Here is a 136,582-nt window from a genome sequence, read left to right as displayed (position 1 = left end):
TCACACCGCTGACAGGTGGCAGAGCCGGGCGATTCGAACCCATGACCTGTGACTTCGAAGCCCGGGCTCTTTCCACGGAGCCACGCTGCTTCTAAAAGTTGTCTCCCCCTCGGGCGCGATGAGGCGAGGACCTGAAGCGAGGACTCGAGACGGGGCCCGGCCGCCCCCCAAACCACCACATAACTTTGTTTCTGACTTCGCTAAGCCCCCCCCCGCAACACACTTTTTTTTCCTTCTTTTTGTTCCGTGTTCTGCCCCGCCGCCTCTCCCGCCCTGAATAATAATGATAATGATGGGACTTGTTAAGCGCTTCCTATGTGAGAAGGAGCGCGGCTCAGTGGAAATGTCAAAGGAAGAAAAAAACCCGCTGGAAACGGGCTGCACCAAACTAATTTTGGGGCCCCTGGGCTTGTGTCTATCCAAAAAAAAGGTGGTATTTCTTCAGAGCTTAACATGCTCCAGACACTGCGCTTAACGCTGGGGTAGATGCAAGCAAATCGGGTTAGACACACTCCTTTTCAATTAATCCTATTTATGCAATCCAGTTTATTTAGTCCCTGTCCCACATGGGGCTCACAGTCTTCATCCCCATTTTGTAGATGAGGGAACCGAGGCCCAGAGAAGTGACTTTCCCGAGGTCACTCAGCAGACAGGTAGTTGAGCCGGAATTAGAACCCATGACCTAACCCTAAGAGAAGTAGCGTGGCTCAGTGGAAAGAGCCCGGGCTTGGGAGTCAGAGGTCATGGGTTCAAATCCCGCTTTAGCCACTTGTCAGCTATGTGACTTTGGGCAAGTCACTTCACTTCTCTGGGCCTCGGTTCCCTCATCTACAAAATGGGGATGAAGACTGTGAGCCCCACATGGAACAACCTGATCACCTTGTATCCTCCCCGGCGCTTAGAATAGTGCTTTGCACATAGTAAGCGCTTAACAAATGTCATTATTATTATGTGCCAAGCGTTGTTCTAAGGGCTGGGATACATACAAGGTCGACCCCTGGGTCACGTCCTCCCGCGGTCCTGGAACGCCCTCCCTCCTCACCTCCGCCAAACTGATTCTCTTTCCCTCTTCAAAACCCTACTTAAAAATCACCTCCTCCAAGAGGCGTTCCCAGACTGAGCTCCTCTTCCCCCTCTACTCCCTCTGCCATCCCCCCTTTACCTCTCCGCAGCTAAAGCCTCATTTTCCCCTTTTCCCTCTGCTCCTCCACCTCTCCCTTCCCATCCCCACAGCACTGTACTCGTCCGCTCAACTGTATATATTTTCGTTACCCTATTTATTTTGTTAATGAATTGTACATCGCCTCGATTCTATTTAGTTGCCATTGTTTTTACGAGATGTTCTTCCCCTTGACGCTGTTTATTGCCATTGTTCTCGTCTGTCCGTCTCCCTCGATTAGACTGTAAGCCCGTCAAACGGCAGGGACTGTCTCTATCTGTTGCCGACTTAATAATAATAATGTTGGTATTTGTTAAGCGCTTACTATGTGCAGAGCACTGTTCTAAGCGCTGGGGTAAACACAGGGGAATCAGGTTGTCCCACGTGGGGCTCACAGTCTTAATCCCCATTTTACAGATGAGGGAACTGACGCACAGAGAAGTTAAGTGACTTGCCCACAGTCACACAGCTGACAAGTGGCCGAGGTGGGATTCGAACTCATGAGCCCTGACTCCAAAGCCCGTGCTCTTTCCACTGCGCCACGCTGCTTCTCCTGTTCATCCCAAGCGCTTAGTACAGTGCTCTGCACATAGTAAGCGCTCAATAAATACTATTGAATGAGTGATTAGGTTGTCCCACGCGGGGCTCACAGACTTCATCCCCATTTTACAAGATGAGGTCACTGAGGCCCAGAGAAGTGAAGTGAATTGCCCAAAGTCACCCAGCTGACCAGTGGATTAGAACCCACGACCTCTGACTCCCAAACCCGGGTTCTTTCCACTAAGCCACACTGCTTCTTAGAGGGGAGAACCCAGGAGCCCTGAGAGGGGAGGTGGAGGCCCGGCTTCTCCTGTCCCATTGGAAGTTTACCATGAGGAGAAATGGATGCCGGGTTTTCCCGTCGGCTCAGCCTCGGGTCAGTCAGCCTTGATTTCCTGAGGAGGCGGGAGAAGGAAGGTGGGGTGATGTGACCCGCGGTGGGACTGCAAGCGATATGGTCCCGCCCGGCCCAGCTGGTCACCCGCCTCAGATGGCCCCCCATTTCCTCCCACAACCTATCATCGGGGCCAGATCCCCAACCCAACCGACCTCCAGTCCACTGCTACAACCTTCTCCGTCCTTACAAAATGGATATTTGGCTGCTTGGAAAATTACCTCACTCGAGAATCTGCATATTGTCATCTCTTCACAGGTCCACCCGCTCCCATCCCCAAATTTGAATTTAAAATGCAGTCTCTTTCGTAACTGCAAGCGCCTTCAACCAAAACTCTGGTTCAGGAGCGTCTCCTCTCCAAGATATCTCAGATGTTTATACAGTTTGTACTTTCTGAAGAGCACATCGTGCTTCATGTGCATTTGTTAACCCAATACCTCTCTCAAACAAGAGGAAGTACTTATCCTCTTTTGATAGATGGGAAAACTGAGACACAAGAAAGTTACTTTGACTTTTCTCAACGTTATATGGAGCTGGCCTAGAGGCTTGGGCTGCCCCTGTTCTCTCACTCAACATCATAGGAGTCATGACTCCCCCAGCACTCAGTAAAGCCCTTTACAAATGTTTAATAATTATAATTATGGTATTTAACAGTTACTCTGTATCAAGCACTATTCTAAGTGCTGGGGTAAATGCAAAGTAATCAGGTTGTCCCACATGGGGCTCACAGTCTTAATCCCCATTTTACAGATGAGGGAACTGAGGCACAGAGAAGTTAAGCGGCTTGCCCAAGATCACACAGCAGACAAGTGGCAGATCCAGGATTAGAACCCACGTCTTCTGGCTCCCAAGCCCGGGCTCTTGCCACTAAGCCATGCTTCTTCTCATGTAAGCCATGATGCTTCTCATAAACGTGACCGATAGATAAAGTTAGCAGTGCATTGCTAATTATGCTGGACTTCCTAATAATGTACTGTCAAAACAAAGAAATGCTGAATCCTATAGTTTTTACTCCTAAATACGGGTCATTTAAATAAATGAAACTTTACAAAGTATATTTGCTAAAAGTAGCTCTGAGAGCGGCTGGACTGACATAGCCAATTGATGACCCTGGGGAGTTGGCAAGGTTCTACACCTCACAAAATACGGATTGAAAGGCCTGTAAACCTCACCCAAAGATGTAGTCTGGCAGCTAATTCAGTATTGATATTGACAAATACCACAAGTCATCATGACTAGTGTATGCAACTTTACACTAACTCAAACAATAACACCACCAAGAAAACCCACAGATATTTACTATGCCTGGATTACAGATCTAGCCCAAGAGCTAAGGCCCAGAAGTGACTGGGTTAATTTGAGTTATCTATCACAACACACCAGAGGTCTCACTGGACCTTGGGAAGCAAAATGACTTAGCTTATTAGTAGTAAATAATGGATTTCTTCATATTAGATTTTATTGAAACCTTAACATTACCCACAGGGACTCATAATTTGTTTCAAGCAGTGCAGGATATGGCCTGCCCCTCAAAAGAAGCACAGTTTACTTCAGAGAAGGGCATGTTAGGAAGATGAACTGGTTCCAAGCATATTCCATCTCTGATGTGAAAGCATCTTTGGGTTGCTATTACTATTAATTATAATTACGGTACTTATCAATAGCTTATTATTTACCAAGCACTCACTGTATTAAGAGCTGGGGTAGATACAAGATAACTCGGTTGGACACACTCCCTTGAACCACATGGGAGCTTACAGTATAAGTAGAAGAGGGTAGGATTTAAAGTCTATTTTACAGTTGAGGAAACTGAGGCCCAGAAGTTGTGACTTGTCCAAGGTCCCACAGTAGACAAGGGGTGGAAGCTGGAATTAGAACCCATGTCCCGTGACTTCCAGGTTCATGCTCTTTCTACTAGGACATGTTGCTTAAACAACTTTAGGAAAGACAAAATTTGAGAGTCAATTCCACATAAAGGGGACACAACCTAAATGGAACAAGAGCATCAGCTATTGCTCCAGCTCCCTAGAGCATTTAACTGCAGAACTAACTTCTTCAATTATCTTCCACAAGCCCCAGCATCCTCATGCTTTTATTTGTACTCGGACATCGGTTACAGTGGCGATAACCCTAGCCCCTATATTCCAGCCTTTCTAAATTTAGAACCATGATAGCAATAACAATAATTGTGGTTTTTGTTAACGGGGGAGGGATTTGCCAAGACCACAGGCTAGCCCTTAAGAGGGCGCTTTTAATATATGTGTAAAGATTTGAGTCAAGCGAAAACATCATAAATGGTTTCTGTCCCAGAGGATGGGTATAATTAGAGGGTTTGAAAGACTACATAGAAGGCCAGCTCAGCCAGGCATTGAAAGGGAGGGAGGGAGGGCTGAGGAGGATCTGTCTCATCTCCGAAATACAGTAGTGGTTACTTATGAGTAAACAGAGTACCCATCATGAAAATACAATGCAGTCTCAGTTTTCATTTACATATGTTAAATCACATCACATAAAATATCCTCAAATATTGACCTTCATACTCATGTCGCAAAAAAATAAAAGTTTTCCTGAGCCTTTTCTGCTTCTATCTAAAGCTTATGAAAATAGTTATGGTTAATGTTTTCTCTTGAAAGTCATGAAAACACAGTCTAAAACAGTAAGAGAACCCAAAAAAGATTTACGATTAACCGGGTTCAGTTCAGTCTCCAAGGACACTCCACTGTTCCTCAAGATTTTCCAGATTTCAGAAGCGGAAATATGCCAAAGTTGGTATATTATGTGCCTTTATTTGTCACAGTTTTTAAATTGTGTCTGGGGCTTATTTTTGTTTGCATTTATCTTCCCATTTAGACTATAAACTTCTACCCAGGAAATAATAATGCTGGTGTTAGTCCAAGTAGAAATAAATCCACTTTAACAATCTGGGTTTACATCCTTTGTTAAAGTTATCCCCTATTTCTCACAGATGCAAATGAATTTGTGGGTAGCTCTTTTTTTCCTCTATGGACAGCAGAATCAAAGGGAACCCAAAGTGAATAGTAGTATCCTTAGTATCCTGCCACTTCTAAACTCATTAACCAGTGAAGATGCTTAAAATAAATAAGCTTACTTAATTTAGCTACTATTTCCTACCAGGTCTTCAATGAATGAAGGCCCACCTCCAATTACCATCAAGAAAAGATTGCCTCCAGCTGAACTTTTGCTAGAGGCAGAGGAAATAATGAACAGGGCCCCAGGCAAGGAGATTTCCAGGCTAGGAATGGAAATTGTAATGACAGTCATCTCTAAAATCAGGATTAAATACCAGTTTCTCTCCCCCTTGCTTTCAGGTAGTGTAGGGACTGGGTCTGATCTGATTGTACTGTAAATACCCTGTACACCCTAAATTCTTTGTGAGCAGTGTCTATCAACTCTATCCTATTGTACTTTCCCAAGTGCTTCATACAGTCCTCTGCACACAGTAAGCACTCAGTAAGCACCATTAATAACCCAGTAATTGAAGAGACAAAATATATACTTGGCACATAATAAGTGCTTAATAAATGCCACAGTTATTAATGTAAAAAGTACAGATCTCCAACATTTAGAATTTTTTTCCCAACCCACATGGGGTTTACAGTCTATGTAGGAAAGAGAACAAGTATTGACTCCCCATTTTACAGATGAGGAATCTGAGGCACAGATAAACTGAGCCCTGATTAGAACCCAAAATTAAAATCCAGTTCCTCTGACTTTCAGACCTCTACTCTTTCCACTTAGCCACTCAGGGAATGTTCTCTTCTCTGGGTATTTTCAACTAAATGTCAATTGCTCCGTGGAAAAGAAACATGGGGAATAAAGTGGCTTGATTTAAAAGAAAAGTAGGGTGGAGGAGAGGGGGAAGCAGGTGAATTGTTGCAGCCAGATCTACTCTGCATTTCTTTTCTTCTTGTTTTCACGAATACCCTGCCCTGCGGGGAGAGAAGGAGGGAGGGCAGGCCACAGCTGGCAGTCTGTCCTGAAACTAACTCTTGGCCAATTGAGAACGCTCTGCTACCAGATTGAAAGTTTAATTGTTTGTGTTGGTTTTTTCTTAATCTCAGTTCATACAAGCGTGAAACCAAAGCAACCTTGTCTTTGCTTTGGTTACCAACCCCCCGCCAACCCTCAAACTTTCTATAGTTCTAATTTGGCTCTCATGTCTGTCTTTCATTTCCAGCTTTTAACATTTCTGTTTCTTTGCTCCCACTTGCATAGTCTGGGTGTCCTTTTTTTTAAAATCCTCCCCACCCAAGAATCTTAAATTCAAGTGCTTCTCATTAAGGCAAACAGGTAATGCATCTAATATTGCAATTAGTAGCTTTCTGGGTTTGGGACAGTTGTTTCCTCTACACTACAGTATTCCCCTCCTTCTGCTCTGTTTTGCAGCAGTAGACTACCAAGCCAGTGAGGATCCATCACCCTTTCCTAGAGACCTTAGCCTAGTTTTTAAATAATACTTCTAAGAGAGACTGACAAAGAATATGACATCGCCAAAGAGCAATCTTTCCCTGTGCATAGAATAGAGAGCATCCTCACTCCATACATGCAGCACACATGGATTAAGGTCATAGTCAGCAATGTCATCTTGGAACATGAAGAACTGTTATACACACACCCACATACACACCCTTTGGGAAGAAAGTTTTTCAAAATCACTCTAGGTATTTAACAATCTCTTTACCCCTCCTGCCAATCTTGTCCAAGTGTCCAGTGTCTTTACAAAATCAACATGCTTCTTTCTGGGCATTTCCATTTAATGAGACTCTCTCTTATATGGTTAGTATTTATTCCCTTTAGGGGTTATCCGTGGGAAATTCAGCTTCAGTTTGGCTTGAGAGAAGCAGTATGGCTCAGTGGAAAGAGCATGGTCTTCGGAGTCAGAGGTCATGGGTTCTAATCCCAGCTCCGCCACCTGTCAGCTGTGCTATTTTGGGCAAGTCACTTAACTTCTCGGTACCTCAGTTACCTCATCTGAAAATGGGGATTAAAACTGTGAGCCTCACGTGGGACTACCTGATTACCCTGTATCTACCCCAGCACTTAGAACAGTGCTTGGCACATAGTAAGCATTTAACAAATACCAACATTATTATTATTACTGAGTATTTGCTGCTTGTCCTGGGGAAAAAAAGGTAATATATTTGGAAAATGGAAGAAATATTCCCTAGTAATGATTAATTCAGTCATTCATTCAATCATATTTGAGCACTGTACTAAGTGCTTGGAAGAATAGAGTACAAAAATAAATGATGATGCCCAAAGGAGTGGTAAGATAAATCATTCATGGTGCAAACCAAAAATATTTGGAAGTAAATTAAAACTCACTTTAGGGAGTCTGTTCATAGTATAATTTCAACCCATTTTCTTCATACAACGGACATGCTGCTGACAATATAGACATCCCTTGCTCCAGCAACTAAGGAGCTATTTCAATCAATCAGTAGTATTTAGTGCCTCCTGTGTGCAGAACACTGTTACTCCTACCTAGAGATGAAAAACTCACATTGGTATAGTATTCATTCATTCTTTCAGTCGTATTTATTGAGCACTTACTGTGTGCAGAGCACAGTACTAAGCACTTGGAAAGGACTATTCGGCAACAGAGACAATCCCTACCCATCAACTGGCTCATGGTTTAGAAGGGGAAGACAGACAACAAAACAAAACAAGTAGTAGTCAAATGACTATGAATACAAAGAACTAAGGTATGGCCCTAGAGTATACCTGCTATTTGGTGTGGGTGACAGGAAGAAGGCCAGTGAGGGAAAGGGATGTTAGTCTAGAAAAATCACATGCAGTATTAGAAGAATGGAAGAGATTGGGGAACTCTCCAGAGCCCAGAACTGTGTCATTGTTTCATCCCAGATTGAGAAGCAGCGTGGCTCAGTGGAAAGAGCACGGGCTTTGGAGTCAGGGCTCATGAGTTCGAATCCCAGCTCTGCCACTTGTCGGCTGTGTGACTGTGGGCAAGTCACTTAACTTCTCTGTGCCTCAGTTCCCTCATCTGTAAAATGGGGATGAAGACTGTGAGCCCCACGTGGGACAACCTGATTCCCCTATGTCTACCCCAGCGCTTAGAACAGTGCTCGGCACATAGTAAGCGCTTAACAAATACCAACATTATCCCAAACTTTCCCAAGCCACATCCTACTCCTCTATCAAAGCCCTTCTGAAACTGAGTGTAGAGCTGAGTAAAGCATCTTGGGCCCTTCCCATTTTATTTGTTTGTTAATGATTTATTTACTCACTTGAGGATCCTGACTTATGTTTTCTCTATAGTTCCCAAATCTTTACTGAGTGTTCTACTGCACACAGTTGCCACTCCCTAAATAGTGGTGGTGCTGCTGTTGATGATGATGATGATGATGATATATAGGGCCTGAGGGCCCATGAGGATACCAAGGTGCTGCCTATATGAGTCAGTCAGGGCTGCTGTGAGTCATGTCTGCCTCTGAGCAGCTCCTTACTTGCTCAGAGGTTGGAGCAAACAAGACGACGATGCTAAGAGCCAGTTAGAACAGCAGCTGGGAAAAAAGGAGTTTCTGATCCTTAAATCTCCCTGATTCCTCCTTCCTTTCCTCCTCCATCCCCCGCTCTGTCCTACTACACTCATGCCAGGATCTCCCAGGAATGATTTTGGTGTCATTTGGCCTTACATGTATGCTTGGGGCAAGGGGGTCACTCTCGAGGCAGTTGGGACAAAGGCCTCCCACAGTATCAGCACTTGCCTTCCTCTGGCTGAACATACTGCTTCATTCATTTATTCATTCAGTTGTATTTAGTGAGCGCTTACTGTGTACAGAGCAATATACTAAGCGCTTGGGAAAGTACAATACAGCAATAAACAGGCATTCCCTGCCCCTAACAAGCTTACTAGCTGGGAAGTGGGGCTGAAAATTCACCAGGAGCAGGGTGGGGGTGCAATATGCCAAGAAGGAGGGCAAGACCTTGTCCACATCATAACCTTTCCCTCCTCTTCTAGCACCAGTTTGCCATTGCTAAGATGAGCAGAGGGACCCTAAAAAGAGTTAGGGTTGGGTGTCAGGATCATGTCTACCAACTCTATTGTATTGGGCTTACCCAAGCTTGTAGTACAGTGCTCTGAACATAGTAAGTGCTCAGTAAATACCATTCATTGAGTGCTCAATAAATACCATTCATTGATTGGTAGGTTATTTTACTGACCCATGAAGCCCTCCAGTTCTCCCCCTTCCTTGAGTACCCATGCCTCTTCTCTGCTCACTAGCCCTTTTTCCTCCAGTTCTTCCAGCAGCACTTTATTTAGAGTGGCGTGGGACTTGATTCTATTTAGTTGCCATTGTTTTTAGGAGATGTTCTTCCCCTTGACGCTGTTTAGTGCCATTGTTCTTGTCTGTCCGTCTCCCCCGATTAGACTGTAAGCCCGTCAAACGGCAGGGACCGTCTCTATCTGTTGCCGACTTGTTCATCCCAAGCGCTTAGTACAGTGCTCTGCACATAGTAAGCGCTCAATAAATACTATTGAATGAACTCCAAATAGAGTGGGTCTGGGTGTCAGCGCACACTTCTTTCTCACTTCTCTGCCTACCTCTTTCATGCCAACTTTCAGCACAGTGGGGAAAAATAGTACAAGAGGGCTGGTGGCAGGGAGGGGAGAACACCCTGACTAGGAGTAGAGAACTTGGAGGGTTCTGGTCCTGCCAGCAGCTCAACTCTCCCTGCCGGGGGCTACCTGCTCTTTGAATTCTAGAGGATGAGCCACTTTGATTTAGACCAATTCAAATTGTTAAAGCGGGTGGGAGGTGGGTGTTTAATTTATTTCTGAAAGCCTAATTAATGGGTGTTATTGCCCTAGTTAGAGCCCAGAAAGAGAAGTCAGGGAAGAAGAAAGTCAATTCTGAAGATTATAGCCAGAAAAAGCCCTCAAGGTTTGGCAAATTTGGCAGTTTGAATTTAAAGATGAGCCCCAGGAGTTGGTAATTAGTATATCCATAATCCCAAAACTGGAATGTGACTCAGAGAAGCAAGTTTGGGCCGGTTTAAAGTTTCCTAATTCAAATTAGTTTAGAATCTAGAGGAAGTCAGGCCCCAAGCCCCAGCATGGGAGATGGGAATACAATGAAAAGACAGGAAGCTTTGATGGAGGATGCTAAGACAATCCATGGGAAGTAGCGTGCCCTAATGGAGAGAGCACAGGCCTGGGAATCAGAGGACCTGGGTTCTAATCCCAGCTCCACCATGTACCTGCTCTGTGACCTGGGGCAAGTTACTTAACTTCTCTGTACCTCAGTTCCCTCATTTGCAAAATGGGGATTCAATACCTGTTCTCCCTCCTACTTATATTGTGAACACCATATTGTGAAGACCTGATGATCTTGTAGCTACCTCAACACTTATTACAGTGATTTCTTTTTATGGTATTTGTTAAGTGCTTACTGTGTGTCAAGCACTATTCTAAGAGCTGGGGTAGATTCAAGTTAATCAGGTTAGAAACAGTCTCTTTCCCACATGGACAGTACTTGACACATAGTGAGCGCTTAACAAACACCACCAAAATGTAACTTTGTATTTTTGGGGAATTTAGGAAGCCATAGAGCCACATGGAGGAAAGCAGGATCTCCAAATTAGTTTTACAAATTTTCATCAGTACAAGGAGAAGAAAAGTCCAAAGGGCACTCGGATCTGGGTACTTGGGCATTTGGTATTCACCTCACCCTCTCTCAGACAGCACCTATGTACATAGCAATATATTATTTATTTATATCAAAGTCTGTCTCCCCTTCTAGACTGTAAACTCACTGTTGGCAGGGAACATATCTACCGACTTGGTTGCACTGTACTCTTCCTAAGCACTTAGTACAGTGCTCTGCACACAGTGAGGGCTCAATAAATGCCATTCATTCATTCATTCATTCAATCGTTTTTATTGGGAGTTTGCTGTTTGCAAAGCACTGTACTAAGCACTTAGTTGATTGATCCTCTGATCTGAGAGACTTTAAGAAACAGGGCATACCATAATGTCCCTTATATGTTGTCCTGGACACATTCCCACTGTAAGCCTGTGAAATTTGGCTACCTGGCTACCTCAGAGAGAATGGCTGTAAGAATAAAATAAGATTCTAGCGGGGCTCCGAGAACAAAGTAAAAATTTGAGCTTGCCTATGCTGATTTGCCATATAATTTATAATCTTTAAAAAAAAAAAACCCAAACGCCTCTCTGCCTTAGTTTCTCCAGTGGTGGGTAGGATCAACATCCAGTGAGCCACAACTTTGCAAAATGCATTACAATGGTCAATCTACCCTAGAAAGTGCACATGGAATCTAAGAGAGACAATACACCCAGGTCTTCTGCTTGTTGATCCAGAGGAAAAGCCAACCTAGTGGTAGCCCCAAGAGGAGCTCTGGGATACAGTAACAGCAATTATTATTATGTCATGTTGATTAAGCCACACACTTCCTCCAGGAGCTTCTCCGGCCGTAATCTCCAGATTTATGAGGCTATCAGTTTATTTACTCTACTTATTGTTGTTATTTTTCTTCTTGCTGTCATGTTATATATAAAATTTCTGTCTCCCTCATTAAGTTGTATAGTCCTAGAAGGCACAGACTGAGGCTCCTACTTTCACTGTATGCTCCCAAGCCTTAGGACTGTGTTCTACATAAGGTAAACTCTGAATACTTTTGATGCTGACTGACTGACCTTTGTTATTTATACATCTGCTAGTTCTCTGGATCTTTCCCAGCAAGACAAGCCTTCTCTTCCTCAACTCTCCCTCCCTTCTAATTCACCTCGACTCTCTCGCTCTGCTCTTTCCCCCACTCTGCGCCACAGCACTTGTGTGCATATGTATATATCTATAATTCTATTTATTTATACTGATGCCTGTTTACTTGTTTTGATATCTGTTCCCCCCCTCTAGACTGAAAGCCTGTTGTGGCCAGGGATTGTCTCTCTTGATTGCTGTATTGTACTTTCCAAGAGCTTAGTACAGCACTCGGCAAACAGTAAGCACTCAATAAATACGATTGAATGAATGAATGAATGAAGTAATTGGGAAGATAGCAGATTATCTAGGAAGGCACCTATTTCTTTTAAGGTGCTAGAAGGAAGGTTCAAATGAAAAGAGACAGGGGTGGGTGAAGAATCAATCAATTAATTGTATTTATTGAATACTTATTGTGTGCAGGGTCCTATACTAAGCGGTTGGGAGAGTACAATGTATATTAGGCACATTCCCTGCCCATAACAAGCTTACAGTCTAGAGGCAGAGACAGATATTAATATAAGTAAATTCTGGATATGTACGTAAGTGCTGTGGGGCTGAGACAGGGGTGGTGAATAAAGGAAGAAAAGGTAAAGCAGAAGGGAGTGGGAGATGAGGAAATGAGGGCTTAGTCAAGGACAGGCTCTTGAAGGAGATGTGCCATTAGTAAGGCTTTGAAGGTGGGGAGAGTAATTGTCTGTCAGATATGAAAAGGGAGGGCGTTCCAGTCCAGAGGCAGGATGAGGGCCAAAGGTCGGGGCGAGATAGATGAGATCGAGGTACAGTGAGTAGGTTAGCATTGGAGGAGGGAAGTGTGGGGGCTGGGTTGTAGTAGGGGTGTAGCAAGGTGAGGTAGGAGGAAGCAAGGTGATTGAATGCTTTAAAGCTGACAATAAAGAGTCCAGGAAAGAGAAAATTGAGGACCGCAGGAAAGGTGGGTCTGAAAAAGAAATCTCAGAAGAAAAGTCACTAGGAGGAGAGAACTGAACAGGGAAAGTGGAATTTTGATTAACCTGTGTTTAATTGGGATGAGTGCTCTCCTCCTGCCCCTTTTCCACCTGCCTAAGTAAATGGTTTCCCTGCTCCAAGAGGAATACTGTGTGTGACCTTGGGCAAATCACATCATCTCTCTGTGCCTCAACCTCCTCTGTAAAATGAAAATAAAATACCTGTTCTCCTTAAAGTATGAGCCTTGTATAGGACAGGGACTGTGTCTCATCTGATTACCTTGTATCTACACTAGTACTTAGTGCAGTGCTTAGCACATATTAAGTGCTTAACATATACCATTACAATTATTAACTAGAAGCCCATAGGAAGAAATTAACCATAGGCAATGACTAATTTTGCTAGCCATCCATTATATACCTTGACCATGTTGTTTCTGAATAGGGCGCTGGGGCTGACCCATCTTTTTCTTTCTGTTATATCCTTGTAATTTGCCTGCACCCTTTGCTTCCCATTTACCCATTCAGTTTCTAACTACTTGGCTGAATTCTATAGGAAGAGTTTACGCCTGGTGACTGGTGGAAGGGCCCCCAATCTTCTCATTGTTTTAGTGCCACTTTGAGTCAGGCTGTTGTAATAATAATAATGCCCATGGTATTTGTTAAGCGCTTAGTATGTGTCAAGTACTGTTCTAAGCACTTGGGTAGAAACAAGCTAATCAGTCCCTGTCCCACATGGGGTTCACAGTCTTAATCCCCATTTTGCATATGAGGTAACTGAGGCACAGAGAAGTGAAGTGACTGGCCCAAGGTTACCGAGCACACAAGTGGCTGAGCAGGGATTAGAACCCAGGTCCTTCTGACTCCCAGGCCCATGCTTTGTCCACCAGGCCATGCTGCTTCCTGCTTCCCTTGCTGCTGTGTTGGGGCTTGCAAGCCTGAGGCCTTCTGCACTATAGTTAAAAATTAAAAAATGATTTTTTTAAATTTGTATAATTGTTGAATGCCTACTATGTGTCAAACACTGTTCTAAATACTGGGGTAGGTACAAGTTAATTAATTCAGACACAATCCCTGTCCCACATAGGGGTCACAGTCTAAGTAGGAGGGAGAGCAAGTATATAATCCCCATTTTACATTGGAGGAAACTGAGGCACAGAGAAGTGAAGTGACTTGTCCAAGGTCACATAGAAAACAATTGGCAGAGCTGGGATCAGAATCCAGTCCTCCGACACTTAGGCCCGTGCTCTTTCCACTTGGCCATGCTGCTTCTCTGATCCCTTTACACCTTCCTTCTAATCCAAAAATTCCATCTGATGGGAAAGGTCTGGATTCACCTGAATACTAGGTGTGATCAGTTAAAAACATACAGATTAGGGGACAAACATATTACAATGAGAAACAGTATGGCCTGATAGAAAGAGTATGGGTCTGGGAGTTAGAGGACTTGCGCTTTAATCCCAGCTCTGCCATTGGTCTGCTGTGTGACTTTGGGTAAATCACTTAACTTATTTGGGCCATAGTTTTCTCATCTGTAAAATAGGGATTAAATCATACTCCCTCCTACTAGGCTGTGAACTTCATGTGGGTCAGGGACAAGTTCAACCTGATTATCTCATGTCTACCCCAGCACGTGATACAGTGCTTAGCATAGAGTAAGCGCTTTATGAATACTATAAAAAAGTTAAAGGCTCAGGAAGAGACTCAATTATCTTGCTTGATATCAAGAACCAACTTTATTCTCAACAGACAAATAATCAAGGGCAACATTATATTCTCTCTCCTCCTCCACCTATCTCCTCCTCGCCCCCCTCCCCCTCTGCAAGTGTTTACTGGAATTTCTGATGCAGGGAGTGAAGAGATTGTAATGTTCTCTTTCAGGTCAACAGTGCTTAACATCACGTTATCAATCTGATAACACAGTGTTTGCAGTGTTTTATTTTTCAGGAGCCAAATGTCTGCCCTTGATTCTATTTATTGCGATTAAGTTGTCTCGTTTTTGTCCGTCTTGTCTCCCCCGATTAGACTGTAAGCCCGTCAATGGTCAGGGATTGTCTCTATCTGTTGCCAAATTGTACATTCCAAGCACTCAGTACAGTGCTCTGCACAAAGTAAGTGCTTAATAAATACTATTGAATGAATGAATGCCACCATCATTTGAGATCTGCATAAACAATTGCACTCTCAAGACTAATACATACAAATTTTGACAAAGTATGTCCACAGTTTGGCTGCACAATAGCTCAATCTGTCCATTGCACTACTCATTCTTGTATCCACCTTAATATCTGACCCTGAAGGCTGAGGAGTCAGGCTTGGGACGATCTACCCGTCTCCTTTGAATGATGACTTGTCTGAATTTCAGTCACTCCCTTTGTGGTCTGTACTGGGGCTTGCTGTGCCTCTTTTGTGCTTTTCAGAAGCGTGATCAGGAAGCATGAAATAGACTGTGATGACAAGGGGGATCCAAAGGTTAGGAGCCAGTAAAATTCCTACCAGTGATCCCCATTCAATCAATTAATCGTATTTACTGAGATTTTACTGTGTGCAGAGCATTGTACTAAGCACTTGGGAGAGTACAAGAGGGATGGGAGACATGTCTCCTGCCCTCAAAAAGCTTACAATCTAAAGAGGGAGACATTAAAATAAATTACAGATATTTAACGATGCGCTATGGGGGTGAGGGTGAATATTGAATGATTAAAGGGTACAGAGGCAAGTACTTAGATGACACAAAAGAGAGAGAAAGAGAGCTTTGTTGGGGAAGATTTCTTGGAGATGTGACCTTAGCTTCCTCCAGTTTGAAGGAGGGAAGAGTGGTAGTCTGTCGGATGTGGCGGGGAAGGGAGTTCCAGACCAGAAGGAGGATACAGGGAAGGTGTCACCAGTGAGAAAGACGAGACTGAAGTACAGTGAGAAAATTGGCATTAGAGGAGCGACATGTGTGGGCAGTGCCCTCTGGAAATTGGTTTGTGGTTTTGCGATTAGAGTCTCATGTCCGAAGTGAAATATTGTACCTTTTAGTAACAAAGCTACCCGTTTCATTAGAAGAGAGACCCACTGGGATCTCTAGACTGTAAGCGCATGGTGGGCTATATAATGTGTCTGTTATATTGTACTCTCCCAAGTGCTTAGTACAATGCTCTGCACACAGTAAGTGCTCAATAAATTTGACTGATTGATTGGAGAAAGGGGGCAGAGGGAGTGCAGTGGGAGCTTATGCCTTGTAGGACCATGGTTCCATTGTTAGCCCCTGTTCTCTCACCGTTCCAGCAGAGAGGCGCTGCTATGAACAGGAGACAAATGCAAGTCTCTTAATGGGTAAACAGATGGTGACAGGATGGAAAAATTCAAAGGTGTTGAAATCCCTCCAAAAGATTCCTCTAGTCCTCTGCTTTGACAGGTAAACACACCAGGGGACTTAAACAATGCTCGCAAGCAAAGCAGGTCATAGGAATGATTTGAGTGAGATTTCCAAGAGCCAAGCTCGGAAATCGCTTTTAGAAATTCAGTCTCCCACACACAGTTTTGATCCCTCATAATTTTCATCTGACCCATTCCTCTAGCTGATTTGGTACAGATAAACTCACTTTACACATATCATGTACTCACATTCATATGCATTTGTCCCCCCGCTCAAGCCATAAATAATACATACTTATAATGCCAGTCTTTGAGGATCAGGCAGCAAAAACTGGGGGCCTAGCCCTTCCCTCCCGACTACCCATGAAATGTCTAGCATTGTAAATTTTAAGTGTCTTGGCCGGGTGAGTTTTGGGATTAGAAGCTATAGTTCATAATCCTTAACCCAAAACTGTTCTTTTTAGTACGGCCCTGTCTGTAAAATGGGAATAATAATCATCACCTGGCTTTGAGGCATCATTAATAAAAATGATTATGAAGTATTTTGCATATATCAAGCTTCATTTGACTCTGTTGTTCCAAAAGAGAAGCAGCATGGCCTAGTCAATCGAGTATGGGCCTGGGAGTCAGAGGTCATGGGTTCTAATCCCCGCTCTGCCGCTTGCCAGCTGTGTGACTTTGCACAAGTCACTTCACTTCTCTGGGCCTCAGTTACCTCATCTGTAAAATAAGGATTAAAAACTGTGAGCCCCAGGTGGGACAACCTGATCACTTGTATCCCCCCAGCGCATAGAACAGTGCTTTGCACATAGTAAGTGCTTAACAAATACCACCATTATTATTATCTAACCCAGCCCTTAGAACAGGGCTTGGCACACATTAAGCACCTAACAAATACCAGAAAAAGAAGTGGCAGAGTTGGGATTCGAATCTAGCTTCCTCTGACTCCCAGGCCCGTGCTCTAGCCACTAAACGACACTGCTTCTCTTCTCTCAGAGATGGGCATGAGTATAGATCAGGGCAGCCTGAATCAGGAAATGCTCAGGTAGGCCCATGGCCAGGGGTGGCCCAGACGCCCCGGGGCGGAACTGTCACTGGGGTAGCTGTGGGGCAGCTCCAAACTAGAGTGGCCCCCCCTTTGAACTCAAGGGATTAAACCAAAACTAGATCGTCTTGGATTGCCTTGGGGAATGTAGTCAAACAGATATTTTGCAAAGATCAGCAAGCTTTCTTTGGAGGCCACTCGACTAAACCCAGAACAGCTGTGGAGTTAGAGGCCACCTTGTGGCCATTTAAGAAAAATGGTCCTCGGAGGAAGGCAGGAACGGCGATCCATCAGTCCACCCAGAGTATCTGGGTACTCTTACTCAGAAGAGGAGTCGGTTGATTCGCCCCATGAAGAAAACACCAAAATTCTGGCCCCAGATATTAAGAATTATCCATCTGGACTGCCTACAGGGAGCACATCAGCTGTGAGGCTCAATTCATCCTGTTGTAAGGATGGAAGGAAGCCAAATTCTATTTTTTCAAGCTTTGCACCCCAGGATGATAAATAATAATGTTGGTATTTGTTAAGCGCTTACTATGTGCAGAGCAATGTTTTAAGCGCTGGGATAGATACAGGGTAATCAGATTTTCCCACGTGAGGCTCACAGTCTTAATCCCCATTTCACAGATGAGGTAACTGAGGCACAGAGAAGTTAAGTGACTTGCCCACAGTCACACAGCTGAAAAGTGGAAGAGCAAGGATTCGAACCCATGACTTCTGACTCCAAGCCCGGGCTCTTTCCACTGAGCCACGCAGGATGGTTCCTTCACTTCCGTCTGTGTGTGTGGCTCCTCCCCTATGGACTCGACACACACACACACACACACACACACACACACACACACACACACACACACACACACACACACACACACACACACACACACACTTTCTCTTTCTCTCCTCCCTGCTGCTGTAGGTGATGTGGCTGAAAGGGGTCTTAGAAGTCACAAGAGGAACATGCTCAAGAAAAAGTAATCAAAAACTGCTTAGCATTTGTCTTACAGGTCCTCACCTCATTTTGACTTCAATATATTTTTTGTCTGCTATTTCTCTAGTAATTGTGGAGCTTTCATTCTCAAAACACTAGGAATGGACTTGGAACATTCTGGGAGCACCAGTGATTCACAGATCACTGAGATTAAATAGAAAAGGAGCAGGGTCTGGTGGAACTCTGCAGGAATCCCTGTTCAAGGTCTCAAACCTAAACAAGTCACATATTCAGGGAGTAACACTGTTCTGGTGGATAGTAAGCACAGTGTCTGATGGTTTTCCCTCTTAATGCTTTGCTGATTCTAGTCTATCAAGATAGAATAGGATTGCTGAGCTTAACCTCTAACCCCTTTGAAGTCCCTCTATATAAATGACCAGAGGAGGGGAGTGGAAGGTTTTATTGGAGGAGAATAACAGGGAGAGAAAGGCAGGAAGAGAGCCAAGGAAAAGGAAAAAGAGAGAGGAGGAAAAGTACAGTATTCATCGAACGAGCAAAGGACAGTTATTTCCACTGGTTATTGTTGTTTGTGTTGTTCAATTGTACGTGCAGGGGACTGCGTAAGATGCCCCAGCTAGGTGGGTGAGAGGCCATTGAACTATTGAAGTATTTTCAATTAAATCAGTCTGGCAAGGGTGAACTTTAGCTAAAAGCATATAAGGAGTTCAACTAGGGAATCCACAGGCTTGAATGGTGAATAGCCAACAATAGGCAAAGGAAATTCAGAGAAGACCTAAAATTTCTTTTGAGATGGATAAGCTTTTTCCCAATAAGAAAAATTAAGTTCTATAGCTAGAATAAAATCCTAGTGGGGAGGTGGCAGAGAACCTGTAAATTTGATTGTTTCACCCTTTTATCTAAAGAAAGTGGACTTCTCCGCTACAGACAAAAAGTTTACTGCACTGAGTCTGAATGGTTGATTAGCAAAGAGGGTTAACTGCTGTGTGCCTGAGCTTCCCAAAGTGATGTGCCACAGCAAACCAGTGCACCAAGGCAAGCTTCCATTGAGAAGCAGCATGGCTTCATGGATAAAGCATGGGCCTGGAAGTCAGAAGGATCTGGGTTCTAATCCCAGTTCTGCCACATGTCTGCTGTGTGACCTCAGGCAAGTCACTTAGCTTCTCTGGGCCTCTGGGCCTCAATTACCTCATCTGTAAAATGGGGATTAAATCCTACACCCTCCTCCTGTAAACTCCAGGTGGGACAAGGACCGTAGCCAATCTAATGATCTTGAATCTACCCCAGGGTTTAGTACAGTGTTTGACACATAGTAAACCCTTAACAAGTATTATTATTGTCAGTGCTTGACACATAGTAAACGCTTAACAAGTATGGTTATTATGATTATTTTCATTACTATGTCCCAAGGTTTTCTCTAAGCCATCAACTGGAATTTTCCCACATTGATGAAGGCCTAGATGTCAATGAGGTAAATGAGTATGCATTCTGTGAGCAAATCTCTTAAGAGATTTTGGAGTTGGGAGGAGCCTCTAGACTGCTCACTCTCTATTAGTTTGATCTTCAGAGTTGACTTCCCAGGGCCACACTAAGAATATTAGAAAACAATAATGTATTAATCAGGAATTTGAAATGGGAGGGAGTTTTGGCCATGAGGAAAACTTAGCATAGTGTCAGGGACTGGAGAAATGAGCATGGGAGATAGTAAGAGAGTTTGTTAGGGGGAAAGTAGAGAGGACTGAGGAGTGACAGGTGAAGAGGGTGGATAAGTAAGAAGCAGCATAATGGTGCAAATCCTTGAAGCAATGGTCAGAGGTTTTTGCTTGATGTGGAGGGAAATGGGTAGCCAATGGAAGTTTTTGAGGCTGAGAGAGATGTGAAGCATGTCACACTCCATCATCTTATCTGGTCTTCATTAACTACACTCTACAAGGATGATGGAATAGACAGAGGCTGGGAGAAAATCGGAGACAGGTTGGGAATGGGCAGGAGGGCAGTGGTCAGAAAAGGCAGGGAAAGATTAGGCTTTTAACCTAGCTTTGGAGGTCCAATAATCAACTAAAATGGGATAGTTTTGGGTGATGAGAAACAAGATTGGGGGCATTAGTATAGCTGTCACGAACAATTATAATCAGTTCCTGTATTAAAGCAATATGAAATACAAAATTCAAAATTAGATCAAGTGAAAACTGAAGTGCTCAGGAAGACGATTTTAGACCTTTTTTTGTGCTATTATTTTCTTAGAATAGAACTCGGGACTGGTCAGGCAAAGGTCCACAGGTCAAGGTATGGGAAAGATAATATGAGCATTACCCTTGCAGTTTCTTCAGAAAGCCTGTACAAAAGGAAATGAGTCATCTTTTCTAAAAAACAAATTACCAATGACTTAAACAACAGGGGATCCATTTTCTTTCTATAAACCCATCAGTGTCACCCTTGTGACATAATATTTATGGGTGAAAGGTAACACTTAAGGGTGAAAAGGTAAAAAAAAAAAATGGAACAGAAAATAGCTGTTTCTTTGTTCAATCAAATCAAGCTGCAAATCTGGCCCCAAATAGCTGCATTTGTTTCAGGGAGACTCCCTCACTTCTCTATTATTTTCAAAGCTGTTAACGTTTCCTCCCTCATTTTTCAAAATGATCACTATTCAGCTTCTCTAAATGATTTTCTTAGAATATGGAGATCGGTGTGATGCCAAACAGTGGGAAAGGTATAGCCAATTTTACATCTCAGAATAAAGCCAGGAGGAATCAAACAGTAGGGAAGGAATCCAGTGGGGAAAGGGAAATAGCCTTCCTGTCTGTGAACCACATACTTAATCTGTTCCTAAAGGTGAGTCTGTTTTGATGTATCTACCACCAGTAAAGCAGGCCTGTGAGAAGGCAAGAGCAGCAGTGAACCCTTGCAGTTCCAAAGGTGAATGTCCCTCTCTGTTCCTTCTCGTTGGTTGAACCAAAATGGGACTCTGGGTATGTGGGGAGAATCTTCTGAGAATTTATTAGATGGACTCTACATAGCACAGACCTAGTTAAAGATTGCCCCATTCAGACAGCATTAACGCTGATGGAACCAAGAGCCACCAATCCTACTCAGGGCCCATCCCCAAAACCCGCCTGACCGGCAGGCTGTATTTCCAGACCCCAGGTTGATTTCTCCACTCCACTATTACCACAGGCCTACTTCCTCTCACTTCTGCATCGCCCTGGCACTTGGATTTGCACCCTTCATTTACCCCACCCTCAGTACCACAGCACTTATCCATAGTTGATTTAAATTAATGTCTCTCTCCCCCCCCTAAACTGTAAGCTCCTTGTGGGCAGGGAACGTGTCTACTAATTCTGTTATACTGTACTCTTCCAAGCACTTAGTATGGTGCTCTGAACACAGGAAGCACTCAATAAACACAAATGATTGATTGATTGATTGGTTGACTGAACAGTCAGCCCTCAGACTGGTAGCACGGTGCAGGTAGTAGTGGAAGCCACCAGCATCCGTGACAAAAAGAAGCAGAGCTGCTTTAATGCCTGGGAAAAGAAAGTAGCAAGTCCACTACCCTTAGGATGGAACCATCTAGAGTTCCCACCCATCTAGAGTTCCCACTGTGGTCATCCTGATAGCACCCTCTCCTTTTTCCTCCCCTTTCCCCTCTCTTACCTTTCTGGAAGGTGCTGTTCTGGGCTAAGGATTGCAATGCCTGGCGGTGCCTGGAAGGAGAAGGTGTGTTCATGCTCTCCGGAGAGGGTGAGGGTTTGCCATGCAGGCCAGGCCTGTGAGTCACTTAAAACTAAAATGGACAAACCTTTCATGGGGACAACTGTGAATTAATTAGTTGAAACCAAGTAGGCGAGGACAGGCACAGGTCACTCAATAAATACCACTGATCAATGGTTGATTAATTGATTGACATACTCTTCTGAGTATACTTCAAAAACACAGCAGCATCCAGCTCCTCTCCAACACTCTAGAGAAAGTAGCATGGCCCAGTGGAAAGAGCAAGGGCCTGGGTACTGGCTCTGCCACTTGTCAGCTGTGTGACCTTGGGCAAGTCATTTCACTTCTCTGTGCCTCAGTTCCCTCATCTGTAAAATGAGGATTATGAATGTGAGGCCCACGTGGGACATGGACTGTGTCCAACCTGATTATCTTTTATCTATCCCAGCGTTTGGTACAGTGCCTGTCACATAAGGAAGTCCTTAAAAATACCATTTTTAAAATCCAAAAAAAAGCCTGTTGGTGGTATTTTAACCAAATGGTTGGAGGAGCATTCCAGAAGACCAGAGGCATAAGACCAGAGGACTTGAGAAGGAGATGGATGGATACATGAATGTGTAAAATAGACCTAATTAAATCTGGCTCTATTTTTAATCCCGCTCTTGGGGGAGGGTTGAGTAGGATTCGGTCAAAGTCTGACACAACCCTCAGGAAGTACTTTAATCTAGGCAGTCAAACTTGTTTATTAGCTGCCAGAATCTGGGTCTACTGGTGTTCCAAATATTTTTGGTAAGCACAGCAAAAGGATATTGACATTGTTTCCTGGACTTCACAAGTACTGTAATCTTCCTCAAAAGTTATAGCACAGGTTTGCTTTAGGGTGTAACGTTCAACTGAAAATCTGAGAATGCAATGCAGCACTACATCTAAGATACATGAGAACTTTATTATACAGACAATTCTGAAAGAGGTGGTGCAGAAGAATGAGAGCATATACAAATGGAAATCAGCATATACCCCCCAAAACCTCATTTAAAGTAAAAAAAAAAAAAATTACCAGAGCTACAGACAACCACAGAATAGACTGAATCGAGTTTCCTCTTTCCTCCTCTCCCTGACCATGACCTCCCACTAATGCAGTTCAGAGTCATGAAATAGTAGGCCAGAAGACAGAAAAGGAAGAAAAGGAAAGGACCTAAACTAGTCACAAAGTCACTAAAGAATCCTCTTCTAAATCTAAGACATTATTTTAGGGTAGTAGTAATAATAATAATTATGGTATTTGTTAAGCGCTTACTATGTGCCAGGCACTGTTCTAAGTACTGGGGTAGATACAGGTTGGACACAGTCCTTGTCTCACGTAGAACTCACAGGGAACTGAGGCGCAGAGAAGTAAGTGACTTGCCCAAGATCAGACAATTGGTGAAGCTGGGATATGGTTTCCTTATTAGAAAATGTGTTTCAGGAATTGGAATGGGACTTTAAACTTGTTTCCACTTGAACTTCACATAAACAATCTGCTTTGGGGTTAAGGTGGCCGCTTATGACCCTCATGAATATCCACTAGAGAGACAGATGGGATATCTCGAGTCAAGTATAAAGAGAGGACATCACAACATGCCATTTTGTGAAAATACATCAACTTTGCCCAATCCTACCGATCCCTGAGTCCCCTCACTTGCTTCAGAGGTCTTGTGTGACCCCCCGCCCCGCCCAGATCTATTTTTACCCTGGCACTACCTCCCAAGCCACTGAATTCAAGGCGGGGGCTGCAATAACAGAGCCTTGATGCTGAGAAGAAGAAAATAGATCATAAAAGCATCCAGAAAGGGGACGGATCAGATTGAAACCAGTCTGCCCAGTATAAAACCAGATGCCTGGTCACCCTATTCAGGTTGCTTCATGGGTCAACAACCTCTAGCATGCCTCCTGTAGTACAACACGGCCTACTGGAAAGAGTATGGGCCTTGGAGTCAGGAGTCCTGGGTCCCAGTCCTACCTCTGCCATTTGCCTACTGTGGGACCTTAAGAAATTACCTTAATGCATGCCAGTTTCCATATCTATGGAATGGGTATAAATTACCTGTCCTCCTTCTTTGACTGTGAGTGGTATGAGGGCTAGGGACTGGAGCTGATCTGATTGTCTTGTATTGACCCCAGCATTTAGCCCAGTGCTTGGCACATAATAAGTACTTAACAAATACCATTGTTATTATGCTTCCGAGGTGCTGAGGGGGCCCAAGATGGTGGCATAGGACTTCAGTCGTGAGGCACAGAAATGTCAGAAGAGGTTGTTCCAGAGTTGCAACTTCCTCCAACAGTCTAGTTCATGCTCTGCTCACTGACTTGGGCTGGCATCCCCGCGGGTAACCCAGGAGGTTGTCATGACAAAATAACAGTGCCTGGTGCGGATGCTAATGTTCCCCAGATCCAGCCAATTTCAAATTACAGTTTAAAGCATGCACTTAAGAACTAGATCTTAGGTCTGAGACATTCTTACAACAATCAATTCCTTAGAAGAGTGCTTAGTAATTAGACAAACAAAAGTACCTGTTCTCATAGTGTAGCTTCATGGCTTCAACTCCCACCTCTAGGCAGATGATTCCCAGATCTACGCTTTGGCTATAAAAGGGACTTGGAAAACTAAAAGAAGAAAAAACCCCAAACATTTGCAAGGACTTCGCAATATGTTGCACCCTGCCCGCCTACTTGTTTGTTGCACTGACTATAATCCATTTCTCTGCCAGATTTTAGCCCCAAAGTCTCAGAACTGAGGCCCCTCCATCATTCTCCATGGAGATTCCATCAGGATTGTGATGACTGAATTGCCATAATTAAATTTACCAAATTACTGTTTCCCTCATCCCAGGGGACAAACTAAACCTGCTCTGTGGGTCTGTGACCTGCATCCTCCCAGTTCCTTAAGTCAAAATTTAAATGTGCTAATAGGCCATAATTGATCCCAACTTGAACTATGTGTTCTTTTGTTGTGGCAATATTCTCTAGAGCTTTTTTTAGGCCAATCTGCTGTGAAGCCTAAACACTGGACTAAACTGCAAAGCTAAGAAACATCCTGTCCCACTTAAGACATATGAAGTCACTGACTTGTCTGTAAGATTCCAGCTGAGCTCACAAATTACACCTTTCTAGGATGATGGAAGAAGGAGTAAAAATAACACCAGGATGCTAAGAGATGTAAAAATCAGGGCATTGCATAATTGTCTTGGTTGGAACATGCACAAGGCCAGTAAAAATTCTGCCAGGCAAGGAAATTTTGGGTCAAACATTAGAAGCTTTGGGTGATGCATTAAGCCTTCCAGCCCACTAGAAAAACATATGGAGCAATGTCTCCTACCAGGTTTGATCTCCACCATCTTTGATCTCATTGCCTATGTGTAGACACGCCCCTGGAGTCTACAGCACCCTAATTAGAGGATGTGTGACAGCAGGATGCTTGTGTAAATTAAAACCCCTTTTGTCAAGATTTAGCCTACCATATGCTTTTTTTTCTTGTGGTATTTGTTAAGCGCTTGCGGAGTGTCACACACTGAACTAAACACAAGCTAATCAAGTTGGACACAGTCCACGTCCTAAATGGGACTCACACTCTTAATTGCCATTTTACAGATGAGGTAACTGAGGCACAGAGAAGTGAAGTGACTTGCCCAAGGTTACACAGCCAAGTGGGGAGATGGGATTAGAAGTTCTGACTCCCTGGCCCTTGATCTATTAGACCACACTGTAGTAAATAAGTATACTTTGATCACACATGAGTGTCCACAAAGTAGAGTTGATGAGTTGTCAGAACTGTTCATTCCACTATACATCAGGGAGAGCGTACTCCTCTACTCAGATCTCGAGTTATTTCTCTAAAGGTTTGCCTTCCCAAAGGACTTTAGTCTTTAGACTTAGTCTCCTTATTGATCTCCCTGCTTCCAGACTTTCCCCGTCCAATCCATACTTCATTCTGCTGCCTAAATCATTGTTCTAGAACACTATGCTGCATAAGTCTCCCTGCATTTCAAAAATCTCCAACAGTTGCCCATTTCTCCCTGCATCAAGCAGAAACTCATGATGACTGACTTGAAGAAACTTCATCAGCTTTGCCTTCCAAACTCCATCTGCATATCAATGGATACTGAGTTTACAAACATGACTCAGGGAAAAACCCTTGGAATTATTGGCTACTCTTCTTTAATAATGATGGTATTTGTTAAGCGCTTACTATGTGCCGAGCACTGTTCTAAGCGCTGGGGTAGACACAGGGAAATCAGGATGTCACACGTGGGGCTCACGGTCTTAATCCCCATTTTACAGATGAGGTAACTGAGGCACAGATAAGTTAAGTGACTTGCCCACAGTCACACAGCTAAGTGGCAGAGCTGAGATTCGAACTCATGACCTCTGACTTCAAAGCCTGTGATCTTTCCACTGAGCCACGCAAATCATTGGTCCAGTATGTGATCGCCAAAAAGGTCAACTAAATTCTGGTCATTGTTAGGAAGAAGATACAAAATATAAGAACCTAAAGACATTAGAGATGTCACTACTAGTTCAGATTAATAGTCTATCCAGCACAGTATTCTGTCTCCAACAGTAACAAAAGAGGAGGGTAGAATATCTAAAATTCATAATTTTTCCCCTCTAAATCCTTAACTTTCACTCGAGTAACCCAAATGTACAGAATTTTGCCACTATATAAAGTCAAGATTCCTTGCTGAACTGTGTGACCTTCAGGTTGCTATATTTTATGAACGACATACTAGAGGTGGAAAAGTTATAGTAAGGGTCAGTCAAGATGATCAGCTGAATGGAGAATTTTCCTTATGAGATTTACTGAAAGGATTAGGATTCTTCAGTTTGGAAAAATAGAAACACTGTCATTTATCAAATTCCATCCCACCACACTAGGAAGAGGGGACTCCCACTGATGCTTTAGTTATACCTTCAAAACAAACAAAAGGAAACTTTTTTTTCCACACAATGGATGGTAAGCTTGTGAAATGATACCACAGGAAATTGAGTAGGCCAAAAAAAACCCAGCAAGTTCAAGAGGGATTTAAATAAAGGCATGGACAAGTGATCTGTAATAGACTATTAGAGGGGGAAATTAGGAATAAAGAAGGGAAAAATTAGGGAGGTGGGATAGGTACATCCGTAAACATTCGGATGGGTGTCAAGGAGGGCAACCATCATATGGTTCCTCTCAGCATCCTGTTTCCTAGGTTGAGGTACAATACTGGGCTAAATAGCCCATTGGTCTTATGTTTTTAGGTTCTTATTTCCTCCTGGTTTCTGGACAATTTACACTGCCTGACCTTCCAGCACCTTAAAATTAATACAGTATTGCCAAAACTGATCTCTTCATCTCATCTTCCTTCCTAGACCTTCTCGCCTTCCTAACTTTCCCATAACTGCTGGCAACCATACCATCCTTCTTGATTCATAACTCCTAATGTAATCTTTGACTCTTTTTTCTCATTTACCTCCTATAGTAAATTTATTTTCTGCAAATTCTTCCTCAATAATAGTTCACACATCAGCTCCTTCTCCCCATCCCCATCCACTTTTCTACCCTGGTAAAAGTCCTCATAACCTACTGCCTGGGCTGTTAGACTATTCTAACAGTCTCCTTACCGGTCTCCCCACCTCCAGCCTCTCCTCTCTTTATTCTATCTTACATTCAGTTGCCTGTATCATCTATTAAAATATCACTGAGAACACATCACTCCTTCAGAAGTATCCAACGTCTTCCCCTTACTTCTCATGTAAAACTAAAGCTTCTGACCGTTGGTTGCAAAGTGATCTATCAGCTGGCTCTGTCTTACCTATCTGCTCTCTTCGGCTGCAGCCTAGCTCTTTGTTCCTCTAATTATTCCTTGCTCCTGTTGCTTTCAACTCATTGCTCATGTCTTTCCACCCACGTAGAACACTTAGCTTCCCTAAACTATTCCACTTCAATTTTCCAGGCCCTTTGCTTCTCCTCCTAGTTCTGCTCTCCTGTTTTTCACCCACTTCACTGCATCTTAGCACCTCCAACTCAGGGTGGACTGAGGAAATGAAAAGAGATGAAGCTCAGCTCGGTCAACTTTTCTGCTTATTAGCCTTCTAAGCAATTCTAGTAGAGGGGGAGGTTTAAATTTCTGGCTAAAATGAGGTTTAGTAATGACCTGTGAATTTCAATTATCCTCCCCCTTCCCATTCCTGCCTCACCTAAACCTGAATAGCTTGAGAGCTGCCTGTAAATTTCCAAGGTCTTAATCCTTCCCTCTGAGGAAGATATTATATTAAATCACTTTTTACAGATGGAAAATTGAAGCCAAAACCAATATGCTTTCCAAATCCATAGTGAGGTCAGAATTCAGATGTTTTGGGTTCCTAATTTAGTGATCTATTGCTTGGAATATACTACCTGAGACGAGTCTACCAGCGCTGTGTATCTTACTCTCCCAAGCTCTTAGTACAGTACATTGCACACAGCAAGTGTTGAATAAATATGATTGATTAATACCATTGACTGATTGATGTATAGCTATTGGGTTGCAATTCCCCACCCAGGAGGTCTGTCATTCCAGAATAATGGGACCCTGGATGAAGCTGCCAGAAGCCAGGCTGCTGGAGACTGATGATCGGTGTCCTCTTGGGTGAAATCTAGAGGGGTTGTGACCGCTGACCCCCACCCACCCTGAGAGTGAAAAATACAGCCTACCTTCCAGGCCACCCGATAAAAGCTTGAATTTCCTCTGGGAGAGTCGAACAATTGCTGGCAGATTTTTTTCAGGCCCCAAGAAGTGAGCCCTTGATAATTATCAATTAAAAGATATGGCAAAAACCCAAAACCAACAATGGAAAAGACCATTGTTCAGGGCTCTATGAACTTCATATTGAATCATCGTGGTTTGGGTGCTACCTTGTAATATTTCAATGATATTGCTGCTTCAGGCAATGTTTAGTCCAGGATATGGCCCTGTGTGTAGCTGAGGAAATCCAAAAACCCTTCAGGATCTCCTGGAGAAAAAGTGTAATCAACAATATGCCATTATTGAAATCTTAAGTACATGTAGCTTGTCTTTCTTTCCATCCATAGGTGCTAGATGACAATGAAGATAGATTACTGACACGTTTTTGGTCCACAAAGACTGTTGAATATTAGCTTTTTAATACTGGGAGGATGAATGGTCCTTTTCTGCCTTTCAATATCAATGATTAGTCCTTACCAGTTGTTTCTATTCTGCTGAGTCTGTCCAGCTTCTAACGGAATACTTCTCTGCTCTAGCATTCATCAGAGTTGGAATATATGACTGATTAGGGTAAAGTAGTTTGTTTTTGAGCCCCATAGATAAAATCTACCAGATGGACCAAATCTGTGAAACTGTTCCACATGAAAGAAGGAATATTTAGGGGATCCTTTATTAATCTTCTTTCCTTGTTAAGTGAGCAGCATAGTTTCATCATATCAAGGACTGCCGAATGTGCTACTTATGATCAAGCACCAATAATCTGGGTCACCTACTTCGACTTTTGATTTAGAACATTCCATTGCTAGTAAGAACTTGTTTTTCAATAGTGTTAAGGGACTTTGTTGGGCTACTGACACATTTTCAACTGTATTCTAGTGTTCTGTTCATAAAGCAAACATTCGTAGAGCACTTACTGTGAGCAGAGAGCACGATACTAAGTGCTTGGGAAGGTACAGTATAACTGAGTTAGCAGACATGTTTCCTGCCCACGTGGAATTTACAGTCTAGAAGGGGTGACAGACACAAAAATTAATTAAGGATATGTACTTTCCTCCCCAACTCCCACAGGCTTCTCGTGGGGGGAGAGGTGGTGTTTTTGTGTTGGGAATTCCCTACCTGAAAAAGGTAGAGAAACATTGATCCAACATGTAGAGAATTGGGATTTCTGAGTTCTAGTTCATATTTTACTGACTTTATAATTATGGGAAAACCTCAGTTACTCCATCTATAAAATAGTATTATTTGTTCATCACTACTTCACAGGAATATGAAGAAATATGAAGTCCAAGAGGGGAAGAACTTAGTGTTTTTCAGAAAAAAGGTAAACCCAGAGTAGAGTTAGTCCTGCTAAAATGGGTGTTTTCAGGACATGCTTTGGATAAAGAACTGTTAAGGAATCAGGGAGTGCTCTTATGGCTTATGACAATATATGGCTTTCCGGATGCCACACACCAGAAACAATGGTTACATGCGCATGTGTGGGACATAATCATCAATGGCATTTATTGAGTGTTTACTGTGTGCAGAGCACTGAAATAAGCACTCAGTCTAAGAGAGACTGAGTACTACAACGTGAGTTTGATAAATGAGTCATCCTTCAGGAACATGACCCTCATATTATGGCAGAAGTGACTACGTTGATATTTCATTCATTCATTCAATCATATTTATTGAGCACTTACTGTGTGCAGAACACTGTATTTGATTTCCCTGTGACCTATAACACTTACTGAGAGATAGTTTAAAGGGATTAGGGTGCAGTCTATGGTTATAGAAAAGCAGTGTGGCTCAATGGAAAGAGCTCGGGCTTGGGAGTCAGAGTTCATGGGTTTGAATCCCAGCTCTGCCACTTGGCAGCTGTGTGACTGTGGGCAAGTCACTTAACTTCTCTGTGCCTCAGTTAAATCATCTGTAAAATGGGGATTAACTGTGAGCCTCACGTGGGACAACCTGATTACCCTGTATCTACCCCAGCGCTTAGAACAGTGCTCGACACATAGTAAGCGCTTAACAAATACCAACATTATTATTATTATTATATCTTCACTAGGAGCCAGTATGATATTTCAGTAAGCACTTGGGCTTAGTCACCATCCCATATAGGGAGTGTCTGAGGCCTCTACTCACCATTTTTGGGCTGCTTGGCGTAGGCTGTGTGGGCTGGGAGCTGGTAGTCGGTGAGACAGAGTTGCCAGCATCCTTGAGCATCAATTGTCAGTATTGTAGTATCCTGAGTCAAATAGGAGATTAATTAATTAATGTTGGTATTTGTTAAGCGCTTACTATGTGCCGAGCACTGTTCTAAGCGCTGGGATAGACATAGGGGAATCAGGTTGTCCCACGTGGGGCTCACAGTCTTAATCCCCATTTTACAGATGAGGGAACTGAGGCACGGAGAAGTTAAGTGACTTGCCCACGGTCACACAGCCGACAAGTGGCAGAGCTGGGATTCGAACTCATGAGCCCTGACTCCAAAGCATAAGGAAGGAACTTCCATAAGCCCCAACTTCCATAATCAATGTAAATTATGCTGAATTGTGACCAAAAGAAAAACAGAGGCCGGGAGGCGCAAATAGTGTACATACAGTGGAAACAAGAGGGAAGGCAGGTGTACACCTTGGAACAACAAAAGTGAGCAATAATACATACACACAAAAATGCTAAGAGTGACTGATGGTACGAATTGATCATGGAGGTGGCTTTTTAGGCAGGCTTCCAAAGTAAGAAGGGGTATAAGTTAGCAGATCAGGGAGAGGACTCTTTGGGTCAGAAATAAGAGCCAAAAGCAACGTATCATTAAGGTAGCCTGGGAGAAGCAAAGAGTGCCAGCTGGGGTGTAGCTGTGACAGGAAAGCAGAAAGGTAAGGGAGGCAGTGAGGCTTAGTGCAAAATGCACGGGCTTGGGTGCCAGAGGTCGTGAGTTTTAATTCTGACTCTGCCACTTATCAGCTGTATGACTTTGGACAAGTCATCTAACTTTTTTGAGCCTCAATTACCTCATGGGGATTAAAGACTGTGAGCCCCATGTGGGACAACCGATTACCTTGTATCTACCTCAGCACTTAGAACAGTGCTTGGCACATAGTAAGGGCTTAACTAATACTGTCATTATTCATTCATTCAATAGTATTTATTGAGCGCTTACTATGTGCAGAGCACTGTACTAAGCGCTTGGAATGAACAAGTTGGCAACAGATAGAGACAGTCCCTGCCGTTTGACGGGCTTACAGTTTAATCGGGGGAGATTATTATTATTGCTGGTGGGCAATTTTTAATCTGATGGTCAGGTGTTTCTGCTTGCTACCGAGAGGCTTGGGTAGCCACTGGAGGCTTTTGAGAAAGGGAGGGCTATGTTGTAAGCAAAAAACTTTAGGATTTTTACCTGGGTAGTTTAGGATATGACCAACAAGGGAACTGGGGAAGGAGCCCAGCCAGGATGCAAAGAGAGCCTGGTCCGGTGAGATGCCCAGGAGAAGCAGCATGGCTCAGTGGAAAGAGCCCAGGCTTGGGAGTCAGAGGTCATGGGTTCTAATTCCAACTCTGCCACTTGTTAGCTGTGTGACTTTGGGCAAGTCACTTCACTTCTCTGGACCTCAGTTACCTCATCTGTAAAATGGGAATTGAGACTGTGAGCCCCACGTGGGACAGGGATTGTGTCCAACCCCACCTGCTTGTAATAATAATAATGTTGGTATTGGTTAAGCACTTACTATGTGCAGAGTACTGTTCTAAGCGCTGGAGTAGATACAGGGTAATCAGGTTGTCCCACATGAGGCTCACAGTCTTAATCCCCATTTTACAGATGGGGTAACTGAGGCACAGATAAATTCAGTGACTTGCCCACGGTCACACAGCTGACAAGTGGCAGATCGCGGATTCGAACCCATGACCTCTGACTTCCAAGCCCGTGCTCTTTCCATTGAGCCACGCTGCAGTGCCTGGCACATAGTTAAGCGCTTAACAAATGCCATCATTATTATTATTATTATTATCATAAGGGTTTGGAGGAAGGGCTGGTACAAAGAAATATCGCGGAGGGGAAACCGGCAGGATTTAGACTGGATGTGGGAAGCAGAGGGCTCTTGCAGCAGGGACGGTGACCTCTCTTTTACTCTGTTCAACAAATCCCTTTGAAGAGGCGAGTTAAATAGTCTCAAGGCCTTTATTCCTGTTTTTCCCGCTGCTCAACCATCCCGCTCCCCTCAATCCAGGCCCATTAATTTCTCCCCAGTTCCTCTCCTGCTGCTTTCTTGTCTGCCCGACTCCCCCGATTAGACCGTAAGCCCGTCAAAGGGCAGGGCCTGTCTCTATCTGTTACCGAATTGTCCATTCCAAGCGCTTAGCCCAGTGCTCGGCACATAGTAAGCGTTCAATAAAGACTATTGAATGAATGAATGAATGCTGTCCCTCAGCTCCCTCGTCCTCCAACGGTCCTGCTCGTCCCCCCCGCGCGTGCGCAGCACGTCGCAACCGCCCCCGGCCCGCGCACGCGCGCCTCCCTCCTCCTCCTCCTCCTCCTCCAGGACTGTCAGGAGGCGGCGGAAGTGACGCAGCGGAAGTGCCCCTTTTCCCCCTTGCAGCCGGGGAAGGAATCAAAACTTCCAAGATGGCGGCGGTGCCGGAGGAGCGGATCGCGGAGGAAGGGGGAGGCGGCGGCGGGTCCATGGCCGCGGGCTCGTCCCAGAGGCTCTCCCCGCCGCCGGCTCCCCCGCCGCCGCCGCCCCTGCTGGGCCCGCAGGCTCTGGCTCCCGCCGCGCTGGCCCTGGACCAGCTGCCTCAGAACAACACACTGGTGGCGCTGCCCATCGTGGCCATCGAGAACATCTTGAGCTTCATGTCCTACGACGAGATCAGCCAGCTCCGCCTGGTGAGGCTCCGGGCCTTCCCCGGGGATGGTCGTCCGTCCCTCCCCTCGGCCTCCCCCTCGCCCGCTCCGGCCGTCGTTGGGGCGCTGGCCCCGCCCCAGGACTGACCACCCTCCTCCCCTCCTCCTCCTCCTCGCCCGCGGCCCCATGGCGGGTAGGGAGAGGACCGGAGGGGTTGGAGGAGGGGTGGGTCGGGGAGCTGGGGGTGTCCCCGCCATCTCCCCCATCTCCCCGACCAACCCTCCCCCCCCCCCCGCTTCGGGGCTGAAACCCCGGTGCTCGCCCCCTCCTCCCCCCCGCTGCTAGAAAGCGGGCGGAGGGAGACGGAACGCAGGCTGCGGGGGCTACCTAACCGCCGCCCCCGCTTCTGCACAATCCAACGTTTTGTTCCTTTGGGCGACGGGGCAGCCCCCATCGTCGCCCCCCGCGGAGGGGGGTCGAGCCCGGGAGAGCAGCACACTCCCGGAGAGCGGGAGCCTTACCTCCACCCTGCGCCCCATCATTCATTCAGTTGCATTTATCGAGCGCTTACTATGTGCAGAGCACTGTACTGAGCGCTCGGAAGGTACACTTCGGCGACAGATAGAGACAAGCCCTGCCCCAGCACCTAAGGGAGGGCAGAGGTGCCCTGCGTCCTGCCACACTCTCCCCCCCCCCCCCCCCCCGGTCCCTAAATTATCCTGGGAATTTTAGACTGTGAGCCCCTTGTTGGGCAGGGATTGGCTCTATCTATTGCACATTCCCAGCGCTTAGTGCAGTGCTCCGCACATAGAGAGAGCTCAATAAATAACGATCGAATGAAGGGGAATAACGGTGCCTCTTTGCCTAATGGAAATGCATGCCTCTCATCTCCTCTAAAATGGGTCCTCATCCTAAACCCTGATTAGCCCAATGCACGAGTCCCCGTCACTGGTATCGACCCAGTGGGCTCTACACAAGGTTTGGCAAATCTGTTTTCGTTGCTTTATTTTTTTTTTCTTCCAATGGGGGAAGTGCGTGTGGATTCAGGAGGGAGGTGTTTTTATATTTTGCAAACCATACGCGCTCCACGTCCAAACCGGATCTGCAGGCTAGATTGTCTTGAGAGCGCCAAGGTGTGTTTGCAAATGCTGTTGTAATTTTCCATTTTCAGCAACGGTTTTCCTCAGCCATTTAGAAATGGTTTGGACGTGCATATTTATAGGAAAACGTGGTCGATTCTGGAAGGTTTTCGAAGCCATAGCAGGACTATTAACCTAGAGTGATGATGGCCAGCTTAGGTGCCTTAATCAGCACAGCCGTCAAGCAGTGTCACTCTGCATGAAGGAAAATTACCTAATTTTAGTATTTTAAAATAGGTCTGGGAAATATTTCTTTTGTAATTGGTACAAACTCTGGGAAATAATACTAAATGATGTCCGACACTGCACATAGGAGTAAATAGAATATTGATATTCAGACAATGGGGGCTTCAGAGGCTCTTTAATAAAACTGGAGGTCAAAAGACTGCATTTTTCAAATGTTTTAATAGAATAAATTTTCAGATAGGTAACTGCTTTACGAGGGAAAAAACCCCATTTGTAAGAGCATTGAGTATTTTAGAGAAACACGTCTGTACTCAGATTTCTGTAAAGATCTAGGATAATGTAACAACCATTTTATTTTTTCGGGCGGAATGTTTTCACAAGCGCTTGCTTAGCAGTGAATATTTTCTTCAGTGTATTGTTAATATTAATGATTATGGTATTTGTTAAGCGCTTACTATGTGCCAGGCACTGAACTTAACCGCCGGGGTGGATACAAGCTAATCAGGTTAGACGCAGTCCGGGCCCTGCATGGGGGCTCATCTCTTAAACCCGTTGTGGGCAGGGTGTTTCTCTATCAACTCTTATGTTGTTCTCTCCCAAGCGTTTAGTACAGTGTTCTGCGCACAGTAAACCTCAATAAATACGATTGATTGGTATAATTTTACGAGCAAACTGTAACATATCGTAAGTCAAAGGCCAAACTTGAAATCAATCCTCCGTCCTCAAAGATACTTTCAGATGCCGCTAGAGGTCGGCATTAACTTGATTATGACTGGTTTCTTTTTGTGGAAATTGGCAGTAAAGAAGCTGCTCTTTGGATCATTTCCTGCTGTTTTACTTTTTCCAGCTAAAGTAACAATTTTTACATGGAGTTTACACTTTCCCAAAAAAGCCTTCTATTTTCACATGCTGATCTTTGAATTTTTTCTTTTTATAGTGAAGTGTGTTTTTTGTTCCCTAGTGGGATTAAGGCTGGTTATGCCCACAGGGAGGTTTTGTAGTTTTCTTTTTTCAAACAACCATCCGTTGAGATATAGAACTGCCGGTTTTTCTTTGCCCCACTGCTTGTACTTACAGCTCTTGCCCTTTTCTTCTCTTGCATGCCTTTTGACCATTTCACTACTTGTTAACATCTTTATCAGAGATTTCCCTCCCCTCCAAAGGCAAATCCCAGGAATGTGACCCTCTAAACTTCCTGATGCCCTAGTGGGGTTTGACTTTAATTCTAGGTAGAGGGTGGGATCGAACATGCCCTGCCTTGCATTCTTATGACGTTGACTCTGGGAGCCGCCGGGACTGCAGAAAGTATTTATGGGCAGTTGTCCATGTTTGACACACTGCTTCCACCCCACTGTTTGGAAGCTGTTGCCCATCTTTTCCTCCTCCCCCACCCCCACAGCCCAGAAGAAGCCCTGAATGGGGGTATGTAGACAGGCCCAAGCTCAGACTCTGCAATTCTGTACTTTGCCCCTAACCCGTGGAGGGTTGTAGCCCAACTCATTCAATAGCACCACTGGTTGTTATTATGGTTATATGGTTGTTATATGGTTGTGAAGCCTGGGCCCCCTCTCCCCTCAACAAATGGGCAGTGGATAGAACATGGGCCTGGGAAACAGAAGGTCATGGGTTCTAATTCCAGCTCTGCCACTTGAGTGCTGTGTGTCTTTGGGTGAGCCACTTCACTTCTCTGTTTCTCAGTTAATTCATCTCTAAAATGGGGGTTGAGACTGTGAGCCCCCGGTGGGAGGGACTGTGTCCAACCTGATTTGCCTCTATCCACCCCATCGCTAAAGCCCTAGTAAAATGGGCTTGGCATCAGCTGAAATCTGGGGGACACCTGCAGCAGTCTGCCCTGGGGTATGGCAATCCGAAAAGGGGTTTGGGGGGGGAGGGGGTATTGAACAGAAGCTACAAGTGGGGGCCATCAAAGAACTAAAAAGGAAGACAGTACCAGGCCCTACCAGCAAATGAAGGACAACCTTTGAGTGTTTTTGGTGTAGGTGGGGCTACTCTTTGGCCACTTGGGGCCTTAGGCACCTATGGATAAGCTTAGGTAAACTTCACCTTACTGTCAGCTTTGAATACAAAGGACCCTTATAATTTCCTGTCCAGCAAGCCAGCATTTATGCCTAAGTAAACCTTTCCTTTCATACAATGGAAAGCTGTAACAATGCTTTTCTTCGGTAGAGGGGTTTGGGGGGAGTAGAGGGAGAAGAAGGATGTTGGGATGAAACAGTTTGAGGGCCTTTACCCCATTAACTCCCAACAAATGCAACCAAATCACTTTACCTTATGTTTTCCCCTCAGTACTCTCACCTCTCTTCAAAACGTTTATTTGTATTTCACCATGAAAAGAATGCTGATTTTTCTCAAGCCTTTTTATGAACAAATAGAAACTATTGGTGCTTGCTGTTGGTTCCTGTCCTAGATGGTGATATGACTTGACTTTTAAAGTCCTATGGATTACCCAGAATTGGTGTCACTGTTCTATCAAGGCTTCAGCAAGCCTCTCCATTACATCAGAAAGATAAAAATGTAGCTGGAGAGTCCCTTTGTTGCCCTGGCTGATCTTCATGATTGTCTTCTAATTCCAGAATATTAAAGTGAAGTTTATCCCCCTTATTATCTTTTCCTGTAATAGTAGTTCTTTTGAAGAGGCAGTCCTCTAAATTACTTCAGAATTACCCCAGGCTCATTTGTTCAGTCTGGTTATCTTGTTTGTGGATCATCCATGACCATTGAGCTGGGAGTCCAGAGGCCTGAATTCTAGATCCAGTTTCATCACTGCCTGCTGTGTAACCTTGGGCAAGTCGCTTAATCTGTGTGGACCTCAGTTTCCACATCTAGAAAATGGAAACATCAACTCCCCTCTTAATTTTCCCTCTCATCCCCACCTTTCCAAAAACATTCCTAATTTACCTCACAGGGATAATGGGAGGATTAAATATGAACATGTTGTGAAAGTTCTTGAGAAATGTACACAAGCAAGGTGACCTTATTACTGTTTTCTCAATTTATTAACATACTGAGAAGTAAGAAAATTTCACCGTAGCCAAGTTCCTCAAATCTTCAAAAGCAAAGGAAGGATTTATTTCACAACTTTACTGAATCAGAATTGCTGAGTGAGTGGTAGATGGAGTGAAACCTGAATTTGAGGTCCCACCTACACTGAATTTTCTCTATGCTGAAATTCCTATAGAAGCAATGCATTTTGAGCCATTTTGAACCTACACTTGAGTTGTTATAGAATTTGCCAAGAGTATACATACTTAATCTTTATTTGAAGATCACTTGGTAATAATAATAATAATTGCAGTAGTAGCTAAGAGCTTTTTATGTGGCAGACACTGTTATAAGCAGTGGAGTGGATACAAGCAAATCGGGTTGGACACAGGCCCTGTCCCATATGAGGCTCACAATCTAATCCCTGCTTTACAGCTAAAGTAATTGAGGCACAGAGAAGTTAAGTGACTTGCCCACAAGGTCACATAGCAGACAAGTGTCAAAGCTGGGATTAGAACCCAGGTTTTTCTGACTCCCTGGCCTGTGCTCTATCCATTATGCCATGCTGATCCCCCTAAAAGTAATAATAATTGTATTATTAAGTGCTTACTGTGTGCCAGACACTGTACTAAGCACTAGGGTGGATACAAGCAAATCAGGTTGGACACTGTCCCTATTCCACATGGGATTCACAGTCTCCCCATTTTACAGATGAGGTAACTGGGGCACAGAGAAGTGAAGTGATTTGCCCAGGCACACAGCAGACAAGTGGTGGAGCCAGGATTAGAACCTAGGTACTTCTGACTCCCAGTCCTTGCTCTATCCACTAAAAAATGCAGATTTGGCAATTGAAGTGGTTACCATAAACAGGTTTTACTATTTTTGTGGAGAGGTGGGGCCTTTGTTTCCATGGGAACATATTTGCTACCCTTGGAAAGCCATGGAAAATGATTAGGCTATGGTTTTAATCTGTGGTCAAATTTGAGAATAACAGCTTCATTAGGTCATTTTGCACTGCCAAAAGAGTATATATATTGGGGTCAGCAGTTACCATTGAACAGCTGAACTTGAGGAAAATTATCCCTTTATTAGTTTTCATGGATTACTTTGCTTCTTTCTGAATCCACAAGTGGAGTTACACCAGATTTGTTTCCACTTCTAATCACGGTGAAATTTACAACTCTCCTGTAACTCCTCTTTGCTTGAATTTTTTAAATTTCAACAATAATTTTTTTAAGTGAAGACTTTAATTATATTAATAGGAAGTTTATTATGATTACTAAAAATCATTCTGTGTTCCTAAATGCCAAATTTCCAATTGACATGTTTAAGAATAAATACTCCCTCTGGGTACTTTTCAGTGTGCTAATGTAACTTTTGAATTGAATACTGAGAGAGCAATCATGTGGGAGATTGATATATTTCTCAAGATGAAATGTGAATTGTTGACTAATATGTCTGACCAGCTAGTTGAAAATAGTGATGAGCAAAAGACTTTTAGCCAGTCACGTGTGAAATAGTAACACTTATAAAGTTCTTGTCTTTTTGTTCCACTCCTTCTTTATCACTGCCTTCCTCTTCCCCCTTCCCTACCTCTCCAAACAGGTTTGTAAACGAATGGATTTGGTCTGCCAGAGAATGTTGAATCAGGGATTTCTGAAAGTGGAAAGATACCATAACCTGTGTCAAAAGCAGGTCAAAGCACAACTTCCAAGGTACGGTAGTGGCTATGTCAAAGGGTGACAGAATTTTTGTTCCCCTCTTCAGTACTCATGAAAATCTAATTAGTAGCCATAGTCTTTCCCATAATGGTCAAATTAATACTTTCTCTGTCATCTTGCCCTTTGCTTGCAACCCAAGCTAATGCCCAACAGGAATAAGAAAGTATTATAACTACTAGTAAATGTGGTTTTGGTCTTGGCACAGGGGGAATCCCACTTTTTCTACTCTTCAAATAATTTTAGGTGCCTTTTTTGTAAAACATAGGAAAGCAGGAAGCAGAAACTGCTTTATATGTTTTCTTAAATTGCACGGTTAATATTAATATTAGGTCTGGCATGCAAGGAATGGCAGCAACTTTTGATTTTTCAGACCTTCAGGCTCTGGTTCTCTCTCATGTGTGTTTTTCCCCTTTCTGTTGCCAATGTTCCTTTCATTTTACTGCTGGACACTTAATGGACAATGGTGTTGAGGCCATATTGAAGCTGGGTTTATCTGTGATGGAGTTGTGGCCCAGCCAAACCTAGAACCTTTTCCTAACTATTTCAGTATTCCAGTGTTGGCTTGCTTTGTTATATTAAGGAATTTGGCCTGGTGTCAAGCAGGATTACTTTATTGAATTAATAGTCTGCTTCACCTCAAGTCCCCCACAGAAGGTCTGTTCTTCTCTTAATAAGGTTTCAATAAAAAACCCTACACCCACATACTTCAGCTCAGTCCCTTCGCACTTTCTCCCTTGATTTCGCTGGTTGCTTTTCTTCTCAGCCTCATAAATCCAAATTACCTAGTTCTCCCTTCTTAAGAAGGGGTGGAAGAATATATATGTTTTTCAGTACTCTAGCCTTGGACCAACCGCCTAATTAGTTTCTGATTAGCACCTCTCCCCTTCCCGCCTCCTCCCTTAGCATTTTCTCCCATTGCTTCTTTTCCCGCCTTCGTTTTCAAATCAGAAATTAATGAATATTCATGAAACTGGTGCTGCCCTGTTAACCTGAGCTCCAGGCCTCAGGCCTCCACATTTGCACTTTGTTAAATTGCACTGAAATCCTTCTATAGGAATGTGGGTAATGTAAAGCTTGACTATTAATATGTATAATTAAGATCCGTAGAAAGTCATATTATAAGGGAGAGGGGGGTTTTTTAGAGCTACCGGACATAAAAATTTCTTTAAGCATCTACTACAAAAATAAGTAGTTGGGAGTTTTCTACTTTTTAGAATGAATATCAGCTCAATATCCATCTAATGACACACTGACCACACCAGTGATCTTGGACATGAACAGAAAAATCAGGCAACTGTAGAACTGATTCTTTAACACAATTAGACTGTTAGAATTGTAGTGTAAAGTGATATTTACTGGATCCCTTTTCTTCTTTAGGCGAGAATCAGAAAGGAGAAACCATTCATTAGCACGTCATGCAGACATTCTTGCCGCAGTAGAAACAAGACTCTCACTTTTAAATATGACTTTCATGAAATATGTGGATTCCAATCTGTGTTGCTTCATTCCTGGAAAGGTAAAGTCTTAATTGTTTTCTGTGTCTGGGAATTCATAAGGTGGCTAAATTGCTGATTCTATTTTGGAAAACTTCCCCAGAGTATTTTTTTAATGGAATGTAAGTGCTTATTATATGCTAGACACTGTACTAAGCGCTGGGGTAGATACATGCTAATGAGGTTGGACAACAGCCCATGTCCCACATGGAACCCAGTCAAAATCCCCATTTTACAGATGAGGGAACTGAGGCACAAAGAAATGAAGTGACTTGCCCAAAGTCACCTAGGAGACAAAAGGCAGAGTGGGGATTAGAACCCAGGTCCTTCTGACTCCCAGACCTCTGCTCTGTCCACTAGGCTGTACTGCTTTTCAATTTTGCCTATTGCTTCGGATCAGTCATTCTTGACAGAACAAATAACTTTGAACTGCTTTGTTTAACTTGGGTGAGTCATTTTGAAAGCATAGGTGACTTTCTTACAAGCAGTGTCTTTTGTTATAAATTATACAATACAAGCCCTTAAGTTGTTGAATGTTCTTTACAGGTCTTATTCTTTCTCCAGCTGATTTTTAACCTGGTCTTTCAGACTAAGGTGAATAGACATTCCACCACATGAAAGGCATCTGGTGAGGCTTGGCTAAAGTCTGCTTTCAGTTGTGACTGCAGGGGGTAATTACAGCAGTGCAGAATCCCCATGGCAGGAGCAGAAAATGACACTGAGGCAGAAGGAGCTCTTAACAATAGCATTAGCTGCTGTCTAGAGTTTCTGCCACAGCTGCCCTGGGCAGAGCCAGGAGGAGGCAGCAGCAGTCCCAGGGTATCAACTCCTGCATTTCGTCTTACCTGCTGCTCTGTTCTGTGCTGAAGACATCCGATCTGGGGAAAGGGGCCCTATGTGCGGCTGCCTGTCTCTCGTGACATTCCGACTGACTCCTAACACCTATGTCTTTGGAGTATGCCTATCTTTCCCCTTTGCTTTTTTTCTCTCACTTCATCTGTTGGTCCTGACCCTGTGGGAACTCTGACCCTTGAGCCCTATCACAATGAGCCCTAGAAAATTTGGTAACTTTTTATGCGGAGCTCATCATGATGATTGATATTAACTTTTCAAAGCCCAAGGCCGGTATTTTTCATACCACAGATATAATAGTCACTTAAAAGGCAGTGAAAAGGCTAGCCATATTCCTTGAAATAAAAACAGATAACAGAAACTTTATATGGGAAAAATGGGCAAGTGGGCGGAAAGGAGGCCATGCTTCTAGAGCCAGCACTTGGCCGGTGTTGCAGCACAGACCTTACTGGGATGGCGGAGGTTGGAGGAAGGATTCTTCAGTACTTCCACCTCGTGTCCTGCTTTAAAGGCAGTTGAAATTTCAGTTAAATGTCTCGGTTCCCTTTTGTTAGCAGTATCTCTTTAGGCAGTTACTCATACTTGTGTGGAGTGGCCACCACCACCAGTAACAGGAGGGAGGGAGCCCCTCCCTGTTGGGTCTCTTCCTCCTGGATTGTCTTACAAGGACCTTCCACTGAGTCACGTGTGGAAGCAGCCTGACCTATTGGATAAAGCATGGGCCCGGGACCCAGAGAACCTGGGTTCTAGTCCAAACTCCACCACTTGCCTGCCTTATGACCTTAGGCAAGTCACTAAACTTTTCTGTGCCTCAGTTTCCTCGACTGTAAAATGGGGCTTTTCCCCCCGTTCTCCCTTCTACTTAGACTGTGAGCCCCAAGTGAGAGAGGGGCTGTAACTGATTAACTCTAAACTACCCCAGCATTTAGAACGGTGTTTGACACATAGTAAGCATAAGTCACAAGGCACAGGAAAGGCACAAGTCACAAGGAAACAACTGCTGTACATCAAGGGGTCACCAGCTAGCAGATGATCAACTACATCTGGCCCACACGGTATCTCGAATCTCACCTAGAAGTTTTCACCTTGCATGGCTTTGAGAGTGCCACGTCTCAGGGCTCTGGACAGGCAGGAACATCACATCAGGGATGATTTACTGACTTATAAACTGGTTGAGAGGCCAGTATGAGGCAGACATCAGCATCAGAAATGTTGATGGTGAAACCCGAGTACCCTAACTTGCTTGCCCTGGCCCACAGGCACCACCTAATTAACTCTTGCTTTAGAGGATGGTTACTCCAGAAAGTGGTGGCAGACTTCCAAAGTGGCCATAAACACTAGCTCTGTAGAGCCTAAAAGGCTGTTATCAAGAGCAGTGGCAAATTGTGGACCTTTCAAGTATAAAAAGTTGAAGCAATATTTTATTTTTATGGTTCTTTAAAAGGAATGGTCATTCACTTTTATAGATGAAATTATATGGCTCAGTCTATGCTTTAAATAAATTGCTCCCTATTCAGGAGTTGATGCAAGACTAATTGCTTTATTTGGAAATATTCAGAGAAAAAACACAATTCATTACAAGTAATTAGTACCTGTCAGCAAGGTGATCCCTGTCTCATAAACTTATCATCTGATTTTGGTTTCCTCATTTATCTGGGCCAATATCTTCATTAGAAAAATAAGGGTTATACCAAGTCACCTTTTCATGCAAGCCAGGTGAGTGCTGCCATTTTTATCTGGGCCCCTGCATCCTGCCCAGCTGTCACTGGGGAGGATAGGGTGGGGAGTGGGAGTTGGGGGCAGAGAGGAACACAGTAAATGCCAAGGCTGTACAACTCTCTTTTGTCCCTTGCCACTTTCACTCTCTTTTCTTGAATTCCACCTTTGGTCTCTTCTGATAGGAAGAGAGTCCATCCCATCTTCTCATTCTTCTTGACTGAAATGATCTATATAGTTGGGGGTTGAAAAATCACATTTGTCAATTTCTTGATTTTTGGAAATCCTGCTTTGGCTTGGAGACTGGTGAGCCACTAAGGCTGCCTTGGGCCACCCCACTACCTGCAAGGCACTCCCAGGATCAGGCTCTGGCTTGGAGCCTAGAGCTTGTGCCATGCGCAAGTAGTTTTTTTCAAGGGCATATGAGAAAGGTGATCAAAATTGCTTAGAGAACAGTTCATCTTTTATTGTGCTGAAAATTAATGGTTGAAATTCTTTCATGTGGCATAGATTTTTCTGATTGGGCAAATTTCTTTTGGGCCAGTTAGCCTGTTCTAATTTGCCTGGCTGCTGTAAACTCGTCTCCATTTTATATATCAAGAAATGGACAGTCCCATGCTGTTCTTCCAAACTGACAAAAGGACCCATTTATGAGGCCAAAAATAGACTTATTTTTTGACACACAGATTCACTACTAGGTTGTACGTCTTCATAAGCTATTGATAAAGAACTCCCTGAGTAAATTGAAGTTTGTCACTTAATATTCCAAGATAACCTTCTAAGGCAACTTCCATAGAAACACAAAATCACTTATAGGTGCAAGTAATGGCATTTCTCACAAAAACAGCCGTAATGTTTCTCAAAAATATGGTTGTATCAGGGGTGTGTTTTCACACAGAGTAACAAATTTTAAATTAGGGTCAGTTCTGGGACCTCTGGAAAATTATGAACTTCCTTTGCATGTGGCATTTCTGCACCATTAATGGAAAATAAATCTTGGTGATGTTTAAAGTAATCCAAAGCAAAAGATTGCTACATGGAATTGAAATATTATTATTAGTCTTTGCAAGAAGTAGAAGCTCGTTCTGCCAACTGCAGGTAGTGGTTTTTCAACCTGAGTGAAAAATATGTTCAATTTAGGTTGAACAACAGCTCTTTTTTCTTCATAAAGCCCTTTGTAGCAGGCTATGTATATCCTTCTGAACCTCTCTCTGTACCTTTTGAACTTCTCTCTCTGTTTCTTGCAATCATTTTTAAAACATGAGAATTGATACTAGACATCTTAATTCCCAAATCTTTGCTGGTGGTGGGGCTAAGGTTCTAGACTTCGCAGCAGCCATGGTACCTTCTCTGCCACCACTGTCAGGAAGTGAGGGAAGGGACAGAGACCATAGGTGGATTGAGTCAGCTTTTTCTACTAAATTCTGCTGCAGTGCTGTGCTGATTTCTAATGAAGCAGAAAAGCTGGTTTCCTGTTTGGGGAGGGTAGGGATGAAGGGGAAGCAGCCGAGCAAGAGTTTATCTGTTCAAGCTGAAAGCAGTCCAGAAACAGGGCACGAGAGGTGGAGGTGCCTAAGATCTCTCCCCCATCTGTACTGCCTTCCACCCAACATCCTAACCAAAGTGGACAAGCTGGGTTTCAAGTCTGGGTCTGGGGAGGCTGGGGAGGTGGGCGGGGAGTGGAGGGAGGAGTGGAATTTTCTGTAGTGAGTGGATGTAATGTCAGGCAGGGCTTTCAGATACTGCTCTATCTCAACATTCAGTGCAAGATGTATCCCTGGATTTTACTAATTGTAGTTCAGAAATGGGGTACATGTGTATAAAATTCACAGGAACAATAATTTGCATAGGGAAAAACAGCAAGGGGCAGTGTAATGGCTATTCTATCAGAATATCTGTGCACTTACTCCAGATCCCCCAAATCATTTCCATTTCCATGTAGGGAGAGCTAATGGTGATTCAATATTTTAGGTAATTGATGAAATTTATCGTGTGCTGAGATATGTAAATTCTACCAGAGCCCCACAACGAGCTCATGAAGTGCTTCAAGAGTTAAGGGACATTTCTTCCATGGCAATGGAATATTTTGATGAGAAGATTGTTCCAATTCTCAAGAGGAAGTTGCCAGGATCGGATGTGTCAGGACGACTCATAGGATCTCCCCCAGGTATCCTCTGTCTGTCTGTCTGTCTTTGTACCACACAATACTACCACTCCATTAAAATTTTGTGGGCATCATTTTGAGGTTGATGAACAGTTTGGAGGTTTGCGTTGGGAAGGTGTTAAATGTCATTTGGAAGCAACCAGAGAGGATAGCTATGTAGACCACATCCAAAAAGTCAAAGCTTCCCTGCCACCCTTTGTTGGCTAAAATTTCACATTTGGGTCCCAACCTTTTGTAGTTCAGAGCCACTGAGCCTTGCTGGATCTATATATATATTTTAAACTGAGCTTGTATTTTCCTAGGGCTACAATTCTGCAAAGTAGTAGTTCTTTTAGATTTTGTAGTTACTAAAAATTCCTCTTGTGTTCACCCACAAGGACTCCATATTTTTTTCCTAATTTAAGCACTTCCATAAAACTATAATAACTTTTTACAACCAAGAACTTCTGCTCTTATGTTTGTCAACCTTGTCTTGTATATTGTTTTTGTGTTTATTGTTCTTTCCTTATGTCTATTGCCAATTCCACTTGCACTTTCTTCTTAGATTGAGAGACCGTTTCTACTTCTCATCCAGGTATTTTTTTTCCTAGTGCTTAATACAGTTCTTTGTACTCTGTAAGCTAGCATTTAATACTAAAAATAGTACTATCACTAGGGAATTTTAAAGCTCAATAAAATGAATTGATCCAGCAATTCATGAAATCATCTTTTTTTTCCATCAGTAACCAATGTGCCTGTAGCTGAGTTGCTACATATATAGTAGATGATTCAGTCATCAGTAACAGCAGTGACAGTTTGGAATTGGCACTTAATGGCTTTCCCTGGGTTAAAAAAAAAAACCCACCGTAAAACACTTTGGGATCGTGTCACTGCATCTGTTTCACATGTTTCAGTAGTTTATAGAATTGAGCTACAGCCCTCTGCAGATACTGTAATGGATGTTATGTGCAAGACCCATTCATGTGTTGGATTTGCCAAATGGATGTATAGTTGGTTGGTTTCTGTTGTGGACTTTAAAAAGACAGCACTGTTTGTTTACAAGGAATTAGTAAGCAACTGTAGAGCTGCTGAGAAGAAAATGCTGTCCAACATTGCCTCTGTTTTAATGCAGAATGTGTTTGAAATTATTTTCAGTCCAACTTGTGTTAACTAAACATTTTTCTCTTGGGCTTTCAACCCAACTATTGAAATAGTGGAGCGAAGCATCAAGAGCAGGAATCAAAATAACAGCTACTTAGGCAGAACCATTGCAAAAATTCAATAAATCTTTAAATACAGTTGCACTCTCAATCAGTTCTAAGTCCAATAAGGTTTAAAAAAAAAAAAAGAAAAAGCTTTCTTTTGAAAAGTAGATTAACTCTAGTGTTCCCTTGAACTCTTTCTCTGTAGTGCCAGGCCCTTCAGCAGCCCTGACAACAATGCAGCTGTTCTCCAAGCAAAACCCTTCGAGACAGGAGGTCACCAAACTCCAGCAGCAGGTCAAAACAAATGGGGCTGCTGTGACTGTTCTCAGGCGTGAAATGTCCGAGCTGCGCACCAAAGTGCAGGAACAGCAGAAACAGCTCCAAGACCAAGACCAGAAACTGCTAGAGCAAACCCAAATCATAGGTGAACAGAATGCACGGTTGGCAGAGCTTGAACGCAAACTCCGAGAGGTCATGGAAAGTGCAGTGGGAAGTTCCTCAGGGTCTGGGCAGAACGAGGAGTCTCCGCGGAAACGGAGGAAGGCAGTGGAAGCCATAGACTCTCTTAGGAAATCCAAACGCCTCCGAAATCGAAAATAACTGGGGATTGAGCTACTGCTGCAGAAGCTGACCTGGTTTAGTAGGCCAAGCAGATGTGCTGACTTGGATACTGTGATTAGCAGCTGAGTGTCTTTAGGCTGCCTTGTTTTCAGAACACCAGTTTGACTTGAACAGTTCCTCTCTCACCGTTGAGATGTTCGTTCTTTTCCCGCTTCCGTGTGGGTGGGCCCGATGCACAGAATCTCTTTAATTTGCAATAGATTTGTACTAACCAGACGCGCTCTACCGTTTTGAGGAGTTAATCTTTTTTTCTGTGCAGCTGTGTTTAAGTAAATTTATTTGTGTTTCTGCATATATGCACATTAAATAAGGATCTTGAATAAACCAAGTTTTGACTAGAGGTTAAACTTACATACCGAAAACTCCTGTTCACTTGAAAGAAAAGACCTACTTTTTAAGTGGACGCTGTCTTGTATAAAAGTCAGCTTTTGGTTACAAGTGACCTTTGTCTGGAATGTCCAAAAAGTAGTTAATACTTTTTGGTATTGAAGTTATGGGGAACTGAGAAGGACTTCCTACGCTACAGTATTGGCTATATATTTTTGTAGACTACTGGCAAGGGGACTTATCCAGTTGTTGTTATATATACATAAACACCAATTTCAGTTCTCTGCTGTTGGAACCATGTCCTACATTTGCATGGCTAGATGCATGCACTGCCTCGTCAGCTCGCTTAAGAGCTCTTGCACTGGTATTGATTGATCTTGACCGTCTAAACTTGCCCACTCTTTTGAGTAGCTTCTAAGTTACTTAAATCCCCACACAGTAGCTACTCACCACCCAGCAGATCGGTTAGTTCATTTGACCTCAAGTTATAAGGGGTGAAGAAGGTTTTGAACCTGGTTTGGCACCATTTGCTGCTCCTAGGCTGAGGCACAACCGAAATTCTGAGGCAGTTTCTGCTCATGTTGGGCCTCTGGTTCCTAGTACTGTCCTGTTATTCTGCTGTGTCAGCCCATGGGTCAAGCCAAGGAGTGGGCACTCCTTAATTTGTGGCTCTGTGTCATCAGTGAAGCCGAGCCCACGTGGGCAACTTGTCTGACAAAAGACATCTAAAACCATTTCATGTTGGGGATGGAGCAGGGAGGTTTTTAGTACTAATAACTATATTCTAGCTTTCCTTATTCTAAAACGTTTTAATCACCTTTAAACAAGAGCTTTAATTTCTTTTGCACTCCTGTTTTGAGCTTGTAACTGGAAAAGCATGTCTTGCACTGTTCAGTCTTCTGATTGGTCACTTTAACAACCTCTAAGTTGTTGTTGTACAGTGATTACTTTTCCCATTTGTATATTTTTAAATCCTGATAATAGACCTCACTGTTCGTGTTTTAATTTAATGTACTAAACTATGTAGCTCTCATTTGACTGTTAATTTTAATTTTTTTTTTGAGCAACTGTGGCCTTGGGCTTCATTGGAATTAAAGTAAATTTAGGTGTAGCATGGAAAACTTTGATTTCCTGGTGAAAGTTCTCTAAAATTTCAAGGCTTTGGTAAGCTAATCCTTTCTGCATCATTCCAATGTAACGTGCTTACACTTCATGCAATTTCCTAACACATCCAAAAGTTGCCCTGTCCATTTACGTCTGATCTTTGAAAACCTCCTATGTGAAAATCGGTTTGCCTTGAAACATCAGTATTAGTATTTAATACTCTTCTTTGAGGGAAGGGATGGAAGAGTTTATTTCAAAATTAGCTAGGAAATTAAGTTTCCCAAAACATCTTTGCCAAGGAGTTAGTTCATCAAAATTCAGATTCCAACTTATTTTCCCACTAACAGATCTCATTTTTGCTATCTCTAGAAATGATCTGTTCCTTCATAGTGTGAAGAAGGCTCCTTCGGATTACCTAATGGTCATTATTAACAACTGCTTGCCTGGAATCTTAGAGACTTCATTTTGAGTAACAGAGTACAGATTACTAGTTTAACAGGGGTAAACAGTATGCATCGTCACACACACTTTCTGTTCATTTACAGGTGTATTCTTTTATTCAACATGAACATAGGTGACTTTAATTGCAAAGGATCTGGGCAAAACACTATTATTGTGACTAATGTGAAAGTACACTTGCTCCATTTTAAGTCTTTACAGGGTGCTTTATTTTTTCTAAATCCTCTTGTTTTTCATGATAATCTAAACAGGACAATCTAAATTGTTCAAGCATAACAATCTCCCAATGGAGGACAAAAAGTTGCTATAGTAAGCAATCAGGAAGTGTTTATGGGGCGAAGAGAGGATGTCTTTGGGTCTGTGTTCCACAGATCATAATTGCTACAGTAAAACACATGTAATCCTGCCTCAAACCAATTTACCACTTTATACCTTTATCCCTGCTATGTTTTCTTGGCAGGAGGTACTGTTGACCTTAGGAGCAATTGGAATTTATTTTACACAATAGAACCAAACCCTAACAAAAGTCATTTTGTTTAAATTGGTGAAGAACAGTTTATATAAAACAGGCTTTCTTGGCTAAGGCTGTTTAAAGCACATACTAGAATAACTGAGACGGGAGCTTTTTTGGGTCAGGCTGGGCATTTCCAACCTCTCCTGAGCTTCTTAAATGACACGTTCCCACCACTTTATTTTAGGTTGCAGTGTACACTTTATATGATTCATCTAAGTATTAATTTAGCCATAAAATGTAATGGTTTTTTTTTAATCTTTGAAATACTAGGAAATTGTCAGGCCAAATAACCGTGACATCACCAAGTTAAATATGATGACACTTGACTGCAGTATAGCTAAATAAGCTCTCCCATGGCAAGTCCAGACTAGATACAGGGAGAGTGTTGGTTTTATGTGTACAGAGGCAGCTCAATTTTATCCAGTTCTAACTGAACAATTATGGTTGTCATGAATTAAAACATAGTCCAAGTAACTTAAAGAAAAAATGAACTTGGATGAGACTACTGAATTTCAGACACATACAGTCCTTGCCCATCAGACTTTTTCTGGATGGACTGGAACTAACGTGATCAGAATGTACTAAGTTGTCAGTAGATGGTCAAAGACAACAAAAGAAATGAATCTTTACACCGTGCCCGTTATCTTGAGTGTGTTTTTTTTTTCCAAAGGAGACTACTTCATGTTGAGACTGGCCATTATATTGGGAGATGATGGCCACCAGTTTCTGTGGTTCAGCATAGAATTGGCCTGGCACAGGAAAGGTATATGTATTTGCTTCTAAGAAAAATATTTCAGTTTAGGAACTGAGCTCCCATGTGGCCATTATTCCCATACTACCCTCTGGTGGACTTCCTGTGGTGAAGCAATGTTTTTCTGTTAAATCACTTAAGCTTTTTACTAGAGTTGTTACAAGGATTGGCTACTAGGTTTAAAAATAGTATATAGGCTATTAGTTTATCCAAATTTAATAATCTCTATTCAAATGCAGTGAGCTAAAATATATAGTATAAGTGTGGCATCTGATTTGAGCAGTTGGATTATTTTTTGTCTAAAATTACAAAGGGCAAGTAAATAGAAAGGGATTTGAATGCAATAAATATTGCATTCCTTGAGGCATATAATCAACAAAATGGCACCTTGAAACAAATGCTTTGTTCAATAATCCAGGCCACTTTAGAACCCGAATTCTTGATTTAGGCTTCTTTAAAGAAGAAAGCCAACCAGCTAACCGCTCAACCCTCCACTTGAACTACACACCACGCAGGCACTCAGTTCCATTTATCCTGGATAGGCAAGGTTTTGCTGTACCATTCAGTCATTTGAGCAGGTATTTCATTTTTGATGCATCTAAAACTATTTCAATTTGGGAAGTCACTTGGAAGTTTGTGCCTGAATACTGAGGTCCAGCAAAGTTTCTAGTTTTGTAAAGAATCATCCTTTAGGGTTGGGGGAGCAGGGAGGAAATGGGGGAAGAGAGAAAGGGTCAGCCTAACTTGCTTTCAAGTGTATTAAGTGGAGAAATGGTGAGACATTACCCTAGGAAACTATCAATGGCCATGGACAGACTACAGTTCATCTTGCCTAGGAAAAGATTTTCTTGGCAGTAGAAATCTAAATAATTGTTGAAATGGGCTGGGTGCTATTTACAGTGGAGGCTTAAAACATGTTAAATATTTGAAAATTGGCCCTTTCCTGCCGAACACATGAAAAAAATACATATGTTATCCTGAAAGGGAAGAGCAGGTGGAGGAAGAAATGAGAATAAAATCCATGATGAAAGGGTTTTAACAGAAAGTGTAAAATTCTGGAAGTATACTGGCATGGGTGTTTTGTTTTTTTGTTTGTTTTTTTTTTTTGGATGGTGGTTCTGTTTTGCAGAATTTGACATCTATTCAAATTAGTACCAAACAGGAATATAAAATTCCTTCATGTGGTACTAAGCCTGTTTACCTATGCTCTGTGAGCTATAACGAACTTAAGTTGTACTTTCTGGTGTCTTAAATGCAGATAAACATGTTGCAGTCATTGGAAAGTGAAATGCATTTCCCAGTCATGTCAGGGTACTTAAATGTGTTATTACCAGTAATACTCGCATTTTTTGTATTTCATGAAAAAGGGAAAGTGAAGATGCATTTGTTAAATGGATTCTATGTAGAAAGTTTACATCTTTTGCATATACAAATTTAGTGTTAAACATAAGTTTCCAGTAAGTTGAATAAATTCACATTGAAAGATTAATTGTGTAATGTTCTGAATTTAAATCCTTAGATTCTTGTTTCCCAGATTTGGGCAGACCCAGATATGGGGGCTTCTCGGGCTTGGATCTGGGGAGTTCCAACTCTTGCATTGGCAAATTTGCTTTTTTGAGAATTAAATAGACCTGAGTTCTCCAGTGGAAGGGTTCAGATGTTCAATTTTAAGTTACTAGTGGAAAATCACTGCAGCCTAAACGTTAGCCATGGTTAACAACTCCTTGGCAATATCCAGATTGAACTAGGAAAATTAGAACAGATAGCCAGTATCCTCTGCTCCCAGGATACTTTCTGAGGCTAATCAAGATATTAATGCTTCTTTGTAAAATCCTCTATGTTTTGGGCCATGACCACATTTGACTGATTGTACTTCCTTAAATATTCTATACATTTGGGGACAGTTTTGTGCTTATACCTAAGCACTTAAATGCTCACAAACTTCTAACCACTAACATATATCACCCCTTTTTCCTCCTCTTAGCTGTAATGTTTTAGTGTTTTTCCTGCTAGACTATAAATTCTTTCAGCAGAGATTGTCGTTTAATTTTTATTGTACTCTCTGAGTGCTTGAAAATTAGCCTTTTCCAAACATGTAAAATATATATATAGTCCCAAAAGGGACAGTGTAGTGCTCTGCACATTTTAGGCACCCAATAAGTATTATTGATTAAAGGCAGATTTAGCAGGGTGCTATCAGTTTAAAACCTTTTTCTATGGCTTAAGTTTAGCTAAAATCCTTTTTTAAGAAGTTCCTGTAAGTTTTTAGATCCTTTAGAATAATAATTTTCTGTTTCTCAAGTACTTTTTATAGTCACTCTTGAAAGATGCCTTAATAGAACTGAATTTAGTTCCAAGGCAAATTTCTTAGTGGTTTTGTGATGGCTTAGCAAAACCCCAATATCAAGAATGATAGCCCTATGAGAATGTAAGTCAAAGGGGATCATTGTAAAGCTGATGATTTTCAGCTACTAAAAGAAATCATGGTTGCAAGTACGGCACTTTGGCCCAGCACATCGGCACTTTGGCCCAGTACATCAAAAAGGATGTTGAAGATAAGCCAAAGTGGGAACAACCTAGGTGTGGCTCACTGCCAGTCAAATGAGACTTCAGTAGGAAACTCCAAAATATACTTTGAAGCACATAGCTTAATTGAATGACTTATAGAAGGACAAAACATCTCCATTTAAGAAATAAATGTTAAGTCCTCCCCTGTGTGTTTGTTGGAATAATGGCCACAATGCCAAGTTTTGTTTTGTTTTCATAGCATGGGTCAGCCCCATAAAATGGCGATGATAGATGGTCAGGACCCATCAAATGGCTTTGACAGATGGTGAGCCCGTGAGGGAGAAGGAGTGTATTCAATCTCATAACCTTGTATCTAACCCAGTGCTTAGCACATAGTAAGTCCTTAATAAATCCAGTATTATTGTTGTTATTCAATGGCAAAAACCTTCCCCACTGTTTGACCACAAGCCCTGGGGCAGCTCTCTGGATGGGATTTGTGGCTGAACCAGCCCTAGAGAGTGAGCAAAACACCAAGTGATTAAACTGAAAGTTGCCCCTGTGGAGCATCAGGTCCCCTTGGGTCCTTAGAGGGCAAAGAGGGCCTCCGAGAGCAGATGCTCCACCTTGAACCTCTCCTTGCGGCTACGATTGTGTAGCTGCAGGACTCCCGACAAGCCTCCTTCCCTTCCTGACAGCACTATGGGTAGCCCTGGACACCAGGGTCCACCTGTGAATCAGACACAAGTGAAGGCCAAACCTCTAAAAACGCTGCTTTCTAGCATCGCTTGCCCGAGCGATGGTCCTTGTCACCTGCCCCTTCCGTCAGCTCTGGCTGTACCCGCCCTGGCCAGCAGCGGTTGGGCTGCATCTGATTACGTGCCCACAGTCTGGTTTGGTGACTGCACCGATGCTGATAGGAACGTGCTCGGTCTCCCATTCTGGCATATGTCTGTGCCTGGCACTTTCGCTTTTCAAATAGTCCATTACATTAAAATCTGTTTCCAGTGCTTTCACCCTCTCCATTTATAAATGATTTCTGTGTTACTGGACCTTGGATGAGGATGCACTGCTGGCTGACCTGCCTAGTCCAAACCTTTCCCCAGAGTCCCTGGGACTCAAAAAAAAAAAAAAAAAAAATCAGGACCTCAGGCCTGGCCTAGAGGTGGCAGATGCCAAGACCTAGGGGTGACAGTTGCAGATAGGCCCTGGAACTGTTGGACCGAGAGCTAGACAATGGGAAGCAGCATGGCTTAGTGGAAAAGAGCCTGGGCTTCAGAGTCAGAGGTCAGAGTCAGAGGTCAGAGTCAGAGGTCAGAGTCAGAGTCAGTGAGAAGCAGCGTGGTGCAGTGGAAAGAGCACGGGCTTTGGAGTCAGGGCTGGGCTGAGAGCCTGGGCTTCAGAATCAGAGGTCAGAGTCAGAGTCAGAGGTCAGAGTCAGAGTCAGTGAGAAGCAGCGTGGCGCAGTGGAAAGAGCACGGGCTTTGGAGTCAGGGCTCATGAGTTCGAATCCCAGCTCTGCCACTTGTCAGCTGTGTGACTGTGGGCAAGTCACTTAACTTCTCTGTGCCTCAGTTCCCTCATCTGTAAAATGGGGATTAAGACTGTGAGTCCTATGTGGGACAACCTGATTCCCCTGTGTCTACCCCAGCGCTTAGAACAGTGCTCGGCACATAGTAAGCGCTTAACAAATACCAACATTATTATTATTAGGTTATGAGTTTGACTCCCGGCTCTGCCACTTGTCAGCTGTGTGACTGTGGGCAAGTCACTTAACTTCTCTGTGCCTCAGTTCCCTCATATATAAAATGGGGATTAATTGTGAGCCTCACATGGGACAACCTGATTACCCTGTATCTCCCCCAGGGCTTAGAACAGTGCTTGGCACATAGTAAGCGCTGAACAAATACCAACATTATTATTATTATTATTATTATTATTATTATTATTATTACAATGGGGTTTCTGGCCTTGGTCCCCCCAAGGTAAGCCCTGAGGACTTTGGCAGCTAAGTCAACCTGAGGCTGCGAGGTGCCATGGAGAGGAGAAGCTCCAGGAAGCCCTGGCTTAAAGAAGCCTTTGGCTTTCAAGAGTTGGCAGGCTTACACTTGGCTGCAGTCTGAGGCCAGTGGTATGACTCACTCACAATATGGACTTCTAAATATTCTGATAATATACTGCTCAGTGGAAGTGATGATTGATGATTGTGGTATCTGTTAAACACTTACTATGTGCCAGGCACTGCACTAAGCACTGGGGTGGATATAACCAAATCGTGTTGGACACAGTCTCTGTCCCATGTGGGGCTCAGACCCAATCCCCATTTTACAGATGAGGTAACTGAGGCCCAGAGAAGTGAAGTGACTTGCCCAAGGTCACGCAGCAGACAAGTGGTGGAGCAGGGATTAGAACCCATGGCCTTCTGACTGCCAGGCCCATGCTCTATCCACTAAGCCATGCTGCTTCTGATAAGTGTGAGAGACCATAAGAACCTTCCCCCAGCCAAAGTTGATTTCGTGGAACCTTAGTAGGAAAGCCAAGAGATGGCAGAGCCTTGTCAACACCATCAGTGAATTTACATTTTCTAAAATGAGAAGCAGCTTGGCCAGTGAGAAGCAGCATGGCCTAGTGGATAGAGCTTGGGCCTGGCAGTCAGAAGTACCTGCGTTCTAATCCCAGCTCTGCCTCTTGCCTGCTGTGTGACCCTGGGCAAGTGACTTCACTTCTCTGTGCCTCAGTTACCTCATCTGTCAAATGGAGATTGTGAGCCCCATGTGGGACAGCGACTACAATTGATCTGATTGTACTGAATCTACCACTCAGCACTTAACACAGGGCTTGGCACACTCAACAAATATCACAATTAATAACAATAATAATAATATCTACTCACAGCCATCCAGGGTGTCAGGGTGGGGTGGGAGCGGGTAGTTAGGCATGAAGAGGCGGAGCTGTGGCTGCTGGCAACCAGAGGAGATGCTTCATGACCTAGTGGAAAAAGCACAGGCCTAGAGGTCAGGAGACATGGCCTTTAATCCCAATTCTGCCACTTGCCTGCTATTTGACCTTGGGCTAGTCACTAACTTCTCTGGGCCTCAGTTTCCTCATCTATAAAATGGGTATTGAAATACCTGGTTTGCCTCCCGATTGGAAGATGACTTCCTTTTGAGACAGGAAATATGTTACATCGTATCTGAGAAGCAGCGTGGCTTAGTGGAAAGAGCACTGGCTTGGGAGTCAGAGGTCGTGGGATCTAATCCCGCCTCCACCACTTGTCAGTTCTGTGACTTGGGGCAAGTCACTTCACTTCTCTGTGCCTCAGTTACCTCACCTGTAAAATGGGGATTAAGACTGAACTCCTTGTATCCCCCTGCACTTAGAATAGTGCTTCGCACATAGTAAGCACTTAACAAATGCCATTATTATTATCTAACTCTGTGCTTCAGATGTAGAAAGTGCTTAACAAATACCATTATTATAATAATTATCATTATCATCACTGGAGGCAGAGCCTGCTGCCACAGCACGGCCTTCGCCACTAACACTACAGGTGTGGGTTTGAATTCTAAAACCGATGAACAACTGAGGCAGCAAACCCAAAATCCTCAAATGCCAAGGGACTGTACTACTCCCCCAAGTGATTAGTACAGTGCTCTGCACGTAGGTGCTCAATAAATACTTTTGAGTAGATGACTGATTGGGTAGTGAAACAGGATAGGAGTGGTGATGCCAACAGAGCATCAGGAGCTGCTGTCACCCCTGCCCCGGGCACTTCTCCAAAAAGGTGTGCAATAGCATAGTGCTGGGAAGAGGGAAAGCGTCTTACTATCATTATTTCAAGTATTATTAAGCTTTCAACTTGTGTAGGGCCCTGTAGGAGGTCTTGGGGTGATTCCACAGAACTATACGATTTTAGTGCCCTCAGAGGGGTTGCTTTTTTCCTGACCAGAATGTATCAGAAAATGCAACTTTTTAAACAAAGAGCAAGAAGAGTCAGAGGAACAGAGAGAAGGAATTTTCTTAGCAACAAGGGCCCTTGGCACATTTTTTTTTAAGATAAGACATTTACTTAATTCCTTAAGGTAGAGTTTTTCAGTGGGCTAATGCCTAACCTTAGTTATACTTGAATGCACAGTAAAGGGAACAGAGTTCAGGACAGACAATAGGCATAGAAAACGGTAACAGGAGTGGGAAGAGGGAGCCAGCAAGAAGCACTGGCAGGAGCTGGTTAGTCTCCAGAAGCAGTTTTGTGCTTTCATCACTTGCTCTGGCTCTTGGCCCCATCGCCCCTACTTCCTCCCCTGTTCTACCCCCTTCCCCACCCCACAGTACTTGCATGTATTTGTATATATTTATTAATCTCTTTATTTTATTAATGATGTGTATATATCTATAATTCTATTCATCTATTTTGATGCTATTGATGCCTGTCTACTCGTTTTGTTGTCTGTCCCCTCCTTCTAGACTGTGAGCCCATTGTTGGGTAGGGATTGTCTCTGTTGTCAAATTGTCCTTTCCAAATGCTTAGTACAGTGCTCTGCACACAGTAAGCGCTCAATAAATACAACTGAATGAGTGTTGGCAACTGCACCATAGGTATGGTAGGTGCCTGAGTGTAGGGGTGGGAGGGAGATGGGTTCTGGTTGAAAGAAGAGAAGCAAGGGACTTCAGAAGAAACTTTGAGACTAGAAAGGTGCATTTTAGTAACAATAATAATAATGTTGGTATTTGTTAAGCACTTACTATGTGCAGAGCACAGTTCTAAGCACTAGGGTAATAATCATAATAATAATAATGTTGGTATTTAAGCACTTACTATGTGCAGAGCACTGTTCTAAGCGCTGGGGTAGGTACAGGGTCATCAGGTTGTCCCACGTGAGCCTCACAGTCTTCACCCCCATTTTACAGATGAGGGAACTGAGGCCCAGAGAAGTGACTTGCCCACAGTCACCCAGCTGACAAGAGGCAGAGCCGGGATAAATGGTGGTATTTGTTAAGCGCTTACCATGTGCAAAGCACTGTTCTAAGCGCTGGGGGATACAAGGTAATCAGGTTGTCCCACGTGGGGCTCACAGTTTTAATCCCCATTTTACAGATGAAGTCACTGAGGCCCAGAGAAGTGAAGTGACTCGCCCGCCGTCACACAGCGGACAAGTGGCAGCGCCGGGATTCGAACCCCTGACCTGTGACTCCCCAGCCCGGGCTCTCAAGGATCCTAATACTTGTGGAATTTGTTAGGCATCTACCATGTGCCAAGCACTGGTAGATACAATGTGGGCAGACTGGACGCAGTCCCGGCCCCACGGGCGGCTCACAGCCGGCCTGGCAGGGAGGACGAGTAGTCCCCGCCCACGTGACGCGGGAAGCAACGGAGGTTGGGAGAGGCTAAGTGGTTTGCCCGAGGTGACGAAGAGCGGGGAAATGGCGGGTCTGAGGCCGGGCTCCCGAGGCCCGACTCCGGGCTCTTTCCACCAGGTCGCGGGGCTTTTCACCTCAAAGGCGGCTGGGGCCGCCATGGCACGGCCGAGGCCAACCTGGGCAGGGCGGGGCCGCAGGCGGTGGTCCGCCTCGCGCCTCGCGCCTCGCGCCTCGCGCCTCGCGCCTCGCGCCTCGCGCCTCGCGCCTCGCGCCTCGCGCCTCGCGCCTCGCGCCTCGCGCCTCGCGCCTCGCGCCTCGCGCCTCGCGCCTCGCGCCTCGCGCCTGACCCCGCCCCTCATCTCGCATCCCGCCCCTATTCTCGATTCTGGCCCCGCCCCTCGACTCGCGCCCCTCCCCTCTCCTCGCGCCAGGCCACGCCCCTCTTCTCGCGCCCCGCCCCTCACCACGCGCCCGGCCCCTCCACGGGCTTGACCCCGCCCCTCACCTCGCGCCCCTCTCCTCTATTATGGCCCCTCCCCTCTCCTCGATTATGGCCCCGCCCCTCACCTCGAGCCCCGCCCCTCACCCCGCGCCTGATCCCGCCCCTCTCCTCGCGCCCCGCCCCTTTCCTCGCGCCCCGCCCACGTGCTCGGCCGCGGGCTGGAGCGGGAGGGAGGACGCGAGGAGCCGAAGCCCCCGGCTGCCCCCTGGATACATCAGGTCGGAAGAATCCATTCGGGGTCCAGCCCATTATTATTAACAAATAATAATACTAATAATGGTGGTATTTGTTAAGCGCTTACTAGGTGCAAAGCACAGTTCTAAGAGCTGGGGGGATACAAGCTGATGAGGATGTCCCACGTGGGGTTCACAGTTTTAATCCCCATTTGACAGATGAGGGAACTGAGGCCCAGAGAAGTGAAGAGCACGGGCTTTGGAGTCAGGGCTCATGAGTTCGAATCCCAGCTCTGCCACTTGTCAGCTGTGTGACTGTGGGCAAGTCACTTAACTTCTCTGGGCCTCAGTTCCCTCATCTGTAAAATGGGGATTAAGACTGTGAGCCCCACGTGGGACATCCTGATTCCCCTATGTCTACCCCAGCGCTTAGAACAGTGCTCTGCACATAGTAAGCGCTTAACAAATACCAACATTATTAAGTGACTTGCCCAAAGTCACACAGCTGGCAAGCAGTGGATCTGGGATTAGAACCCATGACCTCTTACTCCCAAGCCTGGGCTCTTTCCACTGAGCCATGCTGCCAAATACCAGATACCATAATTCTTCTATTGATGTTTGTCTCTTCCATCCCCTCCCCCTAGACTGTGAGCTCATTATGGACAGGGATCGCCCCTCGTTATTCCCGAATTGTAACTTGCCAAGCGCTTAGTGCAGTGCTCTGCGTGCAGTAAGTGCTCAATAAATACGATTGCGTGAATTAACGAATGCATACCTCATCAGTAAAATGGGAATTGAGACTGTGAGCCCCACATGGAACAGGAATTTGATTTGCCTGTATACACCCCAGAGCTTAGTACAGTGCCTGGCACATAGTAAGCGCTTATCAAATGCCATCATCTCATCAGGGGAAGGCAGCTCCGCTCTTTGCAATCCTCTCCCCACTCCCTCAGCTCGGGATGTGCGGGCTTGCCCGAGGAAGGTCATGTCATTCCTACCTTCCCTCTTCTGCCTGCTTTTATGGAAGCTGGGCTGGATCCCGAATGGATTCTTCTGACCTGATGCATCCAGGTGACTGCAGAAAAATCAGGAACGAAGTCTTTAATCTGCTGCTCTGACTCGCTTCAAACATATGAGGTGTCTTCCTTCTATGCTATATTGATGTTGACTCAGGCATCAATCAATTCCCCGGAGAAACATCAGGGATAATCCTCTTGGCCAGGGAAACAGGGTCTCAGATTACTTGTTGGCCTTCGTTTTTGTTTTCAATGAGCCATTTCCTTAAAGAGAAATAATAGGAAATGGAGAGGAGAAAGCTTGCAACAATAGCTGCAGTGATTATTAGGGAAAAAACAAGGGAGGTGAACAGAAAGGAAATATAACCTTGGGATTATGTTACCTAAACTCAGTAAACTTATTTTTTTTAGGAACTTGCATCTGAATGGACAATTTCCAAATTCCTCAAATTCTCTCTGGAAGGTTTTTTGTTGTTGCTGTGTCTGACTTTTTGGGCAAAAAATTAGCATAGGGTATTTCACATATTGCAGTTTTTTTCTCATTTGGCCAAGGGGAAGGACAGGACTGTTCGAACTCAATCCAAACTGATTTATGAAAAATCAGAATCAGTCCCTCAACATCATATATTGAGCATCCACTGCTTGCATGGAGTACTATTTGTTGCACATTAACATGAAGTCCAGGCATGTATAGATCATCCCTTTATTAACCTTGACATTGCGGACATTTACTTTGTGCTCAGGGATGGTTTTAAATGTCACAGGGCTTGGGGCAAAGGTAGGTTTCCCACCTCTCTAAGTGTAGTTTAAGTATGGCATTTTAACAGTATTTATCAAAGGCCTTCTACACTACACTAAGCACTGGGGAAGTACACAGAGGATCTATAGATCCAGTCCCAGGCCTCCCATCAGGCTCACAATCTAAGAATGAGGAAGGGAAAAGGTAAAAGATGAAGTAAAAATATAAAATGCAAGGACAATGATAAAGCAAGTTACATATAGTTTTATGCAGCTGTCCTTTGAATTCAAATCTTATGTCACTGAAGGTGAAGTTCTCCAGTGGGAAGAAACTGAGGAGGCCACTATGGGATTGACAGGCCTACCCACTGCCTACATCAGGGATGGCTTTGTCTTTGGGCTGGTCCCCTTTGAAATTTAACTTATTGCCCCTCAGTTGTTTTTTTTAAAGTGCTCTAGTCCCCTGTGCCATTCCAGAGGTGCGCTCCCTCCTGAACTGTCACATTCATGTTAAAAAAGCTTGTTGCATTGGCTACTGTTTCAAGTGTGATTAGAGTTTTTTTGGGGGAACAAAGTGTATTGGAAAAATATAAGTTCAAGTACCTCGTATTATTAATATAAAAAAACTCAAGTTTTTTCCATTTCCTGGAAGATTGCTCCACTCAGTGAAGTTGTAGACTGTAAACTAGTTGTGGGCAGGGAATGTCTCTACCAACTCTTTAGTTGTATTCTCCCAAGCACTTAGTGCTCCACACACATTAAACATTCAATAAATGTGATTGACTAATGGATTGGTATGGTAGTGTCCTATTTGGGGACTTCAGTGTTTGTGATCTTGTCTTGCCTTTTGATAGTGAATGTGATTGCAAGTCATCAGTGGTATTTGTTGAGTGCTTACTGTGTGCAGAACACTGCAGAAAGTACTTGGGAGAATACAGTACAACAGAGTTGTTAGACATGTTTCCTGCCCACTACAAGCTTACAGTCAAGAAGTGCCGCTAATGGAACTGCCAGGGAGCCAGCTATCTGTGGTGGGTTTAGGGCTGCCATATAGGCCACATTGTGATTCTGGGAGGGAATCCAAATGGAGGATTCTGGTTAAGATCTTGCTGAACTCTGCTCCACAGTTGCTGGCTAAGGGTCAAACCTTCACATGGTGGTAGGCTTGTCTATGGTCTATTGAGAAACTGTAAGGCGAGAACACTTCGCTTCATGCACAGCCTTGAGCTGCGTGAGTTGAGAGGAATTCGACTGGTAGTGAAGGAATCCCAAAAAGATGGAAACATCACTTTATCATCACCAAGGTCAATGTTGCTGCCATGGGCAGCCTAATCTTTGGGGCATTTCGGCTGTCTTTAGTCTCCTTCTCCCCGCCACCCCCCCCAGTCCTTGGGGGACAGATGGCAGGATGACAGCGGAGTTTATCTGACTAAACTGGGCCCTATTGGCTCAGTCTCCAAAGGATGGAGCTTATATATGACACAACATTGGAATGGCCCGGTAATACTTTCATTATTATGAATACCCATTCATATGCATGGAGATTTATTTCAAGGGCTTGCCTATGAATTAGAAGGAATGATGCCCTGATGCATGTATTTCTAATCATTTAAAGCATTCATTCATTCAATAGTATTTATTAAGCGCTTACTATGTGCAGAGCACTGTACTAAGCGCTTGGACTGCACAGTTCGGCAACAGTTACAGACAATCCCTGCCCAATGTCGGGCTCAAAGCATCTTCTGCCCATATTACTGGAAATACCTATTAATATTCTATTAATACTTTAATTAAGCCATATTAAGTAAATGGTAAATAGGATGCTGCCAGTTGATGACTGACTGAAGGTGGTGGTGCCTTTTGTCCGTAGTTTATTGCTGAGATTTATTTGACTTAGAAGGTCTGTTAAAGGAAGGAACCCTTTCTGTAATTACTATTCTGTGGAGTTTCTAGTTGACATCTTATCATATTTTGATCTTAATCCTTCCCCGGGGGGTCACAGAGGCCTAGCTGGAATTTTCTCATTTAGAAATTTCCCCTTCAAAATTTTTACCTGGGAAAATACCTTAATTTCAAAAGTTTCTGTGATAGTTTCAGCTCCTTCATTTGAAATGTACCTAGCATTATTCAGGGAGATTGGGCCATACCAAGGGTTTGTCACCATGCCGATTGGTGTTTTTCCAGCACAACTGGTATGATTAGCTTAAGGCAGGTTTTAGACAATAGTATTTCAAGAAAGGGATGCAGAGGGAAGATAAAATTAATACATTAAGCACCTGTAAAATTCAAAACGAAATTAAAAAAAGGCTGATTGTGTCCTGTAATATACAGATGACTCAAAATATACCTTAACAGATGCGATGAACAGAAGATTCTTTCCCAAAAGACATGAGGCTTTCTAAAGGCAAAGGGAAGTGGAAAGTTGAGCAATTTTACTGTTGAACAAGTTCTGACTCCCAAGCAATGTGCCTTAGTGGAAAGTGCATGGGGACTGGGAGTCAGAGGACCTGGCTGCATTTCCACTTTGCTGACTGCTTGCTCTGTAACTTTGGGCAAGCCACTTAACTTCACTGTACCCTTCTAAGAAGCAGCATGGCCTAGCACATGGAGCGTGGGCCTGAGAGTCAGAAGGCTATGGGTTCTAATTCTGCATCCGCCACGTCTGCTGAGTGACCTCGGGCAACTCACTTCACTTCTCTGTGCCTCGGTTCCCTCATCTGGAAAATGGGGCTGGAGACTCCGAGTCCCACGTGGGATGGGGGTTGGGTCCAACCCCATTTGCTCGTATCCAGCCCAGAGTTTAGTAGAGTGTCCGGCATGTATGTTAGCGATTAACAGATATCACTGTTACTGAGTGGGACAGGGCCTGGGCCCCACGGTGCTTGGCAAAGGCCATCATCATCCATCTGGCAAGTCCATGCCCCCCAAAGTCTGTCGTTTCTCCTCGACCTCTTGCTGTTTGTTGGTTCGGTTGCTTTGGACGCTTCCGCTGGTTTCGGCGCCTCAGTAGGCAGCGTCTGAGGGTTGGTCTGGGGGCGAAGGAGGCTGTCGGAGAGAAGGCCTCATTCATTCACTGTCATATTTATTGAGCGCTTACCGGGTGCAGAGCACTGCCCTAAGTGCTTGGAAAGTACAATTCAGCAATAGACGGTCCCTGCCCGCAACGGGCTTACGGTCTAGAGGCACAGTGGCTCAGTGGAAAGAGCCCGGGCTTGGGAATCAGAGGTTCAAATCCCGGCTCCGCCACTTGTCAGCCGTGTGACTTTGGGCAAGTCACGTCACTTCTCTGGGCCTCAGTTACCCCATCTGGAAAACGGGGATGAAGACCGAGAGCCCCACGTGGGGCCACTTGCTCACCCCGTATCCTCCCCAGGGCTCAGAACAGTGCCCTGGCCGTAGTAACCGCTTAAGAAATGCCAGCATCATTATTATTATTATTAGAAGCCGAGTGAGGGAATGGAGGTTGGGCAGGGGACCTGTCCTCGCGGGGGGCTGACGATCTCAATCCCTCATTTTTCAGGTGAGGGAACCGAGGCCCGGGGAGGCCGTGGGAGGGGGCCGGGCCCGGGGGAGGCCTCGTCGTCCCCTCCGGAGACCCCGGTCGTTTGTCGGGTGCTTCTGTGAGGCGAGGGCCGGGCAGGCCGGTCCCGGGGACCCCCGCAACGACCGAACGGGCCGCGAGGATGCGGAAGGCCCTCGCAGGCCGGTCCTGAACCCGGGCCCGGCCTCCACACGAGGCTGTGGGTGGGCGGGCGGACGGACGCACGCCCCGGGGCCCGCAGCAGGGGCGGGGCCGGGCGGGGCCGCCCCGGGCCTCCGCCCCCTCCGCCTCCTCCGCCCCCTCAGCCGACCAAGCCGCCGCCGCCGCCGCCCAGGGAGAGGAGTCGGAGCGGGCAGCCGGAGCCCAGCCCGGCCGGGACCCACCCGCCGCCATCGCCATGGGGAACCGCGTGTCCCGGGAGGATTTCGAGTGGGTCTACACGGACCAGCCGCACGCAGACCGCCGGCGGGAGATCCTGAGTGAGTCCGCCGCCCCGCCCCGCCCCGCTCCGGCCAGGCCCGGCCAAGCCCGGCCCGTTACCGGCTGATCTTATCTCATGTCGTGCGCGGGGCTCGCCGCCCGCCGGGGTTCCGGGCCCGAGGGAAGGGCCGCCAAGAGGCGGGGAGGAGAAGCCGGCCCCCGGCCCCCGGCCCCCGGCCCCCGGCCCTCGGCCCCCGGCCCCCGGCCCTCGGCCCCCGGCCCCCGGCCCCCGGCCCTCGGCCCCCGGCCCCCGGCCCCCGGCCCCCGGCCCCCGGTCCCGCCCGGCGCGGCCCGTTACTCTGCCCCGCTCGCCCCCCTTCCTCTCCCCGCGCCGCTTCCTGTCGCCATGTCGCCGCCGGTGGCGAGCAGCCCCCGCCCAGCCCCGCTCGGCGCTGTGGCCTCCCCTGCCTCTCTCCCAAACCCTCCAGTGCCCTTCACTCCCCGGCCCCGGGGTGGAAGCGGGGGGCACACCCGCCCCAGGCCCCGGCCCCCCTCACCCACCTCCTGCCCCCGCCCAGCAACGCCCTCCCTCCTCACATCCCACAAACTAACTCCCCCTCTTCAAGGGCCTTCTGAGAGCTCACCTCCTCCAGGAGGCCTTTCCGGACTGAGCCCTCCCTTCCCCTCTTCAAAACCCTACTCAGAGCTCACCTCCTTCCAGTGGCCTTCCCAGATTGAGCCCTCCCTTCCCCTCTTCAAAGCCCTACTGAGAGCTCACCTCCTCTAGGACGCCTTCCTAGTCTGAGCCCTCCCTTCACCTGGTCAAAGCCCTACTGAGAGCTCACCTCCTCCGGGAGGCCTTCCCGGTCTGAGTCCTCACTTCCCCTCCGCTCCTCTTCCCCTCCCCATTCCCCCTTCTCCTTCCCTCTGCTCTACCTCCTTCCCCTCCCCACACCACTTGTGTATATTTGTACAGATTTATTACCCTGTTAATGGTGTGCATACATCTATAATTCTGTTTATTTTGATGCTATTGGTGCCCGTCTACTTGTCTTGTTGTCAGTCTCCCCCTTCTACACTGTGAGCCCGTTGTTGGGTAGGGATTGTCTCTGTTGCCGAATTGGCCTTTCCAAGCGCTTAGTACAGTGCTCTGCACACAGTAAGTGCTCAATAAATGCGAATGAATGAACGAATGAGGCGGCGGGGCCAGGCCCAAGCCCGCCACCAGCCCCACCTCGGCTCCGGCCCCCGTTCAAGAAATGGGAGAGTATCGGGCTTCTTCCACCGCCCTCCCCCGCGGGCCTCCGGCCTCCTCAACCCCTTTTTGAATTTCAGCCACCCCGCGAGCCCCTCAGGGGGTAGGTCAGAGTGGTGACCCCCGACAGCTTTTGCATCAGCCTCCTCGCTGACCTCCCACCCGCCTGTCGCTTCCCACTCCGGCCCATACTTCACTCTGCTGCGCGGATCGTTTTTATACCATAACGTTCTGGACACATCACCCCGCACCTCAGAAAACCCCACTGGTTGCCCGTCCACCCCCGGTCAGACAAAAACTCCCCTCCCTTGGCTTTAAGGGTCTGCATCACCTCGCCCCCTCCCACCTCACTTGGCTTCTGTCCTTCTACTGCCCAGCCTGCACGCTCGGCTCCAGCTGACCTTCTCCCTGGGCCTCCATAATAATGTTGGTATTTGTTAAGCGCTTACTATGTGCAGAGCACTGTTCTAAGCGCTGGGGTAAACACAGGGGAATCAGGTTGTCCCACGTGGGGCTCACAGTCTTAATCCCCATTTTACAGATGAGGGAACTGAGGCACAGAGAAGTTAAGTGACTTGCCCACAGTCACACAGCTGACAAATGGCAGAGCTGGGATTCAAACTCATGAGCCCTGACTCCAAAGCCCGTGCTCTTTCCACTGCGCCACGCTGCTTCTCTCAGCTGGCCTGCCTCTCCATCGACCACCCTCCCTCCTCAAATCCGCCAAACAATCCCCCCCTTCGAAGCCTCACTGAAGGCACATCTCCTCCAAGAGGTCTTCCCAGACTAAGACCCACTTTTCTGCATTGCCCTGACTTGCTCCCTTTGCTCTTTGCCCGTCCCCAGCCCCTAAACACTGATTTACAGATCTGTAACTTCGTTTATCCCTTTACTTTTCTCCCTTCCCAGCCCCAAAGCACTTATGTACATATCTGTCATTTTATTCATATGTACTGATGTCTGTGTGAGCTCAATGTGGGTAGGGAATGTCATGGTTTACTGTTATATTGTACTTTCCCAAGCCCTTAGTACAGTGCTCTGCACACAGTAAGCACTCAATAAATGATTGAATTAACGAATGAGCGCGTCTGTGCGCAGGACACTGTACTAAGCACTTAGGAGAGTACAATACAAACAGAGTTGGTAGACACGTTCCCTGCCCACAAGGGGCTTGCTCTCAAATGTATTAGACAATAAAATAAATTCAGGGCAGATGATGGGGAGAGAGTACCCAAGTTCTTAAGGCGTGGGGCTAAGTGCAAACAGGGTGAGAGGAAGAGATCTGAATTTGGTGCAATTCCCACACTTGTGAACAATTTTTGTGCTGGTTTGAAATTTTCCGTGTTTATCACCTCTGCTCACTAGGTGCTGGAACCTAATTGCTATGCCAAAAGTGAAATGTTCATCCGTACATATATGAACCTGAGCTGCTTTTTCACACAAGTGTTGAGCAAAACTCATGTTATTGTGCTGGGAGAAAAATTTCATTTTCTTGCAACCTTTGTTTTTTAGTACCACCTTTTAAGTAGAGCCAAATGTGAACTTTGACCTCTTGACTGCTGAAAAGGATTGGATATGAAATCCATATCCAAACCAATACCATTTAGTGCGTGATTAGTGATTTACGTGAAATGTTTTGTGGTTGGTGAAAATTTGGCGGGTTTGTAAGCTGAAGGCTTGATGAACTAGATTATGGTTTAACCCAGTTTTTGGTAGTAGCTAAGACCATTTTTTCCTTCCAGCGTTGAGGAAGTAATGCCGAGTTTAATGGTGGAAGAGTGTCACCCCCTTAATTGGGATTGTTTGCTGGAACAGTATTATTATCTAGGAGGGGGGCATAAGGTTAATGAATAAAATCCTCATTGGTTCCACACTAAATCAATTTGCTCTGGGCAAATCGTTTGAATTGCTTTCCTGTAGAACCAAAATGTCTTGGTCCTACAGCCTCACAAAAAGTGTTTGACTAAGGAAGATTTGACATGGATAATGGGCAGGAAGACGATGAATTAATTTGGCTGGTTCTTAAACCCATTTCTGGAAAACTCTGGTTGAAATAACCTTCTAGGATTTTCTGGCCTTCCCCCAAAATACCTGTAAAATGTCAACTGTGAGCATTATCTTTGTACAGCGCGTGCTGTTCCACCATTGCTCCTTACATACCATTACTCCCAGGTTCTATTTGTATCATTTCTTGGTTTAGTTCTGGCCTAAGGTACTTAACTCTGTCCATTTTGCACTGTTTTTGAGTACATCTACACTCCAGAGTTTATCTCGGGGTTAGAAGGAAAGGGGATGGGGCTGGCCACTATACCTCCTGGCTTGCCCATTACCACCCTGAATAACTCTGTCCCATCAAACTACCTTCATGTTTTGGCAAATGGTTTGCATTTGTCAAACCTGCCAACTGTACCCTGAGCCCAAGGGTTGCCTAGGAGAAAAGGGAGCATTGCATTAGTTTTCCATGCAGTATTTCATTTGTTGCTGCAGGTGGAGACGTGCACAGAACAGATGGATTACATGCTGCCTTATAATTCTCTGTAGAGAACTGAATAGAGTAATGGGGTCTGTGAAGAGGAAGAGGCAGCAGTGAAAGGGTGTCTGAGACAAATGAGTCACCCATTTCAGTGCTGCCTCTTGTTGGAAGAAGAAGAGTGGGAACACTAATTGTACCCTAATACACTAGTTTCATTTTTCTAATGCATCTTTCACAAAATGCACATTTTACTCCAGTGTATTTTCATTCAGAAATACAAAGGTGTTTTTGTAAGCAGTTTATCTGGAAAGCTGAGTGTTGTAGGCGTAACACAACGGACAAGACTCAGACCCCATTTCTTTTCAAGTAAGAGTGCCTACTGAGTGGCTATAATTTATAGTTACATTATTACAATCAGCCAGGTCGAAGCCAAATTTTCAACATTACATATGTAATTTGTTAAAAAAAAAACCTGAATGACTGTCACAGTATCGTTTACAATAGATTGAGGCAGCATTCACTTTTTTCTCCCGTGGTTTTGCCCAATTTAATAGAGAAACACCATAAAGATGATGCAATCACTCACTGCTGGTTCTGGATGCTGGGAGGCCGAACTTATGGTACAGACAGAGCCTCTACTATTAAAAAAGGGTTGTGAGTGACAGGCCTAGATCTGTAGAAGGGAAGCCGCCCCCTCTTCCTGGCTTCCAATGCCATTTTGGATTATCAGACTGTGCCAAGCAAGGTTGTCCCCATGTCCTTCAAGAACTGGTGGATTTGGGTCAAAATCTGACTTGGGCATTCCGTGAGCTTTTCCGAAAGACCCTCGGACAGTTTACCGAGGTTTTGTACTTTTTCCCTGCTCTAACTTTCATTTTCTTTTTCTTGCAGCAAAGTATCCAGAAATCAAAGCCCTGATGAAACCAGATTACAACTTGATTTGGATTGTTGTTTTGATGGTTTTCACCCAGTTAGTTGCATTTTACTTGGTAAAAGACTTGGACTGGAAATGGGTTCTGTTTTGGGCCTATGCCTTTGGCAGCTGCATTAGTCATTCAATGACTCTGGCTATTCATGAAATCTCTCACAATAGTGCCTTTGGCAATTGCAAGGCCATGTGGAACCGCTGGTTTGGAATATTTGCTAATCTCCCCATTGGCATTCCCTACTCTGTGTCCTTCAAGAGGTATCACATGGATCATCACCGGTATCTAGGAGGCGATGGCATTGACGTGGACATCCCCACTGACTTTGAGGGCTGGTTTTTCTGCACCCGATTTAGAAAGTTCATATGGGTTGTCCTGCAGCCCCTCTTCTATGCCTTTCGGCCCCTCTGCATCAACCCTAAGCCAATTTCTCATCTGGAAATTATCAACTTGTTGGCTCAGTTGAGTTTTGACATTATGATTTACAATATTTGGGGAGTTAAATCGGTTGTCTATATGCTGGCAGGGTCAGTCCTTGGCCTGGGCCTGCACCCGATTTCAGGGCATTTCATAGCTGAACATTATATGTTTTTAAAGGGGCATGAGACTTACTCCTATTATGGAGCTCTAAATTTACTTACCTTCAACGTGGGATACCACAATGAGCACCATGACTTCCCCAATATTCCTGGCAAGAACCTTCCGCTGGTAAGTATTTTTCCAGTTCTAAAAATTGATTGAATTCCCCCCGGTTAAACTGATGAAAGTGGGCTTGGCTTACTTGTCTCTTTACAGCTGCAGTATTTTACAAGAAGAATGATCAGAGTAATTTAAAAAAAAATCTGCAAAATCAGGGGCACGGTAAGAGCTACCAGCGGGTGGGCAAAATGGCAGCTAAGTGCATTTGTCAGGTCCTCGGTTCCCAAGAACTATCTAACTGGTCTCACTTTCAAATGGAAAAGTTTGAGACCCTTTCAAAGGCTTGCTAACTCCACACCTCCTAATAATAATAATTATACATGTGAAGCACTTAGTATGTGTTGAGCACTGAGGCAGATACAACATAGATTAAAAACAGCCCCTTTCCCACAATCTAAGGGGGAGGGAGAATAGGTATTTAATAATAATAATGTTGGCATTTGTTAAGCGCTTACTATGTGCAGAGCACTGTTCTATGCGCTGGGGTAGATTCAGGGTAATCAGGTTGTCCCACATGAGGCTCACAGTTAATCCCCATTTTACAGATGAGGTAACTGAGGCACAGAGAAGTTAAGTGACTTGCCCACAGTCACACAGCTGACAAGTGGCAGAGCTGGGATTCGAACCCATGATCTCTGATTCCAAAACCTGGGCTTTTTCCACTGAGCCCCAATTTACAGATGAGGAAGCTGAGGCTAAGGTCCTCTCTCTAAACTAAATTCTAAACTCTCCCCATCTTCAAAGCCCTCCTAAAAGAGGCCATTCCTGACAAACCACATTTCCCCCTCTATTTACCCTTCTTTCTGCATTGCCTAGGCACCTGAGTTTGTACCTCTTGAGCACTTTGATTCTCTCCACACTTCAGCCCCACAACACTTACACACTTTATTTTAATGTCTATCTTCCCTACTAGACTGCAAACCTCTTGGGCAGGAATCAAGTGATACTGTCATACACTCCCAAGCACTAAATAAATACCACTGATTGACTCTATGTGGGAGGGTCCAGCCTTCCCTACCATTCCCATTTCCTCCTTTACAGGACAGGCTCCGTCCAATGTTGTGTTTTTTTTAAAAATGGTATTTGTTAAGCACTTGTTATGTGCTAGGCACTCTACTAAGCACTGAGGTAGATACAAGGTAATCAGGTTGGACACAGTCCATGCCCCACAAGGGGCTCATAATCTTTCTCCATTGGTTTTCCTCCCCGATTCTCCAACATAGTAAGGCACATAGTGGTTTTTGATATTCCATTGGCAAAAGAACTTTCATAATACGTTTTAGAAAATTATTTTTGACATGAAATCTAATGAACTACATTGATTTCTTAGGGATCTGTTATTGTAGTTTTGGGGGTACCCCTTTAAATAGTTTTATGGCTTAATATTTAAAACTGCTCTTTAAATCAGGCCATTTAAATATAATTGAACTCCAATTTAGAGCCCTTCTCAGTCAGTTTAACCACACTGAAAGCCAGAATAGTGGTGAGTGGTTGCCATTTCTTTTTCTTTCCCTGACTGGAAGTGAATCCTTTTTTTTTTTTCTTCAAGTTTACAGTGCTGCTGTAAAGCCTGAGTTATCTTGATAGCTATTGAATCACCAGTCAACTCCTTTTCATTGGTAATTTCCTTATTATAAAGATAGCACAAAGATCAACTTTATTGCTTTGGCAGACAGGGATAGAAGCTGTATCTCTTTATGTCCTCCTTTGCCCTTACCCTACATTCCTCATAAAAACAGCACATTTCCTAGAAATGATTTAATCTTCCTCTTCCTGCCTTTTAGATAACTATAAGTGAATCTCTTCTGCTACTGTTGTTTGATATTAAGCAGTTAAATTTTAGTTCTTTGTTCTTTCTCTGACTAATCTGGGGGTTAGATAAATACTCTACCAGCTAAAGAAAGCTAAAAGGCAGATAAATTAGCTGGGTTTGTCACTATTTTGTCATATTAATAATGCCCCTCTCCTCCAGTAGAGACAGAAACCCCAAACTAGTCATTCCCAGGTCAAAGCCCATGGCCCCGATGACCAAAGGGAAGGTCAGTTGGATTGGCAGGCACACTGTGACCGAACTCCTTAGCTTCATGTTTTATATCCCTAAAGGGCACTGATTTTACTCTTCTAATGAGATTGGAATTCAAAAGCTTTCTGTTTTTTTTTTTATGTCTTAGTGATAGCTGAGGCTTTACTCGTGGGATGAAGTTATTGAAACAGCGTGCTTAACTAGCATGTTTGCTTTGCCGCTTAATGGAGTTTGCTTGGCATTACAACTGAAGGACAGAGAATGTTTCCACTAATTCTGTTGTACTGTACTCCCCCACGCACTTAGTACAGTGCTCTGCACATAGTAAGCACCCAGTAAATACCACTGATTGATTTCAAGTCTCAGGCTTTGTTTCCTGGCATTTCAGTATCTCAAGGGTCTGATTTGAAACTTGTTACTGAGATGTTACTGGGTCAAATCATTTGGGGTAAAATTTGCTTTACATTTATCCAGACAGATTTCACTTTTAAAAACTAATCATTTTTGGTTCCTTAGAAAGTTAAAGTGCTCATGCTACCTCTCCGTGGTTTATATAAATTAAAATCAAAATGCTCCCACTGTTTCAAGTATTTCATTGAAATCTAGGTTGGTGTCAATCAAAAATTTTCAAGTAAAAATAGATTTTATTTAGGTGTTAACATTTGTGTGGAGTGTTTAGTTTTGAGTGTTCTAGATTGGGTCTATTTCTTAAACATCTGGTTTTGCCAGAGGGCACTGGATCCTTTTGGGTCTTGAGGGGAAAAAAATAAGTGTCTTACTGGCTTTGACATCTGATATCCTTGCTAATTAAGAGAGCTAGGGTCACTCTTGGTACATTGATAATTATTACCCAAAAAAGAAAAGAAACCTCCCCTTTTCAACAAAAACTTTCTGGGGTTTTGTTTAAAGATTTGATCCTTTTGAGCCATCTGGAAACCAAAACTTTGGAGAATTGTTTTTGTGGTTGCCTTCATTGACACTTTGGGTGGGGCTGAATGTCCTCCAGTGTAGTGCCCAGGGGCTATGCATTATTAATGTGCACATAACAGGAAGTATCTCAACCACAGCAGCAGAGAAGATCTGTAGTAATTATTTAGGGTGAATGTATTGTTTTCCCCTTTTCATTGCATCATCTTATTACACTCCTTACTTGTTCTCTGCTGAACAAGTATAAATATAAATTTGTCAAGACTGTTGAAGAAGGAGAGAAAACCTTGCAGGGATAATCATCAACTATCTCCTTCCTTTGGTTCTAGCAGCAGCCACAATACTTACAAAACTTGTTCCTACTCAACCCCAGGATCTCCTCCTGTGAGCAACCTAGTGTTGGTTTTAGAAGGTGCTACAGTTTCTTCACCTTCTACTCCCATTCCTCTCCCTCATGCCCTTCCCCCCCAACTCCATTGCTACTACTGTATATTGTTTGATTGGATGGCCAAATTTCAGAATTCATCAATCTATAACACCTTGAGAAAAGGGTTAATCTATAGAAGTCAAAGAGGAGGGAAGAATAGTAGATGTCATCTTGCAAATTGCTTTTATAATTCCCAAAAATATTCTTGGGGGGTTTTTGTTGGGTTTTTTTTTTTTGCCTCCTGGTGAAACTTACTGAAAACAACCAGTCATTAGACCTCGTTCTCCTGGCCTTGTACAGTGTTAAGCTTAAAAATAAAGTGCAAGAATACTAAGTGGTTTGCTTTTTTTTGGTCTCTTTTTAGGTGAGGAAAATAGCAGCAGAATACTATGACGGCCTGCCCCAGTACAACTCCTGGGTTAAAGTGCTTTATGATTTTGTGATGGATGATTCAATTAGTCCCTACTCTCGCATGAAGAGACACCTAAAGGGGGAGGTGAAACAGGAGTAACACTTCCACCGGCTTCAGGAACTCTTCAAACAGTAACAGGCTCAAAGGTTTCATCCTCAAAGAGTATGTTTATACTTTGATTTATTAAACTTCAGCCCAATGTTTTTGGACCAGTACTTCTGTACAGTCATCAGGTAAGGTTCTTGGTGACCATTTCCACAAGGAAACATGCAGTAACTATTTAACATAGTTTGCAGAGTGGGTTTCTCTTCTGTGACCTGAGTAAAATGAGACATGTTCTACATGTTCTCACTCATATTACATATGTATAAGGTCCCCTGAAACCCTTTCCCCAGTGTCTTGTCTTTTTGTAAGCCTATTGTGAACAGTTTTGAGAGATATGTCTCCAGTCCTTTACTGCCATTGTCACTGAGTCTCTGTGCATTATCCCAGCTGATTTCAGACAAAACCATCACTTTAGTTATTGATTAAGATGTTCGTAAAGTTTTGTTACCTTTAAAAAACACTGCTAATAAACTGAGCTATTAATTGCAAGGTTGTTTATATTTTCATTTGTTAGTTAAGGGTTAAAAGGCCACCTGCAGTTCCATTTTATAAAACAAATGCAGAATTGATGAATTTTCAGGGGACAGGTCCCCACAAGGCAAGAAATGGAAGAGGACGTGTGGGAGGGGTTTTGAACATTAGAATGAGGATCAGCCTCCCCCAGGGGGTGTTTGCCCCAAAGGGAGGGGAAAGTGTGAGGGCTAGAATCCAACCCAGAAAGGGGGGTGACTCCTATACACTTGTGAGGTATCTTTTAGCAGCAGTAGACCCAGTGGCCAGAGAGTGAGGGTCCCATAACCAGAGTCAGGTCACCTGCTGACACCTCCAAAAGGACTAGCCTTGAACATTTCCCCTGTCTTAATTTAATATCTGTGTCATCCTCTAAATTATAAGATCCTTGTGGGCAGGGGTTGTGTCTGCTGGCTCTGTTGTACTGTTCCAACTGCTTAGTACATTGCTCTGCAGACAGTAAAGGCCCAACAAATGCCATTGATTAATTGACTTGGCCCTAAGGCCACCTTCTGCCATCTGCACCACATCATCCCAGGCAACTCCTGAAAGGAAATGGGCACTCCAGGACCCCAACCAAAGCAAGAAGAGCCAAGAAGGGGCAGAAGGAGGATTCATGTCTGCTAACAATTGTACTCTCCCTAGTGCTTCCTAAAGAGAAGCAGCGTGGCTCAGTGGAAAGAGCCCGGGCTTGGGAGTCAGAGGTCATGAGTTTGAATCCCAGCTCTGACACTTGTCAGCTGTGTGACTGTGGGCAAGTCACTTAACTTCTCTGTGCCTCAGTTACCTCATCTGTAAAATGGGGATTAACAGTGAGCCTCACATGGGACAACCCGATTACCCTGTATCTACCCCAGTGCTTAGAACAGTGCTCGGCACATAGCGCTTAACAAATACCAACATTATTATTAAAGTGCTCTGAGTTAAAATGAAGTTTACAGTTACTCACATTATATGACTGTTGTGTTCTCCCCTCCTTTAGCAGCTCCCATTTAAATTACTTTATGGATTATCTGGATCCTCAAAAGGGCTCAATCCTGGGTGGTCTGGTCTGGTTGTAAAAAGTTTCTCCTGGAATTGGTTTCTGTGGCCATGCATTTCTTGAGAAGCTGGTCAAATAAGAATGTTGGCCAATGTCTCTCTGAATTCACACCCCATGGCAGTAACTTCCGCCTTTGCTGGCTGAGCAAATAGCTAGCTGCTCCTTCAAGGGGCACATCCAAAAGGAACACAAATAAACAAATAAACACAAGTAAAAATATAATGCTCAGACTGGCTTATACATAACTGCATAAGTGGCACTCAAGGAATAGAATAGATGCTTTGTGGGAATTTAACCTCTCTTCCTGCTCTATTTCCAGTGGTTTGATTTAGGTGCTAATATGTATTGGTAAGCAAGTTGTGAATCATTTCCAGAATCTCCCATTTGGGGCTGTAAAAGTGTCCGGGGAGGGGGAGAGGAAGGGGGAATGTCCCCAACAGATCTGATCCCAAATTTGGCATATTCCAAATCACCTGGTAGAAGATCATGTATTAGGGGAATAAAGATTGGGACTCAAATCCCCTTCCTATTTATGGCCGCAACTGGTTCCTTCCCTCCCCATCATTAATCACCAATTTCTGTCTAAATTCTGTTGAGATCTTAAGATCGAGAAAAATATTTTTCTCAGTTGTCTAGACCAGCATGATTTTAGGGGCAATAATGTGTGCCCCTTCTGTTCTGAATAAAAGTGGCTCCACTTTATCTTTTTCTTTGGACGTTGCTTCTGAATTGGGATTGACATTGGTAGAAAATTGGCACTGACAGTCATTTTGAGAAATCTGTGGAACCTTTCAATGCTGGGTTACTACTTCAGTGGTTGTCACCTCTCTTTCTCCTTGTCTCGTGGCCTGAAGGTGGTGGCTGAGTGCTAACCTGATATGTTGATCTCAGTGCTTAGAACTGTGCTTGGCACAGAGTAAGCACTTAACAATCACCATCATTATTATTACAGTTGGACATTAGTTTCAGTTCCTTACCTGCCAATGATCTGCCAAAATTGGAATTGAGGAGTAGCAACCCACACTGGTTACCTGTCTGCATTTTTTATCTGCTTTAGGGTTTTTTCTGGGAAAGCAGTTCTGCATGGAAAAGCTCCAAGATAGAACTTTAATTTGAGAAAAGTGTGGAAAGCTGTCCCCCTCCCCACCCCTTCTTTTCTTGGCCTCTCTTCTGTCAAAGTCTCTAGGGGCAGCTCCTGGAAAGAGAACACCATGGTCCAGTGGAAAGAGCAGAGAACACAAGCCTGGGAGTCAGAGGATCTGGGTTCTAATTCCAACTACTCTAATCACTGTGAACTTGGTCAAGTCACTTGACTTCTGTGCCTTCAGTTACCTCAGCTGTAAAATGGGGATTAAATCCTACTCTTTCCTACTGAGACTGGGCTACATATGGGACAGGGATTGTGTCCAACCTGATTATCTTGTATCTACCCCAGCAGTTAGTAGAGTGTTTGGTGCATTGTAAGCACTTAACAAGCTCTGTTTTTTGGGTTTTTTTAAAAAGGAACTTTTTCAGCCCCTTCCATTCTGACTGTGAAATTGGTATAAAGGCAACTTATCCAGCCTGAGCTTCCAGATGTCAGTAGGAGAGTGTACCTCACTCAGGTTTTGGCAGTCAGGAGCCCTGTTGTTTAAGAGGCACCTGCCTGGAAAAGGCCCCTGGGGGGTTGCAGTTTGTCTGCAAAGTCAAACACAAACCTATTCATAAATAAAGCCAGCAGCTCCTTTCAACTCTGGAGAAAACCCTCCCCCAAGATCCAGAGGGGAATGTTTGCTCTGGCCAGAGTCCAAGTGCCCTACCTGTTAATTGCCCTAAAATGGGTTCATCTCTTCTTGATAGCTTTGCAAAGAGCTCTCTTTCTTCTGTCACTATAAATTCCAAAATAATTCTCCTTAGCAGGCCGCCTTTGTAGATTCCATCCCTCTTTATGAATGGCAAACACCAGCTTGCAAGTCTCTGCCACCTTTATAAGAGAGTTCACCAGTTTTTCTGCTGGTTCATGACCTTACTGGCTTCCAGAGATGCAGGCTTGTTTTAATTTGCTGACTGTGACTGCTGCAGTGGGCTATTCTGTTCTTTCCCCAAAGGGTTGTGGAGAGTGAGCAATGTGTCTTTCTGAACGTAGGTCTATAGCTCCCCACTCCTCCTTTGGCTTCCTGCACATCCATATCACCCAATGAATCGTATATATTGAGTGCTTACTTTGTGCACAGCACTGTACTAAACACATGGGAGAGTGCAAGACAACAGATTTAGCAGGTATTTCCTGCCCAAAATGAGCCAAGCTAAACTACTGTTTAAATACTGAGCTTTCTGCCCAGCAGATACTACCAGGTGAAATGTTATCCCAGATCCAGGCTGGGTGTCACTTATGAACTCCAGCTGTGGCTCTGTTAGAGCTAGGTGAGCAAGTCAGGCCAGGCCTATTGGTAACAATGGAATCCCCCTTTCTGGGTTTCTGGACCTGTTCCACTTTAGCTAACTCCTTCCCTGGGTCAGCTCCCTGCCTCAAATGGCAGTTTAGACTTGCTCTTTGGTTTCAGGAGCCCTGCCCTCCTCCTAAGAAGTATGTGGGAACCAACTTCTGTCATTTGCCAACCATTTTAATGAGTTTCTAAAGGACCAGGGAATGTACCAGGCGTGGGGAAGCTGCACCCTGCCGAGTTGGGTGTTGGCCTGCGCTTTCCCCTCACTCTCTCCTGTGCTCTGAGATTTCTGGGCAGAGGTGGAGACGAGGGCTAAGGTCAAAAATAGTGGATGGACATGAAGAGACAAAAAAAACCCGTGAGGTGACTTCCCTAAGGTTAGCAATGGTAAAAATAAGTTTGAGAGTTGAGTAGACTAGATTGTCTTTGTGGGCATGTGTGCACACATATATCAAGGACCCCACAGACCAACATAAATGTGGCACCCCCTAGTTCAGTCATCTGAGAATGGCCCTTAGGATAAGCCTAGTGGTAGACATTTATTGGTCTAGAGCACATCAAAAGAAGTTTGTCATGAGGCATGACAAATAATTACAGCACTAAGGTTTTTGGTTTTGATCACCATTTTAAATGTTAGGGCACATTTGAGATTATTGGATCAGACATAAGTCCAGCCCCACATGGGGCTCACAGTCAAAGAACTAGGGAGAGCAACTATCATGTAGCTCCAGGAACAGGCACAGAGCAGTTAAGTGACTTCCCCAGCATGACACAGTAGAGAGACAGAACAGGAATTAGAAACTGGGTCTCTTGGTTTGCAGGCCCAGGCTTTTTCTACTGGGCCACACTGTCTACTGCAAACCAGACCAAATTTTAATATAGTCCTGATGCTCTTCAACACTTCCGCAGAGCCCGGTGAAGGAATCTTAAAGACAAGATCTCCCATGTACTTTGCCCCCATTTATAAAAGCATTGATTAAAGCACCTGACATTTTTGGGGAATGATTTTAAATGTCAAGCTGCACCCAAACATCACCTTGTCCTGCTCCAATTTTATAGGGCAAGCTAAACTTAGAGTCACATCGTAAAATCTTCCTGTAGGACTTTCTCCTGGTTGGTGGAACCATACACTCTGGGCAGAGCTTTTCTGACAAAAGGCACCATATCCTGCATCCCTAATGGATGCAGTCTTTTCCCCACAGAGACATTTTGCTCTCAATTTGTTTATCTCCAAATCCCTACATAAACATGAGGAAAGGTAAGAACCAGATGGAGCAAGTTTTAATTACAGTGGGGCAATTTACTGAGGAGCAAGCTAGTCAGGTTTGAGGTTGGGGTGGAGGGAGGGAATCGAGGCAATTCTACGTGGGGCAGGGAAGGTAGGCAACAGAGGATGCTTAATTCTATTAAAGTATTACTTACAAATAGGATAGTGTAGACCAGATGCACAATAGGAAATACACTTGTGAAGGGCTGCTCATCTGCTCAAAAATGGGAAGATACAGCAGGATTAGAAGGAGACCATACTCTCCTTGTCTGTTAGATTAAAGCTTTGCCTGAAGACTCCTGCTGAATGGAAACTTTGGAATCTTAAAACACCCAGAAACACTATGGCTAAGTAAGGAGGAAAACTGCAAGGAAAAATGAATGAGATAATTTGCAAAGTAAAGTAAATTAGGGTTGCTCCATAAAGTAGAATGAATTATTGCTACTTGGTAACCTCAGATTACCTGTAAAGGCCTTAGAGAAAGGCTAACTTCCATAGGGAAACTGAGAAACAATGGGAGGCAGGGTACTTACTCCCTCCCAAAGAGTAACCTGCTTTCCCAACCTCAGGAAGTTTATGGGAACTGTAATGTATATACGTTGGCTATCATCTTGACATTCCCGACTAGTAAAGTTGAACATTCACCCATTTGGAATCTTGGACTCTGCCAGAATATGCCTGCTTTGCTGTTTCCACCTGTTGCTTCAGCTCAGGCATTTATCAGTAGTAGTCATAAGCCACATTTCCAGAACAGCCATGGCTTCTGAAGTAGCCACAGATGTGCACTGCAGTAAACATGTTCCTCCCCCAGAGACTCGGCGAACTGTGGCATAGTGGATAGAGCACCAGCCTGGAAATCAGAAGGATCTAGGTTATAATCCTGGCTCAGCCACTTGTCTGTTGTGTGACCCTGGGCAAATCACTTCACTTCTCTGTGCCTCAGCTACCGCATCGGTAAAATGGGGATTAAGACTGTGAGCCCCATGTGGGACAGGGACTCTGTCCAACCGGATCTGCTTGTACCCACCCCAGTGCTTAGTACAGTGCCTGGAAGAAAGTAAGTGCTCCCCTGTGGATCCGGGGAGGTCTGCATTTTAGGGGAAGGGGCATATGGCTTTGACCTTCACCCCTGGCCTCCACAATCGGTTCAACCTTGCAACCCACCTTGCGTCGGGTTGGTTTGTTAATGCCCCCCTTTGTCCCTTCCCTTACAGCACTCCTGTATGACAACTAAACCACCTCCTGATATGGTCTGTTCTCAGCCAGCAGGCAGGCAAGCCTGATGGCTGGGAGCTGGTCTCCTAAACTCAGACAGGTACCTATTTTGAAAGGGATGAGGCCATCTCAGCTGACTGAGACGGTACCGGTTCCAGGAACACTCTTTCCTAGTCAGGAAGGCTCCTGTTTCATCCTTTCATGTGAAGTGTTTACACTTCAAGGCTCTGCAATCCACAGGACTGGGTTCTAGTCCTCCCTCTGCCCCTGGGTTTCTGGGTGCCCTGGCCCATCACTCCACTGTTCTAGGACCCCGCTTCATCTATTAAATCGAGAGAATAGAGTGGCATACTCAGTGGCAGTGAGGGTGAGACCGCTATTCATTCATTCATTCAATCATATTTATTGAGCACTTACTGTGTGCAGATCATTAGAAGAAAGATGTTGCAGAACAGGTGAACCTCCGTCTAGGAACGAAGACTTCAGGAACAGTAACGTACCTGAAGAAATTGATTTGAGTGCTAGCGGTTTGCACAGTGACCCTCAGGCTTGTCGCTGCCAGTTGTGCTTGGAAAGCAAATGAAGATTGGCAGGAGGGAGGAAAACATATTTAGAAACTTGGGTTGTGAAAATTGAAAGGGTATAGGGAATGTCAGTAACGTACAGTATTGCAACTTTACAAGACATCCTCAAACACATTCTTCAAGAGAGGGCGTGACTTCATCTTGCTAAGAAATACTAACTCCAGCTTGTTAACTCAAAAGTCATTACCAAGTTGTAGAGTTGAGCTGTTTGCTCTCTCCTGTGAGGTAGATGAGTGAAGGATTTCCAAAGCTTGCCTGAGCACATCTCCAAATTTATTTGGATGGATAAATGGCCTGGGAAGGGAATAAACCATGATCCCCCACCCAAAATCTGAGACAGGGAGGGGATGCAAGTGAAGGTTGGCAACTATTACTCACACTTATTCGGAGAAATAAATCCTTAAAGTGTGGACGGTAAGAGCCGTATGCAAACTCAAACTGAAGCTTGGGCTTATATGAACCAATCCTTCGTCAAGCATCCACCCAGATTATAACCCAGCCTGAAATACTCTTGGCCACCCCACTTCTCATTCTCCCACCTTTCAAGCAGCTCTTAAAACCCCATTTTCTCCAGGAAGCCTTCCCTAAAAAAATGGGAATGCTCAATTTCCCCAGGAGCGCAGCTCAACTCCCTTTTCACACCGCACTACTGAGCACACTTCCCCTTTCTTTGGGACATAATGGCCTTGTTTCTAAACTGGTGTAATGTTGGTTTTAGATTTTAAGCTCCACAGGGCAGGAGTTAAGCCTAATGAACCTTGTATGGTGCCTAATGCTGGGTGATTTACAAAATGATTATTTTTAAATTCTTTTGAGGATTTCAAGTCTGAACACCATGATTTTGGTCTATTTTACTTTACAGTCATTAGTCAAACTGTGCTTATTGGAAGGTTTCTGTGTCCCTAAGGGGAAGCCATGTTTTCCTTTTCTACATCCCTCTTGCTCCCAGGGCTTAATAATCTTTGGAAATTTCATTTTTAAAGACCAGCTAGATGTACTCTGGCTGTTTATTGTAAAGTAGTTCAGGCATTACCTGGATCCCCTTCTGGGAGGGAAGCTGATGAATCATCCTTACTAAAGGAGTAACTGGGCTGGAGATGGAAGACTTAAGACCCTGTTATTACAAATACAATTCAGTTGTGCAGTGGTCAAATTCCAGTTACTGCTAATAGCCACTTAGTCCCCCTGTCCAGCGACAAGGCTATTGTCCTATAAATTCAGAAGCTGGGAAACAGGTTGTAAGAAAGGAAATTTCCACATTTCCAAGGCATCATGGGTTACTCAATCAATCAGTGGTATTTATTTAGCTCTTATAATGCTCTGCACACAGTACCAAGTACTTGAAACAATCATGTTCAACCTGGGGCTCAAACCCATCACCCTGAGATCAGGAGTCTCATAACTTATGCCTGAGCTTGCTGGGCATTTGATAATCTTTGGAAAAGAAACTTTCCTAAAGGGAATATTTGCATTAAAAAATGTCTTGGCCCATTTCATTCTATTCACTACTCTACTGTACTCTCCCAACCTCACAGTACAGTGCTCTGCAGATAGTATATACATGTATATATCTGTAATTTATTTATATTAATGTCTGTCTCCCCCCGACCACAGACTGAGCTTGTTGGGGGCAGGGAATGTGCCTGTTAGTTGTTGTATTGTACTCTCCCAAGCGCTTACTACAGTACTCTGCACAAAGTGCTCAAGAGAAAAATTCATTCCCCCCAGATTTTCTCTTCTGGTTTGTTAAAGGTCCCTTAGGATTTGCTAGAGCAGAAAGGCAAGTTCACATGTCAAAAGAGTTATAAAGCTCCAGGTTCCAAATAAAACATTGCAGTTTAGGAGAAATCCTTTTTGGGAGCTTGCTTAGCTACAAGTCCTACCTAAAGGGCTATTCTAAGAGATAAGGTCATCTGGGGGAAAAGAAAAACAATGTCTTGGGCCACTTTGGCTGGAAAGATCACAGGAAGTGTTTCTGATTGCCATAGCCCAAGAAGGGGTTTCAATTACTCAGGAAGCTAGGTTTTCACTCCACTACCTCAGTAACATATTTAGAAATCCAAATGGTTCCAGTCTGTTGGGCATAGGGAGTGGTGACATCATTCCCTCCAGGCCAAATCTTCCCCCAAGTTAAACTGTGTTCTGACAAGTGCTGACCTGTTTCTTTACATGGACTGGGGTGGCTTCACCTCATAGCAAGATCACTAAAAGACTCTAATTTTGCTTTGAGAGGAAAGATGAGATAAAATTACCTTAAGTCTTGGGTAAACTTGACCTCTTATCATTTTTCTTTAGGGCAACTGTAGCAACAAACACACACCTATCTCACAAGGATAAAACAGGGAAGGATTCCACCAGACTAACGTGCTCCCAAGATTACCAAATTTAACTTCACTTCACCCCCCTTGGTTGTCTCTGGTCACCTGGGGTATTGTTATCTTTACTCCAAATTTTCCTTTGATTCTGTTTTTTTCATTGCTTTTTTAAGACAGTGGCAGGCAAGATGAAGGAACATTATGGAGCTGTGCTCCCTCCTCATACCAGCTGGAATATTTGTTCCAAGTGTTAATTGCTGATTTCACCTCTTCCTGGGTGGGGAGTCAAATGAATTGATGGCTATTATCAACTGCAATTATAAAGTTAACAATATTGATCTTATTAACACACAAAACCAACCCACTGTTTAATGTGACTCTTGTGTGCTTTCTAGAGGGAGAGAGGAGAGGAGCTTTAGTTCTCTTTGGGTTCTGCTCAAGCACAGTCAGGGAAAGAAACTTCGTACCAGCCAAGACCACGTTACCCGAAGAGCACCCACTCCTCGATTCTTCTCCTTCAAGCTCCCTCCTTTTGTTCTCCATATTCTGGGCATAGCTGACATGTTCTTATCATGCCCAGAACACACAAAACCTTTTCCAAGCTGTTTCCTAGCCAAGTCCAGCTGACCAGGTGCATATTATACCCACCCAGTAGGCTGGCAGGTCTCAGGGGTTGGGCAATTGAGCAGAGAGCTTCAGGGAGGCCCCAATGGGCCATCATTCCTCTGCCCTTCAGCTCTTTCACTCCCAGAAAAGTGTAGTCATCTTGCAGGTGAGACAGTCAATCCCAGAATGCCCACTGGCTCCTCTGAAGGGTTGCTAAGCTTGTATCCACCCCACAGCAACCCACCACCCCTACGTGACCTGTCGGTCCGCTTACACTTGACCATTTTAGAAGCCATGGCCTGGACTTCCTGAGGTACGCAGGTTACTCACTTCCAACGGATACTCTCACTCCATCGGGTACTACTAGAGGCCTGAAACAAAAACAAAATCTAAAAAACCTCAGAAGGGGTTGCTTTCAGTTCAGTTTTTACTTTTCTCAAAAGTGAAATGACAGCCTGCTTCTGGAGGAGGTTCTGTTTGGCTCCCAGAGGAAGCTTCGGCTGCAGTTGGTTCTCATCATTTGGTGTTAAAATGCTCCCCTGGGGGCCTGGGGCCGGGAAGAGGGAAAGGGTGTCCCCGGCCCAGCTGGTGCCGGGTGTCCCTGATGGAACAATATCACCGCTTTTCTTTGGAGATGGAACAATGTCACCGTTTTCCTTTGGAGATCACCTGGTCCTGGATATCACCGGCTCAGGGACTGCCGCAGGGATTCATACATCACTCGATCCTAGCAGTGTCGGGGAGGAAAACAGAAAACCAGTGAGAGTTAGTCTAAGTGAGGTTGCAACTGCTGGGGAAAGAATTTCCTCAGGCTTCTAGACCTTGAAGTAGTGTGGCCTAGTGGAATCAATCAATGGTATTTATTGTACACTTTCTGAGTGCCGAGCACTGTACTAAGCATCTGGGTTGGTAGATGCATTCTCTGCCCAAAAGGAGCTTACGATCCACAGGAGGCAGAAATTAAAAGAAATTATGGCTTTGTATGTACGTGCTATGGGGACTGAGGGTGGGGTGAATATCAAGTACTTGCAGGGTATAGATCTAAGTGCAAGGGCAACTGGCAGAAGGGAGAGGGAGTAGAGAAAATGAGGGCTTGGTTGGAGAAGACCTCTTGGAGGAGATGTGATTTTTAATAAGGCTTCGAAGGCAGGGTGTGGTGGTGGAAAAAGAACATGCCTGGGAGCCGGATGACCTGTGTTCTATATGTTCTAATCTTAACTTTGTCACTTGCCTGCTCTGTGACCTTGGGCAAGTCACTTAACTTCTCTGGGCATCAGTTTCCTCATTTGTAAGATGGGGATTCGATACTTGTTCTCCCATCAAAACTATGAACCCCTCCAAATTATAGCCCCCGCCTGTTACACACTGATGTTGCTCAATGCAGTAGATATCACTTTTCACAATGATAGCTTCTCACGGGCTGTGGCAAAACTAAGAGTTGGGGATCATTGGCCCAGGGCAAAATCCCCAAATGTCTGCAGCCTGCGCGTTTACAGAGGAAGAGCAGGCAAACAGTAGATTCCAAATTTCCTTTCAGCCCACAGGTCTACTATCAGCCCCAAGTGCTCTCCAAGTTTCCATTTACCCTCCTTTCTCTCCCTCCCTCCTCCTCTCCTTCCAGCTCGTAAAGGGCATTCTTTAGACACATTAACTGACCTTCACCTGCTCTCACCCATTTAAAAAACTCTGTGTTTATGGTGAAAGTTCTGTTCATTTTCCCTCTCCCAATTAATCACAGCCACTTGTTTTCTCTTATATAAAACCTCACCCATCCTCATTTTTTTAAGCTCAGAATTTCCAGGAGCTACCAAATTCAAAACGGTATTTTCAACAGACACAGACTTAGATATCTCTTGGGGGAGTCTCCGAGTGGGGAGTCTCTGAGTTTGAACATTATAAAAGTGGTTGGCAGGGAGGGGAGGAAGAAGAGGTCTTTGATCTCAGTAAAATCAAGCAAGCACAAGATGGAGGAAGGGTGGAATGGAATGGGCAAGAGGTTCCAAGTTCCAGGATCCAGTGAGCATGCTAGACTGAAAAGTCATTAACAGATGGTTTCAAGGATAGGATCAATGGTTGCCCTTTGTGATGTGGAAGTAACTTTGATCAGGGGATGTACCATTGATGAGAGATGTGAAACATGTTCAGAGAGCTGGAAGAGGGTGTGCTTTTGGATTATTTGGGGCCTTTCAAAGCTCAATCACATCAACTTCATTTCTTGTCCCGGAGTGATTAGGTTACTCTAGAAAACTACACTAAATGTAGTAAAAGAAATGAAGTTTAAAGCTGTGAGAATAAAGATTTCTGAATTCAGACAAGGAGGAAATGGGGAAGAAAGACCATTCTTTCCTGGTAAATTCAGGCAACAGATCCCAAGCAGTCAGCCTAACAAAATGGGTTTCCAGAAGATACGCGGTTATCACCCACTATCCTCAGAAGTGTGCTCCTTCCCCTGGAATGAGGCTGGACTGTAGGAAGAATTAAGAATTAGTTCTGAGAGAAACTGAGTCCACATGCCCAGTGCACTTGTCCAGGGCTCCCAAACTTAGGCTGTGGGGAAAAGGCAATAATTGATGCCACTGTTCTGATGCTGCTACAGGAGTCATGAGCAAGTGAAAATATTGTAGCTGACCCACTCTTGCGCCTATCTGCCAAGTAAGTCATGAGAGAGTTTAACGACAATGGCCAGCTGCACTAAAATAGGTGGCTCAACTAGTTCTTAACTTTTCCAACAATAAAAAGATTTTCTGCTTCAGTGTCTGTACAGCCTTTATCTTTGTCAACAATTTAGACTATTTTAAATCTATTAAATCATATTTTCAAAAAATACCAGGACTCTTAGTAGTGGGCTTTTCATCCCATTTCAATGAATGCGACATGTTTGCTTAAAAAGAAAAAAGGGCAGGTACTAGTTGCTTATTTACGGTTCCAATAAATGAGAAAACATTTCTTAAGACGCCTATCAAACAACACTGTGACCATGAGATTTCTGAAATCCCTCCTCTGCCACTCCATTCAAGCATGCAATTTTGGCTTTGGAAAAAATTTTTCAATCAAGAATTTCAAAATGAAAGGGAATGCTAATTACAAAATAAAATGGAAAATGATCTACAACATACATTAATACCCCACATTATAAAGTTAATAGGGATAATAAACATGTTCTTTTAGATGAAACAGAACAGGCGCCATATAAATTTTATAGCATTCTCTTTCATCTGAGGGACTAGAAACAGCAAGAAACCTGGGACTAGATTTTAATAATTACAGCTAATTGATACATTTTGCTACTTTTGTGCTTTAGACAATGCACCAATTTCATTTCACCACAAGACTTTCTATCTTTTGTAAACTGCATCAAGAACAGGACCATACATATAAAACCTGTTATCCAACTTGAGGGGAAAAAAAAACCCAAGGTGAATCAGTGATATTTCCTAATCCATTTCCCATCTAAAGGTGAAGCTATTATTTCTACTTCATTTCAATCAAAGTATAAGTCACTAGAGATTAGATAACAAGCTTAGTTCAGGTGAATCCAGCCTGTAATCTGATGAGACATTAGCTGAACTGACTAGTACTTTGATGGGGACAGAGGGTAAATTTTGAGTATTATGGAAAATGTTGACAAGAGGTGGTGCTCATCTGAATCTGAATCTTATTTGAATGCCTGGCCAGTCAGACTGGGGCTACTTTGGAAAAAATGAGGAAAACTATTGAAAAACTGGAGACTTACCAGTTAGAGAAGCAAATCTCATTATGTCTGGCTACTCAAATTTTCATGATCTGAATCTGTCTTGGTTCAAATCACTCTGATGAACTGGCTTTTTCAACCGTCCTTCCTCAAGAACCCCCCTGCAAAAATGGGATTAGTAGAGTCTTGGTGCAACATGGTTGAAAGTCAATTCTTATAAGAGTTGAGCCCTGATTCCAGATTTGGTCAAATTCCTATTCTATCTGCAATTCTGCTAACTCCATTTCCTGACTTCTGGAGTTGATCCTGCTATGGGCATTATTTCCTGATTGCAAAGGCAAGCCATTAGCAATTTCCTCATTTCACGGTGCTTTCAAAAACACTTTGGGGCTCTCTATGAGAAACAGCATTACACAACAGTGAAGTTCTACTTCCCAATTCAACATGACAATTCCACTGACCATAACTCTTGTCACACAAACAATCCACGGAAAAGCCCTCCTCACCTTTTTTGATACTGAAGATTTTACTTTCTTAAAAGCTTCCTGAAAATGCTTTTGGCCAATCTTGATTTCTCCTAGGGGGCAAAAAAAACACAGACCCATACCAATTCAGTATGCTGACATACTGGTCATAATTAAAAACTGAGTTTCATCAGAAATATTAATCAGTTACTCAATCAATATTTATTGAGCATTTACTATGTGCAGAGCACTGTACTAAGTGCTTGGAAGAGTACGATACAACAGAATTAGCAGATACATTACCTGTTCATAATGAAGTTCTGTAAGAGGACACTACTAAGCAATGTGCCTACACTGAGAAAGTACTCATAAATTTGTCTGCTGATCTTTTCATGTTAGTAAACTCTCTGATGGCAAAGAGCTGTGCCTTCTGCTTCTACTGCATGGTTCCCCAAGTTTCAGGTACAATGATGGGCACTCAGTAAATGTCACTGATGATGATTTTTGTGTGAAATTTGAATATAAGTTTGAATGAATGAGAACTTAAGTGAAGTTCTCATTCATGATTCATTCAAACTCATATTCAAATTTCATACAAAAATCACGTTACTTAAAAAATCCCCTTGTGAATCCTTACAAATCTTGTTTTACATTTTTTTTGAAGTTACTGCTAATGAATGACTAGGTTTTCATGGGTTGAGTGAACTGAAAGTTAATCTGGGAAACCCTGTCATTCATTAAAATGACATATATTTAGACTTAGTCTTGGTACTGTGTAAGAGAGTGAGTGGTGAGGAGGAAAGACAGAACAGTCTGTTAATACGATATGGTCCCAGTTGAGAATGGCTCTGACTGGATAAGGAAGCCACAAACCGATTACTCAAAAGATATAAAGATGTTAAACAGGCTTTCTAATTTTTAGCTCTTAGGAACATTCTGGGACAAGGCTGACCTGACTCTTTCTCTTTCCTCATTTTATTTTCTGCTTCTCCTCATGGTGCTTTTGTTGTAACAATCTCAGTAATCTCTCCTGTCAGGAGTATCTGTCCATTACCATAAGTGGATTTTTAACAAGCTCTCGTTAAAAGATACAAAAGAGACCTAGAATAATCTCTTCCCAGTTACACACAGTATGAACCTGCTTTCCTTGACAGTATCTTGTGGGCATGGAATGTGCCTGTTTATTGTTATATTGTACTTTCCCAGGTGTTTAATACAGTGTTTTACCCTTATAATTCTTCTGTTTTGAAACCATTTTCACCAACAAACCCCCTAATAGGTTGTGCTCATCTATAATCCAGTCTAATGACATTTCCTTGAGAAATTTTTAAAAAGAGGAATGATCCTAATCACCTTCCCAGATGATGAAACCCACTTAAGGACTTAGTTTGAGAGTTTAAAAGGAAACACTGCCAGTGTCTTCACTCACAACCAATATCTACGAAGATGCTACTGTGCCTGGCATTGTACTAGGCTCAATGAAGCTACAGAGTGTGAGCTCGTAATCTAGATTACACCACAGCAGTAAAAAGAAACAGGATAAACACCGGAGTCTTAGTTGATCATACATCCACAAGACAAAATGAACCGGGAAAATATGCCTGGGCCTAAAATGCCTAACCAGATTACCACCAGTCTTTGTTGCTATTGAGCCAACAAAGCTGAATTCAGTTGGCTGACAGACTGAGCTGGGAGCACCCACAACTGTGTGCCCAGCACCATACTGGGTAGTTGGAGAATTTACTGAAGACCAATACCCGATCCCTGCCCCAAAGGAGTGACTTTACAGTCTAATAAATCTGAAGAATATGACCAAGAGTCCAACTTTCAGACTAGATGTGCAGCTTAATGCACTAATAACTATGTAGCTTGACACCCACCTCCACTGAAAGAACATGAGAACTAATCCGTTTGCAAGAGGTTTTAAATAAAAGGGCCCATTCATGTATTCTCTAAATTCACAAGCTGGAACAAGTCATGTCTCATTTTATAACACACAGCCAAAGTATTGTAGGAAAGCTGTAGGATATCATCCTTAGTTGAATTTCCCCATGTGTGAATGACAGCCACAGATGGATGAGGTGAAGATGAAATGTGACCTCTTCCTGACTTCGCCTAATCCTGCCTCAGCTTAATGCATTGAATTTATTTTGAGGATGCTAATGCTGTGAAGGACTGGTTAAAATGCTGTGACACGGAGTTTCACAATGCCACATAACTCTGGCAAGAGGTGATGGAGGAATTTACCATAAAATACGTTCATGTTTCCAGAGTCCAAGAAATACTTATTTCACCTGAATGGGATTTTGTGGGAAGTATAATATGGGGCCTTTCTTTCAAACTACTCCTGATAAATAAAATATTAAGTGTGATGGCTGGGTTCTCGGGATCCCTGCCTGACTGACGACAGTTTGTGTAGTCAGGGTCACAGGATCCCACAGAACAATGGGCAGAGAGGCTGGATTTCAGATACTTTAAATGGCTCCTACTTTACCTTTAACATTCCCGCTTTTCTGGCTTGCCATTTCCTGCTTCAAGGCACAGACAGAAGCTTCCCGAATTAGAGCGGAGAGATCGGCCCCTCTGGAACAGAAAATAGCCAGTAGCTGGTCAGCATAAGTTTTCATTCATCTTATTTGATCACATTCCTCCCTCTGCCCCTAGTTCTGCCAGATCATGTGTCTTCACTCTCCCACTGTGAGACACTTGGAGAATGCCCCTTTGACAACACAAGCCTGCTTGGATTTAGCATGCTGTGGTGTCAGACACAAGGTCCACAACAGCCTGTGGTTTCCTTAACAGGAGGTTTCGCAGAAGGCAGCTCCTGCATTTTAGGAGAACTGAGTGAAATTTAGAAAATGGTGACATGTAAATGAAAGCCAAACACACCCTTCACCAAGTGAGGAACTGGCACTAAAGAAACTTGACCCAATAGGGCAGGAGGAATGGCTGAGTGTTGCAGTGACTGACGTAACCGGGTGGAGGAAGAAAATGTGGCAGAAATGGTAGGGAGAAATGTACACCAACATAATGGATCACTTGACTTCAGATCCCCTTTAAGAGCATACACTGCCTGAATTAGTCATAAGCTTTGTTATGCAACATTTAAATCCACAAGGAACACACTAAAATAGACCTCAGACATTATTTAGTGTTCTATATGAACCCAAATACATTTTCCAAAGATGAAAACTGTGATAGCATTTTTTTTAAAAGCATGTGGGTCCTCAGGGGTAACATTCACTTTATTGCATTAGGCTGAAAGAACAGACTTGCTGTAATAGAAAGAGGGCATTACTTTTCTCCATCCCACTACTAACAAGTGAATCAGAAATAGGCCCAAAATTTAGTTCACTGCATTAAACTAAACACCCACCAAGCTCAATGATTTCCAACTGAATTCACCGGTTAGAGCATTCTTTGCAAGCTTACGCTATGACTATCCCCCAAATGCATTTCTGTCCCATGTGCCAACCAAGAAAATCGAGGATTGATTCCCACATTTTGTGAATGGACACTTCAGGACACACCAGCTTGTTGCCACTCAACTTGAATTCTGACTCCCACCTTACCAGCCCACACTACGCTTGGCACTGTCCAAAGATTCTGGCCCAGAGTCTTCACTGTGACTGCCCACGGAAACCAACCCTGTTTCTCATTGAAAGACTTCTCAGATGCTGGGTCACTTGCACCACATGATTTGGACTTACTGTTGCAAATGAAGAACTTGAACTGTAGGAGGGTCTTTAGCTTTCAGCAATGTTAACTGTTAGAAACCATAAATGTAACCCAGTAAACCTAGTTTTTCCTCCTTTAATGAAGGAGGGTCAAGTCATCAAATTAATATTTACTGTACATCTATTATTAGGAGCCCTGAACTAACCTAAGCATTGCTGGAGACTTGACTGCTAAAAATAGCCATGGAAACCCCTAATGGGCTTAACTACTGACCCTCAGCGCTTTCCTTTACCACATGCTTGATTTTTAAATAGGTCGGCATTTTTGAGAATTTCAGAGTTGAAGACGCTACCTCATTTGGAAAGTGCATTACTGTGTTTTGTCTCTGGGGTAACAACAGTATAGGATGCCTCTGATACATGATTTTTTTTTTTTTAAGAGAAATTCACCTATAGCAATAATCAGTTGAAGGACCTTTTCCAGCCTGGTGTTCAGATATGGATCTCAAGGCTTGTAAAGTCAGCCCTCATTTTTTAACTCATGAGCAGAAGTAAATTAGGGAAATGAATAGTCTTTTAACCAAAATGGGGTAAAAGAAACATTCGAACTTTTTTATTACCGCATTCCATTTTAGAGAACGCTAAGTCAAAAATTAAAAGAGAGGCTTTCTATCCCCCCAAATCATGTGGTATTTTTGATGTGAATGTGATGTGAAAGATACTGGCTCACTTAACTAGCTCGTCCTCTAGACTGTAAGTTCATTGGGGGCAGGGAATGTGTCTGTTATACTGTAGTACTGAAATCTTCCAAGCACTGCACACAGTAAGGGCTCCAATAAATACAACTGACTGAATGACTAACAAAGGGTCACTGAGTTCCATCTGCTGATGTGGTAAGAAACAAATCCAGGGAAACCTATCTCTCATGGTAGCTAAGAAAGTCACCAGAAGTTCAGCTATTTTTAAATATAAGTGACCTAACTATAGTCACTGTGATTTGGATCACATAATTAAATGGTTATTCAGAACCCAGAAATGAAATCATTCCTTTACCAGGCTACTACTGACCACCTTGTATTGTATGGTAAGTTCTCCTAACTCGAGAGTGACTTGGAAAACACTTTGACAAGTCTGTTACTTCCAGTACAATCTCCCATTACAGATGGTGCTTACATTGAGAAGTAATGGCCAAATAGCTGTTTTCATATTTATCTCAGAACTCTAGTGTGGAGCATTAAAAAAAGAAGGGCTATGAAAAGGAACACAGAGAAGATCACCAGTTTGACACTATACACTGTTGAAACAGAGTATGAAAGTTGGCTCTGCTGCACCTGTAAACTCTGGTAATTATTCATATCTATCCCTATACCTTGGGAGAAAGGACAAATGAGACTGCAAGGCAGGATAAGTGACCAAAGCAATGAGAAAGACATTTGAGCATCAGGGCTAGCAATGTAAAACATCTTATAATTGCTTCAGAGAAGACTCTTCTAAGTCCTAAAAGACAGGCAAACACTCACGTATAGCAATCACAGCGTGGGTCATAAGCAATCTCTTCCAGGCTCACGTCGATATCCAGTGGGGGTCTAGTACCATACTGCATGGAGGATAGAATTGGACACTGCTTAGTGGACATCACAGGAACAATGCTGAGATGGATAAAATGGAGCAAAAAGGTCTTGTATATCTCTATGAAAGACCAGGTTCAAGAAGTTGGTAGCAAGTTTTGGCCATCCTCAGCTAAACCACACCTGGGGCTGGAATCATTTGGATGTGGGTTTGGGATGGGCAGGTAGGCAGGCATACATTTCTTTAATTCAGCTGTGCACATTTCCCAGGAATGTGAAGTTCGTGGGAAATGACAAACAGTGCAGAATCCAGCTAGAAGGGAACAGGTACGAACCTGCTCTCTTCTGAAGACCACAGGGTTTTGTGCTCAATTGGTTTCTAAATGTTCTAGATGGAGAAAACAAGCTTGAAACTAACACTTTAAGTCACTTGGATCTCGCTACGCTGATTCCGGCACCCATTTATGTCTCATCTAGCTGGGGACTTGCACATTGCAAAATAGTCTGGGGAAAAAGGAGGCAAGGGAACAAAGAAGTATAGGAAAGGTAACTAGAGAAAACAATTCTGGTCACTGTAGATGTGTATGTAAGGACATTACATTTATAGCCAAGCATTTCCAACAATGAAATGGAGCTACTTATCTAACATTAAATTAAAAAAGCAATTACACTCAACAGTTCCCAAAATGAAAAGTCACTGGGTAAAAAGTAAAATTTTAAAGACATTCTAAAAGCAAATGTTTTCAGCTACCGGATAGCCTTTGACATGGTGCTTCCCAGAAAGCCAAGCTTAAGAGAGCCAAAAGTTAAAAAGCACCTAGAATGCCTCTCAAAATAAGTATATATAATCTTGAGATCTCTTTGAATTGAAATCAAAGTGATTAGTCTAGTTGACTGATGACAATGAAAAGGCCATTCCATTATATTACCACGGATTATGAGCTCTCAAGGACAAGGATCACTCTTTCACTTCTACTGTATTTTCCCAAGTGCTTAGCACAGAGCTCTGCTCACAGTGTGCACTCAATGAATGATTGATTGCTTGGAGAATGTTATTCAAATCACAAAAGGTAGTGCTAGATACCAAACTGATTGATAATTTCATGCTACAAAATCTAGGCTACTCATGAAATTTTTTTTTAAAAGCTCATGTTTTCATATAGCAGATTATTTATTGTGGCAGGTTGTTTATGACTAAATATTCCTTTTCTAGACAGATTATGAAATTCAGGACCAGGGAATTAATCTTTTGGAAAATTCCATCAGGAACTAATATGGTGCTCTGCCAATAGTAAACACTGATGATGATAATAAATCCAATTGTCTTAATAGATTGGCTTTTCAGCTTCCTTTGATTGAGGTACACTTAAAAATTACTACCAAAAATATGTTTTAATTATCACCATTATAGGAGCTGATGCATTCAGCTCTTGGGGGGAGCCCAAACTAGGATGGCACACACCATCAGGGGCTGAGAGGACAGATTGGTGATGACCTCCCTGTCCCCACCCCAGCTATTGTCTCGCACCCTTAGGAGGCAGGGCTGAGGGGCTCCCATGTCTCAGCCATCTGAGAGTCATTCAGAGTCCAGAGATGGCCACATTTAGAAATACATATTCCCATAAATGAGTATGAATTTAATACATGATTTCAATCTGAAAAACAAAACACGTTAAAGAAAAATGATCAAATATTGCACTGTAATCATCAATTATTTCAGTGCTGTTGTTTTTACCTTCACGCTGTGAGTCTTCCCAGTGTTCTGAGAGCTATGGATTTTGCTAAGTGGTAGCAAGTCACTCACTTATGTAACCACCACAAGTACAAAAGAAACTTGTTCGGGCAGTGAGTCAGTTCTAAAATATCCTGTGCCCTGAGCTATTCAAGTCCCAAACACCATATAACTTTATGTCTAACTCAGGTGTCGTGTTGAGATCTTGATTTGCCAACTTTAGTCATGATTTGAATTAAATTCCTCTCTACCCTTTCTCTGGACTGTTAAGGGCTGTCAGTCATACAGATGTGAAAGTTAAATCCATCGCAGTAGTCCATCCACCCTTTCAAGTGAAGACTGGAAGAATGATTTGGAATTGAGTTCTAGTACACTAATACAAGAGCAATAAAATTCCAGCCTCTTAGTAACTAGAGCTGGGACAAGTCAGATCAAATTCCAAGAGTGATATGATGATGATAATAATAATAATAATAATAATGGTATTTGTTAAGCTCTCACTATGTGCCAGGCACTGTACTAAGCACTAAGGTGGATACAACCAAATTGGGTTGGACAGGGTCCCTATCGTACACGGGGCCCTTGGTCTTAACTCCATTTTACAGTGGAGGTAACTGAGGCACAGAGAAGTGAAGTGACCTGCCCAAGATCACAGAGCAAACAAGTGGTGGAGACAGGATTAGACCCCAGGTCCCTCTGACTCTCAAGTCCGAGCTCTATCCACTAGGTAATGCTGCTTCTCACACTAGGGTTTAGTTACAGGGAGTATGAGAATGAGCTACTCAAAATCCTCTGCTTTCTCCCCTTAAGAGGGAGAGTGAAGTGATGAATAAATGTTTTCCAACCGGGGGCAAGCTACATTACATAACAGAATTTTAGTTCAGGGTCTTGCTAAGGAGTACATGCCTCTAGTAATACCACCAACAGCATGGCAAATCATCAAATGTCTAGCTGTGCTTTGACGGGATGTTACTCTACTTACTACAGGCAGAAACCAGACAGTTGATGTGCCTTGGTATTTAACAGATAAGAAACAAAAACTTCAGATAACTATACCTCTCAATTGGACAACACCAGTTCCTATTCCCATCCCTCAGGTCCAATCTATGTTGCTGTTTGAAATTTTGATAGAGAAATTGACTTCCTTAAAAGGAAAAGTTTTCTCCACCCAACAGCCCCAAATCCTTCCCATTTCTCACTTTTGTGATGGTTCTTAGGATGGCAAAACGATCTGCAGGAGGTGGTAAGCCCACAAAAAGTGTTTTATCCAGGCGGCCAGGACGAAGGATAGCTGGGTCAATAATATCTAAGTAGAAAAGAGAGGAAGTCAGAATCTAGTGGTTAGGAGTTCAGTACCACTCATACAGTCTGCAGGATAGACATAGGAAGCAAAACACTTTTATTTCTGTTGAAAGAGGCTTTTTTTTTTTTTTTTTTTAGCTTCCTTGAGGGATGCCCATAATTCAGTGATTGGGATTGCTTTAAGGCTCTAGGGGGCTTGGGTAGGTGGAAACCCAAGGGGTCTCCCAGGCTAAGGTTTGTCCCTTCCTGTCTTCCTATGTGCACACCTGAACTTAACCGTGCAAACACTCTTCTCAACATGGTGGGGCATATGAAGCCCAGAAGTAGAAATGGCATAAGTAGGTAGGGAGGATATAAGAGGGAAGAGGAGGAGGAAGAGCATGGGCTGAAAGGCTGAAGGTAGCCATCTTTTCCCCACTCCTTATACATCCCAGGGAGCTCCCAATTTGCCCAGCAGGGAAAGGGCAGTTCAAACTCCTCCTATGCACTTGGCACAATGACATTGGAGTTTCCTGTCAGGAACTAGCACGAACCTCGGTCTTGAAATTTTGCGGGTCAAAAATGGCACTCTTGTCATATTCCTGTGGGGGCAAGGAGGGCAATGAAGGAGTAGGCAGGCAGGGGTGCTGCACGCTGTGAAGTACAAGTAAGGACTTTGCCTGTTAGTCAGCCCCAGGCAGAACCGAGGACAAAGTCCAAGTTTTCTGGTTCCCAGAAGTGGAATGGAGTGCTCCCTCCACTGAACCAAGATCAGGGCTTGAACTTGGCATAATTCCCATTTAGTTTTGTCCTTGAAATCCAGTTCCTGAAGGAGCTCCTGATAAATGTCAATTGCTATGTTTATGGACATGTATTCTGACCTTTCATTTGCTCTGTTTTGTGGGATAGATCAACTTCACATACTCAGACATAAAACCTGAATCATGCTCAAACAAACCAGATTGACTGTCTCTGTGACTCAAGGCCACTAATTATGGTTGGGAAAATTAGCGGCTGTGCCAACTGACCTGAGAACCTGAACCGTAAACCTGATCTGGAAGAGTCAAACCTCAGGGAACATAGGTAAGGTTCCAATGGCTCAGTCATGCCGCTCCAACAGTAAATATTATACACACAAGTTTTAGAGTGAATGAGTAGCCCTTTCAGCTCTTGGCTTCTCTGTTGAGTTTACAAAAAGAAAAGTTGATCAAGGAGGCAGCATGCTGTGATCCTTTGAATGAGACTAAGACAATAGCTTCACAAAGTCCCCTGGAGAATTTAGAGGTGGGTACATCCCTCAGGAATACAAACACATTCTGTAAAAGCATTCACTTTACTTGCTAGCTCAAGGTAACCTAAAAGAGCCCACAAAAATCTTACTTTAGAATCAATGGTATTTACTGAGGACTTTCTGTGTACAGAGCACTGTACTAAGCGCTTTGGAGAGTACAAGAGTTGGTACACATGTTTCCTGCCCACAATGAGCTTACAGTTCAACTGGAAGTTCAAATACAGACCCCATCCCTTCGCCAACATCCTTGGCACAATCTACCTCAACTCTGAGCAGGGATAAGCCACACAAGGTGGCTACCCGGAGTGCAGAGACTTGTACTACCATTCCTTCCTTTCAGCAGAAGAGCATTTATTATTATTTTGTTGGTATTTGTTAAGTGCTTACTATGTGCACAGCACTGTTCTAAGCGCTGGGGTAGATACAGGGTAATCGGGTTGTCCCATGGTGAGGCTCATAGTTAATTCCCATTTTACAGATGAGGGAACTGAGGCACAGAGAGGTGAAGTGTCTTGCCCACAGTCACACAGCTGACAAGTGGCAGAGCCAGGTTTCGAACCCATGATCTCTGACTCCCAAGCCCAGGTTCTTTCCACTGAGCCACACTGCTTCTCTATCTATTTATCTCTATCTATCACGGACAGCTCGCAACTACCCCCGAAACCTTTGTACTGTACTTCAACTTTCTCCATTTGGACAGTGACGACTGAAGTGTCTTCCCACACCTACTCCTCAAGCACAAGCACACTGAACTGCTAGGGACAAAGGTTCCTTGGGAAGTAGCGTGGCCTAGTGGAAAAATCACAGGACCACAGGACCTGGTTCATTCATTCAATAGTATTTATTGAGCGCTTACTATGTGCAGAGCACTGTACTAAGCGCTTGGGATGAACAAGTCGGCAACAGATAGAGACAGTCCCTGCCATTTGACGGGCTTACAGTCTAATCGGGGGAAACGGACAGACAAGAACGATGGCAATAAATAGAGTCAAGGGGAAGACCATCTCGTAAAAAACAATGGCAACTAATTAGAATCAAGGCGATGTACAATTCATTAACAAAATAAATAGGGTAACGAAAATATATACAGTTGAGCGGACGAGTACAGTGCTGTGGGGATGGGAAGGGAGAGGTGGAGGAGCAGAAGGAAAAGGGGAAAAAGAGGGTTTAGCTGCGGAGAGGTAAAGGGGGGCTGGCAGAGGGAGTAGAGGGAGAAGAGGAGCTCAGTCTGGGAACGCCTCATGGAGGAGGTGAGTTTTAAGTAGGGTTTTGAAGAGGGAAAGAGAATCAGTTTGGCGGAGGTGAGGAGGGAGGGCGTTCCAGGACCGCGGGAGGACGTGACCCAGGGGTCGACGGCGGGATAGGCGAGACCGAGGGACGGTGAGGAGGTGGGCGGCAGAGGAGCGGAGCGTGCGGGGTGGGTGGTAGAAAGAGAGAAGGGAGGAGAGGTAGGAAGGGGCAAGGTGATGGAGAGCCTTGAAGCCTAGAGTGAGGAGTTTCTGTTTGGAGCGGAGGTTGATAGGCAACCACTGGAGTTGTTTAAGAAGGGGAGTGACATGCCCAGATCGTTTCTGCAGGAAGATGAGCCGGGCAGCGGAGTGAAGAATAGACTGGAGCGGGGCGAGAGAGGAGGAAGGGAGGTCAGAGAGAAGGCTGACACAGTAGTCTAGCCGGGATATAACGAGAGCCCGTAACAGTAAGGTAGCCGTTTGGGTGGAGAGGAAAGGGCGGATCTTGGCGATATTGTAGAGGTGAAACCGGCAGGTCTCGGTAACGGATAGGATGTGTGGGGTGAACGAGAGAGACGAGTCAAGGATGACACCGAGATTGCGGGCCTGAGAGACGGGAAGGATGGTCGTGCCATCGACGGTGATAGAGAAGTCTGGGAGAGGACCGGGTTTGGGAGGGAAGATGAGGAGCTCAGTCTTGCTCATGTTGAGTTTTAGGTGGCGGGCCGACATCCAGGTGGAGACGTCCCGGAGGCAGGAGGAGATGCGAGCCTGAAGGGAGGGGGAGAGGACAGGGGCGGAGATGTAGATCTGCGTGTCATCTGCGTAGAGATGGTAGTCAAAGCCGTGAGAGCGAATGAGTTCACCGAGGGAGTGAGTGTAAATGTAGAACAGAAGAGGGCCAAGAACTGACCCTTGAGGAACTCCAACAGTTAAAGGATGGGAGGGGGAGGAGGCTCCAGCGAAGGAGACCGAGAATGACTGGCCAGAGAGGTAAGAGGAGAACCAGGAGAGGACAGAGTCCGTGAAGCCAAGGTGAGATACGGTATGGAGGAGGAGGGGATGGTCGACAGTGTCAAAGGCAGCAGAGAGGTCAAGGAGGATTAGAATGGAGTAGGAGCCATTGGATTTGGCAAGAAGGAGGTCATGGGTGACCTTAGAGAGAGCAGTCTCGGTAGAGTGGAGGGGATGGAAGCCAGATTGGAGGGGGTCTAGGAGAGAATGGGAGTTAAGGAATTCTAAGCATCGATTGTAGACGACTCGTTCTAGGATTTTGGAAAGGAAGGGTAGTAGGGAGATAGGGCGATAACTGGAGGGGGAAGTGGGGTCAAGAGCGGGTTTTTTTAGCATGGGGGAGACGTGGGCATGTTTGAAGGCAGAGGGGAAGGAGCCCTTGGAGACTGAGTGGTTAAAAATAGAAGTTAAGGAAGGTAGGAGGGCAGGGGCGATGGTTTTAATAAGGTGAGAGGGAATGGGGTCCGAGGCGCAGGTGGAGGGGGTGGCACTTGCGAGGAGGGAGGAGATCTCCTCTGAGGATACTGCAGGGAAGGATGGGAAAGTAGGGGAGGGGGTCGGTGGGGGGGAGGGGAGAGGCGGAGGGGTGACTTTGGGGAGCTCAGACCTGATCATGTTGATTTTCGTGAGGAAATAGGTGGCCAGATCATTGGGGGTGAGAGATGGGGGAGGGGGAGGAACAGGGGGCCTAAGGAGAGAGTTAAAGGTCCGGAACAATCGGCGGGGGTGACGGGCATGGGTGTCGATGAGGGAGGAGAAGAAGCTTTGCCTGGCGGAGGAGAGGGCAGAGTTAAGGCAGGAAAGGATAAATTTGAAGTGTGTGAGGTCGGCTTGGTGCTTGGACTTTCGCCAGCAGCGCTCAGCAGCTCGAGCATAGGAGCGTAGGAGGCGGACGGAGGAGGTGATCCAGGGCTGTGGGTTAGTGGAGCGAGAGCGGCGGAGGGAAAGGGGGGCAAGAGAGTCGAGATGAGTAGAGAGGGTGGAGTTGAGAGCGGAGACCTGATCGTCGAGAGTGGGAAGAGAGGACAGGGCGGCAAGGTGAGGAGAGATGCTATTGGAGAGACGGATGGGATCGAGAGAGCGGAGGTCTCTGTGGGGCAGTAGCGAAGATTTGCAGGGGGAGGGAGTGTGAGAGATGAGGCAGGTGAGAAGGTTATGGTCAGAGAGAGGGATTTCAGAGTTGGTGAGGGAGGAGATAGTGCAGCGGTAGGAGATGACGAGATCGAGGGTGTGTCCGAGTCGGTGAGTGGGCGCGGTATGGTGGAGGAGAAGGTCGGCAGAGTCGAGGAGGGATAGCAGGCGGGCGGCAGAGGCGTCGTCGGGTACATCCATATGGATGTTGAAGTCTCCGAGGATCAGAGTGGGCAGAGAGAAGGAGAGAAGGAAGGTGAGAAAGGGGTCAAGGTGGTTGAAGAAGTCGGAGGTGGGACCGGGAGGGCGGTAGATGACAGTGACAAGTAACTGGAGGGGGTGGTAGAGGCGAATGATATGGGCTTCGAAGGAGGGGAAGGAGAGGGAGGGGGGAGGAGGGATAGTGCGGAAGCTCCGCCACTTGCCTGCTGGGTGACTTTGGGCATATCTTTTAACATCTCTGTGCCTCAGTTCCTTCATCTGTAAAATAGGAATGAAATCTCTGTTCTCCCTTCCTTACAGGGACTGTGTTCAACCTGATTTCTTCGATCTATCCCAGCACTTAATACAGTGCTTGGCACTTACTTAGTGCTTAGTTCTAGACTGTAAACTCTTTGTGGGCAGGGAATGCACCTACCAACTCAAATACCAATGACTGATTAACAAACACAATTATTATTATTAGAGATAAAGTTAATCATAACCTGAGCATTCTGCTGCCATCTACCTTCTCACCTCCTTCAATGGAATTTATTGAGCATTTATTCTGGGCAGGGCACTGTTCTAAGCACTTGGTAGACATGTTCTCTACGCACAGCCTGTTTACAGTCTAGGAGGGAGACAGACATTCATATACATAAATAAAATACAGATAGGTACTTAAGTGCTGAGGGTGGGGTGAATATCAAATGCCTAAAGTGCTTTAGGAGTAAAAATATCTGCACTAGATTAGATGAATGACTGAAGCATTTAATCGATCTTTCCTTTGCTGAATCCCTCAAAGGTACTTAGCTCTGCAGTCCAGTGGGTCCCAGATTTGGCTTGCTTTGGGCCAAATTAAAGTATGCTGCCTTCCAGTGAAGGAAGTTTGAGAACTTTGTTGTAAAAAAAAACCCAACAATAACAAAAAACCACACACAAAAAAAACCCCAAATGGCTGGCATAAAAACGTATCTCTACTCTTCTGCCTAACTCCTTCCTCCAGGGACAAAAATCAAGTGTAACATGGCCTAAGCATCAGGCCCAAGTCATTTTCTCTGTCCCTTCTTAGGAAAGGCGAGTGGGGTACAGAGAAGGGTGGGAGGAGAATTCAAAGAAACGGTGAAGATGGGTAGTCCTACTACTATCTGTTAGACTCCAACTTCTTTAAGGTGTTTCGGATTCCAAGACATAGGACTGCAAGTATTATTCTGGAGACTTTAGTGAAAGTTGATCTATAGGAGATAATGGGGAAGGAACCTGTGGGATATTCACGGTACCATCAGCCATTTCCCAAACACCAAGAAGACAAAGAAGTTTAATTTAATGGGTGGGGAAAGAGAATGGGGAAAGCTAAACCAAACTCGAATGCCTACACTCCCTCATAGATATAGGCTTTGCTATACCCACAAACTACTCTCATTCAACCTTTCTTAGACGCCCAGATACTCAGATTAAGTTCTGAGTGGGCACGCTCACAAGTCAGTGAGGCTAGACGAGTATGTCTGAGCAGACTGGCAGAAATTACAACCAGGTTTTCCTCTCATGACTTTAAGACACTCACAGACTTCCCCACTGATGTGTGATTTTGAGACAGCAAGTGTGGAGAGAAAGTTCCCTATTTCCCCTTTGGTTTCTTGCCTTTAGCTCTGTCTGCAATAGGAGGCCAGACACAGTTATAACTAGGGCTGTCGATACTATTCCCGATTTTACTCGGTTTAAACACTACTTTATAGCAACCCAAATCTCTCAGTCCTTTAAGACTAACTGTAGTTGGAGGTCATCTGAATTCAAAGATCATGCTATTTATATTGCTTACAAGGCATGACTTGCTATGGCTGACAGCATTAAGGCAGAAGGCGGGGGGGGGGGCCCACACTGTATGACAGTGGTGGCAGGGACTCAGGGCTCCTTTCAATCGCCCTCCTCCCCTATTAGACTGTAAGCTTCTTGAGGTCAGAGATCTTATCCTATAATTCCTTTTGTGCACTGGCAAGAGTGTCAAATAAAATACAGATGGGGATGATACGAAAAAGGATGGATTAAGAAGTCATTTCATTACCTGACGGGTCAATTCTGGGACTTGGATTTTTGACTGTATTTAAGGGCCTACTGGACTTACTGTATTCAAAGCCTGAATATCTGATACAGATTTCGGTCCCCCATATTCATTTGTTTTCTTAAATTGTAAAAGTGCTACACACTTTTTGGCTCTTCAGTTTCTCACCTGGCCGGTTGGTGGCTGCCATAATGAAAACCTGCTGCCGTGTCTCCAGTCCATCCATCTCTGTAAGCAGCTGATTAACCACTCGGACACTGGCACCTGACTGAAAGAACAACGAGGTCCCACTGATACATGAGAGGACAGGAAAACATAATCGTTTCATAAGAAAACACAGAAAAAAGGAACACACTATTCCCCAGTTCTGTTCAGGAAAATCTTTCCTTTTCTTGGCCAGTCTCTTGTGTCTGCTTAGCCATTTGAAAAGTAGCTAGAAACCATTCCAGGACGGGCAAGGCAAACCAAAATATAAACGTTACTGAGATGTACACCTATGAAAGGGAATAGATTTAGGTTGATAAACTTATCTGCCAAGAGTGGAAGTGTAACTTGCTGCACAAACCACTATCACTATCAGCAAATTCCTTATGCAGGTTTTCATTGGGAGACTCCTCCATTATCTTCACCATCAGCATAAAGCAGGAAGACAGAGGGCAGAAAAAAGAGGTGCATACACACATACACACACACACATACTCTATCTCTCTCAAGTCTCAACTAGTTCAGCCCAAAACAAGTAAAGCATTAAATGGAAATGCTCATTTTGTTTACAGGACATCACTATTAAAACAATTCACAGCACTATATGGATGGGAGGGTGAAAGCTGGCAATATTGCATATTCACTTTTGTATTTTTTTTAAAAAACAACAAAAGGAATGACCCAACCCTGTCATCAGCCTGTTACAAGCATAAAGAGTTCCACTTCACTCACCTCTCGGTCTGACCGTCGAGGGCACAAGGCATCTACTTCATCAAAGAATATCACGCAGGGTGCAGAGTTCCTGGCTCGCTGGAAAACCTGTCTCACAGCACGCTCGCTCTCACCAACGTACTAAACATGCATGATATGGGAAAAGGGGAACATTTCAAGGTTAGAGATTTTGTTTAACTATCCAAATATAGAGTGCTTGGCTAATATAAGAATAATAAAAATGATATTTATTAAGCATTTACTATGTGCCATGCACTGTACTAAGCGCTGGGATGACTACAAGCAAATCTAGTTGGACACAGTCCCTGTCCCACGTGGGGCTCACAGTCTCAATCTCTATTTTAAAGATGAGGTAACAGGCACAGAAAAGTGAAGTGACTTGCCCAAGGTCACACAGCAGACAAGTGGAGGAGCCGGGATTAGAACCCATGACTTTCCAACTCCCAGGCTCTATCCACTGCGCCATGCTGCTTCTAATAGGGGACTGTGATTAAACTGTTTAGCAAATACAAGAGGAAACAAGTTTAAGCTGTGGCTTGAGGGATTTGAGGGTACAATGAAAGGAAAATGCCTTTCATTCTGAGCGGATTAAGGTGCTAAAACTGCATTACTAAATTAGATTAAAGAATCTTTTCTGAAGATCTTTAAAAAGAAGTTAGACCCGTTATACTGTACTCTCCCAAGCACTTAGTACAGTGCTCAAAACATAATTATGCACATAGGAAGCTCTCAATACCTAAATTTGAATGACTGACCCCAATCTAGTTGAAATGGTCCTGCCTCTAGTCAGAATCAGTGGTCCAGATAGACTCTGACCCAGAGAACCGGTATGGTTTACAGCATTGGCTGGAAAATACTATTTGGTGACAGCCCCTATTAAAAATTACAATAATAAAGACAAACTAACCAAAACCTGGGTAATATTTAAGGCATCTGCTGAGAAATACTTGCTGTCCCTTCCTAATTAATATGCTTTTTGATTCCTCTCAGCCTCCATCTCAGGGGACATTTTAGAGAAACCCTCATCTAGGGTAGGCTATCAATGAAGGGGACCTCAAATGGATGAAGAGTCACACTCAAAGTATAATAATAGTATCAGATTGGGAGATGGGGACTGATCAAGTAGCATCCTGGGATCACTCCTGGAGTTAGTATTTTTGTGGTCTGAGGCTTGCAGGATGAAATAGAATGTGTGCTCGTTAGTTTATGGATGGCCCCAATTTGGGGCAATTTCACTGCTGAATGGCTCTAGCCCGAACTTGAAAGCCCATCAGAGGTTCTGCTTTGGAGCTTGTCTCCCTGGTTTCTTTCCAGACCTAGGATGCTCTAGCTAGAGTGAATCCTTCAGGCATGAACTGGTCCAGATCAATATCTCAGATCAAACTTAGATAATGGTCATTTTATTGCCGAATGCTAGCCCTTGCCTGTCAGTGATAAGGTCCATTTCATGTGAAAATTAAGAGCAGAGAAATACAATTGAATAATACACTTTTTTCAAAAAAAGAATGAACTTTACTAGGATTTAATCTGTCTTTAAGGACAAAATACAAGAGACCCATGGTTAACCTGGGGAATTGACTAGCTAAACACAGCCAAAAGAGACTTGTGAGACAGTGAGCCAGAAAGCACTGAGCATAGTTTATTAAGATAAACAGAGGTTCACCCAGGCCTCTCCCTGCTCCTTCCTCATAACCAGGAAGACTGGGTGGCTCCAGGGAAGTTAGAGAGATCTGGGTCCACTTCTATAAGCAACCCAGGTAAAGGCAATTGGCTTTAATTGGAGCAAAAGAACTCAAAGAGATTTTCTCTTCTGTAAACAGACACTGAAAACCAGGTAAAGAAGGAAAATGTATAATATTGGAGTCTGGAAAACGATCAACATAAAATACAACAATCAGAAGTTCAAAACTACTGGGAACTGCATAAAAAATCAATCAGTGCTGTTTACCAAGTGCTTACTGGGTGCAGAGCACTGTATTAAGTGCTTGGGAGAGTACAACGAGAGTTGGCAGACATGTTTGTTCCCTGCTTATAAGGAGCTTTCAGTCTAGCAAGTGACCTCTTGAGGTTTCTTGCAGTTTTATGATTCTGACAGTTTGTACTTTTTGGCATGTTTCACTTGGGGGTGAATGGCACATTGTGAAGCAGAAACTTGGTTACTGGGTGACAGCACCCAGAATCTAAAAGTCAAGTTGCACCACCCTGTCCTAAGCAAATTGTTTTGGGAAATCTTAAATGCCTAAAAGTTACATTGTAGATAGTCAGTTGATCCCTTTGACTTGAAATACCAAGTGATGATTCCCACCCTGATTACAGGAGAAAATGCACCCAAAGACTAATTACTGCTCATAGTTCTATACAAACTAGAGCAGATGGCCATCTTACTGAAAGGAGATTTTCCTATGATATTGGCAGTAGGAGGTCAGGCTAAGCAAGTGCCAAACCAGTTTTTTAACAGTCATCGTATGCCAACATCTAAATGTTCTACACCAAGCCTTCCTTTTCCCCATCCTACGCCTCAGTCACACCACCGAAAGTGAAAAACCAGGCCAACATAAAGCAGCAACCCCTACTCTATAAAGACAGAATGTTTCACATTCATCTTGGTGAGCAGATGGAGCAAGCTGGCTAGGGTCCTCAAATTTTAGAATATTTCAATCTTAAATATCAATATTACTTCTCCAATCATTCTCTGACCTATTCATCTTTAGACAAATCAAACTAAACATACAACATACCCAAAGAGAAAGTGATTAACTTTCATGAATCTAAATTTCCATTTTCTGAACAAAATAACTCAGAAGGACTCAGAACTCAGAAGCTTCTTGCATGGGGGCAACATGAAAGGAGGTTCAGAGGTACAATTAGGAGAGGGGAATAAAGGGAGCTACTAAGATAAATGTCTGGATGAAGCAAAAGAATAGCTAAGGAAGGAGGAACCATAAAGCTTTAACAAGGCAAATATGAAGTGTTTTAACATTAACAGCAAGAGACATCTGAGGGAGGAGAAGAATAGACAAAGTCCAAATGGTCATGGAGGATTACAGCAGACACATCAATTCTAAGGGATAAAGATGAAGAACAGGTAAACCAAAAACAAATGTTAGCCTTCACAAGAACCTTACCTTTTTATCCATTTCACATTTTTGGCCAAAGAATGGGTGAGAGCAAACAGAGGCAACAGGGTCAAGAGACTAAGAGAGGAAAGAAATGCAACGGTGGAAAGTTCTGATTGAAGGGTTAGTCTTTTGCTTTCACCGCACCTTGAAATTAGAGAATGGCACATCTGTTGCTTATAGGGAAAGAGGGAAAGCAAGAAAGAAGGCAAAACAGTTTAAAGCCAGAAGGCAAACTTCTTTGGTGAAGAAGATATTTAGGAGGCAGATTTGGGTGATGGAAGCTCATGGGAGAAACTATTTTGGAATGAAAATTACTTCTACTTTTCCTAGGTCAAATTCAAGAAATCTGGTTACCATCACCACTTACCATATTTAGTAACTCAGGACCTTTCACAGAAATGAAATTCAGTCCAGACTCATTTGCCACTGCCTACCATGAAAAGAAAAAATGTGAGAAAGACAATCATACAGTTAAGAGCAAATTTCATCATGCCAGCTTCCTAGAACAAAATTGTAGGGCCCTGCCAGCTGATGGAGGGTGGGGAAGGGAGACAGAGAAGATGAAAGATCGATTAGATCACTTAGTCATCAGATTTTCCACTGTCCTCCTATAATGATTTAGAATCTTTTGGGCACATCTTTGCTTGGCAAATGCCACTACTTTGATACCTAGGGAGGAGAGGCTGGGTGCTGTGACAGACCAGAAAAAGCCCCAGAAGTAGCAGCTGCCATCACCATACGCTGCTTTCTTACCCAACAGGGGCCTGTCTAGGCCAAATGAAAATGTTCGTCACAGGAGTGCCTCTCTACATTTGGCTTGCCAGGTAAAATAAGCAAAAGCGAGAAAAGAAATGGTTCCACCTTCTGCTGCTGCTCCAAAAATTTGCCAAGCAGAGAGTGAAGGAATGGGAAGTCCAGGACAGCTCACAAATACATAAATGTCAAACAAATTCTATTTTATGGACCTGCCATTTGAATTCATTCATTCAACCATATTTACTAAGAGTTTACTGTGTGCACAGCATAACCAGTGTTCCTCCATAACTTTTTTCGCCCCACAAGCAAAATGCCAAAATTAAATATAAAGCACCCACAAATTTAAGTTAGACATCACCGATTTGGTAAATGTGCACTCGCTTTTTCCTCTGAAAGATGAAAAAGAAAAAACTCTCAGGAATTCAGTAACTGCCAATATTTCACTAATTTTTGGACACTACTGTAAGAAATCACAACTATTGTTTTCCACGTTGTCTTATGCTGACCAGCCAAAAAAATTATTGCAGTTGAACTCCTACCTTTGCTAGTAGGGTTTTACCACAGCCAGGTGGACCAGCAAGAAGGATCCCAGCAGGGGCCAGTAATCCAAGGGCTTTAAACTGCTCTGGGTTACGCACAGGAGCCTGGGAACAAAAATATCAATAACAGTTAAATCTCTCTCTCTCTCCCCAACCCCGGGGCCCCTAGATGAAAGGTAGGCTTAAACTGCCACCTAGATATGTCAGCTCACACATACTGTGGACTGCTTTAGGCACTAGTTTTGAAAATGAAGCCCTAAAAGTTGTGCAAGAAAACATTTTAATGGTATTTGTTAAGTACTTACTATGTGTCAAGTGCTGTTCTAGGCACTGGGGAAGATACAAGGTAATCAGGCTGGACACAGTTCCTGTGCCACATGGGGCTCACAGTCTAACTTGACTGCAAAAGGGAAGTTCACATACTGTTCTCCCCATCACACATCAGAAACAGCAGCAGTTAGAAATTCAGCCCAAAATCTATAAGACAGTCATACTGCAAATCAAATTACTTTCTGCTCCCTATTTGGTTATATACTTAGACAAGATCAAACTTCCACAAATAATGAATATGAAACAATCATGCTGCTTTACTTTTTCCTTGTGTCTGTTACCTGTTCCCTTTCCCCTTGAGAGCGTGCGCCCCTTGAGAATCAGAGTCCCTCACTATTCTATTAATTGCTACCACTCCTATTATTTTCTATTGCTTTTACACTACAATTATATTATTACTACTACACAATCACTAAGGTTGACAGATGAGAAACTAAAATTTCCACTGCTAAAATACTTTCAGTTGGTTATTTTAATTTCCCCCCTTTTCATAGGATCGACTTCAGAAGGTCTCTCTGACATAAAAACACTTATGTACACAATTAGGTACTGCAGTATGTAGCTTCACACTTGGTGGTTTAAAATATGCACTCATGTCAATTTAGACACACCTACCAATATGGCCATAGTGAGCTCCTCGCGGATATCTTCTAGAGCCCCAATATCTGCCCATGTCACATTGGGGACAGTGACAAAGCCTTCTCTCTTGGCAGAGGGCTGAACTGAGGACAGAGCAACAGTGAAATCATTCATCTCAATGCACAGCATTTGCAGCTGTTCCTCGAGGAGGGGGCTTTGCTCCTTTAGCAACTCCAGCAGCTTTTGTAATTCACCCTAGGCAAGAAAAGGAGGAAAAAAACACCCAAGTGACTACACCAGTTTCTTCAAAACTCTGTTGCCACTGAACACTTTAATTAGCTTCTCTGTGAATTAGTTGCCCCTGTTCCAAAACAGGAAAACAGCACAAAAAAAGACGTGTCACAGGAGATTTAAAGTACCTGTACAGAAAGCTCTGCCTTCTTGACCCCCTCCTCAGTTTCCATCAACGCGGCCTGGTCTCCTTCACAAGATGAACCTCCTGCCTGTAAATGCTGCCCCTTCTGCTCCCCGAGGTTTATTAGGACTCTGTTCACAGCACACATAGCTGCTTCCCGACACAGTGCCATAAGGTCAGCACCAACATAGCCCGGTGTCTGATGGGCTAAGTGGTGAAAGTCAAAAGACTGGGGGAGCCTCAGCTTTCTGCACAATGTCTGAAGAATTCTGTGGGAAAGGGGAGGAAAAAAACAAAGCAAAATTACAAAAAAACGTGACTTTTGTTCCAATCCAGAAACATTTAGCTATTTTGAAATGGTCTCCAGAAGCTAGTTTCTATTTATCCATCGCAAAAGCGCTCAACTGGTCTCAGTCAGGCAATGGAAACATATCCAGCATGGTAGTAGCAACTGCCATGAAAAATGGGCATGACTTGCAGGTCCCAGCAGGAAAACATATACACGCCTTCCTTTCCTTCCTCTACTTGAAGCATTAGTTAGCTGTTAGCAGCAAACAGGGGAAGTACACACTGCGCACTTTCTCTCCGCCTTTACACTTGAACTATTTTCCTAAGTCAGGCAAAACTGGGGTTCTTCTTACAGTTCTTCCCATTCCTATCCCTGCAATGTCATCGGTGGGGAGAGCTGGGTCTCATACTCTGGGTTTAACTGCTGGAACTGGCATTCCTAGGCTCGGATCTTTTCTACCTCATATGCCTTTCATTTTCCAGTGCTCGTGTTCACAAGATTACTGCCCAAAGCAAGTCAGGAAACTGAATTCCTTGACACTGTAGCCACCTGAACAAACCTCATTCTACTGAAAGATACCTTTCCCTAGATGCCTCATCCGGAATTCCTAGGCAAATCTCTCGGTCAAATCTTCCAGCTCGTCTCAGTGCAGGGTCCAGTGAGTCCGGTCTGTTTGTCGCCCCAATGACCAGGACCTGAGCAGTAGCAGCCAAGCTATTCAGGTCTGAGAGAGAAGGAAGCAATTGAGGGATTGTCAGTTGCTTGAGGGCAGGAATCATATCTAATTCTACTGTATGCAACCCACCCAACCTCCCCGTCCCCCCCACCACAGCAAGTCCTTAGTACAGTGCTCTCCATATAAAAGGTACTCAGTAAAAACTAAAAATTGGGCAGGGATTCTGTCAGGAGGCAGCTTTGCTCTGGGTCTAAGGAATGTGGATAGGAGTGGCTTGCACTATCTTGGAGGGTGGACCCACAGCAGCCTGATCTAGATTATCACCTGCCATCATTATGGAGACTGTTCCAGGGTGAGTCTGGACTTTCTTTCAGGAAGCAGCACTGCTGGGAGGGGAATTCCATCTTTACTGCCTGCAGCCCTGTATCCCCTTTGGACCTGGATCCTAACTGGAGTGCTCTCCAGCTTCAGAGAAAGCAACTGGAGATGGACCTTCACCGTGCTACAAAGCCCCAATGCCTTACTACAACCTATCATCATTATTAAAAGTCAAATGCGCAATACTATTGTTCAGGACTCTGAACTCCCTCCATTCACATGCATGACCTTCGTACAGTTACGATTGCAGTTTGTATAGAGTGTGACAGAAAAGCACATTTTTGGCCAGGATTCACAAGGCAGCCCCCTCTGGCTTAAGATCGGATTTCGGACAAAGTCATACATGCCCGTAAGTAGCTCCACTGGGACTTAGAGCACTGTACGATTTAGTTTAGCATCAAGTCGTTTGACTGAGCTCTTTAGTTTCCTTAAGCCATGACTGAATTAAATAGGGTCTGATGAGGGTCCCCTGAACTTCCTAACGTCATGTGATACCGTCAGGAGATTTGATAGAACTGTGCATAAGCAAACTCTGTTCAACTGCCACTTTAAAGGGAGCTGGGGAGACCCCAGTCCTCACTCAATGGAGCACCAGTAACCATTTGTGGCACCACTAGCTATTTTTCCACTGGGGCCATATTTTCAAGAGTGTTTGTAATGTGAGAAAGTTGAAGAAAGCTCTCTGAACTGGAGCTAATGCTAATTTGGTTAATATAAAGTTCAGATAAATGAACACCATTTGGAATGGCAATTTCCCAACAGGGGCACAACCAATTTTGTTGTTTTTGATGTTTCCCTCCATCATCCAAACTAACTGTAATTTATAACATTAGTCACCTGGGTACACTTGTTTTCTCCAGTCATGTTCTGCTGAAGCAAATCAAAGACTTGTGCTGGGGTTTCGAATTTTTTTTTTGAGGGGGAATAGGATAAATGGTACTTGAAAGAAATGTAAAGAGAACTTTTCAAAGTGTTTTCAAACAGACCATCCATGCAGGTTAGAAGCTGGGCTACAATTCTCCTTTCCATATCTTTTGAAGCAACTTCTCTTTTTGGAGTGATAGCATCAATCTCATCAATAAATAGGATACACGGTGCACTTGACTAGGAAAAAAAAACCAAACACACATCAATGACACTTCAGGAATGCCCATTCTCCATTAAAACTGACGTATCTAAGGGCCAGGAACCAATCCTATCCATGAAATGGGCCCCTACAGTTTGTTTCAAGTGACATTGTAATGTTCTGGTCATAGTTCACAAAGCCCAAACTGCTTTTCTTTTAAAAGAGCTTATGATGAAATCCCAAGCATAAGGAACTTCAAAGTCTAAATGGACAGCCTAGGTTCATCACAATTGACATAAGTGAAATGATTCATAGGTATCAATTCCCACTTTGATTTTCTGGAAAGCACTGTAAAAGGAGTTCAATACTGTAAAAGGATTATCCATGAAATGAGGAAGTACAAAGGGTCACCCCCACATATCCACTCCATTACCAAAACCTTCTGGTCTCACCTTCACAACACTGCCAAGATCCACCCTTTCCTCCCCATCCAAACTACTACCTTGTTAGTACAATCACTCATCATATCCCAATGGGACTACTGCATCAGCATCCTTTCTGATCTCTCAACCTCCAGCCTCTCCCCACTTCAGTCTATTCTTCACTCTGCTGCCTGGATTATCTTTCTACAAAAACACTCTGGACATGGCACCCCCTTTCTCAAAAATCTCCAGTGCTTGCCTATCAACCTTCGTATCAAGTAAAAACTCCTATTGGCTTCAAAGCTATCACCTTGCCCCCTTCTACCTCACCTCCCTTCTCTCCTTCTACATCTCAGCCCATACACTCTGCTCCTCTGTTGCTAACCTCCTCATTGTGCCTCGTTCTAGCCTGTCCTGCTGTCGACCCCAGGCCCATGTCCTACCTCTGGCCTGGAATGCACTCCCTCCTAACATCCGCCAAACTAGCAAACCTCCCCACTTCAAAGCCCTATTGAAAACTCACCTCCTCCAGGAGGCTTTCCGAGACTGAAGGCCTTTTCTTCTGCTGCTCCTCCCCTCACCATCACCCCAGCTCCCTCCCTCTGTTCTACCCCTCCCCCACCCCATAGCACTTGTGTATATATGTACATATTATTCCATTTATTTTATTAATTATGAATATATATCTATAATTCTATTTATTTATATTGATGCTATTGATGCCTACTTTTGTTTTGTTCTAGGCTGTGAGCCTGTTGTTGGGCAGGGATTGTCTCTGTTGCTGAACTGTACTTTCCAAGCGCTTAGTACAGTGCTCTGCACACAGTAATCGTTCAATAAATACAACTGAATGAATTGAATGAATGAATGAGCCCTTGGGACTGGGATTACATAATATATTACTTTTATGATCTGATTAAATAAAAGACTATTAAGTCAAGAAAGGAAGTCGTATGCCCCAGAATAAGGACGTCTAGATTTAAGACCTTGATTATTCATGCTAATGGAAAGGAGTAGGAGAGACTGAAATGGGCAAAAGGGTGTAGCACCACTTTGGATTACTCAAAATGATGACTAATGTCACTAAGAAAAAGAACCTGTCCAAGCTCTGGCAGGCTCTTTCCATGGTTCTCCCAACTCCCAAGTACTGTGGTCTAGTGGAAAGAGCACTGTGGTGGGAGTCGGGGGACCTGGGCTCTGCCACCTGTCTGCTCTGTGACCACTTGACACTTCACTTACTTCACTTACCCATTCTTCAGTTTTCTCACTTATAAAATTGGGGTTAAATACTAGTTCTCTCTTGAACTTAAACTGTGAGTGCAATTTGGGACAGGGACGGTGTCTGACCTGATTACCTCGTATCTCTCCCAGGACTTGGGGGAGTGCTTGGCACACAGTAAGTGGTTAAACATCACCAATATTATTAGATTAGCATATGTAGGACAATCAGAACTAATGGGTGGATGGATCAATCCATGTGCCCCTATTTGTAAGCTTAACCTGTACTGACTATCGAATATACCCATCTCGAAGTGAAGTGTGACCTAGTGAATACTGCACAGCCCTGGGAGTCAGAGGACCTGGGTTCTAGTCCACTACTTGTCTGCTGTGGGACCTTGGGCAAAGTTCCTTCACTTCTCTGACCCTCAGTTACTTCACCTATTAAAATGGGGATTAAGACTATGAGCCTTAAGTGGGCCAGAGACTGTGTCCAATCTGAGTATCTTGTATCTTCCCCAGCACTTAATACAGGGTCTGGAACATAGTAAGCACTTAAATGCCATAAAAAAAGGCAAGACATCCATTCACTGTTTAGATCAAGTTCGAACAGAACAGGGTCATTGTAGAAATAGCACACTGATCTAGCTTTTTATATATTGGAGAACAAGCACAATTCTATTTCAAATCACTCATAATTATGAGACACACCACATGCAGATTTGATTAGCAGGGAAAATTAAAAATAGCCTGGATATCTGTCTCTCTCCCTGCAAAGAAATGGCCCATTTCTACTCTACCCAACAAATTATTAAATCAGCCTGCAAATAAAATCCACCAACTATGTGCTTAGGTCTGAGTTGCAGACAACAGAAACCACCCTTCCTCACCTCCACTTTCTTCTCTGCACTGCCCTTCGATTTTAAAGTCTGTGTTAAATTAAGTAACTTGTTCCTTACCGTTTCAGTTACCACTCAAGTCCCAAAAGTGAAAGTTCTTGCTTTATAAATTGAGGTAGGTACTCAAGTAGTTAGTATAGATTTTGTAGCATGCTCAGCAGTATCTTTATCATTAAGTACCCATTTCTTGCTTACAACAATCCTGTGATGACCAGGGACTGGCAAGAGGGAGTATAACTTTCATTTGCTGATAATGGCATGTGCTTACCCATATAGTTACATACTACTACTAAGAAGTAGTATTTGTTAAGCCCTTTCTCTGTGACAAATGCTGTGCTAAGCGCTGGGTAGATACAAGATAATCAGATCGGACACAGGGCCTGTCCCACATGGGACACATAGTCTAAATATTTTATAATCACACTGCTACTGGAGATTCATTCATTCAATACTATTTATTGAGCACTTACTATATGCAGAGCTTGGAATGTACAATTCAGCAACAGTTAGAGACAATCCCTGCCCAATGATGGGCTTCCAGTCTAATAAAATGCCTAATCAAAATGGATATGCCAGTTAGCATTAAGGCTCCTGAGTAAAAGCAGTCCTTGCTACTAAATATCATAAAATCAGAATGGTCAATGGATGAAGAAATAATTCTGAACATGGACCCAATAATAATAGGGCCTTAAGCATAATCTTACAACCACAGAAACAAGTACTTAGATGGGTGCCTGCTGAACTTACCACAGCTTGTTCAAAGAGCTCTCTCAGCTTCTGTTCAGATTCTCCAGATACTCCGGATACAATCTCCGTAGCAGCTATTTTGAGAATTGGCAAGTCAAGTTCCTAAGGCACAAGCACACACATACACACACACACAAAACCATATTGGAGTTGCCAAGTTTTAATCTTTGAGATTTCCTCTGATGCTGCCAGGAGAAAGAGAAACTTGTTTTCCTAAAGATCCAATTTTTAAGACAGGATCTGCCTGGGATGCTGCTTAATGCAAAGAAATGTACTGATGACTCAATAGCCTAAGCTTTTAGTTATAATTTTATTAGCACACCCGGCCTGGGAGTTCCTTTGACTATTGATTCAAATTCCACAAATGTTTAGCCAGATTTGGAGGCATTAGGAAGTTCTTCTGATCTGGGGAGTTATCTTTACCCCACTTCAAGCTGGAGCCAATCTATTTTGAAATATCATTTCCCTACAGATGACAGACAACAGGAGCAGTGACATGGCAAGTTTGCCCCACACCTCCCTCGTAACATCTCTCCACCTTAATCTTGAGGCAAGTCACGAGAGGGGAGGAGATAGAAGGGGAGGAGAGGGCGAGTCCCTTTCGGTCTGAAGCCACACACCAGGAGGGCCACCAAAAAATAACCCAATTATGCTCACCTTCATGGATGGGATGCCTAATCAGTCAATTACGTATTTGCTGTTACCATTCAACTCTTGCTTCACCCTTTCAGACCATATGAATTTCCACAAATTCAATTAGTAGTAGTAACAATGATATTTGCTAAATTCGCCATGTACTAAGCGACTGGGAAAATACAATGGTCGCATGAGACATTTCCTGCCCACAAAGAGTTTACTCTCTAGGCATTTTACAACAAATGACTGCCTAATGGGGGAGCCTCGGAAATAAACAGGGTATCTCATTTCTTGAATGACTCCTCTTCTTGAGAATATGAGAGACAGAGAGAAAGAGAGTGCATGCCAAATGCCAGTATTTCTTACCCCAGCAATTGCCTGTGCAAGTAATGTTTTTCCACACCCCGGTGGTCCATGCAAAAGAAATCCCCTAGGTGGAACCACACCCAAGTGGTGGTATACTTCAGGATGACGCATATGGATCAGCATCTTGCATACTTCCTGTTTGGGGGGCGGGAGTGGAGCAGAAGAGGAGAGAGGGATGAGATGGACCTCAAGTCAGTGTTCTAATTCAACAAGGAGAGGCTGGGAACTTTCAGGCCTTTGGGCTGTTTTTAACCCCTCAATATGGTCTAATAGACTACTCCAAGATCCTGCTCTCCCTGCACACACAAAAAGACACACAGCCGGGCCTTATTCCCTTCCATTTCTAGCCCACTAACAGCTGGGAGGAAACATTCTGGATTGGACGAACCTTTAGGGTTGCATCATTGCCTCCCACATCTTCAAACTTCAAAGCAGAGATCTGCAGCTGTAGCCCTGTGGATTTAGCTGCCGAGAGGAAAAGGGAGGAGGGAAGAATATACTTAGTGAATTTTGTGAAACCGCTCCCTACACGCTCATGCTGCCATCAGATATTGAAACATTTCAGATCTCATAGAAAGGATCAGGGCTATGGAACAAGTCCCCACCTTACTAAAAGCCTACACACCGACAGGAGAGATCATTTCCTTCCCCTAAAATCATCTTGTGAAATTCCAAGAACCAACTCCCGGTGCTACAATCAACATTATCACATACCACCCACATATATGCAAACTGCCAACACTCTTACTGGTCTCACCTTTCTTTCGCAAAACATCTTCTATTTCTCCATCCACTTCCTGAAGGGTTTCCTGCCTTCTTTTCCCTCTCTTCAGCCTACCCTTTTTTTTCCTTTCTCTCTGTGGAAGAGAAACATCTTTAGAATCCTGGATGGAGAAGATAGGTGCATCCCAGGAAGCAAGCCAATTATAGTCAGTCGCTTCTACAGACCTCCAAGCCATTTCAGGAAACGCACTGCCACCAACCTCGAAGGTTTCAAGAGAAATATCAGTTGAAAATGGATTTTCTCCTAGGAAAATGTTATGACTGATGTTTAATTACGACCCTGAAGTCAGGCTTCAGGGCCAACTTTGATTTTCCCATTCCAATGATCTACCAAAATAACATTCAAAAGTCTTTATTAAGCAGCCTGCAGGAGAGGGAGTAGGGCAATTCTCTATTAATGGAGGTCAAGTCAGAAGCCAGTCTTTTATGAATAGAAAAGACACTTGATTTTAGAAGTAATAATGCAATTGATTTTCTAAGAGATTTTTCCTTTCTCTCGAGCCTCATACCCTGAAACTAAAGCTTAGAGGGCAGCAGTCATCGCTTTGGCAAAAGCAGGTGGTCTGGGGCTAAGGGGAATCCCCAAGCTACTGAGAGGTTGATATCCATGGGCTGGGGTCGGGTCTAGAAATGGATTGCAGGCCTGAGTAGAGACGGCTGGCAGGAGGATGTGACTGGAGGAAAACTCCTAAGTCAATCTGGCTGAGGCCAGAGTACAGGCTGAGGCAGTCCTATGACAAGGATCAGAAAGGAGTGAAATGAATTGCCATTGACTCCACAACCTCCAGTCTGGTTCAGCTCCTGCCGATACTCTGGGGGAAACTCTGTCAGCCCAGAGGACTGCCAGAGTTTTGCCTCAGTTCTAGGGCACAAAAGACTGCTCCAAATTGAATCAGTCTTTCTGAGCCTCAGATTCCTCTTGGACTTTGGGCAGACTGTTTATCCTCTCTGGGCCCCTATTTCCACCACTAAAAAAAACACAGGATGTGCTCATTTATAAAGTGTTATTAGATCCTAATAGCCAGGCATTTTTATTTTTATAACAATTTGACTACTGCATCCGCCTCCTTGCTGACCGCCCTTCCTCCTGTCTCTCCTCATTCCCTTCCAAACTTCACTCTGCTGCCTGGATCATTTTGCTACAAAACCAGTCATTCCGTATTTCCCCACTCCTTAAGAACTCCCAGTGGTTACCCATTCATCAATGCATCAAACAGAAACTCCTTACCATGGGCTTTAAAGCACTCTTGCTCCTCCTATTTTATCTCACTGATTTCCTACTACAACAGAGCTGGCACATTTTACTCCTCTAATGCCAACCTACTAACTGTACCTCGATGTCATCTATCTCGCTGCTGTCCCATTGCCCATGTCCTGCCTCTAAGCCTGGAACTCCCTCCCCACTTCATATCAGACAGACCGCTCTCCCCCACTGACCATCCCCTAAGTTCCACAGCATTTATGTATGTATCTGTATTTTACCTTAATGACTGTCTCTCCTTCTAGATTGTAAGCTCCTTGTGGACAGGGAATATGTCTACCAATTCTGTTATAATGCACTTTTCCAAATGCTTAGTACAGTGCTGTACACACAGCAAACACTTAAACACAACTGATATAAACTCCATGCTCCCTCTTCACTCTACAGCATAATAGCCAAGGTAACTCCATTATGAGACTCCTGAAATGTCTGTAGATGCTATTATACCCCACAGCATCTGATTCTAAAGGTCCTTCTTTTGCCAAGCCCCAACAATCCCATGAATTTTTGGTGGAAAAGCAAGCATAAAGGCATTATGCCAATGAAAACAGTGCCATGGGACAGGCTTTGCCAAGTCAAAGGGCTTGGTCACTTGATTTTCCTTTCAGGGTACCACACCCACTGGATTCTAATGACACACTGCTATAGACACTCTCTTCCTTTCCCACAGCATTAATGAAAATCAGATAACAGCAGTCCCTCTTGTGCTACCAATTCTCATGATACCCAGTGGCACCACAACCTAAATGAGAATTGCTGCCCCAAAAGGAAATGCCATCAGCTCTCCAAACCCTCTCCCTTAGCATGCATTTTTGAAATAAGATCAAGGTTGAGCACTAATAAATCTCCAAAACTCAACCTTTGGGACGGTGCCCTTCTCAGACCTCTAAATGTCATCTAGATTCTCCATGTTCATTCCAAATCTACTCAAGGAGTTAGGACGTGAACTTCCCAAAGGTGGCTTTGGATGTACTAAACATTTTTAAAAACGAAACTTCACAAATAAGGTTTCATTGAAATGAATGGTTTCGCTGACTTCACTTTGGCATATGTCACAAACTGCTTAAAAAATAAATATCTGATTCTGAACATCTTGCTGTTGGGTCAGTGTTACTACCTTCACTTTGCAGAAGACAAAGAGAAGTGAAATAATTTGCCTTAGTGAACAGCAAAGCCAGGATAAGAATTCAGTTCAGACTCCTGGATTGTGCTCCACTGAAAGTCACACCATCGGTTTTATAAACTGTGGCTGAAGCTAACCCGGGACAAACATGTTTATCTGGAAAAGTTGGAATCAGAGCCATTCCAAAGGCAGACTTGGAATCCAAAACAGAAAAACATATTGGCTCTCCTCAGTTCTTCCAACTCAGAGAGTGAATTATGGTCAGGTATGTGGGGAATGCAACTGACCAAGAGTGAGAAGCTATGAAGATACATTTAGCAAAGGGTGTAATTTTTCCAAGAGAAACAGCTGTACCTCTGAAGCCAACTTTTTATGATCACCTTCATCCTCCTCTGAAAGATCAAAGAAATTGTCTTCTTTTCCACCTGGGGTTCTGTCAATGAACCAACCACCTTCAGAGACCTTGGTAAAAGCAGGGATCTTTGGCAGGGAGGAATCTCTTTTAGGGGTGGCCAATGATGTTGGGCTGTTGTTGGCTGCTGGCTCAGTAACAGATGTTGCTGGAACAGAGTCTACATTTTCTTTACGGTATAAGGACAGTAAAGAGCTGTTCATGTGATTTCTGGACTGCAAGAAAAATGATTTGTTATAAATATGGAGTCAATACACAATCACAAAATGCTGAACACCTCCAGCAATGTTTTCTGTATTCACCCTTTGAAACTAGTTCCTGAATACATCTGTTCTCAAATGCCACACTCTGATGATGTCACAAATGAGTATTTGTCCTTTGTATTACCACTGCATTAGGCTAAAATTTGATAACCCACATAAATGAAGTTTCAACTTATAGAAATCCTCTTGCTCTAAACTTAGGTTAGATGCAAAAATCGATCATGCTAAAATGAGTTCCCCAGAGAAAACCTTTTTTTTTTTTTTAAAAAGAACAGAGTTTTCCCTCTCCTCTTTGATGTGAATAATTCAACAGTAAAGCAAAATAGCTTTAGCTTATACCTGTACCTTCAGCATGGCTCATGACATCCAGAAACAAAAGGCCAAAAGGTTAATTGAGCAGCAAATGTTATACCCGTTAATACTTTTTTAACCCTAAATTAAATTGGCTGCTTAAGTGATCATCTGCTGAATTAGCATTTACTGGGAGGAATAAGGGGAAGGGCAAGCTCTTAGTATTCAACTTCTATGTAAATATTTTTAGAAACTCTTTAAAGGCTGAAGACTAAAGCTAACTCTTGGAGGCTGTCATTAACATAACATTGCCTAGGGCAACAAAATAATCAGGGGGAACTCACTGACAGCCCCACTGACAGCAATAGAGATTACAGCAGCACCATAGTAATAAGTCGCATTATAATTTCTAGAAATGAGGCAGTCTCACTGGATCAAGAACCTCCGGATACACAAATATAGAGATACAAGCTCCATCCAATGTCACGTAACAATGATATCAAAGAGCTAGTTTATCCTAAGGGAATTGGAATGAAAATTAGCAGCAGCACCATTCTTTTTTTTTTCCCCCCAAGGGACCCGAAACCCACAGGAAGATACAAAGAACTCAGTTTGATCACAATAACGAAACCAATAGATTTCTCCATTTTTGCAATTTGGAGCATCACTTGAACATTAAAATGCAGAACTAACTCTTCACTTTGATAAAGTTGGCATTTCGCCAATAGCTCGAAAATAAAGGCAAAGCGGGAAGGAATGATGCTTATTTTGACAAATCCAACCTCTTCTCCCCCTCTCACTACAAACTATTTTGGTTTAGGATAGCTTACAGGCAGGAAGAGTAACTTACTGGATGATCTGGATAATCTTCAGCATCTGAGTCGTCATCTGAATAGCTTTCAACGCATCTTTGATTTAAAAAAATGGAAAACGAGAATGTTTTAGCAAAATTACTTTGGGGAGAACAGTCTACCACAAAGAGTGCACAAGCTATACAATATGCACTGACTTTCTTCCTTTATTTCTTCCTTCAGTCAATCATTCAGTCAACAGAATTTACTGAGCACCTGTGTGCATGGCACTGTACTGAGCCCTGGGTCAGAATACAATAAAGGATCAATAAGACATGGTCCCTCAGGGGGCTCGCAATCTAGTACATGTACATAAAAAGTACAGAAATTGGGCTACAATTCGTTTTGTCATGACAGACTTAATGAAAAGCAGACTAATTTCCCTTCTCTGTTTAAGAAAATAGTTTGTTTTGATGAAAATGACAACACAACATATTCATCACAAAAGTTATATACTGATAGTTTTTCTATATAGAATTTCCCAAATCAACAACAAAGGGGATATTAATCCAAAACTATGAACAAAACCCCCCCACTATGCTAAATTACCCTTAAATTCAACACTGCCTTGCTGAATCATAAGAACACAAGACCAATATTATTTTCTTTGGAATGCAGAAGGATCAAGAAACTAAACTGACTGGCTGATATGCAGTATAGAGTCTGATTTCAACAAAGAGGGAACAGGAACACCAATGCTCTGAGCTGGCTATATAGTCTCAATTCACAGTCAAGTGATCCTTGTCACCCACTTGTCACCTTTAGGCCTAACACTTAAGAAATCAGGTGTGACAAGTCCAGATTAATCAAACAATTGTATTTACTGAGCCCTTACTATGTGCAGAACACTTAAGCCCTAGTGAGAGTACACTATAACAGACACATTCCCTGACCACAACAAGCTTACAGTCTAGAGGGGGAGGTAGACGTTAATGTAAATAAATAAATACATAACAGATATGTACATAAATGCTCTGGGGCTGGGAGGGGGGATGAATTAAGGCAGCAAGTTAGGGTGACACAGAAGGGAGTGGAAGAAAAGAAAAAAAGGGCGGGCTTAGTCAGAGAAGGCCCTTTGGAGATGTGCCTTCAATAAACTGGGGGAGAGTAACTGTCTGTCAGATGCGAAGGAGAGAGGGCGTTCCAGTTCAGAGGCAAGAAAGGTCAGCAGAAAGATAGGCGAGATCGAGGTACAGTGAGAAGGTTGACATCAGAGGAGTGATGTACACGGGCTGGGTTGTACTTCACTCTGCTGCCCAGATTTATTTTTCTACAAAAACATTCAGTCCACCTTTCCCCACTCCTCAAGAGCTTCCAGTGGTTGCCCATCCACCTCCACATCAAACAAAAACTCCTTACTACCAGCTTTAAAGCAATAAAGGTCACTTCCCTACTCTCCTACTACAACCCAACCCAGACACTTTGCTCCTCTAATGCCAACCTACTCACTGTACCTCCATCTCATCTATCTTTCCACTGACCTCTCGCCTATGTCCTGCCTCTGGCCTGGAACACCCTCCCTCCTCATATCCGACAGACAATCCTTCCCACCTTCAAAGCCTTAATGAAGGCATATCTCCTCCAAGAGGACTTCCTCCCTAAGTCTTTATTTTCTCTTTTCCCATTCCCTTCGGCATCACCTTGACTTGCTCCCTTAACTCATACCCTCCTCAGCCCCACAGCATTTCTGTATATATACATGTAATTTATTTATATAAATGTCTGTTTCCCCCTCTAGACTGTACACTCATTGTGGCAGGGAACACGTATGTTATATTGTTGTACTATACTCTCCCAAGTGCTTAATGTAAGCACTCAAATACGACTGATTGAACACTTACTCATTATTCTCATGTGTTTGCTTTGCTCTTTTTGCCAAATGCTCATCTTCCAACCTTGTTAGGCCTTCAAGTTCTCTCTCACTATTGACTATGCCGAACACTGGAATAAAAAGAAAAACAAAATAAAATTTGGGATTGGTGAAAACAATATTTCCTATAGGTTCTTGATGCTTCAACTCTGATAAACTCACCTTTTTCTACTTGAATTCGAAAGGCATTTCTTTTTCTTCTACCGTAGTCTACACTAAAAGACAACAACAAACAATTTAAATGGAGAGGTCTTATGAGAGATTTCAAATGGAAATTCTGCAATTGTTATTTGTCACTTTTCTTGTCCCCACCTCTCTTCCTTCTCATTTACCCAACAACTTCTCTATGTCTCTTATACCAAAAAGGCAAAACAAAGTAGACGGTGGGAATGATAAAGGGGGGGTGGGGGGCAAAGAGTCCAAAATTCAAATGAATTTCAAAAGAAATTTGGCAAAAGTGCCTCTATTTCTAATGTTTAACTGCAAAGTGGAACTCAGAGCATGCAAGACCCGATATAAGGAAAGAAAGCGATGCTCCCTCAGTGCTCAATATCACATTCACTCAAGTAGCATTAAAAGGTGGTGGTGGAGATTGAGGGCATTTGAGTTCCCCCTTTCCCACCCCCATGGCCAAAGTTTCTAAACTAAATTTTAGAAGGGAGACCTCCTAAATAACAATCAGCCTTTTTTTGCTTAGAGTGGTAGGATTCTTTCAAACCTATTCAGCTCAAATGTTAGCAGAATTGCTATTTTCTAGAAAAAGTTTAACTGCTCAGGTCATCCATTAAAGAACCTGTTAAAGGAGGAAATCCTGCCCACTGTAACACTGTGGAAAGAGCACGGGCTTGGGAGTCAGTGGTCATGGGTTCAAATCCTGGCCCTGCCACTGATCAGCTGGGTGACTTTGGGCAAGTCATTTAACTTCCCTGGGCCTCAGTTACCTCATCTGTAAAATGGGGATTAAGGCTGTGAGCCCCACATGGGATAACCTCATTACCTTGTATCTACCCCAGCGCTTAGAACAGGGCTCAGCACAAAGCGCTTAACAAATGCCATCATTATTAGTAATAATAAATGCTGGGCTCAGTCTTAATCCCCACGTTACAGATGAGGTAACTGAGGCACAGAGAAGTTACGTGGCTTTCCCAGGGTCACATGACAGACAAGTGGGGGAGCCGGGATAAGAACCCACTTCCTCTGACTCCTAAGGCCCATGCTCTTGCCACTACGCCACGCATTGTACTAACCAAACTACCTTCCCAATACTGTGCCATAAGACAATTTGTTCTGTTCGTTACCCAGACTTAAAAGTTCTCAGAAAGAGAGTATCAGTGGCTACCCACGGCTTCGGGAATTCTTCAGCGAACAAACCCAACTCTTGACGGAGAAGTCAGCTGGGGATTGAAAGTTGTCTTTAAAGTTAAATGGGTTCCAAGGTACATCTGGAGAGCCTCGCGCGTCTTTCAGACCAGCTTAAGGAAGAGCAGAGGGGTATGGGATGCTCTCCCTCTAGCAGTCCAACGCTATCAGGCAGTAAGCGTGGCAAGGGCGACCTTGTTTTCCAGACTTTTTAGGCCTAGGGCAATGCTAACACAGGGTACTGGATTTACAACATTCATCATTTGTTTTGTTGACTTTGGTCAATGTTGTTCGTCTACATTAAAACTGTGTTTATGAACCACCTGAGGTGGATGCAGCTGGAATATTTCAGGTGAGGATATTCAAATAAAAGATCTCTATCTCTGGGGAAGCAGCATGGACTAGTGGAAAAAGCACCGGCCTGGGAGTCAGGGGACCTGAGTTCTCATCCCAGCTCTGCCACCTGCCTGCTGGGTGACCTTGGAAAAGCCACTTAACTGCTCTGTGCCTCAGTTTCCTCATCTGAAAAATGGGAATTAAATACCTGCTCTCCCTTCCCCATAGACTGGGGGGCGGGAGGAGAGAACACCTATCCTTGATTCAAGAAACCTTCAAGGCCGTGAAATGCACAATCTCATTTGACTCATTTGAGAGCCCCTAGGCACAATGGCCCAGAGGTGGGACTCAGTGAAATGTGTACGAAGGACAGTCTGTTTGTGGTGACAGGTATAGGCAGGCAGGTAGTGGGGGACTAAATAAATAGGGAACGGGGCAGATGATGTACAGTTTTGAAATCCATCACCAGATATTTTGACTTATGGGGCCTTACCGCAGGGTTCTCAGCAGAGCAGTAACATGGTCACGATATAACTTGAGGATGCTAACTTTCAATGTGCTATGTTAGAGGAGATGGCTGGAAGAGGCTGAAGGCCAGGACACTGGAAAAAGGCTACCGTGATAGATCAAGAGTAAGCTAGCTAACAGGCTTGGAAGAGGCCACAGGGCAAAGAGGAAGAGAAGGTTCAAAGAAATATACTTCAAGAGGAAATGACAAGTTGGTAACACAGTGATGGACTGGATAGGGAGGTGTGACAACAGGATGGTCGGTTTCAGAGTGACATACAACTGAATAGGGGAGTTGGAAAGGAAACAGTAAGCAAAATCTGAGAGCACTAAATCGCTGGTTTACTCACCTGTACATTCTTTGCAAATCAGCTGCTAAGACTCCAATGTCCACATATTTGTCATATCTGTGACTGGTTAAGTACTACAATATAAAATTTCATACAATTATTTAATTTTTCTAATTCAGTGACAGGCCCACCTGAACTGGTTAGGTGAGATCATTCAAAGTGTTGTTTACACTGTACCCTGAAAAATTCTATTGGCTGGCCTCTGGCTCGAATCCCAAGAAAGAGGGGAAAGACATGACCAATGGCATCTCTCGAAAAGTGTTCTACCTGCTTGTCTTTCAAAATGGCTGCACCTAAACTACCTTATCAATGGTGTGTGTGTGTGTGTGGGGATGAGAGGAGAGACACCTATCCTTCGCTCAAAAACCCTTCAAGGAAGTGAATTACAAAATTTGACTCATCTGAGAGCCGCTAGAACCAAAGCCCTTCAAATCTGAAAGTGAAGAGCTCTGCACACAGTAAGTGCTTAATAAATATTACTTTTACTCTAAAGAGTTCAAAGCAGCAGTGCCTAGTAGACAGAGAGGATAGAGTATGAGCCTGGGAATCAGGACCTGGGTTCTAATCCTGACTCTGTCTGCCTCGTCTGCTGGGTGACCCTGGGCAAATCCTTTCACTTCCGCTATGCCTCAGTTTTCTCATCTATAAAACGAGCATTAGGACTGTGAGCTCAGTGACAATCCCAATTTTATAGATGAGGTAACTGAGGCACAGAGAAGTGAAGTGACTTTCCCAAGATCACATAGAAGACAAGTGGTGGAGCTGGGATTAGAACTCATGACCTTCTGACTCTCAGACCCATGTTCTTTCCACCAATCCATGCTGCTGGTGCACCTGGCCTTGATCTGCTTGTGGAAATAAAAAAAAGAGTGATCTCGAGATATGTTTTTAATAAGGCTTCGAAGGTGGAGAGGGTGAACATCTGTCAGATATGAAGAGGGAGGGCGCTCCTAGCCAGAGGCAGGATGTCAGCGAGGGGGTCAGCAGTGAGATAGGCAAGATCGAGGTACAGTGAGTAGGTTGGCATTAGAGGAGCAAATGGTGCAGCCTGGGTTGTAGTAGGAAATCAGTGAGGTGAGGTAGGAGAGGGCAAGGTGATGGAGTGCTTTAAATCTTATGGTAAGGAATTTCTGTTTGAGGCAGAGGTGGATGGGCAACCATTGGAAGTTCTTGAGGAGTGGGGAAACATGGACTGAACGGTTTTGTAGAAAAATTATCCAGGCAGCAGAGTTAAGTATGGACTGGAGTGGAGACAGAGGAGGCAGAGAGGTCAGGAGGGAGGCTGATGTGGTAATCAAAGTGGGATAAGATAAGTGCTTGGATTGTGGGAGCAGTTTGGATGGAGATGAAAGGATGGGTTTTAACGATTTCTGTGAAGGCTGAACCAACAGGATTTGGTGTGGGTTTAATGAGAGAGATGAGTCAAGAGTAGTGCCAAGATTAGGGACTTGTAAGACAGGGAGGATGGTGGTGCTATCTGCAGTAATGGGAAAGTCCAGGGGAGGATAGGGCTTGGGTGGGACTGTGTAGAGTTCTGTCTTGGACATATTAAATTTGAGGTGTCTGCAGGACATCAAAGTGTTACGTCCTCAATAGGTTGGGTAAGACTGGATTTACAACCTTTTGCCGGCAGGCACATTATTATTTTTACTTAGCGAGGATCAGAAGCATTTGTTCGGGGTTCCTGCACTTTCTTCAGATCTGGTTCTTGTGATCTGACAAGGCATCCTGAGGAGACTTACACTGCCTATAGCCAGAAGCAGGATCTTCCAAGGACATCCAGTTTCAGGCCCAACAGTATATACACAACAGTTGCAATGTGTAACTCGCATAGCTACAAGGTCTGGACCTTCCAAAGAAGTGATATCACAGGGGTTGAACAATTTCATTAGCAAACCCTGCATTCCTGGGAGAAAGATAGCAAGAAGTCCAGCCATCAATCACAACAGTTTGTGTTCCAATAAATCTTTTGAAGTACACTTACCCATTTTCCTAATTAACGTACATATTCGCGGATCTCCAGCATTCCCTGGGTTTGATAGGATTTATACAGATATATATTCATGGGTAAATTGAACATGCTTGATACACAAGCAGGATTTTCACTAATTGGATTTAATTTACCCAAAGTGCCACTCATTTTAAAGTTGGGTCAAAGTTTGCTCACAGAGGCTCATCAAAGGTTCCCTCCTTGGCCTGTCCACGACCCTCCGTGCCAACTTTCTAGGTCAGCCTAGAGACCCATCTTTTTTTGCCTCAATTTTACATGATTGACCTATTCCACACCGACTACAACAGCCATTTGGAGAACTGGAGCTTTCCCCTGAGTCATCAAAACAGTCCCTAAAAGTAACAATGGCTTGTATATCCAAGAAGTTCAAGTTGGTTTACAAGCAGAGGGAATTATATGTGGAGGGCTCAAGGCTCAATGGATGAGTGATGAGGGAAGCAGTGTTGCTTACTGGACAGAGCACGGGGCCTGGGAGCGAGTCAGAACGACCTGCGTTCTAATCCTAGCTCCACTTCTTGTCTGCTGTGTGACCTTGGGTAAGTCACTTCACTTCTCTGTGCCTCAGTTACTTCATCTGTAAAATGGGGATTAAGCCTGTGAGCCCTATATGGGACAGGGGCTGCATCTCACCCAATTACCTTGTATCATCTACCCCAGCGTTTAGTACAGCGCCTGGCACAGACTAAGCACTTAAATACTACAATTATTAGGAAGTGCTCTCCTTTTGCGGGTGGCATTGCGAGCCAGGCAGAATCATCTAAGAGCAAAAGATAAGTTTGCCCATCCTGCCTCCTGCTGGTATCGCTAGGCAGGGAACTGCATGCCCTGGCACCCCTAGGCAGGGGAACACGTAAGTTGGCTGAGTACATACTTCTCTGCCTTGGCCCATGCCCTCTCCCACAGATAACCAATACCTGGATGGTGGGGAGAGGGCAAGGCTTTCTGCCAAGACTCTGAAGGGCAAGATTCCTGTCAGCCCCTCAGTTTGCCAAAAAAAACATCACCTTTCAACCCCTGATAGATCCCTGCAAGATCATCACAATAATAATAGTATTTGCTAAGCACTTACTATGTCCCAGGCACTGTTCTATGCACTGGGGTAGATCCAAGCTAAGCAGGGGGGACACAGTCCCTGTCTCACATAGGGCTCACAGTCTTGATCCCCATTTTACAGATGAGGGAACTGAGGTCCAGAGAAGTGAAGTGAGTGACCTGAGGCCCCGCAACAGACAAGTGGTGGGGTCAGGTTTAGAACCCACGACCTCTGACTCCCAAGCCCGTGCTCTTGCACTAGGCCATGCTGCTTCTCTGACAGGACCCCCCGGCTCGGTCCAAGTGGGATTGGAAAACGGGGCAGCGGCTGCAGGACGAGGATGGAAGAACCGAGCATGGGCCTGGGAGTCATGGGTTCTAATCCCGTCCCTGCCACTTGGCTGCAGTGTGACCTTGAGCAAGTCACTTCACTTCTCTGTGCCTCAGTTCCCTCATCTGGAAAATGGAGGAGACTGCAAGCCCCATGTGGGACAGGGACCGTGTCTGACCCAATCTGCTCCAGCGCTTAGTACAGTGCCTGGCACATAGTGAGCACTTAACAAACACCATAATTATGATTATTACCTCACTTCCCCATGCCTCAGTTACCTCATCTGGAAAATGAGGATACAGGCTGCGAGCCACAAGTGGGACAGGGACTGTGCCCAACCCATTCTGCTCCAGCGCTTAGTACAGTGCCTGGAACATAGTAAGTGCTTAACAAATACCATAATTATGATTATTACTTCTACTTCTCTGTGCCTCAGTTACCTCACCCGGAAAATGGGGATGGAGACGGTGAGCTCCATGTGGGGCAGGGACCGCTCCAGCGCTTAACAACTACCATAATTGTGATTGGGACAAGGACTGCGTCCGATCCAACCTGCTCCAGCGCTTAATACAGTGCCTGGCACATAGTAAGTGCTTAACAACTACCATAACTATGATTAACAATAGTGCTGGTTTTTGTTAAGCCCTACCACCTCACTTCTCCATGCCTCAGTTACCTCACCTGGAAAATGGGGATGGAGACGGCGAGCCCCTTGTGGGACAGGGACTGCCTCAGACCCAACCTGCTCCAGCGCCTAGTGCAGTGCCTAGCACATAGTAAGCGCTTAACAACTACCATAATTATGACTAATAATAATGGTGGCATTGGTTAGGGGCTTATTACTTCACTTCTCCGTGCCTCAGTTACCTCACCTGGAAAATGGAGATGGAGACGGCGAGCCCCATGTGGGACAGGGACTGCCTCGGACCCAATTAGCTCTAGCGTCTAGTACAGTACCTGACACATAGTAAGCGCTTAACACCTACCGTAATTATGCCTATTATTCCCTCACTTCTCCGTGCCTCAGTTACCTCACCTGGAAAATGGGGATGGAGACGGCGAGTCCCATGTGGGACAGGGACTGCCTCGGACCCAATTAGCTCTAGCGTCTAGTACAGTACCTGGCACATAGTCAGCGCTTAACACCTACCGTAATTATGCCTATTATTCCCTCACTTCTCCGTGCCTCAGTTACCTCACCTGGAAAATGGAGATGGAGACAATAATAATAATAATGTTGGTATTTGTTAAGCGCTCACTATGTGCCGAGCACCGTTCTAAGCGCTGGGGTAGACAGGGGAATCATGTTGTCCCACGTGGGGCTCACAGTCTTCATCCCCATTTTACGGATGAGGTAACTGAGGCACCCGAGAAGTGAAGTGACTTGCCCAAAGTCACACAGCTGACAAGTGGCCGAGCTGGGATTTGAACCCATGACCTCTGACTCCAAAGCCCAGGCTCTTTCCACTGAGCCACGCTGCTTCCCTACGAGTCCCATGTGGGACAGGGACGGCCTCGGGCCCAATTAGCTCTAGCGTCTAGTACAGTACCTGGCACATAGTCAGCGCTTAACACCTACCGTAATTATGCCTATTATTCCCTCACTTCTCCGTGCCTCAGTTACCTCACCTGGAAAATGGGGATGGAGGCCCCATGTGGGACAGGGACTGCCTCAGACCCAATCTGTTCCAGCGCCTAGTACGGTGCCTGGCACACAGTAAGCGCTTAAGAAACGCGGTCATTTCTTAACCCACCTGGACGATCCGCTGCTTCAGCCTGCGGTCCACGAGGCGTCCGGGCCTGGGCTTCATCTCCGGCCGACGAACGAAGCGCCGCCTCAACCGCCGCCGCCACGTTGACTTCGAGCTCTCGCGAGAACTGCCCTTGGCCCTCGCCCGGGCCGAATCCTGTCGCCGCTGACCCTTTCCCCCTCCCTTTATTCCCGCCCCCAACCACTTTTCCATCCATCCCAAGGACTGTGGAAGGAAAAGAAAAACAATGAACGCGGAAAAGCCACTCCACCTCACCAGGCTTCTTGGATTTTTCCCGCCCGCGGGCCGCCTCCGCCGCTCCCCCTCCCTCTCGAAGACGCTTCAAAAAGCTCCCAACTTTATTGATTCCTGTGTGGCGGACATTACCGTAATTCTTAGGATTCGCCACCCAGCCGCCGGCGGAAAAACGGATTCTTAGGTGGAAACGTTGTAAAATCGGAAGCACCTTGGCTGGAAGTTGGGGAATTGGTTTCTCAGCCAAGGTCCGGTACCCTGTGTTACTCACTCGTTCATTCGATCGTTTTTATTGAGCTCTTACTGTGTGCACAGCACTACGAAGCTCTTGGGAAAGCAGCGTGGCCTACATCTACAATAAGTCCGCTGCTTTTTACGTCTTCCTGAAAGGCGAACGGCACACTCTGCAGCTAATTCCCAACACTCCAAATTGCAGATATTCAACATTTATTTATTTATACCCACCTTCAGGCTTTAAATATATACATATCAGTTATATGTATATATATGCATATAACTAATATATATCCGTTATAAATATATCCGTTATATATATATGTCCGTTATATATATATATGTATATATGTAGAGAGAGATAGATATACATATAACTACTATATATCAGTTATCTATCTATCTATCTATCTATCTATCTATCTATCTATCTATCTATCTAATATATGTCAGTATGTTATATATATAATGATATATATAACCGAATAAGTAACTGATACATATATATATATATGTATCAGTTACTTATTCGGTTACTTCATTCTGATATAGTTGTACTTCTTAGAAGTTACACCTTTGTTCTCCCAGCGTGGGTCAGTGGAAAGAGCACGGGCTTAGGAGTCAATGGTCATGGGTTCTAATCCCACCTCTGCCACCTGTCAGCTATGTGACTTTCAGCAAGTCACTTAACTTCTTGGTGCCTCAGTTACCTCGTCTGGAAAATGGGGATGAAGACTGTGAGCCTCACTTGGGACAACCTTGTATCTCCCCCAGTGCTTAGAGCAGTGCTTGGCATATAGTAAGCACTTAACAAATACCAACATGATTATTTATTATTATTATTACAATACAGCAATAGAGACAATCCTTGCCCACAACGAGCTCACAGTCTAGAGGGACAAGTTCACAGTCTAGACAACATGACCCACAATTATAGATGATCAATATGCGGGATTAGAACCCACCACCTCTGACTCCCAAGCCCGGGCTCTTTCCACAAAGCCTCGACGATTGAACAAGTGAATGAATATGATCGAATTGTAGCTTAGTAAAAATAATAACAATCACGTTGGTATTTGTTAAGCGCTTACTATGTGTAGAGCACTGTTCCAAGCGCTGGAGTAGAAACAGGGTAATCATGTTGTCCCACGTGAGGCTCACAGTCTTCATCCCCATTTTACAGATGAGGTCACTGAGGCCCAGAGAAGTTAAGTGACTTGCCCACAGTCACACAGCTGAACGCCCCTGTTCACACCTATCCCGCCGTCGATCCCTGGCCCACGTCCTCCCGCTGTCCTGGAATGCCCTCCCTCCTCACCTCTGCCATAGTAACTCTCTTCCTCTCTTCAAAGCCCTACTGAGAGCTCACCTCCTCCAGGAGGCCTCCCCAGACTGACCTTCTCCTTCCCCTCTGCTCCCTCTCTGCCCCCCCTTCACCTCCCCTCAGCTAAGTCCCCTTTCCCCTTTTCCTCTGCTCCTCCCACTCTCTCTTCCCCTCCCTCAGCACTGTGCTCATTTGTATGTATTTTTATTACCTATTTATTTTGTTAATGAGGTATCCAACCCCGTGATTCTATTTATTGCGATCAAGTTGTCTTGTTTTTGTCCGTCTGTCTCCCCTGATTGGACTGTAAGCCCGTCAATGGCAGGGATTGTCTTTCTCTGTTGCCGAATTGTCCATTCCAAGCGCTTAGGCCAGTGCTCTGCCCATAGTAAGCGCTCAATAAATACTATTGAATGCATGAAAAGCTCAAGCGTGGCTCAGTGGAAAGAGCACGGGCTTGGGAGTCAGAGGTCATGGGTTCGAATCCCGCCTCCCCCACTAGTCAGCTGTGTGACTTTGGGCAAGTCATTTCACTTCTCTATGCCTCAGTGACCTCATCTGTAAAATGGGGATTAAAACTGTGAGCCCCATGGGGGACAACCTGATCACCTGGTATCCCCCCCAGTGCTTAGAACAGTGCTTTGCACAGAGTAAGTGCTTGACAAATACCACCATAGACTGTAAGCCTGTCGAAGGGCAGGGACTGTCTCTATCTGTTACCGATTTGTCCATTCCAAGTGCCCGAGCACTGTTCTAAGCGCTGGGATAGACACAGGGGAATCAGTTTGTCCCACGTGGGACTCACAGAAGCAGCGTGGCCTAGTGGAAAAAGCCTGGGCTTGGGAGTCAGAGGTCATGAGTTCGAATCCCGACTCTGCCACTTGTCAGCTATGTGACTGTGGGCAAATCACTTCATTTCTCTGTGCCTCACTTACCTCATCTGTAAAATGGGGATTAACTGTGAGCCTCATGTGGGACAACCTGATGACCCTGTATCTCTCTGTGCTCTGCACATAGTAAGTGCTTAACAAATACCAACATTATTAATCCCCATTTTACAGATGAGGTAACTGAGGCACCGAGAAGTGAAGTGACTAGCCTAAAGTCACACAGCTGACAAGTGACCGAGCCGGGATTCGAACCCATGACCTCTCACTCCAAAACCCGTGCTCTTTCCACTGAGCCACGCTGCAAGCTTGGCACGTAGTAAGCAACGGTCCTCGGCACATAGTAAGCGCTTAACAAATAACAACATTATTATTAAGCGCTCAATAAATACTATTGAATTTCATTCATTCAATAGTATTTATTGAGCGCTCACTATGTGCAGAGCACTGTACTAAGCGCTTGGAATGAACAAGTCGGCAACAGATAGAGACAGTCCCTGCCCTTTGACGGGCTTACGGTCTAATCGGGGGAGACGGACGGACGAGAACAATGGCAATAAATAGAGTCAAGGGGAAGAACATCTCGTAAAAACAATGGCAACTAAATAGAATCAAGGCGATGTCCATTTCATTAACAAAATAAATAGGGTAATGAAGATATATACAGTTGGGCAGACGAGTACGGTGCTGAGGGGATAGGAAGGGAGAGGGGCAGGAGCAGAAGGAAAGGGGGGGAAAAGAGGGTTTAGCTGCGGAGAGGTGAAGGGGGGATGGTAGAGGGAGTAGAGGGAGAAGAGGAGCTCAGTCTGGGAAGGCCTCTTGGAGGAGGTGAGTTTTAAGTAGGGTTTTGAAGAGGGGAAGAGAATCGGTTTGGCGGAGGTGAGGAGGGAGGGCGTTCCAGGACCGCGGGAGGACCTGGCCCAGGGGTCGACGGCGGGATGGGCGAGACCGAGGGACGGTGAGGAGGTGGGCGGCGGAGGAGCGGAGCGTGCGGGGTGGGCGGTAGAAAGAGAGGAGGGAGGACAGGTCAGGAAGGGGCGAGGTGATGGAGAGCCTTGAAGCCTAGAGTGAGGAGTCTTTGAATGATTATCAATAAATACGACTGAAGGGGTGAACTACAATTCCCAGGATGCCACGCTTCCGAGGAGCCGGGAAGGGGGCGGAGGGGGACTACAACTCCCGTCATGCAGCGGGAAAGGGCGCTCCGGGCGGGCGGGGCCGCGGAAGTGGAGGAGGAGGAGGAGCAGCAGCAGCAGCAGCAGCAGGAGGAGGAGGATTGCCAAGGGAAAGGATGGAGGCGGTGGTGTTCGTCTTCTCCCTCATCGACTGCTGCGCTCTCATCTTCCTCTCCGTTTACTTCGTATCCTTCATTCGGGGAGCGGAGGCTGAGCGCGGTGACCCGTCCCCGTCCCCGAGGCCGGGCGAGGAGGGGCGGCCGGTGCGGGGGCCATGCGGGGCTCAGCTCGGGAGTGGGTGTGCCAGGCCTCGTCCGGGCAGTCCCAGCTGAAGGGCTCCCTTTCCCTCCTCTGTGGGAGCCAGGCGTCCCCTTCCCCCAGCCCGCATTCGTGCGTTCATTCATTCAGTAGTATTTACTGAGCGCCGACTCTGTGCAGAGCACTGGACTAAGCGCTTGGAATGCTGTACTCGTCTGCTCAACTGTATATATTTTCATTACCCTATTTATTTTGTTAATGAAATGGACATCGCCTTGATTCTATTTAGTTGCCATTGTTTATACGAGATATTCTTCCCCTTGACTCTATTTATTGCCATTGTTCTCGTCTGGCCGTCTCCCCCGATTAGACTGTGCGCCCGTCGAAGGGCAGGGACTGTCTCTATCTGTTGCCGACTTGTTCATTCCAAGCGCTTAGTACAGTGCTCTGCACATAGTAAGTGCTTAATAAATACTATTGAATGAATGGACAATTGGACAACAGATAGAGACCCTCCCTGCCCGATGACGGGCTTACAATCGGGGGAGACGGACAAAAACAAGACAACATCATGACGATAAATAGAAGCAAGGGGATGGACACTTCTTTAACAAGATAATTGGGGTAATAAAAATCTATACGAATGAGCACAGTGCTGAGTGGGGGAGGAGCAGAGGGAATGGGGGTTTAGCTGAGGGGAAGGGGGGGCACAGAGGGAGCAGAGGGAAAAGGGGAAGGTCAGCCTGGGAAGGCCTCCTGGAGGAGGTGAGCTCTCAGTAGGGCTTTGAAGAGGGGAAGAGAGTTTGGCGGAGGTGAGGAGGGAGGGCATTCCAGGACAGCGGGAGGACGTGGGCCTGGGGTCGACGGCGGGATAGGCGTGAACGGGGGACGGTGGTATTTATTGAGCGCTTACTGTGTGCGGAGCACTGGACTAAGCGCTTGGAGGGTACAGGATAGAGACCCTCCCCGCCCAATAACGGGCTCGCTTGCCCGAGCTCCCCGACGGCCCCCGGCCCGGCCAGTTGGGTCGGGCTGATGGCTTTGAGATGTCTTCGCGACCTTTGCCCTT

General features: G+C 44.3%; 4 protein-coding genes across 5 annotated transcripts in view; 3 read left to right on the top strand and 1 right to left on the bottom strand.

Annotated features, from left to right (window-relative positions):
* Window positions 1-33,224: 33,224 nt before the first annotated feature.
* Window positions 33,225-52,167, top strand: FBXO28 (F-box protein 28). Its single transcript, XM_029047004.1, has 5 exons — window positions 33,225-33,485; window positions 39,378-39,487; window positions 40,871-41,009; window positions 45,526-45,721; window positions 47,108-52,167. Exons 1-5 carry the CDS (start codon window positions 33,225-33,227, stop codon window positions 47,500-47,502), a joined length of 1,101 nt encoding a protein of 366 aa, XP_028902837.1. The 3' UTR covers window positions 47,503-52,167.
* A 12,652-nt stretch (window positions 52,168-64,819) lies between these two features.
* On the top strand, window positions 64,820-74,667 carry DEGS1 (delta 4-desaturase, sphingolipid 1). The gene is made up of 3 exons (XM_029047357.2): window positions 64,820-64,990; window positions 69,551-70,293; window positions 74,026-74,667. Exons 1-3 carry the CDS (start codon window positions 64,909-64,911, stop codon window positions 74,170-74,172), a joined length of 972 nt encoding a protein of 323 aa, XP_028903190.1. The 5' UTR covers window positions 64,820-64,908; the 3' UTR covers window positions 74,173-74,667.
* Window positions 74,668-84,552: 9,885 nt separating this feature from the next.
* On the bottom strand, window positions 84,553-131,617 carry NVL (nuclear VCP like). 2 transcript variants are annotated; one of them, XR_003753665.2, is made up of 24 exons: window positions 131,384-131,617; window positions 126,256-126,329; window positions 123,866-123,918; window positions 123,675-123,774; window positions 121,833-121,890; window positions 120,371-120,643; window positions 117,607-117,706; window positions 117,238-117,314; window positions 116,850-116,984; window positions 115,848-115,949; window positions 112,482-112,599; window positions 111,021-111,165; window positions 110,157-110,421; window positions 109,774-109,992; window positions 108,829-108,933; window positions 107,901-107,963; window positions 104,415-104,534; window positions 103,647-103,746; window positions 96,475-96,581; window positions 93,496-93,572; window positions 90,793-90,881; window positions 88,341-88,411; window positions 87,877-87,995; window positions 84,553-84,870 (listed from the first exon to the last, which is right to left on the bottom strand). XR_003753665.2 is itself a non-coding variant. In XM_029047147.2 (23 exons), the coding sequence occupies exons 1-23, from the start codon at window positions 131,591-131,593 to the stop codon at window positions 84,826-84,828; spliced, it is 2,706 nt and encodes a 901-aa protein (XP_028902980.1). In that variant the 5' UTR covers window positions 131,594-131,617; the 3' UTR covers window positions 84,553-84,825. The 2 variants fall into 2 exon arrangements, 1 of the variants encoding a protein (XP_028902980.1); XM_029047147.2 differs by lacking the exon at window positions 87,877-87,995.
* A 3,680-nt stretch (window positions 131,618-135,297) lies between these two features.
* The window catches only part of CNIH4 (cornichon family AMPA receptor auxiliary protein 4), a 12,343-nt gene continuing 11,058 nt past the window's right edge, over window positions 135,298-136,582 (top strand). Inside the window, exon 1 of the mRNA XM_029047148.2 lies at window positions 135,298-135,440. Within this exon, the coding sequence (XP_028902981.1) occupies window positions 135,372-135,440 (69 nt within the window). The 5' untranslated portion in view covers window positions 135,298-135,371. The remainder of the gene's footprint in view (window positions 135,441-136,582) is intronic.

This window comes from Ornithorhynchus anatinus, chromosome 19 (assembly GCF_004115215.2).
Source record: "Ornithorhynchus anatinus isolate Pmale09 chromosome 19, mOrnAna1.pri.v4, whole genome shotgun sequence".
NCBI classification, from domain to species: Eukaryota; Metazoa; Chordata; class Mammalia; order Monotremata; family Ornithorhynchidae; genus Ornithorhynchus; species Ornithorhynchus anatinus.
The sequence above is the reverse complement of the archived record's forward strand: the minus strand, read 5'-3'. Positions and strand labels throughout refer to the sequence as shown.

Coding starts and splice junctions, on each gene's coding strand:
- FBXO28 (XM_029047004.1), top strand. CDS start 33,225: ATGGCGGCGGTGCCGGAGGAGCGGATCGCGGAGGAAGGGGGAGGCGGC. Junction 33,486..39,377: donor AGATCAGCCAGCTCCGCCTG/GTGAGGCTCCGG, acceptor CTCTCCAAACAG/GTTTGTAAACGAATGGATTT. Junction 39,488..40,870: donor GTCAAAGCACAACTTCCAAG/GTACGGTAGTGG, acceptor TTTCTTCTTTAG/GCGAGAATCAGAAAGGAGAA.
- DEGS1 (XM_029047357.2), top strand. CDS start 64,909: ATGGGGAACCGCGTGTCCCGGGAGGATTTCGAGTGGGTCTACACGGAC. Junction 64,991..69,550: donor CCGCCGGCGGGAGATCCTGA/GTGAGTCCGCCG, acceptor TTTTTCTTGCAG/CAAAGTATCCAGAAATCAAA. Junction 70,294..74,025: donor CTGGCAAGAACCTTCCGCTG/GTAAGTATTTTT, acceptor GTCTCTTTTTAG/GTGAGGAAAATAGCAGCAGA.
- NVL (XM_029047147.2), bottom strand. CDS start 131,593: ATGGAAAAGTGGTTGGGGGCGGGAATAAAGGGAGGGGGAAAGGGTCAG. Junction 117,315..117,606: donor AGATGTTTTGCGAAAGAAAG/GTGAGACCAGTA, acceptor TCCTCTCGGCAG/CTAAATCCACAGGGCTACAG. Junction 109,993..110,156: donor AGGCAGAGCTTTCTGTACAG/GTACTTTAAATC, acceptor TTTCTTGCCTAG/GGTGAATTACAAAAGCTGCT.